Source organism: Odocoileus virginianus, chromosome 23 (genome assembly GCF_023699985.2).
Source record: "Odocoileus virginianus isolate 20LAN1187 ecotype Illinois chromosome 23, Ovbor_1.2, whole genome shotgun sequence".
Classification (NCBI taxonomy): domain Eukaryota; kingdom Metazoa; phylum Chordata; class Mammalia; order Artiodactyla; family Cervidae; genus Odocoileus; species Odocoileus virginianus.
Window position 1 is genome coordinate 16,362,202 of NC_069696.1, and position 116,207 is coordinate 16,478,408.

General features: G+C 49.8%; 7 protein-coding genes across 15 annotated transcripts; 2 read left to right on the forward strand and 5 right to left on the reverse strand.

Moving 5' to 3' along the window:
* The first annotated feature begins 11,494 nt into the window (after positions 1 to 11,494).
* KLHDC7B (kelch domain containing 7B) lies at positions 11,495 to 16,249 on the forward strand. The gene has a single exon (XM_020882011.2). It carries the CDS (start codon positions 11,897 to 11,899, stop codon positions 15,395 to 15,397), a length of 3,501 nt encoding a protein of 1,166 aa, XP_020737670.2. The 5' UTR covers positions 11,495 to 11,896; the 3' UTR covers positions 15,398 to 16,249.
* A 163-nt stretch (positions 16,250 to 16,412) lies between these two features.
* Positions 16,413 to 46,844, reverse strand: SYCE3 (synaptonemal complex central element protein 3). 3 transcript variants are annotated; one of them, XM_070453605.1, is made up of 3 exons: positions 46,737 to 46,844; positions 36,415 to 36,523; positions 16,413 to 16,649 (listed from the first exon to the last, which is right to left on the reverse strand). In XM_070453605.1, the coding sequence occupies exons 2-3, from the start codon at positions 36,521 to 36,523 to the stop codon at positions 16,492 to 16,494; spliced, it is 267 nt and encodes an 88-aa protein (XP_070309706.1). In that variant the 5' UTR covers positions 46,737 to 46,844; the 3' UTR covers positions 16,413 to 16,491. The 3 variants fall into 3 exon arrangements, with proteins under 3 accessions (XP_070309706.1, XP_070309705.1, XP_070309707.1); XM_070453604.1 differs by having other exon boundaries at positions 46,777 to 46,836; XM_070453606.1 differs by lacking the exon at positions 46,737 to 46,844 and adding an exon at positions 46,632 to 46,729.
* Positions 46,845 to 50,030: 3,186 nt separating this feature from the next.
* On the reverse strand, positions 50,031 to 60,332 carry CPT1B (carnitine palmitoyltransferase 1B). Of its 3 annotated transcripts, none has more exons than XM_020873882.2 (19): positions 59,793 to 60,332; positions 59,159 to 59,318; positions 58,682 to 58,821; positions 58,200 to 58,374; positions 57,874 to 57,975; positions 57,548 to 57,685; positions 57,373 to 57,450; positions 56,389 to 56,496; positions 56,230 to 56,314; positions 55,425 to 55,620; positions 54,953 to 55,138; positions 54,766 to 54,871; positions 54,560 to 54,676; positions 53,972 to 54,136; positions 53,760 to 53,894; positions 53,513 to 53,665; positions 52,887 to 53,000; positions 52,262 to 52,354; positions 50,031 to 52,132 (listed from the first exon to the last, which is right to left on the reverse strand). In XM_020873882.2, exons 2-19 carry the CDS (start codon positions 59,297 to 59,299, stop codon positions 52,049 to 52,051), a joined length of 2,316 nt encoding a protein of 771 aa, XP_020729541.1. In that variant the 5' UTR covers positions 59,300 to 59,318; positions 59,793 to 60,332; the 3' UTR covers positions 50,031 to 52,048. The 3 variants fall into 3 exon arrangements, with proteins under 3 accessions (XP_020729541.1, XP_020729542.1, XP_070309708.1); XM_020873883.2 differs by lacking the exon at positions 59,793 to 60,332 and adding an exon at positions 59,493 to 59,678; XM_070453607.1 differs by lacking the exon at positions 59,793 to 60,332 and having other exon boundaries at positions 59,159 to 59,393.
* Positions 60,333 to 60,425: 93 nt separating this feature from the next.
* On the reverse strand, positions 60,426 to 63,861 carry CHKB (choline kinase beta). 2 transcript variants are annotated; one of them, XM_020873884.2, is made up of 11 exons: positions 63,498 to 63,861; positions 63,231 to 63,339; positions 62,845 to 62,958; positions 62,517 to 62,650; positions 62,149 to 62,244; positions 61,890 to 61,948; positions 61,721 to 61,802; positions 61,485 to 61,593; positions 61,237 to 61,340; positions 60,882 to 60,963; positions 60,426 to 60,722 (listed from the first exon to the last, which is right to left on the reverse strand). In XM_020873884.2, the coding sequence occupies exons 1-11, from the start codon at positions 63,719 to 63,721 to the stop codon at positions 60,648 to 60,650; spliced, it is 1,188 nt and encodes a 395-aa protein (XP_020729543.2). In that variant the 5' UTR covers positions 63,722 to 63,861; the 3' UTR covers positions 60,426 to 60,647. The 2 variants fall into 2 exon arrangements, with proteins under 2 accessions (XP_020729543.2, XP_020729544.2); XM_020873885.2 differs by lacking the exon at positions 60,882 to 60,963.
* Positions 63,862 to 79,829: 15,968 nt separating this feature from the next.
* MAPK8IP2 (mitogen-activated protein kinase 8 interacting protein 2) lies at positions 79,830 to 89,456 on the forward strand. The gene is made up of 12 exons (XM_020873890.2): positions 79,830 to 80,210; positions 81,146 to 81,251; positions 82,112 to 82,393; positions 82,526 to 82,619; positions 82,711 to 83,892; positions 84,192 to 84,267; positions 84,395 to 84,567; positions 84,649 to 84,758; positions 85,510 to 85,614; positions 85,731 to 85,801; positions 88,321 to 88,419; positions 88,753 to 89,456. Exons 1-12 carry the CDS (start codon positions 80,146 to 80,148, stop codon positions 88,823 to 88,825), a joined length of 2,436 nt encoding a protein of 811 aa, XP_020729549.1. The 5' UTR covers positions 79,830 to 80,145; the 3' UTR covers positions 88,826 to 89,456.
* Positions 89,457 to 96,241: 6,785 nt separating this feature from the next.
* Positions 96,242 to 99,324, reverse strand: LOC139030591 (SOSS complex subunit C). The gene has a single exon (XM_070453614.1). It carries the CDS (start codon positions 98,783 to 98,785, stop codon positions 98,471 to 98,473), a length of 315 nt encoding a protein of 104 aa, XP_070309715.1. The 5' UTR covers positions 98,786 to 99,324; the 3' UTR covers positions 96,242 to 98,470.
* Positions 99,325 to 102,733: 3,409 nt separating this feature from the next.
* ARSA (arylsulfatase A) lies at positions 102,734 to 105,996 on the reverse strand. 4 transcript variants are annotated; one of them, XM_070453611.1, is made up of 9 exons: positions 105,863 to 105,995; positions 105,262 to 105,385; positions 104,831 to 105,071; positions 104,532 to 104,750; positions 104,288 to 104,457; positions 103,844 to 103,968; positions 103,624 to 103,751; positions 103,258 to 103,360; positions 102,734 to 103,166 (listed from the first exon to the last, which is right to left on the reverse strand). In XM_070453611.1, exons 3-9 carry the CDS (start codon positions 105,035 to 105,037, stop codon positions 102,847 to 102,849), a joined length of 1,272 nt encoding a protein of 423 aa, XP_070309712.1. In that variant the 5' UTR covers positions 105,038 to 105,071; positions 105,262 to 105,385; positions 105,863 to 105,995; the 3' UTR covers positions 102,734 to 102,846. The 4 variants fall into 4 exon arrangements, with proteins under 4 accessions (XP_070309712.1, XP_070309710.1, XP_070309713.1 ...); XM_070453609.1 differs by having other exon boundaries at positions 105,262 to 105,499; XM_070453612.1 differs by lacking the exon at positions 105,262 to 105,385.
* Positions 105,997 to 116,207: the final 10,211 nt, after the last annotated feature.

Here is a 116,207-nt window from a genome sequence, read left to right on the forward strand (position 1 = left end):
GTTATGTTTATCTAAGAAGTTTACCCCACACAGACTCTGCGACTTTGGTGAGGCAGCTTCTGCCTAGCACTCCTGGCTGACAATTAACAACCATCTCATTGTTACCACACTACGGCTAAGTCCTTATTTCTCTAGATCTTTAACTATATTAACAATGGTTTCTATAACACAACCTTAGCACATTAAGCAAAAACACAGCAAGCAAAACACAGCAAGCAAATCTCAACCCAAGAACCACCTATAGAATAATTTTTCTTATGTTTTCTAATAGGACTCCTTTACCCCTTAAAAAGGCTCTATGTCTATTAGGGCTTTTATATATAATTATTATATATATATATAATATATATATATATTAATTATATATAATAATATATATATATAATATATAATAATTATATATAATCAGGTTCTTTATGCTATTTTATGATTAGGATATTATAAGCAATCATGCATATTAGTACCAAGGGCATAAATGCATTTGGCTAACAAACTGCCAGCAAAGGAGTTTAAATTAAAACACTCCTATCACCCTGGATAATCTCATAAAATACCACCACCTGGGAAACTTATTGATTAAAGTTCTAAATTGATTCTTATTTGGGAAGAGATCGGGGAAGGCCTTCCTGCCTGTGTCAGAGAAATTAGGGAGTAGCCCATGGAGGCAGGCATCAGAAAGACAGATATCATCTTTAAGGTGAGCGCCGGGGGCAGCTTTTCGAAACCCCTGAAAACCTGATCCGCCCTGCCCGTCAGGCTTTCTCCCTCACGGCCTTGTTAGGGGTAGGGTCTCGTGTGTCGGCTCCCGGCACTTTTTTACTTATTTTACTTCTTTGTAACTTATTTCTTTATTCACTTCTTTCTTTGGTTGTGCTGGGTCTTTGTGACTGCGCCCAGGCTTCCTCTAGCTGCAGTGGGCAGGCTTCTCACTGCAGTGGTTTCTCTTTTGTGCAGCTTGGGCTCCAGGCACGAGCTTCAGTAGCTGCAGCGCACGGGCTCGGGTGCTGGGGTTCACCGGCCCTAGAGAGTGCAGCCTGCAGCGGCGGTGGCGCAGGGCCTTGCTTGTTCCACGGATGTGGAATCTTTGAGGACCCAAGATTGAACCTGTGTTCCCTGCGTTGGCAGGTGGATTCTTTCTTCGGGGGGCGGTGCAGATTCTTATCCACTGAACCACCAGAGAAGTCCCTTTCTCCTTCTCTTGCCCTGTTGTTACGGTTTGACAAGTTTCCTTAGTGTCATGTTTAGATTCCTATTTCATTATCTTTTGTAGATCAGCTATAGGCTTTTGCCTTCTGGTTACCTTGAAGAAATAATCTTTTTTTTTTTTTTTTTTGCCACACCATGTGGCATTCGGGATCCCTGATTAGGGAGTAAACCGTGCTCCCTGCAGTGGAAGCATGGAAGTCTTAATATCTGGCCCACCAGGGAAGTCCTTCTATCTTTTAAATTTATAGCTATTCTAGTAAATATGAGGGCTTTCCAGGTGCCGATAGTGGTAAAGAACCTGCCTGCCATTGCAGGAGACATAAAAGACTCAGATTCGATCCCTGGGCTGGGAAGATTCCCTGGAGGAGGGCTTGGCAACCCACTCCAGTAATCTTGCCTGGAGAATCCCATGGACAGGGGAGCCTGGTGGATTACAGTCCATAGGTCACAAAGACTTGGACAGTACTGAAGCGATTTAGTGGCAGTGAATGTGAAGTGACACTTCATTGTTGTGTGTGTATGTGTTTTAATTGAAGTCAGTTCAGTTCAGTCGCTCCGTCATGTCTGACTCATTTTGACCCCAGGGACTGCAGCACACCAGGCTTCCCTGTCCATCACCAACCCCCAGAGCCTGCTCAAACTCACGTCCATCAAGTCAGTGATAACATCCAACCATTTCATCCTTTGATGTCCCGTTCTCCTCCTGCCTTCAGTCTTTCCCAGAATCAGGGTCTTTTCTAATGAGTCAGTCTTCACATTAGGTGGCCAAAGTAATGGAGCTTCAACTTCAGCATCAGTCCTTCTAATGAATATTAAGGACTGATTTCCTTTAGGATGGACTGGTTGGATCTCCTTGCAGCCCAAGGAACTCTCAAGAGTCTTCTCCAACACCACAGTTCAAAAGCATCAATTCTTCAATGCTCAACTTTCTTTATGGTCCAGCTCTCACATCCATACTTGACTACTGGAAAAACCATAGCTTTGACTAGATGGACTTTTTTCAGCAAAGTAACATCTCTGACTTTGAATATGCTGTCTAGGTTTGTCATAGGTATTCTTCCAAGGAGCAAGAGTCTTTTAATTTCATGGCTGCAATCACCATCTGCAGTGATATTGGAGCCCCCCAAAATAAAGTCTGTCACTGTTTAAATTATGTCCTCATTTATTTGTCATGAAGTGATGGGACCAAATGCCATGACCTTCGTTTTTTGAATGTTTTGAGTTTTAAGCCAATTTTTTCACTCTCCTCTTTCACTTTCATCAAGAGGCTCTTCAGTTCCTCTTCACTTTCTGCCATACGGGTGGTGTCATCTGCATATCTGAGGTTATTGATATTTCTCCCAGCAATCTTGATTTCAGCTTATGCTTCATCCAGCCCAGCATTTCACATGATGTACTCAGCATAGAACTTAAATAAGCAGGGTGACAATATATAGCCTTGTTGTACTCCTTTTCCAATTTGGAACCAGTCCATTGTTCCATGTCCGGTTCTAACTGTTGCTTCATGACCTGCATACAGATTTCTCAGGAGGCAGGTGAGGTGGTCTGGTATTCCCATCTCTTTCAGAATGTTCCACAGTTTGTTGTGATCCACACAGTCAAAGGCTTTGGCATAGTCAATAAAACAGAAGTAGATGTTTTTCTGGAACTCTCCTGCTTTTTCTAAGAAACAACAAATGTTGGCAATTTGATCTCTGGTTCCTCTGCCTTTTCTAAATCCAGCTCAAACATCTGGAAGTTCTCAGTTCACGTGCTGTTGAAGCCTAGCTTGGAGAATTTTGAGCATTACTTTGCTGGCATGTGAGATGAGTGCAATTGTGTAGCAGTTTGAACATTCTTTGGCATTGCCTTTTCCTTTGGGATTGGAATGAAAACTGACCTTTTCCAGTCCTGTGACCACTGCTGAGTTTTTATTTTCACTGCTGAGTTTTCCAAATTTGCTGGTATAAGTAGAGATAAGAAAGCCTTTCTCAGTGATCAATGCAAAGAAATAGAGGAAAACAATAGAATGGGAAAGACTAGAGATCTCATCAAGAAAATTAGAGATACCAAGGGAACATTTCATGCAAAGATGGGCTCAATAAAGGACAGAAACGGTATGGACCAAACAGAAGCAGAAGACATTAAGAAGAGGTGGCAAGGATACACAGAAGAACTGTACAAAAAAGATCCTCATGACCCAGATAACCATGATGGTGTGCTCATTCACCTGGAGCCAGACATCCTGGAATGAGAAGTCAAATGGGCCTTAGGAAGCATCACTACAAACAAAGCTAGTGGAGGTGATGGAATTCAAGTTGAGCTCTTTCAAATCCTGAAAGATGACGCTGTGAAAGTGCTGCACTCAATATGCCAGCAAATATGGAAAACCCAGCACTGGCCATAGGACTGGAAAAGATCAGTTTTCATTCCAATACCAAAGAAAGTCAATGCCAAAGAATGCTCAAACTACCGCACAATTGTACTCATCTCACACACTAGTAAATTAATGCTCAAAATTCTCCAAGCCAGGCTTCAGCAGTATGTGAACCGTGAACTTCTAGATGTTCAAGTTGGTTTTAGAAAAGGCAGAGGAACCAGAGATCAAGTTGCCAACATCCGCTGGATCATCAAAAAAGCAAGAGAGTTCCAGAAAAACATCTATTTCTGCTTTATGGACCATGCGAAACCTCTGACTGTGTGGATCACAATAAACTGTGGAAAATTCAGAAAGAGATGGGAATACCAGACCACCTGACCTGCCTCTTGAGAAACCTGTATGCAGGTCAGGAAGCAACAGTTAGAACTGGACATGCAACAACAGACTGGTTCCAAATAGGTAAAGGAGTACGTCAAGGCTGTATATTGTCACCCTGCTTATTTAACTTCTATGCAGAGCACATCATGAGAAATCCTGGGCTGGAGGAAACACAAACTGGAATCAAGATTGTTGGGAGAAATATCAATAACCTCAGATACGCAGATGACACCACCCTTATGGCATAAAGCAAAGAAGAACTAAAGGGCCTCTTGATGAAGGTGAAAGAGAAGAGTGAAAAAGTTGGCTGAAAGCTCAACATTCAGAAAACTAAGATCATGGCATCCGGTCCCATCACTTCATGGCAGATAGATGGGGAAAAGAGTGGAAACTAGTGGCTGACTTTATTCTTCTGGGCTCCAGAATCATTGCAGATGGTGATTGCACCAATGAAATTAAAAGAGGCTTGCTCCTTGGAAGGACGGTTATGACCAACCTAAACAGCATATTAAAAAGCAGAGACATTATTTTGCCAACAAAGGTCCGTCTAGTCAAGGCTATGGTTTTTCCAGTGGTCATGTATGGATGTGAGAGTTGGACTATAAAGAAAGCTGAGCGCCGAAGAATTGAGGCTTTTGAACTGTGGTGTTGGAGAAGACTCTTGAGAGTCCCATGGGCTGCAAGGAGATCCAACCAGTCCATCCTAAAGGAGATCAGTCCTGGGTGTTCATTAGAGGGACTGATGCTGAAGATGAAACTCCAATACTTTGGCCACCTAATGCAGAGAGTTGACTCACTGGAAAAGACCCTGATGCTGGGAGGGATTGGGGGCAGGAGGAGAAGGCAATGACAGAGGATGAGATGGCTGGATGGCATCACCAACTCGATGGTCATGAGTTTGAGTAAACTCCAGGAGTTGGTGATGGACAGGGAGGCCTGGCGTGCTGCGGTTCATGGGATTGCAAAGAGTCGGACATGACGGAGTGACCTAACTGAACTGAACTGAGTGCAGCACTTTCACAGCATCATCTTTCAGGATTTGAAATAGCTCAGTTGGAATCACCTCCACTAGCTTTGTTTGCAGTGATGCTTCCTAAGGCCCACTTAACTTCGCACTCAAGATGTCTAGGCTCTAGGTGAGTGATCATACCATCATTGTTATCTGGGCCATGAAGATATTTTTTGTATAGCTCTTCTGTGTATTCTTGCCACCTTTTAATATTTTCTGATCCTGTTAGGTCCATACCATTTCTGTCCTTTGTTTTTGCCCATCTTTGCATGAAATGTTCCCTTGGTATCTCTAATTTTCTTGAAGAGATCTCTAGTCTTTCCCATTCAATTGTTTTCCTCTATTTCTTTGCATTGATCACTTAGGAAGGCTTTCTTATCTCTCCTTGCTATTCTTTGTAACTCTGCATTCAAATGGATATATCTTTCCTTTTCTCCTTTTGCCTTTAGCTTGCCTTTGCCTTTAGCTTCTCTTCTTTTCTCAGCTATTTGTAAGGTCTTGTCAGACAACCATTTTGCCTTCTTGCATTTCTTCTTCTTGGAGATGGTCTTGATCCCTGCCTCCTGTACAATGTTACGAACCTCTGTCCGTGGTTCTTCAGGCACTCTGTCTACAGATTTAGTCCCTTGAACCTATTTGTCACTGCTACTGTATACTTGTAAGGGATTTGATTTAGATCATACCTGAATGTTCTAGTGGTTCACCCTACTAGAACGGTTCTATGAAGACCTAAAAGACCTAGAACTAACACCAAAAAAAGATGTCCTTTTCATTATAGGGGACTGGAATGCAAAAGTAGGAAGTCAAGAGACACCCGGAGTAACAGGCAATTTTGGCCTTGGTGTACAAAATGAAGCAGGGCAAAGGCTAACAGAGTTTTGCCAAGAGAACGCACTGGTCATAGCAAACACCCTCTTCCAACAACACAAGAGAAGACTACACATGGACATCACCAAATGGTCAACACCGAAATCAGATTGATTATAGTCTTTGCAGCAGAAGATGGAGAAACTCTATACAGTCAGCAAAATCAAGACCAGCAGCTGACCGTGGCTCAGATCATGAGCTCCTTATTGCCAAAGTCAGACTGAAATTGAAGAAAGTAGGGAAAAACCACTAGACCATTCAGGTATGACCTGGATCAAATCCCTTACAATCACACAGTGGAAGTTACAAATGGATTCAAGAGATTAGATCTGATAGACAGAGTGCCTGAAGAATTATGGATGGAGGTTCTTGACATTGTACAGAAGGTGTGTTCAAAACCATCCCTAAGAAAAAGAACTGAAGTGTACTGATTTACAGTAATGTGTTAGTTTCAGGTGTCCAGCAGGTTATTTAGTTATAACGCTATATGTGTATATGTCTTTCAGATTCTTTCCCCTTATTGGTTATTACAAAATACTGAGCATAGTTTTACATGCTATACAGTTGTTCAGTTGTTCAGTCTTGTCTGATTCTTTGCAGCCCTGTAGACTGCAGCATGCCAGGCTTCCCTGTCCACCACCAGCTCCTGGAGCTTGCTTAAACTCATGTCCGTTGAGTTGGTGATGCCTTCCAACCATCTTGTCCTCTGTCGTCCCCTTCTCCTGACTTCAATCTTTCCCAACATCAGGGTCTTTTCTACTGAGTCGTCTCTTCAGATCAGGTGGCCAAAGTATTGGAGCTTCAGCTTTAGCATCAGTCTTTCCAATGAATATTCCCGGTTGATCTCCTTTAGGATCGACTGGTTTGACTTCCTTGCAGTGCTGTACAGTAGGTCCTTTTTATCTAGTTAAGTTTGAATTGGAATATAATTGCTCTACTGTGCTGTGTTAGTTTTTTGTTGTGTAACACTGTGAATCAGCCATATGTATACATATACCCCTCCCTTTGAGCCACCCTTCCGTACCATGGGATATTACTTGGTCATAAAAAGGGATGAAATTGGGTTAGTTGATAGATACAGCTGCTTATCTATTTTATGTATAGTAGTGTGTATATATTACCCCTAACTCCTAATCCCCCCCTTCCCCTTTGGTAACTGGAAGTTTCTCTATCGATGAATCTATTTCTGTTTCATATGTAAATTCATTTGCATCATTTTTAAATAAAGATTCCATATATGAGCAAAGTCATATGACATTTGCCTTTCTCTATGTGGTTTACTTCACTTAGTATTGTCATCTCTAGGTCCATCCTTTTTTTTTTTTTTTTTTGGCTATGCTGCACAGCTCTCAGGATTCCAGTTCCTTGACAAGTGCCACAGCAAGAAAGCGCCAATTCCTAAGCACCAGACCACAAGGGAGCGCCTTAGGTTCATCCACGTTACTGCAAATCACATTATTTTATTCATTTTATAACTCAGCAGTATTCCATTGTATATATGCACCACATCTTTTTGATCCATCCCTCTGTCAATGGACATTTAGGCTGCTTCCATGTCTTGGCTGTTGTATATAGTGCTGCCATGAACATTTGTGCTGTTTAGTCACTAAGTCATGTCTGACTCTTTTGTGACCTGAAGAACTGTAGCCCACCAGGCTCCTCTGTCCCAGGGACTTCCCAGGCAAGCGTACTGGAGTGGGTTGCCACTTCCTTCTCCAGGAGATCTTCCTGACCCACGGAAAGCATCTGCATCTCTTACATCGGCAGGTGGATTCTTTACCACTGAGCCACCTGGGAAGCCTGCCATGAACATCAGAAGTGAAGTGAAGTGAAGTGATAGTTGCTTAGTCACGTCTGACTCTTTGTGACCCCATGAACTGTAGCCCACTAGGCTCCTCTTTCCATGGGATTCTCCAGGCAAGAATACTGGAGTGGGTTGCCATTCCTTTCTGCAGGGGATCTTCCCGACCCAGGGATCAAACCCAAGTCTCCCATGTTGCAGGCAGATTCTTTATCATCTGAACCACCAGGGGAGCCCTATGAACATCAGGCTGCATGTATATTTTTGATTTAGAGTTTTCTTCAGATATATGTCCGGGGGTGGGATTGCAGGGTCATATGATAGCTCTATTTTTAGTTTTTTAAGGAAGCTCCATACTTTTCTCCATAGAGGCTGCATGAATTTACATTCCCATCAACAGCGTAGGAGGGTTCTCTCTTCTCCTCACCCTCCCCAGCGTTTATCGCTTGGGGACTTCTTCTAAGACTTGCTTATTCATATCTGGCTGCTCCGGGCCTGCAGCGGCTTTCTCTCGTGGGGCTGCTCTTTGTCCCGGTGCTCGGCTCCTCTCTGTCGTGGCTTCTGTTGCTGCGGAGCAGGGCTCAATAGTTGTGGCGAATGGGCTTAGCTGCTCTGCATCACATGGGATCTTCCTGGGTCAGGGACTGAACCCATGTACCTTGCCTTGGTAGGCAGGTTCTTAACCACTGGACTGTCAGGGAAGCCTTGCTTATGGACTTTTTGACGGCGGCCATTCTGACCAGTGTTGCACTTCTATACACTAACAACAAACTCTCAGAAAGAGAAATTAGGGAAACAATCCCATTTATCACTGAATCAAAGAGAATAAAATACCTAGGAGTAGCCCCCTGGTGGTTCAGATGGTAAAGAGCCTGTCTGCAGTGCAGGAGACCCAGGTTTGATCCCTGGGTTGGGGAGATCCCCTGGAGAAGGAAATGGCAACCCAGGCAATATTCTTGCCTGGGAAATCCCACGGATGGAGGAGCCTGGCAGGTACAGTCCATGGGGTCGCAGAGTCAGACACAACTGAGCGACTTCACTTTCATTTTCAAGGAGGCAAAAGACCTATACTGTGAAAACTAGAAGATATTGATGAAAGAAATTAAAGTTGACAGAAACAGATGGAAAGATATGTGTTCTTGATTAGAAGAATTAATATTGGTAAAATGACCACACTACCCAAGGCAATCTACAGATTCAGTGCAATCCCTATCAAATACTAATGGCATTTTTTTTTTCAGACTTGGAAAAAACAATCTGTGTGGAAACATGTTCTCTTCATCACTCTCATACTGTTGAATGCTTATGTGTTTAATTTTTTCCATTACAAATAACATTGTGTTATTTATTTTTTCTTTGCATAAACATTTCTCCCACTCAGATGGATTCCTTAAGAGGTATACCCTCTTGGGTATGACTGTTTAATCTGAAGTTTATGTTTTTGAAGCCTTAAGTGCTATTCTAGATTTATTTATAGGTATATACTCTTAACATAAACATATATGATATTATGGGCTTCCAGGTGACACTAGTGTTAAAGAACCTGCCTGCCAATTAGGGCAGATGAGAGATACAGGTTCCATCCCTGGGTCGGGAAGATCCTCTGGAGAAGGGAATGGCAGCCCACTCCAGTATTCTTTTATTTATTTATTTTTTTTTAGTGTGTATGAAGCATTTTTATTTGATCAGTATCTGAGGCCACTTCAGTATTCTTGCCTGGAGAATCCCATGGACAGAGGAGCCTGGCAGGCAATGGTCTATCGGGTCACAAAGCGTCAGAAACGACTGAGCATGCATGCATGCATATAATATTCTTTGTTTTATATAATTTCTGATTAAACAATCTTTCTTGACTTTAAAATATTCCAATAATAGAAAAATCCTACATTCAGTGGAGTTTCCTGCTCTCGACTATCTTATTTATATTAGCCGTCCATTTGTAGTTGGCTCTCCAGTGGAGTTATGCCTTTATCTCACTAGGCTTTCCTCTAGCACACGTTTCAGAAAGGCACCGTGTGATTCTGTGCAGGGCGCCATCCAGCGCAGTCAGGGCTCAGTGACCCAGCAGTGGGGGATCTTCCTGGGCACTGCCATGGATCAGCTCACATGTGGATGGATTTCCCCACTTCCCAGGCCTTCAGTGTCCATTGGTCATGGGTGCTGGCAGGCAGATGACTGCCTCCATCCCTGTTTTGTGTCATTTCTGAGGAAGCAGGATCTCTGGGTCCATAGGTCCAAGTCCCTCTATTCCTTGGAGGGACTAGGTCAGGGGTCCTGCCCCAGAGGCGATGAGGAACAGAGCTCTAAGGAGGCCACTACAGGCCAGACTTGCCCAGGGCCCATTTCCTCGATCTTTATTTTTACCTCGATGGGAATCTGTGCTATTTAAGCCATGATGGCACAACCAGAACAGTTACTCACGCGTCACAATTCCTGTGGGTGACCCCGTGTGCTTCTGAAGTTCTGTCACCTTTCCAGCAGTGCCACGTTTTTACTCTCTCTGGAAAGATAAGAAGGCAATACTTCCACCGTTTGGAAGGTGGCATGCCTCCAGTCACTTTCCCACAGGGAGTTTCTCCTTGCAGCGCAGGGCTTGCCTCGATCTGGGTTTTGAAAACTCAGGTGTTTCCTTTCCCCACGGGAGGGGACTGGACCCTTCCTCGGGCTGTGCCTCTGGGACCTGTCCCAGGGCTCAGCACCTCATGAAGCTGGTGTCCTAAGGCATCCCTGGTGGACAGGTCTGCTCTGAACGCAGCCTGGCGCTCAGAGCATGGCATGGTCTTCCGGTGCTAGGTGGAGAGGTGTGGGGGATACTGCATGGCCTGCACTGAGGTGCAGACGGTGGCATTGTCTCCATCCTTGCAAGATCGTTGGACCCCAAACTTAACCCAGACACAGAGCCTGGGGCCAGGACAGAGAATAAGGGTGGCACCCAGAAGACCGTCCCCCCCGCCTGAGGTCCATCTTAAGGTAGGGCCCCTTCCTCCCTCTGACTTTCATTTAATACGCCCAGGGCGGGGGAGACACCTGAGGCTCAGCAGGGTCCGGGCAGTGTGCCAGGGACAGGCCTTGGCCCTCTTGCCGCCTAAGTCAGGGACAGTCCTCTACCCCCAGCAAAGGAACAAGTCCTTGTCATGGGGCACCTGCCTTTGTCCCAGGAGCTCCAGGCTCTTTCCATGTCTAGCCCCACCTGGCAGCTGTCCTGAGATTTACTCCTTGGCCGAAGAGAGGAACAGATAGAGGAGACAAGACTTGTCCCCTGAGCAGCCATGTGCTGCAGGGGGCCTGAGTCCTGGAGAAGAGGGAGGGGCGGGGTGAGAGGAGGCTGGAGAGACCAGGCTGATGGGGCGCTGGTGCTGGACGGGGGGTCCTGGAGGCTCCATGGCTGGCAGAGAGGGGCCTCTGGCAGTCAAGACAGCCCAGAGAGCCCAGGAGGCTCCGGGAGGTTGCAATGAGCCAGGCCAACAAAGAGGAAAACACAACTTTTGGATTTTCCTCACTTTGTCCACTCATCACTCTTGATGGCTTAAAAATGCATTTTGACAATGGTCTCATCTCTGAACTCAGGGTGGAGAGGGTCCAGAGGCAGCTGGATGGAGGGAACCGAGAGCCACTCTCCCAAGCATACCTGGACCCAGGAGCCGGGCGTGGCTTCACGCCTGCATCCCACCCCGCTTCCCATCTGTCTGCGGACAAACCTCGGAAGTCAGGACCCCCACCCCATCCCTCTCCTCAGGGAGACGCGCCCCCGCCCCCCTCCAGAGTGGAACAGTCTTCTCGGGTTTCTGGTAACTTCATCAGGGCCTCATCGTGTTGCTGCAGCTACAGATAACATCTCCCTGTGGGTAACTCTTCCCCGGCAGAGCCCCCGAGACTGGCCTGAGCTCAGCGGAGGGAGCCGGGGTGAGGGTCTGTTGGGCAGAACGCGTGGCTGGGCTGCCAGGGCAGTGCTGACGGGCACTGCCATCCGCCCCTGGAGCCCCAGAAAGAGGGAGGGGCGGGGGCGGGGCAGGATCCGGGAGGCACGAGCTCCTGGAGCTGCTGGGGGTTGTGCTGACCCCCACTCGGCACATGCTCTTAAACGGAGGCCCACCCTCCCGGGTCCGCAGCGCGCCCGCGGGCACAGTCTCCTTAGCCAGGCAGCCCTCTGGGCGGGGCACGTCGCAGGCCCATCTGCGCGGCACCCGGGCCACACGGGCCTGAAGCCCGCGTGTTGCGCAGCACGTAGCTCCCAGCCTGCTGCCCGGCGCCTCTCGCTGGGTCGGCGGCCCAAACCATGACCCAGAGCGCCTCAGAGGCTGGCGGCCTCGCCTGGGGTTGGGACGGGGACGCGGACGAAGACTGGGAGGGCGCCGCGCTGACCCTGCTGGCCCTGGCCGTGGTGGCCGCCACGGCGCTGGCTCTGCACTGGTTTGGCTCCGCGCAGGACCAGGAGGCGGCGGGACCGGCATCCACAGCCCCCCGGCCTTCGCAGGTGGGAGCAGCTGGGCCAGCCCTGCCCCCGAAGCACAAGGTCAGTGGCGCTGTTGAAGGTCACGGCTCAGGGCGGGGGAAGCCAGGCCCTCCAGAACGTGGCCAGGGGAGTCCAGCTGCAGCGGGCGCCCAGGATCAGGAGCCCCTGGGCGGCGGAGGTCTGGTTGCCGCAGCCTCCACTTCCCTTAAGACACAGGCGGGGGAGGGGGCCGGTGGAGGGGCCTTGGGACCGCAGCGTGGTAACGCCGCTCTGGAAACCCTCCGACGTAAAGGGCAGGAGGCTCGCAGGTCCGGCTCTGCTCTCCTGGGTGGGGGCAAAGGTGAAGGGTCATCTGCACCCCTCCTGATACACTTCACCCCCCGGGGTCCGGGCAGAGAAGTGAAGGTGCAGGGAGAGGCAGGGGGTGTCCGAGGCAAGGCCCCCGTCCACAGGGTGGTACGGGACAGCCGCCCCTGGCAACAAGGGCCGGGGTCACCTGCCTCGAGGGGGCAGAGCCCGGGCAGCCGGTGGGGGCAGGTGGACTCAGGACAGAGTGGCTGCCGCCGGCCAAAGCTGGACGCCCTGTCTCTGGGCTCTGTGGTGAGCGTGTGGGATGCTGTGGGTGCAGCCAGCAGCATGCCCGCAGGCTCCGAGGGGCTCCTGTTCCCCCAGGAGCTGATCCCATTGTGCAGCCTGCAGACTAGGCCCTTGATGGGTGTCTCAGAGAGGGGGCTTGTGAAAAGCAGCCCCCAAGCTGCCCAAGGCCTAGCTCTGGACTCTGGAGCCACAGCCGGTGAGAACAAGGAGGCTGCGACCCTGGCCCCCAGGGAGTCTCAGGGGTCCCCAGCCTCCATGGAAGGCTGGCCCTGGGTGAGGAGGGAGGTCCTGGTCACCGGGAGCTTCAGCCAGGCCCCGGGCTCTGTGAGCCTATCACCAGAGGGGCCACAGGGGGGACGCCCCCCCTTGTCCCTAGTGAAGGGGACCACAGAGGCCTGCACTGTGGGACAGGCTGGGGCTAATGGCTCTGGAGATCACGCTATCTCCAGTTCAGGGCCTGGAGGGACAAAGGAGCAAGGGGGCCATGGCATTAGAGAAGGGAGAGGGTCCCTGCAAGGCCAGGCGCTCTGTGGTTCTGCAGACATTTGTAGCTGCATCTCCTCCCTGAGCCCCTCGGCCATGACCCTGCCGTGCACCCCTAAACCCCTCCCACCCCCGGGGTCCCCACCCGCAGCACACGCCCGCCCCAGTCTCGTACCTGGAGCCCCGGTTCCTCCGATCTCCTCTGCTTTAGACTCCTTGCCCCTGGGAGTGAGCCAGAGTCCTGCTGCGGGGTCCTCCTCCCCAGCGCCGAGCCCTGCCCCCCTGACAGGTGCCCCTCCTGCAGCACCATCTGCTGCCCCCGCCGCAGCCTCAACCCCCGCGCCTGCTAGTGGATCAGGGCTTGCATCTCAGGAGCCCAGTGTGGTTCTCTGCAAGGACCATCAGCAGGGGCAGCTCTCAGCCAGCTGGGGAAGCCTCATGTCGATGGTCCTCAGGAGTCACCCCTTCCCCAGGCCGGAGAGGCCCCCAGGGAGAGCCCCGAGGGCCACCCTGGAGGGCCCCAGCCATCCGGGCGCGCCCTCACCCTCTGAGAACAGAAGGTCGGCTGCTCCCCCAGAGGAGGACAGGCGTGGCGCAGAGGGGCTGGCCCCAAGGGTGGGTCCAGGGGGCCTGGAGGAAGCTGGAGCCCGGCCCCAGCAGAGTCGTGCTGAGACCGAGGGGGCTGCCACGGCAGGCCCTCCCTTAGGCCCGAGAGGGGAGAGAACCGAGGAGAAACATCCGGACTCGCTGCTGCGGGGAGCCGCAGAGCCCACGGCCCCCTCCCCACCCCCTGAGCAGACCCAGCCTGGCTCTTCACCCTCCCCGGCTACAGGGCAGGAACCCCAGCCAGTCCCGCGGCCCAGGAAACGCAGCTTGTGTGAAATGTCCCAGAGCCCCAAGCAGGAGGCCGGCGGAGTGGCCCCAGGGCAGCATCAAGGACAGGCGCCGGGGACGGGGACGGCATCCCGCCCTTCAGGCCGCCGGCAGGGCCTCGCGGAGAAGCAGGAGGAGGCCCAGAAACTCACGGTGTTTCTGCAGAGGCCGGGAGGCTGGCGGGTGGCTGAGGGGCCCCGAAAGTCCAGGGCCTCCGTGGGGGCTCTGCCGCGATGGCTGGACCTGGGCAGTTGCCTGGAGGCACTGGCCTTTGCCCAGCAGCACGAGGACCCTGGCTTGGCCCAGGAGACCTATGCCTGGATGAGCGACAATCTGCTTCACGTGCTGAGAGACCCGAGCCTCTACCGGCAGCTGAGTGGGGCTGACCGGGAGCGCATTGTGAGCCTGCGCACCGGCCGCGGCCCCGCGGTGCTGGGGGCCCTGGTGCTGCCCGGCCTCTACGGGACAAGCCGCTCTGGGCTCACACGGGACTCCCCTGCGGCGGAGGCTCTCGCCGTGGGGCCCGTGGCCCCGCCTCCCCCCGCATACCTGCACGTATTCCACCCCGGAGAGAACGCCTGGAGGCCCCTGACTGAGGTGCCCCAGGAGGCCCCGCTGCGAGGCTGCGGCCTCTGCACTCTGCACAACTACCTGTTCCTGGCGGGGGGCATTCGTGGGTCTGGCGCCGAGGCTGTCTGCTCCAACGAGGTGTTCTGCTACAACCCTCTGACCAACATCTGGAGCCAGGTGCGGCCCATGCAGCAGGCGCGCGCCCAGCTCAAACTAGTGGCGCTGGACGGGCTGCTCTACGCCATCGGGGGCGAGTGTCTGTACAGCATGGAGTGCTACGACCCGCGCGCTGACGCCTGGACCTCCCGCGCACCCCTCCCTGCGGGCACCTTCCCCGTGGCTCACGAAGCTGTGGCCTGCCAGGGGGACATCTATGTCACTGGGGGCCATCTCTTCTACCGCCTGCTCAGGTACAGTCCCATGAAGGACGCGTGGGACGAGTGCCCCTACAGTGCCAGCCATCGGCGGTCCAGTGACATGGTGGCTCTGGGGGGCTTCCTGTACCGCTTTGACCTCCTGCGGGGCGTGGGGGCTGCGGTGATGCGCTACAACACTGTGACGAGCTCCTGGAGCCGGGCTGCCTCCTTGCCCCTGCCCGACCCCGCCCCGCTGCGCTGTGCTGTGCTGGGCAACACGATCTACTGCCTCAACCACCAGGTCACAGCCACCTTCACCGTCTCCGAGGGGACCGCCCAGTTCCAGGCCAAGGAGCTCCAACCTTTCCCCCTGGGGACCAAAGGGGTCCTCTGCCCATTCACCCTGACTCTGCCTGCGGTGGGCCCACTGCAGACTGCCCTCTGACTGGCTGCTCTCCAGGGAGGCCCTGGGGCAGCTCTGACAGGCGGGAGGTGCCCGGGGAGGAGGCTGCGATGCAGAACGTCTGCTGCTGTTCCTGGGATGACTTTCCCTCTCTGTTCTAGTAAGCCTCCTGGCTCCCCCTTCCTCTGTGCCTTCTCCACCTCAGAGGCCTGGCCCCCAGCACCTGGGCCCTGGTTGCTGGCGTCTTACCTCCCCTGGGACCCAAGCTGCTTCCTGTTTAACCCTTCCCTGGCTGCCCAGGGCCTCAGCCCGCTAACCCATCCGTCCTCCAGGCAAAGCCCCTCTCACAGTAACACCCACTGCCTGACCTGACCTTGGGGGCTCCAGGCCAGGCAAGGAGCACTCAAGGGGGTGAGAAGGGAGACCAGAGGAGTCCCCAGGAAAGCACCCTTGTCTCTGGGACTTTCTGCCTGGCCCAAGGCCTCCGGAGTCTGGCTGGTTCTATCTTGGAACAGCTCTGAAGCCCTCTTTTGTCTAATTGACCTCAAGGGCTGAGAACCCCTGTCTGTGAGTGTCCTGCTGGCTATAACCCCTGCCCAGACCCTCGCCCAGGCCAGCCAGGACCACTCAGCTCTACCCCTCTGCAGCTTGGTGCTGTCTCTCCCTCTGGTTCGGCCCCTGCAGGAGCCTGCCCCACTTTCCACCAGTCCCTCATTAGCTGTGTGGATTGGATGAGACATCTACCATGGCTTTTCTTGTTTGAAATGGGGTTGTGAGAACGTTAAGGGCACACCCGAGTGCCCAGCATAGTGCCCCAGACACACAACCGAATAACTGACGTTCTCCCCGTCCGCTTTGGAACTCACTGTGGAAGGTAAATAAACCCGCCCGAATACTGGCCGCATCCCACCTGTCTGGCTCCTTTTCTGGCTCACCCTCACTTCAGCACCCTTGGCACCGAGCACTTCTGCTTTATCAGAGCATCTGCGTCTCGCCTGGCTCGGGTGCTGTTCACAGGGCTTGAATGCAGCTGGGTGAGACAGAAAGGTTCCTGAGGTGCTTGAAAATAAGTTTATTGAGAAACAAGTTCTGTGCCCAGGCCATGAGTTGGGGTCACTGCCGCTCTGCCCCGGGGCCTACTGCGTGTGTTTGGTCTCATTGAGCAGCTCCTGCCAGTTCTTCTCCATCTCCTCCTTGCAGTTGAGGAAGGCGTCCTCCAGCCGCCGCATGGACTCCGCCAGCGTGGGGTTGGTGCGCATCACCACCATGTCGTAGGCCATCCACGTGGCCTGCACTGCAACAACCAGATAGGCCCTGGTCAGGCCACAGGGGCGGCTGCAGCGCTGGGCCCCCGGCGAGGGCGGGTGCCTCTGCTCACGCCCGGCACCCTGGGACAGGACGCGCTGCGCCACCCAATTACTCTAAGGAGAGAAAGCGGGTCGGCCATGTGTTAGAGGGCTCATAACAACCCCTATTAAATCTCCTGTCTACACAGGGCAGGAATGAACCTTCCCTAATCTCACCAAGTCTTAACTTCAGAATACACCAGCCCACAACACTAAAAGGTTGGATGCCAGTATGACATGAAATGTTAGGAAAGATTAAATACAGGTCCTTACCCATCTGCAGTTCACAGCTAGTGGTTGCAGGGTGACTCCCAAGAAGTGCTCCTCCACCCAAGCTCACATGCTCAGGAAGGGCTGACCACTCCCATTCCTGCGAGGCCTGAACCTCAGGTTTTCTCATGCTCACAGGCCTGGGATGCCTGCCCACCGCCACCAGAGCACCCCTCTGCTTTCATTAAGGCCGGCCCAGGGGCTCCTCCTTCCGGGAAGGTTTGCTTGTTCATGGTAGGTATCCTCTGGTGCTCACCACTGGACTGACCAACTTTCTTTCCCTCTGAGAGCAATTTGAGGGCAGCAATTTGAGGGCAGTTCACCTGGCCTACAGGTGAACCTGCGCTGTCTGTACGAATCCAGTGCTGTGTGCAGAAACCCCACCTCACCCCTTCCCTCTGAGCACAGCCCTCCACTCGTGTGGTTCTCCCCTTTAGATCTATGAATAAGAGGGTCATCTCTGTGTGCAGCAAACACGTTCCCTTAGAACTTCTACTGGCTGGGCTAAAAATTTCTGGATATTTTGGGAAACTATATCCTTCAGGAAGTTAACCAAAGGAGAGACAGGCAGGGAATTCCCTGGCAGTTCAGTGGTTAGGATTCTGTACTTTCACTACTGCGGGTATAAGTTCAACCCCTGGTCAGGGAACTATGATCCTGTAAGCTGTGTGGTGCTGCCAAAAGAAAAAAAAAAAAGGATAGGCAGATGATTAATGACAAATGCACATGTATGTCGACACACGACAGAGGTCAGCAGTGTGACAGACTTGAAGTTTTACAGAAAGTGGCATCTGGGTGGTTAGGGAAACAGTGTTAGAGAAGATGCATGCAATGCACCTCAACAGACAGAGGGCATGTGACTATCTGGCAGCACAGACACCCTCCAACTTCTGGCAGCAAGAGTCACTTGGGACACCTGTTAAATGTGGACAGTTGGGCCCTCTCAAAGCTCAAAGAGGTTCTTATGTAGTGGGCTGGGAATGGTGCCCAGGAACCTGCATCTTAACAAGCATCCTGGGTAATTCTGTGCAGGAAGCTCGCAGATCATCATGTCAGCCACCTGGACAGCAGGTGGAGTATGGACCTGAGGCCAAGGCTCTCTACTCACTGGCCGTGTGACCTGGAGTCAGAGATTTAAACTACTAACCTCGTCTCCTCACATGTCAAGGCCGGACAACGTCCGGTTCTCACGGCTTGCTGTGAAGATTAAATGGATGATGTATGTAAACCGCTGCACACATATTAAGTGCTCAAGAAAGGAGAAACTCTTACTATAAAACAAATAACTAAGGTATTCAGGACAGAGAACTAGGGTGGGTAAAACAAACCGAAATAAAAAAAAAATAGCTCACATAAAAGAATCTCATATAGACCTACACAGCAGCTGAAATTATAGCCCTGAGATTCCCGAGGCCAAAGCAGGGAAGGAAACATGCTCAGTTACAAGATTTAGTGATGGGACGTCTTTGGTGGTGCAGTGGGTAAGAGTCCGCCTGCCAATGCAGGGTTCGAGCTCTGCTCTGGGAAGATTCCACATGTCTTGGGACAACTAAGTTTGTGCGCCACAACCACTGACCTGCACTCTGCAGCTACTGAGCCCATGTGCTGCAATGCTGAAGCCTGCGCACCTGGCCTGTACTCTGCAACAAGAGAAGCCACCACAGTGAAAAGTTTGCGCACTGCAACAAGAATAGCCCCTGCTTGCCACAACCGGAGAAAGCCAAAGCAAAGCAATGAAGATCCAGTGCAGCCAAAAATAAATAAAAATTTTAAAAAATAGAATGCTGAAAATTATTTTTTAAAAAGATTCAGTGAGCATAAAATAAAAACAAACCCATTGTTTACGACACTTTTATCCTAAGAAAGAATTTTCCTATAGGTGTATTTCATGAGAGGTATGTAATATAGTTGAAAATGTCCTTGACAACATCCCTACTTTAAATACAAAGAGGGACTTTCCCAGTGGTCCAGAGGCTAAGACTCCACGCTCCCAATGTAGGCAGCCCAGGTTTGATCCTTGATCAAGGGACTAGATCCCACATGTCATGCCAAAACTAAAGAAAGATCCTGCATGCTGAAACTAAGACCCAGCATAGCCAAATAAATAAATACATAAAATATTAAAAAAAATACAAAGATATTCTCCTGTGTTTACAATTGTAATCACTGGTAAAAGAAAGCTGGTGGCACAGTACCAAAGCACACTTCAGAAAAGGCAATTCAGTGAGACACTAAAACACTGTATCAAGTGCATAGCTCTCTGTAATTTGATCCAAGGGAAAAATAGTATAGAATAGGAAAGACTCACAATTATCCAAAAATCCTTCAGAAATATGTGTCTCCTGAGTTTTTCATTCATTCAGTATTTATTGAGCGCCTGCTCTGTGCTGGCATTTTACTAAGGCAGCCCTGATGATGCAGCAGTCTATACAGGATGGACACATCCCTGCCCTCATGAGCATCCATACTAGTTGCAGTGGGAGGAGACAGATAATAAAAATACAAGACAATTACACATTGTGAAAGGAATTATGAAGGAAACAAACAGCATGTATTGTGACAGAGAAATGAGATAGGAAAAGCCTTATTTTAGACCAGGTAGTGAAGGCAGGCCCTTTCAGAGGGCTTTTGGTAAGGCCAGCAGAATAGCAAAGCCAAGGTCCTATCTCTGGTTCCGTTCAGTTCAGTCGCTCAGTCCTGTATGACTCTTTGCAACTGCATGGACTGCCGCACACCAGGCTTCCCTGTCCATCACCAGATCCCAGAGCCTGCTCAAACTCATGTCCATCGAGTCAGTGATGCCATCCAACCATCTCATCCTCTGTTGTCCCCTTCTCCTCCTGCCTTCAATCTTCTCCCAGAATCAGGGTCTTTTTCAATGAGTCTGTTCTTCGCATCAGGTGGTCAAAGTATTGAAGCTTCAGCCTCAGCATCAGTCCTTCCAATGAATATTTGGGACTGATTTTTTATTTTTTATTTTTTATTTTTAAGATTGACTGGTTTGATCTCCTTGCAGTCCAAGGGACTCTCAAGAGTCTTCTCCAACACCACAGTTCAAAAGCATCAATTCTTTGATGCTCAGCTTTCTTTGTGGTCCAACTCTCACATCCATACATGACTACTGGACAAACCATAGCTTTGACTAGATGGACCTTTGTTGGCAAAGTAATGTCTCTGCTTTTTAACATGCTGTCTAGGTTGGTCATAGATTTTCTTCCAGGGAGCAAGCATCTTTTAATTTCATGGCTGCAGTCACCATCTGCACTGATTTTGGAGCCCAAGAAAAGAAAGTCTGTCACTGTTTCCACTGTTTTCCCATCTATTTGCCATGAAGTGGCAAATGCGACTGGGTGCTATGATTTTAGTTATTTGAATGCTGAGTTTTAAGCCAGCTTTTTCACTCTCCTCCTCTTTCACTTTCATCAAGAGGCTCTTCAGTTCCTCTTTGTTTTCTGCCATAAGGGTGGTGTTATCTGCATATCTGAGGTTATTGATATTTCTCCCAGCAATCTTGATTCCAGCTTGTGCTTCATCCACCCCAGCATGATGTACTCTGCATAGAAGTTAAATAAGAAGGATGACAATATGCAGCCTTGTTGTACTCCTTTCCCAATTTGGAACCAGTCTGTTGTTCCATGTCCAGTTCTAACTGTTGCTTCTTGACCTGCATACAGGTTTCTCAGGAGGCAGGTAAGATGATCTGGTATTCCCATCTCTGGAAGAATGTTCCACAGTTTGTTGTGATCCATACAGTCAAAGGCTTTGGCGTAGTTAATAAAGCAGAAGTAGACATTTTTTTGGAATTCTCTTGCTTTTTGTATGATCCAACATTGTTGTCAATTTGATCTCTGGTTCCTCTGCCTTTTTCTAAATCCAGCTTGAACAGCTGGAGGTTCTCAGTTCACGTACTGTTGAAGCCCAGCATGGAGAATTTTGAACATTACTTCGCTGGCGTGTGACATGAGTGCAGTTGTGTGGTAGTTTGAATATTCTTTAGCATTGCCTTTCTTTGGGATTGGAATGAAAATTGACCTTTTCCAGTTCTGTGGTCACTGCTGAGTTTTCCAAATTTGCTGGCATATTGAGTGCAGCACTTTAATAGCATCATTTTTTAGAATTTGAAATAGCTCAGCTGGAATTCCATCCCCTCCACTAGCTTTGTTTTTAGTGATGCTTCCTAAGGCTCGCTTGACTTCTCATTCCAGGATGTCTGGCTCTAGGTGAGTGAGCACACCATTGTGGTTATCTGGGTCATGAGGATCTTTTTTATATAGTTCTTCTGTGTATTCTTGCCACCTCTTCTTAATATTTTCTGCTTCTGTTAGGTCCATACCATGTCTGTCCTTTATTGTGCCCATATTTGCATGAAGTGTTCCCTTGGTATCTCTAATTTTCTTGAAGAGATATGTAGTCTAGTCCTATCTCTGGAGGGACAGACATTTTGAGAGGCTAGTCAGGGTTCACCCATGTACTCTGACGACGACCTGGTATGAAGGCTCAGGTCCTCACACAGAAATTTTTTTTAATGGTCAAGATGTGCACCTAGAAACAGGGTTCAGTAAAGGATGAAGATAAAGTATTCCAAAATCTGTGTAGGAGAGGGGAGGACTAATGAGGGAGGCAATAAGCAGATTTATTCTGACAGCCCAAGAGGTAAGAGCAGAAAACAGGAACGCTGAGGCCCGTCAAGCTAGGCAGTAAAGGGAGGAAGACAGCCCACAGGCTAACTCACGTCACAGGCAAATAAAAGGGTGAGCGATTCAAAATGTGAATAGTGAAGGCCTACCTTCTCAAACCTCAGGTCCCAGACGGCTTTTCAGATGAATTCTACTGAACTTTGAAGAACAGTTAATTCTTATCAGATATAAGTAATTTCAGAAATTAGAAAAAGAGGGAAGACTGGTAGGCTGACTGTATGACTTTTTAAGAAAAGCATTTGATAAATGCATTTCAGTTACACTGTGGAAAACCTGATAATAGAGATAAGCAAAAATAAAAACATAATTTTTCCTAAGCTGGATTATATTAAAAAAATTATAGGTCTGTCTCACATGAAACTAAACACAAAATCCTAAATATAATTTAACCAAATTTAACAATATGTTAAAATAACATGCTATGATCAAGTAGAATTTTTAAAAGAAATTCAAGGATAGTTGATTATCAGAAAATCAATCAGTTTAATTAAACACAGTAATAAAAAGTAATAAACACAGTAATAAAAAGTAATAAAAGATTGCAGCCATGAAATTAAAAGACCCTTACTCCTTGGAAGGAAAGTTATGACGAACCTAGACAGCATATTAAAAAGCAGAGACATTACTTTGTCAGCAAAGGTCCATCTAGTCAAGGCTATGGTTTTTCCAGTCATCATGTATGGATGTGAGCGTTGGACTATAAAGAAAGCTGAGCGCAGAAGAACTGATGCTTTTGTACTGTGGTGTTGGAGAAGACTCTTGAGAGTCCCTTGGACTGCAAGGAGATCCAACCAGTCCATCCTAAAGGAGATCAGTCCTGGGTGTTCATTGGAAGGACTGATGTTGAAGCTGAAACTCCAATACTTTGGCCACCTGGTGTGAAGAGCTGATTCATTTGAAAAGATCTTGATGCTGGGAAAGATTGAGGGCAGGCGGAGATGGGGATGACAGAGGATGAGGTGGTTGGATGGCATCACCGACTCAAGTGGACATGAGTTTGGGTAAACTCTGGGAGTTGGTGATGGACAGGGAGGCCTGGCGTGCTGTGGTTTATGGGGTCACAAAGAGTCAGACACGACTTAGCAACTAAACTGAACTGAATAAACGGAGGAAATCATAGTAATAGCTCAGTTAATACAAAAAAGCAGTTAGCAAAATTTAATACCTATTACCTATCTCTGATTTTAGAAAATAAAAACTCTAACAAATTAGGAACAGAAGGAGACATTTTGACTTAGTAAAGGTAATATATCAAAAACTTACAGCAAATGTTATACTTAATGGGGAAACTGTGGATAAATTCCTTTGGTAATCAAACAAGGCTGCCTCTAATAATATTGCTGGTATTGAAGATGCTGGTAAATGGAGTTTAAGAATTTAAAAGAAATAAGAGGTGTAAGATAAGAAGTAAAACTATCAGTATTTGTAAGTTATAAAAGCGTATATGAAAGAATAAGGTCCAATAGTCAAGTCACTTTTAAAAAGACAGCAGTTAAAAGGGGAAATACACCCTATTAGATATCAAGACATCCTATAAAGCCCTATTCAACTTAATCAATCAATTAATTTAGCTGTGCTGTGCAGCTTGTGGGATCTTAGTTCCCTGACAAGGGATTGAACCCACACGCTCTGCAGTGAACATGCAGAGTCTTAACCAATGGACCTCCAGGGAATTCCCTAAAGCATAATTTTAAAAAAAAATAGTGTGGTACAGACAATAGACCAATGGAAGAAAATAAATTCAGAGATAGACCTCAGTGTATATGGAATTTAGTATATGATGAAAGTAATACCAAAAATCAGTGAAAAAGAGAAGTATATGCCCTATGAATTAAAGACAAATATGAAAGAAAAAATAACATTTACAGATAAAAATTTAGCAGATTATCTGTGACCTAGGGACTTCTTAAAAACCACAGATCATCAGGTAAAATATTGGTGAATTAGTATTTTAATAGTTTAAATACATTTCTTTATTTGGCTGCACTGCATTGTAGCTGTGGCACTCGGGATCTTTGTTGGGTCACAGGTGCTTTCACTGTGGCACACGGGCTCCAGAGCCTGCAGGCCTCAGCAGTTGGGGCACGTGGGTGCTCTGTCTGTGACTCATGGGCTTAGTTGCTCTGACTAGGGATCAAACCTGCATCCCTGCACTGGAAGGTGGATTCCTAACCACTGGATCACCTGGAAAGTCCTGGTGAACTTGTTTTTATCAAAATATTTTTTTCAACTAAGGACAACACGGACAAATTTTTCATACAAATGATAGAAGAATTGTACAATCCTAAAAAGACCCTGATGCTGGGAGTGATTGGGGGTAGGAGGAGAAGGGGACGACAGAGGATGAGATGACTGGATGGCATCACCGACTCGATGGACATGAGTTTGAGTAAACTCCGGGAGTTGGTGATGGACAGGGAGGCCTGGCGTGCTGTGATTCATGGGGTCCAAAGATTCGAACATGACTGAGCGACTGAACTGAGCTGAACTGAAAATTGATAATGAGTTAATGTCTAGACTATACAAGAAACTACTTTAAATCAATAAAAGAAATCCAGTAACAACAACAAAAAGGCCTGGAAAGTAACAAGTGTTGCTGAGGATGTGGAGAAATTAGAGACTTGCACATTGCTGGTGGGAGTGTAAAATGAGGCACCATTGTGTAAAACAGTTTGAGATTCTTCAGAAAGCGAAACATAGAATTACCATACCTAGCATTTCCACTCCTAGATAGTATCCCAAACAATAGAGAATGGGCACTCAAACAAATACTGTATAGGAACGTTCATAGTGGCACTATTCACAGTAGTTAAACGCGTGTTGTGCTAAGTCGCTTCAGTTGTGTCCGACTCTCTGTGACCCCATGGACTGTAAGCCCACCAGGCTCCTCTGTCCATGGGATTCTTCAGGCAAGAACACTGGAGTGGGTTGCCACACCCTCCTCCAGGGAATCTCCCCGAACCAGGGATTGAACCCATGTCTCTCATTTCTCCTGCATTGGCACTAGCACCACCTAGGAAGCCCAACAGTTAAATAGTTAGGACACAACTTGAATATACATCAGTGGATGATTACATGAAATATTATTTAGCCATATAAAGGAATACAGTACTCATATATGCTACCATATGGGTAAACCTTGAAAATAACTATGTTAGGTAAAAGAAGCCAGAAACAAAATGCTACATATTATATGACTCTTTTAAATGAAATATCCAGAATAGGCAAATCCACAAAGACTGGAAACAGAGAGGAATGGGAGTGATTGCTTAACAGGTAAAAAGTATCTTTTTTGGGTGATGAAAATGTTGTGGAACTGTTACTGAAACTGCAGTCTGGCTGCTAGCTGTCCAAAAGCCAGTAAAGAGGCCAAGTTGGTGGGAAGGGAAGTTTGTATTATTCTGGATGCAAGCATCCAGGGAAGGGGGAGGGCAGACATCTGTCCAAAGGCCAACGCCTCCTGACTGACAGTCAGTGGGCAAGATCTTCTATTGACACAGAGAGCTACCTGCACAAAAAAAATTACAGTCAACTCCAACAGTCATCTTGAAATTGGGCATCGGTAATCTGACCAGCATCATCTTGGTTATTTTAGGCATAGTTAATCTTCAGTTTCAGGGTCCGTTTGTCTCCATTTTTTGAGGTCAATTATTGGAATTGAGGCAGCTTATGTTGCGGCTACAGTCTGGTCATAGTGTAGTTAACTTCTTCCACCTGGCGGGGGTTTCAGTAACTGTAAGGCAGCTCACAGGATATGGCTCAGAATATTATCTATAGCTCATAAAAGTGAAAGTCGCTCAGTCATGTCCAACTCTTTCCGACCCCATGGACTGTAGCCTGGCAGGTTCCTCTGTCCGTGGAATTCTCCAGGCCAGAATACTGGAGTGGGTAACTGTTCCCTTCTCCAGGGGATCTTCCCCTGGAAGGGGAAGGGATCAAACCCAGGTCTCTGCATTGCAGGCAGACTCTTTACTGTCTGAGCCACCAAGGAAGTCTATGAGGAGGAACTCGGAGTCCTTGGCTGTGCTCAGTGAGTATATTGTCATTATTTGGTCTCCTTTGACTGTTTTCCTTTGTTTCTGCATGTTCTCACCTCTCTGATTATACTTATTCTTTGGCTAAAGTTTTTCCATAGACAAAAAGCAGGCTGAGGACATGCCGGGGGCTATAGGGTTCTGTTCTGTTTCAGAACTAGATGGAGCTGGTGGTGGCACAAAATTGTGAATGCGCTATACACCACTGAATGTGCGTGTGGGCACGCACAGTCCTGTCTGACTCTCTTCAGCCCTGTGGACTGCAGCCCGCGAGGCTCCTCCAACCATGGGACTCTCCAGGCGAGAATGCTCGGGTGGGTCGCCATTTCCTCCTCCAGGGGGTCTTCCTGTACACTTTTATTTATTCCACTTAGTAAGATGTCCTCCAGATTCATCATCCATGTTGTCACAAATGACAGGATTTCCTTCTTTTTAAGATTGAAGAACATTCCACTGGTGTGTATGTAAATGTGTCACATTTTCTTTATATCTCTACCTGTCAACAGACACCTAGGTAGTTTCCATACTTCAGCTATTTGTGAATAAAGCTGCAATGAACATGGAAATGAAGATATCTCTTTGAGATACTGATGTCATTTCCTTCACTTCCTGGATATATATCCAGAAGAGGAACTGTTGATCATATGGTAGTTCTATTTTTAATATTTTGAGAAACCTCCAAGCTGTTTTTCATAATGGCCATACCAATTTATATTGGTGGCGGTGTTCAGTTGCTAAGTCAAGTCTGACTCTTTGCAGCCCTGTGAACTGTAGCACGCCAGGCTTCCCTGTCCTTCACTATCTCCCAGAGTTTGCTCAAACTGCTGTTCTTGTTCATGTTCTCAAACTGTTGCTCAAACTCATGTCAGTGATACCATCCAACCATCTCACATTATACCATTTACACTGACTCTGTGATTATATTTTGACAGTGCATAGAATATCTCCACCTCTGTATAAATCTGGCACTCCCAACTCAGCATTATCCATAACTGAACTCACTCTTCCCCATCTCCTTTTAAACCTGCTCTTATTTCTGTATTCAGAAGCTCTTCAGTTTTCTCCTTTGCTCTTCCATTCAGCTAACTCATGCTCACATTTTAGTCTTAGTTGAGAAGAATTTACTCTAGGAGGCCTTTCTTGGCTCTTTATATCAAATTAGGTTCCACCTTTGGCTACCTAGAGCACCATGTACATTATTCAGCCTTCAGTTCAGTTCAGTTGCTCAGTGGTGTCTGACTCTTTGCGACCCCATGGACTGCAGCACGCCAGGCTTCCCTGTCCATCACCAACTCCCGAAGCTTGGTCAAACTCATGTCCATTGAGTTGGTGATGCCATCCAACCATCTCATCCTCCGTCATACCCTTCTCCTCCTGCGTTCACTCTTTCCCAGCATCAGGGTCTTTTCCAATGGGTCAGTTCTTCGCATCAGGTGGCCAAAGTGTTGGAGTTTCAGTTTCTGTATTAGTCCTTCTAATGAATAGTCAGGACTGATTTCCTTTAGGATGGACTGGTTGGATCTCCTTGCTGTCCAAGGGACTCTCAAGAGTCTTCTCCAACACCACATTTCAAAAACATCAATTCTTTGACGCTCAGCTTTCTTTGTGGTCCAACTCTCACATCCATACATGACTACTGGACAAACCATAGCTTTGACTAGACAGGCCTTTGTTGGCAAAGTAATGTCTCTGCTTTTTAATATGCTGTCTATGTTGGTCATAACTTTTCTTCCAAGGAGCAAGCATCTTTTAATTTCATGGCTGCAGTCACCATCTGTAGTGATTTTGGAGCCCAAGGAAATAGTCTGTCCACGTGTACTCCAGTGTTCATGGCAGCACTGTTTACAATAGCCAGGACATGGAAGCAACTTAGATGTCCATCGGCAGATGAATGTATAAGAAAGCTGTGGTACATATACACAATGGAATATTACTCAGCCATTAAAAAGAATGCATTTGAATCAGTTCTAATGAGGTGGGTGAAACTGGAGCCTATTATACAGAGTGAAGTAAGTCAGAAAGAAAAACACCAATACAGTATACTAACACATATATATGGAATTTAGAAAGACGGTAATGATGACCCTATATGTGAGACAGCAAAAGAGACACAGATGTAAAGAACAGTCTTTAAACTCTGTGGGAGAAGGTGAGGGTGGGATGATTTGAGAAGGTAGCATTGAAATGTGTATATTATCATATATGAAACAGATTGCTGGTCCAGGTTCAAAGCATCAGACAGGGTGCTCAGGGCTGGTGCACTGGGATGACCCTGGGGGATGGGATGGGGAGGGAGGTGGGAGGGGGGGTTCTGGATGGGGAACACATGTGGGCCTGTGGCTGATTCATGTCAATGTTTGGCAAAAACCACTACAATATTGTAAAGTAATTAGCCTCCAATTAAAATAAATAATTAAAATAAAATAAAATGTTTGGGAAAAGAAAAAAGAATGAAAATAAAGTCTCTCAATGTTTCCATTGTTTCCCCGCCTATTTACCATGAAGTGATGGGGCCAGATGCCATGATCTTCTTTTTTTGAATGCTGAGCCTTAAGCCAGCTTTTTCACTCTCTTCTTTCACTTTCATCAAGAGGCTCTTTAGTTCCTCTTTGCTTTCTGCCATAAGGGTTGTGTCATCTGCTTATCTGAGCTTATTGATATTTCTCCCTACAGTCCTGACTCCAGCTTGCATTTCATCCAGCCTGGCATTTCGAATGATGTACTCTGCGAAGCAGGGTGACAAGATACAGACTTGACGTACTCCTTTCCCAATTTGGAACCAGTCTTTGGTTCCACGTCTGGTTCTAACTGTTGCTTCTTGGCCTGCATACAGATTTCTCAGGAGGTAGGTAAGGTGGTCTGGTCATCTCTTGAAGAATTTTCCACAGTTTGTTGTGATCTACACAGTCAAAGGCTTTGGTGTAATTAACAAAGAAGTAGATGTTTCTCTGGAATTCTCTTGCTTTTTCTATGATCCAGCAGATGTTGGAAATTTGATCTCTGGTTTCTCTGCCTTTTCTAAATCCTGCTCGAACATCTGGAAGTTCACAGTTCATGTACTGTTGAAGCCTGGCTTGGAGAATTTTGAGCATTACTTTGCTAGCATGTGAGATGAGTGTAATTGTGCAATAGTTTGAACATTCATTGTCCTTCTTTGGGATTGGAATAAGTACTGACCTTTTCCAGTCCTGTGGTCACTGCTGAGTTTTCCAAATTTGCTGGCATATTGAGTGCAGCACTTTCACAGCGTCATCATTTAGGATTTGAAATAGCTCAACTGGAATTCCATCACCTCCACTAGCTTTGTTTGTAGTGATGCTTCCTAAGGCACACTTGACTTCTCATTCTAGGATGTCCGGCTCCAGGAGTGAGCACACCATCATGGTTATCTGGGTCATGAGGATCTTTTCTGTACAGTTCTTCTGTGTATCCTTGCCACCTCTTCTTAATATCTTCTGCTTCTGTTTGGTCCATACCGTTTCTGTCCTTTATTGAGCCCATCTTTGCATGAAACGTTCCTTTGGTATCTAATTTTCTTGAAGAGGTCTCTAGTCTTTCCCATTCTATTGTTTTCCTCTATTTCTTTGCATGGATCACTGAGGAAGGCTTTCTTTTTTTTTTTTCCCATTTATTTTTATTAGTTGGAGGCTAATTACTTTACATCATTGCAGTGGTTTTTTTCATACATTGAAATGAATTAGCCATGGATTTACATGTATTCCCCATCCCGGTCCCCCCTCCCACCTCCCTCTCCACCCAATCCCTCTGGGTCTTCCCAGTGCAGCAGGCCCGAGCACTTGTCTCATGCACCCAACCTGGGCTGGTGATCTGTTTCACCCTAGATAATACACATGTTTCGATGCTGTTCTCTTGAGACATCCCACCCTCGCCTTCTCCCAGAGTCCACAAGTCTGTTCTATACATCTGAGTCTCTTTTTCTGTTTTGCATATAGGGTTATCGTTACCATCTTTCTAAATTCCATATATATGTGTTAGTATACTGTAATGGTCTTTATCTTTCTGGCTTACTTCACTCTGTATAATGGGCTCCAGTTTCATCCATCTCATTAGAACTGATTCAAATGAATTCTTTTTAATGGCTGAGTAATATTCCATGGTGTATATGTACCACAGCTTCCTCATCCATTCGTCTGCTGATGGGCATCTAGGTTGCTTCCATGTCCTGGCTATTATAAACAGTGCTGCGATGAACACTGGGGTGCACATGTCTCTTTCAGATCTGGTTTGAGGAAGGCTTTCTTATCTCTCCTTGCTATTCTTTGGAACTCTGCATTCAAATGGATATTTCTTTCCTTTTCTCCTTTGCCTTTCATTTTAACACTTATCAAAATCTGTTGTAACTACTTGCTCAGCTATTTTTCTTCTTTACGTGATCATCAGCTTCTGGAACAGGGACGCCACAATAGTATGGCTGAAGAGTGCACTTTGGGGAAGGGGAAATAATCAGATTTTCTGGGGATTACTAGATACTGGCTCTGAACTGACACAAATTCCTGGGGACCCAAAACATTGCTACCAGCATAGTGATTCACCAGTAAGCAGAGGGGCTTATGGAGGTTCGGTTATCAATGGAGTTCTAGCTCACAGTGGGTTTAGTGGGTTTCTGAACCCATATTGTGGTAATTTCCCCAGTTCCAGGATGCATAATTGAAATATACATACTCAACAACTGGGAGAATCCCCACATTTATTCCCTAATCCACAGAGTGAGGGTTATTTGGCAGCAAAGACCAAGTGGAGATGACTAGAACTGCCTCTACGTGTGAAAGTAGTAAACTAAAAGCCACACTGCACTCCTGAAGGGACTGCAGAGATAATTACTGCAATTAACAACTTGAAAGACACAGGAGGTAGTTCCCACCACAGTTTCATTCCACTTGCCTATCTGGCCTGGACACAAAACAAATCTTAGAGAGAATGACAGTGGATTTGTGTAAACTCCATCAGGAGGTGACACCAATCGCAAGTGCTGCTACAGATGTGTTTTTGTTGTTTGAACAAATAAACATATCCCCTGGTACCTCGTATGTTATACAACCTAAATGTATACAATATTACACATCAATTATATCTCAATAAAACTAGAAAAATAAAACTTGAAGGCAAGAAATCTGGAGAAAAATATTGCAAAATCCTTTGAGACATGTTAAAGAATATTTGAATAATTAGGGAGAAATACCACATTTCTACCTGAGAATGAACTGAAGTGAAGTGAAGTGAAAGCTCGCTCAGTCATGTCTGACTCTTTGCGACCCCATGGACTATACAGTCCACGGAATTCTCCAGGCCAGAATACTGGAGTGGGTAGCCTTTCCCTTCTCCAGGGGATCTTCCCAGCCCAGGGATTGAATCCAGGTGTCCCACATTGCGGGCAGATTCTTTACCAGTTGAGCCATAAGGGAAGCCTACCTGAGAATACTTAATGTTAAAACGTCTTATTCAGGACTTTCCTGGTCATCCGGTGGTTAGGAATCCTTCTTCCAATGCAGGAGATACAGGTTCAATCTCTGGTCAGGGAATTAAGATTCCACATGCTGCAAGGCAACTAAACCCTTGAGCCGCAACTACTGGAGCCTGTGTGCTCTGGAGCCCATGGGCCACCCAACTAGAGAGCCCTCAGGCCACAGGGAAGAGCCCATGTGTCACAGTGAAAGACCCTGCATGCCGCAGCTACAGCCTGACTCAGCCAAGTAAGTATTTTTGAAAAAGATATCATTCTTTCCATATTAGTGTATAGTAAACCTATACACTAAACACAATTCCAAATAAAATATTAAATGAATCAATTATTCATCTGGAGAATAAACAAGTGAGAAAAGGGAAAAAAAGAAAGAATAATGAAGGGGGAACTTACTGATTAATAATAATGAAACTAGTGTGATAAACCAAAAACCTAACATATTGTAAAACAGCTTAGCTATCTCTGCCCTACTATATGTAAAAAACTTCATGAGTAATAAAGAAATCACTTCTCAACTAATAGGACAGGATGGGATAGATTTGGGGCAGAGGTGAGAAACCAAGTTAGAATCTCTTCTCCTACCTGAGAAATTTTATGCATTCTCAGGGCTCACTCTCATAAGGCGTACAGCTAAACTTGTACTGGGAAATTTATCCTAGGTCATGATTTGACTTAAAGAGAACAAAAAGAGAAACTTTAAGCCTTGAAGTCAAGAGGATTTGGCTTTTTAATATTGTTTAAAATATGCATATAGCATATATATTTATATAAACATGCATATTTACATTTATTTGCTCGTTGGTGCTTTTGATAATTGATGATTGCTTCTTTGGTGATTTTACTTGGCCTGTGTGGTCACTGGAAAAATTGGGCAAGAGCCTTCCCAGGGGCAACAGAGGCTAAAGACTTATGTGTTGGGCTTCATTTTAAATTTAACCTAAAGGGTAAGGTTGTGAGATACATCCTTGTCTAAAATCATGTTACTTCTTTCAACAATATTTGTCTTAACCTGTCCTAGGGACACTATGACAAAATAGTTCTGTTGCTTACGCTTCAGGTAGAAAAATATTTTAGTGTTCTCAACTATTAGATTTGAATCCATGGGCCCAAGGATAAATTATTGACTTTAAGAAACTATAAAAGGATGAAACTGGAGCCCATTATACAGAGTGAAGTAAGCCAGAAAGATAAAGATCAATAAAGTAAACTAACGCATATATATGGAATTTAGAAAGATGGTAACGATAACCCTATATGCAAAACAGAAAAAGAGACACAGATGTACAGAACAGACTTTTGGACTCTGTGGGAGAAGGCGAGGGTGGGATGTTTAGAGAGAACAGCATCGAAACATGTGTATTATCAAGGGTGAAACAGATCACCAGCCCAGGTTGGATGCATGAGACAAGTGCTCAGGGCTGGTGCACTGGGAAGACCCAGAGGGATCGGGTGGAGAGGGAGGTGGGAGGGGGGGTCGGGATGGGGAATACATGTAAATCCATGGCTGATTCATGTCAATGTATGGCAAAACCACTACAATACTGTAAAGTAATTAGCCTCCAACTAATAAAAATGGAAAAAAAAAAGAAACTACAAAAGGTAAACTTTATAAAACATTTTAATACTATTTAATCTGTGGTTGCTTATATGTGGATAAAAACATACTTTTATCAGCTGATAAATTGTTACAGAAAGTTTTTATAAGATTTGATTGCCCCCCAAATTAGACAGATGTGCAGAATATTTATATAAAAATAGGGTTATAAAAAGAGGAAAATATGTGCAACTAAAGTGAAGGAAAGAATAACCTAAAGGGAAAATAATGGACCTTATACCAGTTCAAGGAATGTGATGTGGAAAAGCACCAAAGGGAGGGGATGTGGAATCATGCACAATAGAAACCTCATTCATGCCAAGTAGATGCAGGCTACATTTGTTTCATTTCTGTGAGAAAGAAAGTACAAAAGCCTTCCAAGATGTGCAGCTGCTTGAATTCAATAGCTGAATGTATCAAACAATTTCAGTTTTTACTTAGAAAATTTCAAAGACAAATTTTAAAAAATCATCAAAGCTAAGTTTTTTCTGTGACTTGTTCCCAATATAAATACCTGTCAACCTCATCTCTAAGGTGAGAGAGCATTTGTTTTTTAATACAACATGATTACCTTAGTAATATCAACTTAATTATTATCACTTAATAACTTAAGTCAAAGCCTTTGACTGTGTGGATAAGAACAAACTGTATAAAATTCTTAAAGAGCTGGGAATACCAGACCACCTTACCTGCCTCCTGAGAAATCTGTATCCAGGTCAAGAAGCAAAGTTAGAACTAAATATGGAACAACAGACTGGCTCCAAATTGGGAAAGGAGTACGTCAAGGCTGTACATGGTCACTCTGCTTATTTAACTTCTATGCAGAGTACATCATGCGAAATGCTGGGCTGGCTGAAGCACAAGCTGGAGTCAAGACTGCAGGGAGAAATATCAGTAACCTCAGATATGCAGATGACACCACCCTTATGGCAGAAAGAGGAACTAAGGAGCCTCTTGATGAAGGTAAAGAGGAGAGTGAAAAAGCTGGCTTAAAACTCAACACTCAAAAAACGAAGATCATGACATCCGGTTCTATCACTTCATGGCAAATAGATGGGGAAACAATGGAAACAGTGGGCTTCAGAATTGCTGCAGACGGTGACTGCAGCCATGAAATTAAAAGATGCTTGCTCCTTGGAAAAAAAGCTATGACCAACCTAGACAGCATATTAAAAAGCAGAGACATTATTTTATTTTGCCAACAAAGGCCCATCTAGTCAAAGCTATGGTTTTTCCAGTAGTCACATATAGATGTGAGAGTTGGACCACAAAGAAAGCTGAGCATTGAAAAATTGATGCTTTTGAACTGTGGTGTTGGAGAAGACTCTTGAGAGTCCCTTGGACTGCAAGTAGATCCAACCAGTCCATCCTAAAGGAAATCAGTCCTGACTATTCATTGGAAGGACTGATACAGAAACTAAAACTCCAATACTTTGGCCACCTGATGCGAAGAAGTGACTCACTGGAAAAGACCCTGATGTTGAGAAATATTGAAGGCAGGAGGAGAAGGGGATGACAGAGGATGAGATGGTTGGACGGCATCACCAACTCTATGGACATGAGTTTGACCAAGCTTCAGGAGTTGGTGATGGACAGGGAAGCCTGGCGTGCTGCAGTCCATGGGGTCACAAAGAGTCGGACATGACTGAGCGACTGAACTGAATAACTTACTTACCTATCACCTTAATTACTGTTGGAATATTTGCCTAAAAGAGAGATTCCAGTGAATCTAAATAAAACTGCAGTACAAGCTTGGTTCCTTTCGCATACCAGATAGTTTAGAATTAAATGTTTAAAAAAAAAAAGACACTAAAACCACGAAGTAGAGGAAAATATGTGACTGTTTCATTGATCTTGAACTAGGGAAGGATTTTCTAAGCATTGAAGCAATGGGAATAAATCAGAAAGGAAAATATCAATACATTTTTACTACGTAAGACTTCTGCTCACTGAAGCGTCATATACAAAATTAAAGGAAAATGACAAACTGGAAAAAATATTTCCTACAATTTTGAACAAGTACCTAAGAGTCTTAATACAGAAAGAGCTCTTACAAATCAATAAGACATTCTATCACAGAAATCAGCTATTTTCTTCTTGTTTTCAGTGTCAAGCTTGTGTTAAGGCCAGCTCCTTTTCAGCCTTTAGTTCTGGAAAACCTGCCTAATTGGCCTTCCTGCTCCAATCTTTCCTTTCTGAACCACCTCTCACACTGTTACCAGAGCTATCTTTCTAAAAGGCAACTGACTTCCTCGAAATTCCAAATGGCTCCCTATCACTTCATAAGAAAGGTAAGCCTCTTTAACTTGACACTGCATTAGAGACGTTTCTGCCCACCTTTCAGCCTCTTCTTTTTGGCCTGCTATGTTGTGAATCTCATGCGCTACTCTGACTTCTTGACTATGCCAGTGTTTTCCTCACAGGCACACAGCCTTAGCTATTTCTTTTCCTGGACAGCCCCTCTTCTCTGCTCACAGGACCGACCTCCCCTGTCCAATGCCTACTCCTTCTCTAATGCTCTGCTTTGTTCAAAGCCTCATGTGCCTTCCCAAGAAGTCTGCCTCTCCTCTGCTCCTTCCCCAGTACCTGGTGTACATCACAATTAGCATTTGCCAGACTATAGCTTTATTTTAGCATAAAGTTAAAATGTGCTTTAAATTTATATGTTTAAATATAATTAGTTATCTTGATGTCTGTTTCTGGTCCTTCCTCACTTCTCAAGAAGGAGCATCTTCATTCAACTTTGTATTTTTAGAAAAGCACATATACGTGCTCAGTAAATGGTGTTAAATAAGAGAATATTTAATTAGATTGAAGGAATCAAACAACTTATAGTGGAAATGAATTCTAGAACTTTTTAAAAAGGTATATATAAAACTTTCAAGTATGTGGGCACAAAATTGAGAACATTTTTAAGTAGAAATTTTCTGAAGACTTGGGATAAATGGAGATTACTTAAAAACTAATAATGTCTTTAAAAATAGTTTGTTTTCATTTAAGTAGAGTATTTGGGCATTCTAAAATTTGTTTCACATTGTGATTTTCTCTAAGTAAAACAGGATCACACAATTTTAAGAATTACATATATTCCGAACTGGTAAAGAACAAATTAAAGAAATTATAATTGTATCACTACCACTGCTAGTTACTGCTTAGTGGAAACATGTTAAATAAAATAACAGACTAACATTCTTTTCCAAAAATGGAGAAATTAGTTCAATTCTATTGCTGCTTCTGGAGAAGAACTCAAGTATTCTTGCCCAAGAAACCCCATGGACAGAGGAGCCTGGTGGGCTACAGTCCATGGTGTCACAGAGAGTCGGACATGACTGAGCGACTAACACTTTATTAGTTCTTCATGGTACTGTGTGCCCAGTTACAAAAGTTACTATTTCTGCCCTCAAGAAGATAATAGTCCATTTGCTGAAATAAGATGCAAACACACAAAAATAATCAGAAAACAATTCAAGGCAATATTCAGTGGTTAGCATAAAATCAAGTAGTCACATGGTGAATAAGTTGAAAAGTAGTCAGGGAAGACCTGATTGAGGAGGTACTTGATTTGAGCTTGGAAGTATACGGAGAATTTGAGCTCTTGGAAAGGAGGAAGGTACCCTGACTGGAAAAATATCCTACCTGAGATTTTTTCCATCTCTTCCAACAGCTTTTCCAAGTCTTTATTCAGGTCTGACAGCATTTTCAGCATGTTGTCATAGTTTCTTTCCCCAGGGTCAGAATCAGCCATCTAGGAAGTGCACAGAAAGAAGATGCAGTGAGACAGATTCATGTTTCAATTCTAGCTCCACTACTCACAGCTGGGTACCCAAGCCAGAAAACTTACGTTGTCTTTAACTCCTCTTATCTTCCTGACCTAAAGAGTTAGTTGTATCTGACTCTTTGCAACCCCGTGGACTGTAGCCTACCAGGCTCCTCTGTCCATAGAATTCTCCAGGCAAGAATTCTGGAGTGGGTATCTATTCCCTTCTCCAGGGGATCTTCCGGACCCAGGGATTGAACCCCGGTCTCCTCCTTTGCAGGTGGATTCTTTACTGTCTGAGACACAAGTGAAGCCCCTTCCTGACCTAAGGGGTCACTAAGACTCACCAATTTCATTTTCTCATGGAATAAACATTACATCATCTATTGGTCAGGAAGGATTGTGCTTGAAAGCCACCATGGAACTGAACCCTGCTCTTGTGGAGATCATAGCCTGATCCAGCTCTTTGAAGTCTCTTCTATCAGTGCCTTCCTTCTGGTCTCCAAGGCTGCTGCTTTAATAGAGGTCCACTTCATTATACACCATTGATTACAGCTTTACTGGGGATCTGCTAAGTGCCAGACATCTGCTATGGTTATGGGGACACTGTAGTGTATCTGAGGATTCAAACAGACTGGATGCAGTCATGGAGTTTCCATTCTAGGGGGAGAGACTGAAAATAGCCAAGTTAACAGATTCATAAAGATACCTTGAGTTTGTGGTCACTGCTACAAAGAAAATAAAAAGGATGGTGTAATAAAGAAGACTTTTTCAGAGGAGTGATGCTTTGGCCTGTAAAGTCAGAGAAGTCCTTTCTGATGTAGTGACATTTGAGCTGCCACTTGAAAGATAAAAAGGAGTTGTCTTCTGAAGATCGAGGGGAAGAGTTCTAGACAGAGGGAATGGCTCAAGAAAAGGTGAGAGCCGCCCTGGTGTGTTTTAAGGAATAAAGAATGGGGCTGTGGAGAAGAGTGATAGGACATGAAATCAACTAAGTAGTCAAGAATTTTGCTTTTATTTTGAGAGTGAGGAAAAGCCACTGGAGATGGAGGAAGCAGGGGATCATGTGATTATGTTTTAAGGTAACAGCAGACTTCAGCTGCTGTCTGGCAAATGGACTGCTGCAGGAAATTGAGAGGAGGAAAGAGTGGGAAGATCTATTAGTCAAGAGAGCACTAAAGTGGTCTAGAGATGACAGCACTTGGACTTCAGTGATACTATCAATATTGAGAAGTGAAGTGTTCTGGTTATGTTGTGGAAGATGAGCCAACAGAATTGGGTAGAGGACTTATGTCAAGGTTTGCAGGGGCAACTGATGGGAAGAGAGAAATTAAAATGACCCCTAATTTTGAAGAGAACAACTTGATAGATGGTGGTGTTGTTAATGGAAATGGGGAAGGCCAGGAGAGGAGCAGATTAGAAGGTAAACCAGGTGCTCTATTTTTTTGAGGGGGAGCTGCTGCACAGTGCTGCGTGCGGGATCTTAGTGCCTCAATCAGGAAATGAACCCATGCCCCTTGTAGAGGGGGTACGGAGTCTTAACTGTTGGCCCATCAGGGAATTTCCAGGTGCTCCATTTTGAACGTGTTACTACTATGGGATGCCTATTGGTGGTTTAGCCGCTAAGTCGTGTCTGACTCTTGTGAGCCCATGGACTGTAGCCCGCCAGGCTCCTCTGTCCATGGGATTTTCCAGGCAAGAATACTGGAGTAGATTGGCATTTCCTTCTCCAGGGGATCTTCCCAATCCAGGAATCGAACCTGGGTCTCTTGCATTGCAGGCAGATTCTTTACTGACTGAGCTATGAGGGAAGCCAGGCCTCCAATTGGAGATACAAATAGGCAGTTGAATACAACAGCCTGGAGTTCAGGAGATAGGTTGGAGCTGAAAATATAAAGCTTGGACCTAATGGTACAGGCTCTCTTCATCTTTCATTTGGACTATTTTCCTAGAATTGTAACTGGTCTCCCTGCTTGCAGCTTCCTCATGTCCAATCTATTTTCCAATTCACCCCCAGAGTGACCTTTCTTAACATGCAAAACTAGCCATGTCACATTGCTTGAAATCCTTCAATAGCTCCTATTTCTCTCTTTACTATAGATATAAGATCCTTCATAATCTAACTCCTCACTGCCACTATTCTCATCTGGTTCCAAGATGTGACCAAATAACTGAAAGCCTTAAGAGATCCAATATTTAATGAGATATTATTTAAAATTTATAAGAGTTGTGTATTTACAAGAGATGTAATGAAAAACTATCCATGAAGCTAACACAAAACTCTGGAAAGTTAAAGAATTTCCACAGTTTTCTTACAAAACAGCTAAGTAAGTACAAAATGGAATGAAATAATTCTGTCATGTGGGTGGTTACAAAAACCTACATGAAAGCAAAGAAACAGGTAATGACATAATTCATATCTAAGTTGTGTGGACTGCTTGCTCAAATCATTAAGTTATAAAGTTTCACTAATATTATTTTATCCATACATTCAACAGTTATTTATTGAACATTATTTTAGATTCTGAAGATAAAGTGCTGAGCAAAACTTTAAAATCCTTGGTCTCATGGAATTTATATTCTAGTGAGGAGAAGAAACAATAAACAAGATTAATAAGTGAAATAAATTAAAGGAGGGATAAGTACTAAAGAAAAAAAGTCAACCAGAAATGGAAGGTGGGAGAGAATATGTATAGAGCAATGACTGTTCTTTAGATAAGTGTGGGGGGAAAGGCTTTCCTGAAGTGATTTTGACTACAGACCTGGAGGAAGTGAGAGGACGATGAGTCATACAGATATGTTGGGAAAGGGCATCCCAGGCAGAGCAAATAGTAAAAACAGAGGCCCTGAGCTAGGAGCCTGCTGGATGAGTTGGAGGAAGAGCAACTAGGGTGGTATAGTTGGAACAGACAGAGTGAAGTGAATAGTAGTAGAAAAGTTAAAAAAAATGGTGAGGCAAAATTGAGGTGGGCCTTATAGGCCAAGACTTTGGCTTTTTCTTTGAGTAAGATGGGGGCCTGGAGGTTGATAATCTGATTTTCATGTTAATAAATCTCTAGACTGAGAACAGTTTATATGCACATGGGTGGAGGCAGGGAGACCAGTTATGAGGAGGTCATTGGAATAATGGAGGTGAGAGATGGTTGTCTGAGAAGGCCTTACAAATAGCTGAGAAACTGAGAAGAGAGAAGTTAAAGGCAAAGGAGAAACAGAGAGATACTCCCATTTGAATGCAGAGTTCCAAAGAATAGCAAGGAGAGATAAGAAAGCCTTCCTCAGTGATGCATGCAAAGATATGGAGGAAAACAATAGAATGGGAAAGACTAGAGACCTCTTCAAGAAAATTAGAGATACCAAAGGAACGTTTCATGCAAAGACGGGCTCAATAAAGGACAGAAACGGTATGGACCAAACAGAAGCAGAAGACATTAAGAAGAGGTGGCAAGGATACACAGAAGAACTGTACAAAAAAGATCCTCATGACCCAGATAACCATGATGGTGTGCTCATTCACCTGGAGCCAGACATCCTGGAATGAGAAGTCAAATGGGCCTTAGGAAGCATCACTACAAACAAAGCTAGTGGAGGTGATGGAATTCAAGTTGAGCTCTTTCAAATCCTGAAAGATGACGCTGTGAAAGTGTTGCACTCAATATGCCAGCAAATATGGAAAACCCAGCACTGGCCATAGGACTGGAAAAGATCAGTTTTCATTCCAATACCAAAGAAAGTCAATGCCAAAGAATGCTCAAACTACCGCACAATTGTACTCATCTCACACACTAGTAAAGTAATGCTCATAAATCTCCAAGCCAGGCTTCAGCAGTATGTGAACCATGAACTTCTAGATGTTCAAGCTGGTTTTAGAAAAGGCAGAGGAACCAAAGATCAAGTTGCCAACATCCGCTGGATCATCAAAAAAGCAAGAGAGTTCCAGAAAAATATCTATTTCTGATTTATTGACTATGTGAAAGCCTCTGACTGTGCGGATCACAATAAACTGTGGAAAATTCAGAAAGAGATGGGAATATCAGACCACCTGACCTGCCTCCTGAGAAACCTGTATGCAGGTCAGGAAGCAACAGTTAGAACTGGACATGCAACAACAGACTGGTTCCAAATAGGAAAAGGAGTACGTCAAGGCTGTATATTGTCACCCTGCTTATTTAACTTATATGCAGAGTACATCATGCGAAATGCGGGCTGGAGGAAGCACAAGCTGGAATCAAGATTGTTGGGAGAAATGTCAATAACCTCAGATACTCAGATGACACCACCCATATGGCATAAAGCAAAGAACTAAAGAGCCTTTTGATGAAAGTGAAAGAGGAGAGTGAAAAAGTTGGCTTAAAACTCAACATTCAGAAAACTAAGATCATGGCATCTGGTCCCATCACTTTATGGGGGAACAATGGAAACAGTGAGAAGCTTTATTTTCTTGGGTTCCAAAATCACTGCAGATGGTGACTGCAGCCATGAAATTAAAAGATGCTTGCTCCTTGGAAGAAAAGCTATGACCAACAAGACAGCATATTAAAAAGCAGAGACATCACTTGGCCAACAAAGGTCTGTCTAGTCAAAGCTATGGTTTTTCTAGTAGTCATGTATGGATATGAGAGTTGAACCATAAAGAAGGCTAAGTGCCGAAGAACTGATGCTTTCAAACTATGGTGCTGGTGCTGGAGAAAACTCCTGAGAGTCCCTTGAACTGCAAGGAGATCAAACCAATCAATCCTAAAGGAAATCAGTCCTAAATATTCATTGCAAGGGCTGATGCTGAAACTGAAACTCCAATACTTTGGCCACCTGATGTGAAGAACTGACTCATTGGAAAAGACCCTGATTCTGGGAAATACTGAAGGCAGGAGGAGAAGGGGATGACACAGGATGAGATGGTTGGATGGCATCATCGACTCGGTGGACATGAGTTTGAGCAGGCTCTGGGAGTTGGTGATGGACAAGGAAGCCTGGCATGCTGTAGTCCATGGGGTCACAAAGAGTTGGACATGACTTAGCTACTGAACTGAATTGAACTGAGATAATAACAGCTCAGATCAGCATAGGACTGTAGGAAGTAGCATGAAGGAGGACCGGGGGAGGGCAGAAAAGATTTGCTAATGAGTCAAAGTGGAGTTAGGGACAATCCTAAGGCATTTGATTGGGCAACCAGAAATGGTGGTACCATTAACTGAGATGGGGAAGACCGGAAGAAGCTAGTTTGCATCAGAAAGAAATTATCCAGGTTTGAACATATTAAGATGCTCATGAGGCATCCAAGTGGGAATACGAGTAGGCAGCTGAATAAATGAATTCAAGGGAGAGATAGAAATGTGGGAGTCATAAGCATACAGATGATATTTAAAGACATAAGAATGGGTGAGATCAAGGGAGAAAACACAGATGGAGTAGTGGCTCAATCAAGACTGGGAAGATGCAAAGGAACCAGCCTAAAAGGCTGAGGAAGAAGGGCCACAGAGGTAGGAGAAACAGGAGAGTAATGATCTGGAAGCCAAGTGCAGACTGTTAGAGGGTTACTGAACCCCAGCGGTGTCCTCTGATCGTAATGACATCTCAACAAGCTGAAAAGACAGTTCTAAAAGGCACAAGACAATGGGAACTATACTCAATATTTTGTAATGACCTATAAGGAAAGCAATCTAAAAATAGATATAAATATATGTACATAAAATTGAATCACTATGCTGTATACCTGAAAATAACATGATATTGTAAATCAATTATACTTCAATTTAAAAATAAATAAAAGTATAAGATAATGAAACCCTAAAAATCATATGGGTGAATAATTATAATTCTGGGAAGGAAGGAAGGAAATTAAAATAAGAAATATTAAAAGCATAAAACTACAGGTTTCCTCCTTGTCCAAAAGTAGAGTGTGTGTAGAATCTTTCATAAACCAAAATGGCATAAGGCAAAGAAGCAGTTACCTCAAGACACATATTGCTAACAAATACACAAAATAAATCAAGATAAAGCATAGATGCTCACAGAGCTCAAAGCTGTGACACCTTGGTGCTGAGAAGCAGAGTGTAGCTCCTGGATAATGAGCTTGGCGTTGCCACTCTCACTGTTTGGGGTGCATACTGCCTCTATAGGACTTGTTGCAAAACAAAATCCTGGATGCTACTTCTATTTTTCACCTTTTTTTTCCCCCATAAAAGAGAAAATCCTCTTCAGATTTCTCTTTGTTAGTAAAACTGGTACTGCAGCAGGTTTTTCATAAAAGCAAAGTGGTATAAAGTGAATTTTGCAAAGCAAGGGATATCTGTACTATGACTCTGATATTACATGCATTTGAATGCTTATGAGAATTTGGTCAGCTTTGTCATTGGAGTTTAAAATGTGAAACTGACTATGCCTGTAATTTTAAGTCAAAATCTTAGTAAGTTTATAGGAGTTCTAGGACATTTAAGAGAACTTGAGATTTATCATATTTAAGAGTTTTATTTATGATTTTTATAAGAATATATAAGAAGACAGGAAAGTTTATTATTAAGACAATTGAGGTATTTAAAGAAATAGAGTACATTAAGTTTGTAATTTAAGTCTGCAACTGGAACAAAAACATTAAATTATTATAAAAAATATACTAGAGGTAGAATAAGATTAAAAATTTAGAATAAGATAGTCTTATTTAGAATAAACAATCTAATTTAATTTTAATCTAATTTTAATTTATTAGATTGTTTATTTATAAGACTAGAATTTTAGATGAGTAACTTTAAAAAATAAATATTAATTTTTAAAATCAAAGTAAACATTCACTTTACTGACAAAAGTCCATACAGTCAAAAGTATGGTTTTCCCAGCAGTCATGTATAGACATGAGAGTTGGATCATAAAGAAGGCTGAGTGCTGAAAAATTGATGCTTTTGAACTGTGGTGTTGGAGAAGACTCTTGAGAGTCCCTTGGACTTCAAGGAGATCAAACTAGTCAACTCTAAAGGAAATCAACCCTGACTATTCATTGGAAGGACTGTTGAAGCTGAAGCTCCAATACTTTGGCCACCTGATACAAAGAGCCGGCTCATTAGAAAGACCCTGATGTTGGGAAAGATTGAAGCCAGAAGGAGGAGGGGGCAACAGACAATGAGATGGTTAGACAGCATCACTGACTCAATGGACATGAATTTGAGCAAATTCCAGGAGACAGTGGAGGATAGCAGAACATGGTGTGCTATAGTCCATAAGGTTGCAGAGAGTTGGACACGACTTAGCAACTGAACGACAACAACAAACATTCAAATAGTCTTTTCTGTTTAAATAAAGCCTTTGAAGTCACCAAAGCTCACACTTATCAGTATTGAGCCATGTCCTCATATATATCCTAGGCTTCAGTCATATTAAATACATAATTTTGCAAATCTGGGTACCTACCATATGTCAAGCAGTACCACGAAAAATAAGGATTAAAAAAATAAATACACCATCTTGTCATCTAGGAAGTCAGTTTGGTAAAAAGAAACTTGTGAAGCAAGATTCTATGAATTGCAATAGTCATTCAGCCAAATGTTCTTGCTCAGTTTCTAACCAAAGCCTTATCCTATAAAAAGGCCATCATAGCCACGTCATTGAGAAAGCTGAACACATCATGCTCTCTCTTGCCTTCATGGTTTTATCATTCTACTATTTGAAATGTTAGATTGAAACTTAGCCTTGTCTGGGAGATAAGAGCTCCATAGCACTACATTTACTCCCAGTTGCCTCAGACAATACAGTGGGGGGTTTTGAGAATGACTATCAGGATGACTGGTGCAAAGGAGGAGAAAGAATGGAGGTGAAGGGATGGGTTGGGGAAGCTATTGAGTTCAATTTGGGGCAGCTTGAGTGTGTGGTGCTTATCAGGGATCCAAGCAAAGCTATTCAACAAACACCTGAAAAATAAGATTAGAATCCTAGGAAGAGGTTAAGCTGAAAATAAAAGAATTGATGGTGGTTAAATCATAGGAAGAGATGAAATCATTCACAGTGAATATATAAAGGGAAAAGAGAAAATGGACTAGGAAGAAGCCCTTAAAAACATTAGCACTGGGACTTCCCTGGTGGTCCAGTGGCTAAGATTCCACACTCCCAACGCAGGGGGCCTGGGTTCAATCCCTGGTCAGAAAACTAGATCCCACATGCTGCAACTATGACCCAGTGCAGCCAAATAAAACACACCAACAAAAAATCAGCACTTAAGAAGGAAACAAGACCATAAAAGGCTCTGATAAGCAGTCAGAAATGTAGGGAACTGGGAAGTGTGTACTTAAAGCCAACAGAAGAGAGGAAGAAAGGGCCAATTAATTCATGTAGTCAAAAAATAGTCATATTTATTGAATATCAGACGTTGTTTTAGGTGCTTAGGAATACTTCACCAAACAAAACAGATAATAACTTGCCCTTGTGGAGTTTTCATTCTAGTCAAGAGAGACAGACAACTGGACTTCCCTAGTGGTCCAGTGGTTAAGAGCTTGCCTGCCAATGTAAGGGACATGGGCTCGATTCATGGTCATGGATGATTCCACATGCCAAGGGGCAAGTAAGCCTATGTGCCGCAGCTACTGAGCCTGCACTCTAGAGTCAGAGCCTCAACTACTGGAGCCCACATGCTCTAGATCCCAAGTGCCACAACTACTGAAGCCTGAGAGCCCTAGCGCCTATGCTCTACAACAAGAGAAGCCAATGCAATGAGAAGCCCACACACCAAAACCAGAGAGTAGCCTCCACTAGGCTGAAGACTAAGGAGAAAGGGTCACTGATTGTGCAGGGACTGGTCTCAGACAGGAAAAGGGTCACCTAACCCTATGAAGGTAAGGGAAAGTAAAGAGATAACGGTGCAGTATGGTAGGTAAGTGTCCAGGTAGTCCATGTTCAAAGTTGAAGTCTCTAGCTTGCCTATGGATAGCAATAAAAAAGGTTCCCCCTCCAGAAGAAAAAAAAAAAAAAAAAAGGTTCCCCCTCACCCCAAAAATAGACTATCTTGGTTTGAGGAGAAGGATAAAGGTTTGGCAGAACTCTGTGCCTCACTAGAGGCACACAGACACGCAGCAGAGAAGCAGTGGTAGTATGACTGAGGTCACATGGCTGCATAGTATCCTCAGGATGAAGTGTAACTGGCCTGGGAGTTCAACGTGTGGGTGGTGGAGGCACAAGGAAGCAGTGTGTAAGATGGAGGTGGATACAAAGCAGAGGCTTCAAGGGACATGGAGTTGAAGGGCAGGTAGACTGGGGGATAGAGCATGAGGCAGCTAGAAGGATGGAGCCTGTGGGAAGAGTAACCTTGGATCTCAGAGGAGGGAAAGGTCTGGAAACTAGATCCAGGAAAAGAGCTGAAGTGGAAGAAGAAGACCATGGGATTAAGGTCCATGCATTCCTTTCTGGGAGGTTGTCTAGGATGACAGCAGGTTGAGGATGGAGAGGAGACCTGGGACAGTGCCAAAGCCCAGGAAAATAAGGGTAAGAGCCGACTGTGGGGGTTAGGTGGGCAGAGGGAAAGTGGGGCTGGGAAGGGACTGAGGGATCACCTTAGGGTTTGAAGGCATAGGGAATGTAGGTCCTGGGGACTGAGGAATTCAGAGGCAAAAGAATTGCAAGGGCCTGGGGGTCTTGCCCAGTAAGAACTTTAATGGAGTCTGAGAGCCTTGCTGGAGTGAGAAATGTGAGAGGATGAGAGGGGTACTTGGATCAGAGATTCTCTGCGGGGTGTGTGTGTGTGTGTGGTGGTGGTGGTGGTGGTGGTGGTGGTGGCGTGAACAGCATGGGAATAGAATGTGTGAGTGATGTTCTGGGCGGTGGTACTGGGGTATCTGGAGACCACGCCTGGTGTGCAGATGTGAGGGAATTCGAGGTGTGTGATGTGAGTCCAGGTGTGAGGTAACGGGTGAGCGGCTCACATGTATGGAGTTAAGGACTTGCAGTGTGAGGATCTGCGGTAGGTGCGGGTGAGGGGCGGGGCTAGGTGAGGAGACTCCGGAGAGGGGCCAGTTGTGAGGGGCGAGGAGACGGGGTGAAGGGACCCAGGTGAGGAGTGAGGAGACTGGTGAGGAGACTCAGGATGAGGTGACCCAGGGTGAGGAACTGGTAGTTGCCACACCTTTGGTCTGGCGTCAGACGGTGAGCACCTCGTGGGATGCCGTGGCTTGGGGGTTGGGGCACCAGGGGAGAGTACGGGACCCCCAGGCGGGCCGGGCCTTCTCACCTCCCGCTTGCCTGCGCTCGGGTCCTGCTCAGCTACCCACCTCTGCCGCCTGCGGCATGAGGCCTCTCCTCAGAGTGATGCCCCTCCCCTTTCCGTTACCAGACCTGCCCCCGGAGCTGACCTCTGGCTCTCATTGGCTGTCTCCTGGAGCGGAAGGGGCGGGGCTACGAGCACTTGCCTACGCGCGCCTGAGGCTGGTCCCAAGTCCCGGCCTTGAGGTCCCTTTGCCTGGTCGCTGAGGGCGGAAGGGGCGGGGCTGCCCTGGCTGGTTGCAAAAGTGGGTTCATCTCAAAGGAGCGGCGTGCATGGATTGAGGGGTGGCTGGAGTTGAGTCAGGGCAAAGCTCAGTTGAGAGGGGGACACCCCCGTTCTGATGGGAGTGTTTTCCCCCTTGCTCCTGATCGTAGTAAACCCAAGGACGCTGGGCAGGCTGCTTGACTCTGTCCTTAGTGTACAGGAGGGCACTTGGCACAGCAAGTGCTAGTGACCACTGTTGAGTGAGTAGTAAATGCTCAGATATTTTTTCTCACAGCTCCCATGTGCTGCCAACATTGTCATAGCTGCCTCACAGAAGAGGGTGCTGAGGCTCAAGGAGATGAGGCAAGGGCCCAGCGAAGGCCCCATCTGGGAGGTGTGGGTACTGGTTCCAGCCACGGTCTGCCAGGTACCCTGGCCTCCAGGCAGTAAAGCACAGACCACCAAGCAAGGCCAAGTGAGAGTGCCACTCAACTCCAGAGGGGCTGTACATAAAGCTCTGAAGAGGAGGCTAAAGAGGTCACTCTGGCCCCTATAAGTCAGTTCAAGGAGATAGAGTTTGATGGGCACCTTAGGAGGGTGGTAAGCATAAGAGGGACAAGATGAAGAGGCTCTCTGGCTGCTGGAGGGAGAGTAGAAATGGAGCAGTGTTGCTGTTTGGGTGAATGATGATGGAGGTAGGCACAGGGGAGGGCGTGGTCATGGTGGAGGGAAGTACAGAGTCAGAAGCCATTTAGAAGATTGACTTGACAAGGCTTGGTAATGTGGGAAATGAGGGAGAAAGAAGGAATGGATGAGGGGCTGCAGCGTGATACCACTAGCTCAGATGGGGAAGAGTGGCAGAGAAGGCAGTTTAAGAGGTTGTTAACTTCGGTTTTGAATACCTTGAACTCTGTTTGAGATCCCTGACAAACCTGTGACCCTCAGGTCGCTCTCGGAGGATTCTGGGATTCTGATCCTTAGCAGAGTGGGAAACACATCTAGAGTTGAGCCAGACAGCTCTGGGCACAGAGTAACGACACGTCTCTTTCTTGAGTCTTCTGTCTGGGCCACATCCCCTTTCCAAGCTGCCAGGTTCCTGCCCCTTCTTAACCTGGTTCTCTGACTGTTCCTTCCAACCTGTGAGCCACTTGCACACTTCCAATCACTCCACCATTTCCTCAAGACTTTCCAGAGCTGATTTCTGTTACAGCATCCCAGAAAAACATGAATCAGGAATAACTGAGGGGTAATGAAGACAGCTTCAGGAAAGGAGTTCACCAGGCTGAGAAAGGGGACAGGATTCGACAGGAGGTTCAGTAAAGACAAAGGTGTGGCTGTGTCTGCCTCCTTTAGAAATGAAGAGTGAAGTTGCGGTTTAGCATTCTTGTGGGGGAGCATTCAGTTCAGTCGCTCAGTCATGTCCCACTCTTTGCTACCCCATGAACCGCAGCACGCCAGGCCTCCCTGTCCATCACCAACTCCCGGAGTCCACCTAAACCCATGTCCATTGAGTTGGTGATGCCATCCAACCATCTCATCCTCTGTCGTCCCCTTCTCCTCCTGCCCTCAATCCTTCCCAGCATGAGGGTCTTTTCAAATGACTCAACTCTTTGCATCAGGTGGCCAAAGTATTGGAGTTTCAGCTTCAACATCAGTCCTTCCAATGAACACCCAGGACTGATCTCCTTTATGATGGACTGGTTGGGTCTCCTTGCAGTCCAAGGGACTCTCAAAAGTCTTCTCCAACACCACAGTTCAAAAGCCTCAATTCTTCGGTGCTCAGCTTTCTTTACAGTCCAACTCTCACATCCATACATGACCACTGGAAAAACCATAGCCTTGACTAGACAGACCTTTCATGGCTGCAATCACCATCTGCAGTGATTTTGGGGGAGCGTAAGAGACTAGAAATCAGTTGATCTCCAATGTGAGGGCCTGGAAGGTGGAGGTGGGCATCTGAAACACCCTGTAAAGACCATGCCAAGAAGGATGGACTCCCAGGGAGTCCAGAGACATCTATCTGCCCATGCACTTGTGCATCTGAAACTGGTTAACTGTTCACCAAATGCTTCCTTTATAGCCTGTGCACACAGCTAGACTACATTTCCCAGCCTCCCTTGCAGCATGAGTCCTGGCCAGTGGGATGTGGGTAGAAATGCTCTGTATCACTACCAGGCCAAGTCCATAAAAGCCTCCTTTGAGTGAACCCTCTTTCTCTCTCCTCTGTGGACCTGAGGGATATTGATTTCCAAGGCCAATAGGGAGCTACCTGAGGAAAGCAGGCCCTCTAACAGCCCGTTTTTAAATCATGGTATGGAGCAGAGTCTTTTTATCAGCCAACTGAATACAGATTAGACTTCTATTGGGTTAAGCCATTGGGATTTCAGGCTTTGTCTGTTATGGCTGCTAGCCTTAACTAGTGCAGATTTGCACATCTGTGGGTTACTAATACAGATGTGCATTTGGTGGGTAGTCATTGGAAGTTTATACCCTGGTTTAGCACTGTGGTTTCTTCACTTATTTCAACCAGGAACAAATCAGATGAAAGAACTTTGACTGAATTTAACCTTAATTAAAAGCCAGCTTGTCGGCTCATTGTTCTCCCATGGCTGGGCAAGCTGATGTGTCCCAGAGGCCAACCAAATCCCAGAGGGCTTCCCAGGGTAGATCATGCAGGCACCTGAAAGGCAAAGGTCTGTGAAGGTACTTTTGGAAGCCCAAGAAAGCTCTGATATAGAGTGTACCATTTTGTGAGCATAACTGTATTTTTATAAGCTTCTCACAAGACTCAAAGAGGTTATGTGTATATGCATGGCTGAGTCCCTTTGCTGTTCACCTGAAACTATCACAACATTGTTTGTTAACTGGTTACACCCCAATACAAAATAAAAAGTGAAAAAAAAAAAAACAGCTTAGGACCCTCTGTCCTGGGAATCATCTCATGCTCTCAGGGTTCTAATGAGCTTCAAAGCTATTATCAGGAGCCTAAATCTCCTTTCTTTCAATTTATATTTTCAAGATTTTGAGGCATTTTCACAAATGTTTCTTACAGGCATGTCAAGTTCAAACATTTAAAAATTTTAATCACCCAGTCACCCAAATAAAATGTGAACTATCCTTGACAGCCCCCTAGTTTCTTGATTCTCCATCCCTTAGTTTAAGTCCCATAGTTTCTTCCAACTTCCCCATCACCAGGAGCAGTACTCTCTGCTAGATCTTGCTTCTATCCTTGTTGTGCCCTCAGTTCAGGTCGGTCGCTCAGATGTTTCCAACTCTTTGTGACCCCATGGACTGCAGCACGCCAGGCTTCCCTGTCCATCACTAACTCCAGAAGCTTGCTCAAACTCATGCCCATTGAGTGCTGATGCCATCCAACCATCTCACACTCTGTCGTCCCCTTCTTCTCCTGCCTTCAGTCTTTCCCAGCATCAGGGTCTTTTCCCATGAGTCAGTTCTTCTCGTCGCGTGGCCAAAGTATTGTGCCCTACTTTGTTCTAATATTATTCTGGTTAGCCAGAATGATCCCATTAAAATTTACAACAGATTATATCATCCTCTGCTCAAACCCCAGTAGCTTCCCACATCAAGAAGAGAAGCCAGAGCCTGGCCTACGAGGCCCCTGCTGCCCCTCTCCACTTGTCCCCTGCTGCCCCTCCCCTGACCTAATGCCAGCCACGACCTTGGGGACAGTTCGTCTACCCCAGCAGGCTCCTCCCACCATGAGGCACTGACTCTTGCCGCCCTCTTGGCCTGGAATACCCTGCCCTCGGGTATATGCATGGATTGCACCCTCCTCTCCTGCTGGTTTGAGTCAAATGCCCCACTTGGGAAGGCCTGCCTCTGCCACTCTGTCTGAAATTGCCACCCACCCCTTCCTTGTTCCTTCCCCTCACTTGTTTTTCTCCTTAGCACTGATTACCATCTGACTTACTATGTAATTTGCTCATTCTTCTTGGTTATTGCCTTTCTCCCTCACTAGACTCTGAAGCCTCACAGGGAGGGATTGTTTTTTCCAGTTTTGCTCACTGCTGTATCCCAGTGCTCAGCACCCTGAGCACTCAGTGAGCACTTGCTAAATGGATTACTCAGAAGCCTCCTGGTGTCCCTGCCAGCTGCTCCGTCCCCGGATCCACACCTGCCTCACCGAGTGGTGACATCCTCGTGGGCAGGCGGTGCCTTGTTCACCACGGACTCTCCAGCACAGAGCCAAGTAGGTGGTGGGCACTCAGTAAACAATGGCTAATAAGAGAAGGCCGAGGACTGCATCTAATTCACATTTGGTTCTCAGCACCTAGCAGAGCAATGAGATCTAGATTCATTCAGGCTTGTGGCAATGGTAACTGAGAACCTGCTTATACTTTCATATTAATTTTTTTGTTTACTCTTAATATTATTTTAATAAAAAGGTGACCTGAAGGAAGGAATGCCTGTTGCTCTGGGTTATCCTATGTGTCCTCTCACAGACATGACTACCTGGCACCCAGACTCAGGCCTAGGACTGCAGCTCCTCCCTATGCCGAGGCCTCCACAGAGCTGTGCTCCCACCCAGGGAGGTGCAGAGGGCATGTCGGTGCAGAGGAGGCAGGTGGGCCCGAGCTCCAGCAGACAGTGGCACCAGGGAACGGGTGGAGGTTCTGAAGCAAGAATTTATTCCAGGTGCATATGTGGGTGTGGACAGCAGAGACCCATATTTAAAGCAGATCAGAAGTCTCTCACAGTCTCCAGCCCCAGCCATTCCCTGGCCACCTCCCTGGCCTGAGCTGGAGCAAGGGAAGGGCCTCCTAGTCCTCCACCCCCCCCCAAAACCCCACAGGTACTTAAGGGCTAAAACAGAACCATACAGCCTTATTTTTATTAGCATCTAACAAGAAAAAAAAAAAAATCAAGATTCCCTCCAGCCCTACCTCTGCCACCTGAGCTCTCAGGGAGCAAAGTAAACTGGGGGCGCACTTGTTTCCAGGGATCTTCTTGGAGCCTGGGCACCTATGCGCTGCCACCCCTGTGCCTGCAGGCCGACCACAGGCCCCCTCCTCCACTCTGTGGGGACAGAAGGGCAGCTGGCATCTCTCCAGCCCTTAGCCATCAGCCTTGGGAACTTGGAAAAGATTGGCGATGTCTAGCAGAGCTTGGCGGATCTGGTTCCCAAAGCGCTGGGCATTCTGTGGAAGTCAAGAGTTCAGACCAACCTCCAGGAGAGCCCCCCGCCCCCTGGCCCCAGGAGCAAGGGTCCTTCCCGACGCGCCCTGGGCTGACCCTCCTCAGGCGGAGTAGCAGCAGGGCAGACTCACCGTCTCTGAGCTGGAAAACTTGCTGGAGACGTGGAAGAAGATGGTGTCCTCACCCGCGATCATGTAGGAAACGCCGTAGCCGTCATCTGCCACCTGAGGCAGCATGGAGGGTAAAGAAGGAGAGGTGAGCTGACCTTGAAGATCTGAAAGCCAAGCTGATGTTATCCTTGCTCTGCCCACAAGATTCACAGGAAGGTGCCCACCCCCAGGAAACCATGGGAAAACAGAGGAGTTCTGTGCCCCAGGGTTGCAGACCCCACCAGACCCCCATCCACGACCTTGCGTTCCCTCCGGAGGCTCAAGAGCACCACCTCTCTCCAGGGCGTCTCCAGCTCCCTGACCAACTAGCCTGTGTGAGTCTCAGTGGGAGAGCTGGACTCTCTGTAAGCCCCCTTCAGAGGGCACATCAGCTCCAGGCAGGGTGACTTCAGCAGGGGGTGTTGACAGGGGTGAGGTCCCATCCACTCTCCTCCCAACAGGTCGACAGGTACCCATTCTGTTCCCATGCCAGGCAGGTCCAGGCCTGTGCTCTTGCCTCTGGTCTGACCTCCTTGAGTCCCTGCACTCTCCAATGACACCCCTGTCCCCTGGTCCCACCCACCTGCCCACCTTCAAGAGCACTTACAGGGCCAAAGCCACCGCCAGCACCCAGGTGTTTGGGGTACTTGTTTGGGTCGAACATGCGGATCTGGAATTGAGCGATCTGGCTAGTGGAGAGGCGCCAGGGTTCTGAGAGCACCTGTGACAGGGAGGACCTGCAGTCAGACGCTCTGCACACCTGCAGACAGGTGGTGCCTGAGCGCCTGTTCAAGCCTGGCACTGTCCCGGCTGAGGACGCAGACAGGACGGATGCAGGAGCTTCCTGACTGTGGCCCTGGTCCCCTAGTCTGTTCTCACCATCACAGCATCTGCACAAAACCTTCCATCACGGGACCTGCCTGTTCCACCCCCGCCTCTACCCGCACCCTGAGCTGTTGTTCCATATCCCACCCCGTGGCCTCAGTGGCTGTCTGGGCACTGAAGGCTCCCTCCACCCAGACACCCCAGTCCCCCTGAGCCTCTGCACTTCCGCCATGGCTGCTGCCACCCCTGACATGTCATGTTTGTCCGTCCATCCCCCCTCATGCCAACACCCACTCTACAAGGGGAAGGCTGCTGCTCGGGGCCAGTCCACAGGCCTGGGTGGGGCATGGAGCAGGAAGAGCCACTGAGAACGGGCCCAAGGACACAGACACACCCGTCCACACTGACCTCAGCCAGGAAAGGGGATTCAACTCCCAAGTACTTGGAGACCACATAAAGGCAGAAGAGGTGCCTGTCAATCCCAGCCCCTGTCATGGCCAGGCGGTACATATTCTGGTGCTTCTCAGCAGCCTTCCGGAATAGATGTTGGAGGTCTTTGTTCTGGGGGCAGAAGTAGGGTCATGAAGAGTAGGTCTGACCTTGAACCAGCAGGAGGCCACGCGGTCAGCTCAGCACGAGGCCACAGGGGGCTTACCAGGTGGTGCCCCTGCACCATGGCCTGAACAAAGGCTGTGGACTCCCGGGTGCAGGAACGCACAGTCTCCGTCCGGCCCTCCCGGAACATTCTCGTCATTGAGGCTTCATAGGTCAGGCAGAACTTGCCCCTGTCCTGGGGAACACAGAAGGCTGAACCTTGGAGTGGACCTGGGTGTCACCCCCCCATGCTCAGTGGCCCGGGGCTCCTACCCGGAAGTGCGCCAGCTGCAGGGCGATCTGCACGAAGGCGTCAGGGCTGGTCCGGCACTTCTTGATGAGGCCTTTGCCAAAGGGCAGGAACTGGAAGCAGTACAGCTCCACGTCGTCCGCCAGCGCCTTGGCCACCTGGTAGGAACTCTCGATGACCGCCTGGCACTGCCAAGACACGGAGGGGTCAGCTGGGGGCAGAGCTCTCCAGCAGGACTCCAGTGTCATGTCCAGAAGGCCCAAGGGTTAGTAACGGAGGAAGGCAAGGCTGGGCAGGCCTCAGTGTGCCCGACATCCTCAGGAGGAGACGCCACAGACAGGCCGGGGGCATCAGCGCAGAGGCCCAGCTGGGCTCTGTTGGGGAGGGAGTCACTGACAGGTGCTTTCCAGACATGAGCTCACACCTCACGTCTTTCTCCAACCCCCAAGACAGTCCTGGGATCTCTGTTCTCCCTGGAGTCGGTCTAGACCATGAGAGACACTTGGACCTTTCCCCTGAGAGTGGGGCTGGGACAAAGGGGAGGCCTGCAGGGCATCTCAGGCCCTTGTCACTCTCACACACCCACCCCTGCCCCTTCTCGGCCCGCACACCTGCTCTGGAATGTCCCACTTGAGTCGCTGAGGTGGGGGCAGCACAGGGTTGGGCTTGCCCAGACAGTGCCCCGTCTCTGTGTAGCCCAGATGGAAGGAGTCGGTGCCCAGGACAAACTGCAGGGGAAGGTCAGGCTGAGAGGCCATCCTTGCCCTGCCGCCCCGCCCCGAGCCTGCCCTGCAGGGCCCCTCCCAGGGCCTGTTACCTCCCAGAGGTGCCCTATGATAGGGGCATCTGCCCACGCATGCTCTGTGTTGAGTCCAAGCTGGCCGTTCTTGAAAGAGATGAGCGTGAAGGACTTGTCGAACCACCTGCAGCGGGAGGAGAAGGGCAGCGGGGGCAGGCGGGGGGGAACCCGGGGGCACGTGAGCGGGGGAGCTGGGGCATGGTACCTGTTGTAGCAGTTGCCGTGCAGCAGGGCCTTGCCGTAAAGGCTGAGGCTGGCCTCGTCCTCTGGGTCATAGTGGTGAGACTCCTCATCGAGAGCCACGAAGAACGCAGCGCGCTCAATGGCGTCCAGGGCAGCCTTGTTCTTGCCAGAGCCGAAGAAGGCCTGGCGTGCCTGAGCCCACTCCACTCTGAGGGCACAAGGGCAGAGTGAGTGGGGCCCCCTGCACGATGAGAGCCCTTCCCAGGACCTGTGTCCCCACCTTCTGCACACCCCCATCCAGCCACCAGCAGTTAGAGGTCACAGCAGCAACTCTCCGTTGCTACCATCAGCGTTCCTGATGACCGCAGGTCTTAGTTAACACAGAGGACGCCGGGCCCATGTCCCTCCCCCGGTCAGGCCTTCGGCCCGAGTGCCAGGGTGGCACGCGGGACCGAACTCGTCTCCTCTTGGCGCCCCAACTTGGGCCCCTATACCTTCCCCCTGCAGTGAGGGCTGCCAGCCTCTCCTCCCCAGGCTGGGGTGGGGAGGGGTCATCCAGGATCCTCTGGAACTGCATCTCCAGGTCCCGAGGCTTGAGCAGGCGGGAGCCCTCGTAGAGCCACACCTTGAAAAAGCGGCCCTTGTGGTAGACAGCCACGTGCCTGCTGTCCGGGAGGTGCTGGAGCACGTCTGTGGCAGAGGCCAGGGTGTACTCAGACAGAAGCAGGGCCCCCCGCCCCACACACCTCCCCAAAGGCCCCCAGCCTCACACCAGGTGCCACGAGGACCTCCTCCTGGCCTGCCTTCCCCCAACCTTTGGGCATCGAGCCAGAGCTTCCGTGTCTCTCACTTAATGCCAGCCACAGTCCCATGAGGCATTTCACAGAAGAGGAAGTCTGAAGCTCTAGGAAATCACAGACTGCCCCAGAGCCAGAAATGCAGGTGCTGCTCCGGTGCCCCTGGGCAAGCCCGTCCCTCCTCCTCTACAGGCTCCTCAAGGCAGGAGCTCCATTAGGCTTCCTGTTGCTCTTTGTGCAGGAGACCTCCCCTGCACCGGGAGCCCCTGCAGGGAGGGGCTCCATCCTGGTCTCTCAGGGTCCCAGTAGTAGCATCGTGCCTATAAACAGTAGGTGTCTACTATTGGCCACAAACTGACTATCTTTCGCAGTTTCACGACCCTAAGACGCTCAGAGGCTTAGGGAGCAGCAGGCAGCAGGGCACTGGCATGGTGGGCCCATGGCTGGCAGGGAGGGGCCCCCACCCACGCCCCAGCATGGGTGCCTGGCTGCGACTCCATACCTGTGTCCTTCCCCGGGATGCGAGTGGTGTTGAACATCCGCTCCATCTGCCAGGAGCACATGGGCACGAGGCCCAGCGCCATAACCTGGGGGGGAGGCCAAGCACAGCTCAGATGCAGGCCACTCTCCTGGTCACGCCCTCACCCCCAGCACAACTCACAGGCTTGATCTCTTCACGGTCCAGTTTACGGCGGTACGTGATCATGGCGTGGACAGCATTTCCCAGGCGGGCAGCCTGCACGTCTGTGTTCTTGACAAGCACTAGGTCCTAAGGGAGATAGCAGACCTGCAGGGAGGCTGTGACGGGTGTGCACAGTGGCCCCTCTGTCTGGGGTGTCTCGTCCCTCCCCCAGTCCATCCTACGTACTCTGTGAGGCCAAGCACCAGAGGGGACACGCCTGGCTGGTCATATCACCCCCTGCCCTCGCTTTGACCTGAGCTGCTTTTCCAAACCCCTTGTATCTGTTGACATTTTGTTTATTTTTCTTTGAGGAAGAGGTTCCACCACCACAGAACAGCCTAAAACCTCTGGCCTAGACAAGCTGCACATAGGTTTCTAGAAAGATAGCTTTGTGGAGGAGGGGAATGGCAGCACCCTACTTGCAATGTGCTTTGGAAGTAGGAGAGGAGAGAGGCAAGCAGGCCTGTGGCTGGGCGGCATCCCCGGCTGGCTGTGCACACTTGTCCTGGGAGCAGGAAAAGGGCTGGTCCCGTGGGGTAGGGACCTGAGCCCTAACAGAAGCAACTCTGGATCTACTTAAGACGCACTTAGGGAAGTTCCCTGGTAAGGTGTCAGGACAGCTGAGAAGTCAAGGCTGGAAAGCCAGTGAGAGAACAAGGAAGGGAGTGACAGCCTGAGCTGGGCAGGGCAGTGAGCCTGAGGAGCCCTGGGGGCGACAGCATCAGGCCGCGGGGGCGACTCGGTTCTCCGGATCCCTAGTATTTCCATCACCTGAAGCAGCCTCCTGATGACTGTTCTAGGACACGCACCCCCATCTTCCCTCTGCTTCAGGCCTCACTCCAGAACCTCCACTTGCTCACAGAAACTACCACCAGGGCTCTGAGCCGTCCTCCAGGTCCTGCCCGGAGATCAGAGTGGGGACAGAGCTGAGCACAGCCCAGCCCGTGTGGCCCCAACTCTCACCATGACGTAGTAGTTGCTGTTGACCATGAGGGGGTTCCTGCCCCGAAGGTAGACGTACTCTTCCCACCAGTCGCTCACCTGGGGGCGGACGGGAGGTCAGAGTCAGGGCAGGGGGTGCGGTGTGGACAGCCAGGACGCAAGGAGGGTGAGGGTAAGCCCAGGAGGTGGAACTCACATAGTTGGTCGCCCACCAGGACTTGAGTACCAGGTACTTCTGCAGCCTGGGCGCAGTCTTCTCCTCGAACTCCTTGGCCAGCGTCTCCATTCGATAATATTGCTCATCATCCAACAAGTGCTCCACGGATTCTAGGTACTGTCCAGGCAAGTCACCATCAGCGTGAGGGCCAGGCAGCAGGAGCCGCCTGTGTCCTGACCTTCCTCCAAGCCCAGCCTGACTGCTCCCTCTCAGGCTGACTCTTTGTCAGGGGCAGTCTCACGTTTGAATGAGTTCTTTGAGTACAGCCTGCCCTGCACACTGGGATGCCTGATCCAGGCCCTCACCCGATGAACTGTGGCTGGCACACTGGGCACTGGCAGCTTGGGCAGAGATGTCTGGAAGCTGTAGAGCATGGGCCGTCGGCTGGACAGAAGGCGGACACAGACCTGAGGATACAGAGTGGAGAATGTTGAGGGGGAGGCTGGAGGAAAGAATGGAAACTAGCAAACCTTGGAGGGGCTGCCCCAGACCCTCAGAACCGGGACAAACCCCGCCAGGCACCAGTGCCTGTCTGGTTGTCCCCCCCCCCCACCCCTCCAGCTCAGAGCCCAGAGTGAGGCCCCGCGGTCTCAATCCCGATGCCTGGATCCCTCCACCAGCTTCCACTCACAGCCCAAACTCTGGTCAAGTGGCTGGTCTGGCCGTGCATCTCAAACATCCAACCATGGTAGGAAAGAAGCAGTTTCAGGGTTTGGCGGAAGAAGAAGATGCCCATCATCCAGACCCCCGTGGAGAAGATGGCCATGCTGAAAAGTCTCCGGGTGTATGGGGTCCGGGAGGGACGTCTGTCAGAGAAGGGGAGAGGCCTGCAGGTGGTCCACTTGAGGCCAGCCTCAGGGAAATTCTGATTCTGCAGACCTGATGTATATAAAGCCATCTAGGGGTATGCACCAAAGGAGAAAAACTCCCTGGATATGCTCAACATCTGAGCACCTGAGAGCATCACACACGAACTCACAGAAGCAGGGACTGAGATGGCGGCTGTCTCCAGGGAAGGCTGCCCTGTGACCTCCAGTGGCTACTGACCTGTACCTGCCCAGGAGTCTTGGCCTCAGAGCCCACCCAGCCCTCTCTCATGGCCTTACTTCTTACCCCTCAGGAAGCCATCTCTGGATATAATAGACCAGTCCCATGGAGATGTCCAGGTTGTAGTAGGAGGAACCCACTGTTGCCATAACCACGACTAGCCAGCTGGTGGGGCTGCCAGGGTACACACCCCTGATGATGCCATTCTGTGGGCAGAAACAGGCGTGCTCACAGAGCAAGAAGGACTGGGGTGAGCGGAAGCCTATGAGGTCGTTGCCCGCTTTTACTCCTCCTCCAAGTTCCCACACCTGCAGCACCTGATTACTGTGTCCCATGACCACCTCCTGCTCCCCTCTCCCCTCCCCACCTTGAGCACCCCTCTGGGTTCTGCAGGGCTGGAGCCTGTCACTCAGCAGAGCTGCCAGCCCAGGTAGGGGAGGACGACCTTGACAATGGGCAGGAGCTGACACCCGGCCTCTGCTTCCCTGGAGGGCTGGATTCTGCACCTGCTGGGAGGTAGACACCAGGACCACCTGTGCCCACCTTGATGCGGATCAGGCGTTTCTTCCAGGACCTGATCCCGGACAGATAGATGTGTTTCAGCACCTCTCGACTGAGCCGGAAGTCGACTCCCTCTGGGGTCACAGTGAACTGGAAGGCCACAGCCTGGTGTGCTTCCGCCATCCTGAGGGTTGCTTGACACCTGGGAGGCGGCAGGAGGGTGCGTGGGCAGGCTCAGCCGCTGGGCCGAGGCTCCGCCCCCGCTATTGTCCGCGCTCCTTGCCCGCCCCCACCACCCTCCCTGGGCCAGCCTCCCCGCAGTGTCATGGTTCCCCCCAACCCCTGGCCCCAGATCAGGCCCTTCAGCCTCGCCAACCGCCTCAGAACTTTCGCACAATGGTGCAGCGGTCAGCAAGGGGGTCAGGGCCTTGAAAAGTTGAGAAACCCCCGAGGACAGCGAAGGGCGGCCTCGGGGGTGTTGGCGGGTGGCCTCGGAAGCGGAGTAGGTCTGATTTGGAGTGAGGCGGGGTGTGCGTACCCCTAGCCTTGCCACGTGGGACCTTGGCACCAGCCTCCACCGACCCCTTCCCCCCACCCCCCGCCGCCACCCCCACGCCAGCTCAGGGCCCTGGGCCCGGTGGGCCGGCGGCTGGAGCTAGCCCCCAACTCCACTCACAGCTGGGGTTTGCTCCTGTTCGATTGTGGGGCCAGTTGCTCTGGCCCGTGTCCGCACGTCCTTCAGGGCAAGCCACCTAAGTCCCGCCCTCGCCGGGAACCTGACACCCACTCCCAAATTTGGGTTGAGAACAGATTCGGGGCGGCAAAGAGAATCTACCCCGCTTCACCGCGAGAATCAGGAGTGGGTTTCTGCAAGCTGAAGATGGCTCAAAGGTCTGGGAGCCTGGGGGTGCCCAACGGGGCTCACATGAGGAGGGCGGCACTTGAACTAAAAATAGCTGAATGTAGGGAAAAGGTCACCCGGGTGTCAGCTGTGCCTCCTGTTCCCAGATGGCCAGCGCTCAGGGTGGGGCAACCCCGCCCCAGGGCCCTCTTTGCACTCGCGACTCCCTAGTACCCGACCCAAGTCCCCCAGGTATTTCTCACTTCTAAGCTGCAGCCAGGGATGGGGGGTGCAGAGGGCTCCCACTGGCAGAACAGGCCCTGACCACCATCAAGCCCAGATCACCCAACAGCTGTACTTCTCAGGAGGGGAAAGGGAGGCCCCCTGCAGCGGTCCTTTGTCAATCAATCTGTGTGCAGTTCCTGGTGGGTACTTTCCGCAGCACCCAAGTATGACTAGGACAGTATGTGAGGGATGCAGTGAGTTTATTGTCTTATGGTACATGTGCCAGGGCTTCTGCCCACTTGCCTGCGGTGGGAACCTGCTCGACCCTGGGGTCTGGGGGAGGTCAGCCTCCTTAGCCCCAGTCTCAGCGGGGCTCAGCCCAGCCCCCAGGGCCTCCCCTGTGCCCCTCCCTCCAAGGTCCCGCCCTGGAGGCTCCAGGGGAGCAGCAAGGAGTCGGAAGTGGAGTCAGGATGAGGGGTGGAAGCTGGTCAGCCGGCCCTTCTGCTGGAAGTAGAACTGGAACCGAGACTGCGCATACTCCTAGGGAAAGAACCCCGGACTGTGAGAACATGTGGGCCCAGCACCCCCCAGCCCCTCGGTCTGCCCGTGGCCACCTGACTACGCACTGATGTCTGAGAGGGCCCGAGGCCCTGATGTGCTCCCTCCCCGCCATCTATCGCACACACCTGGGTTACTTACCAAGTAACCAAATTCTATAGTGGACATGGATGCCTGAAGGATGGACCAGAGACCCCAAAAGAAATGAGATGCCAGGGCATACCTAAGGGGCAGGAGAAGCGTTCAGAGCACACCCGGCACTGCCTGAACCCCGCCACCAGGATGGCCGAGCCCCAAGGCTCTGACTTCTCCTGTCACCCTAACCCACCCTGTCCTGACTCTTCCCCATCTCAAACTGTTCTCCATCAGCCTCAGACCTCATCCTCACTTCCTGCCCCCAATCTACACTGACACCTCACCTGCAACCTGGTGTCTACCCGCCACTGTCTCCCTTTCCTCTGCATCCTGCTCTACCCTGCCACTTGTCTCCCCTCACCGATTAGCTTCCACCAGCAAATCTGCTTCCAGTTTCCTCTGCTCCTCTTGGGAGACGGTCTCACCTTTCTTTACCTCTGCCAGGTAGTGGCGAATAAAATGGAGCTGAGATCAAAAGACAAGAGTCAGGAAATGCGGAGCCTGGCGATAATTTCCCAGTTAACACCCTTCCTTGCCATTCCTTCCAGACTTAACCCTCCTCCTCCTGTACAGGCCAGGTCCTGCTCCCCCAGCTTCTGGCCCACATACCTGCTGTCCCTGAGTGGGGTAGTCTGCAGGCTGTGCTTTGTAGAAAGGCCACTCCTCATGAGTATAATCGTAAACCCACTCACAAAAATGGTTCCCAATGTCAAAGCCCCTGAGGGAATAAGGTGGACACTCAGCCCCAAATACCCTGGGCAGCTAGGATCAGAGCTACAGGCCCGGTCTGCCTCTCTAGGACACTGTGGGAACAGGCCCACGGGAGGCCACCTGCCCACCCTCACCTGTAGTTGTAACTGCTGTACTCAAAGTCCACCAGCATGAGGCTGTCAGTGCTTTCAGGCGCTGAGAGCAGCAAGATGTTCCCTGGTGGAAAGTGGTGAGGTTCTGGTCACTCCAGGGCCCTCTGGCCCCCCTCACCTGAGGCTGGGAGACTCAGATGCATTCTCTTACCTTCTTGAATATCATTGTGGCAAAAGACCACTGGTGATGGGGTAGTGTCTAGCAGCTTCCTGTAGGGGAACAGGGGCATGGGTCCGGAGCCAGAGTGACAAAGGAGGGTCAGAAGCACTCTCGTGGGCTAGGCCTGGACTCCAGCCCTCAGCAAATCCTGGGGAGGACCCCACTAGGTGCTCACACCCCACACCTCCTGTGCTCTTCTGTCCAGCCTCCTCCCCGACCCCTGCCCCTACCCTGTCCCGTCTGCCCCCACCTGAGGTTGCCCATCTCATCCTTCAAGCTGTACATCTCCAGCAGGTTCATTTGGGGCAGGCCGGTGGCGGGCAGGTCCTGGATCTGCTTTAAGTACCTGAAGCCCAAATAACAGGATACACTCAGTGTGCTATCCCTCCCCCTTCTCCCCTCAGCCAGGCTGTCCTGCCCGTTCTGTCACTGAGTGGCTTGTCCGGCAATTTTTGGAAGCCTGTTCTGCAAGAGGCCACGCTAGAGAGTGGGACACTGGCGTCACTCTACTGGAGGGGAGGACAGAGCATCACATACATTCAGTCGCAGCCCAGAGGAATGACTGGTAGCTTGGGGGTTCAGTCATGCGCAGGAGCCCTGAGGAGGCTCCTGACTCACCGCTCCATGGTCCCAAATAGCCAGTGGGGCTCCTTAGTGAAAGGCATCTCCATGCCGTGGAACTTGGCCATCTTCGTGGCAATGGCTGCAGACAACACTGGATCTCGAAGCTCCTGTGTCTTCAGTGGCCGGCTCTGCACCCAGGAACCTATCAGGGTGGTGAAGGGGCTGGGGCAGGTGGGGGAAGGGTGGGGGAACGGAGGTGGGGGGAGTCAGGGCTTGGGGAAAATTCCCTACCTGGGGTGAGGGATGTGAAGGCAGACACTGGGAAGGGGGTGGGGTGGGGGGGGAAGGAGGTGCTTCGGGTAGGTCAGGGCCGGGCTCGTACTGGGATGTACTGTTCCAGCCGGCCCTCTGGAAAGACTCCGTAGAGCTGGGGCCCCAGCGACCGCTCTGCAAGTATGGCGAACATCACACTCTCAAGGACCAAGGAGTCCACGCCCTGAAGGAAGATGGACAGTGAAGGGACCACAGTCACAAGGGGCCAGAGACAAAAGGGTGCTAACACACACAGGGTCGCCTTGCTCCTCCCACCACAGCTGGGACTCACCGCGCGGGGCGGCGCGGGGCGCTCCAGAGCGCAGGCATTGGTTTCATAACGGACAAAATACTTAGCCCCTGAACTTTAGTGTCCACTGCGCAGTGGGGACCACACCACCTGCCAGACTTGAGCGTAGAGTCTCAAGGCCACGGCGGCCCTCACTCGCCCCTCACCTGCAGGATGGCCCCATATAGCCGCAGTAGCACCTCCCGGGGCTCCTCGCCAACGCTGGGCAGGTGGTCCGGCAGCGAGCAGCGGAAGAGCAGGTTGCTGAGGCCTCCGCTGCAGACCCACAACAGGGCGCGCTCATCCCGCCGTCCGCTCCACCGGCCCGGCGTCCAGCCCCCTCGGCCCGCCCCCGGCCCAGGAACGCCGAGAGTCCCCAGGGCCCGAGCCCGACCCGGCCCGCGCACAGGAGGGGCTGACCCCTGACCTCCCACCTCACGGGGTCAACCCTCAGCTCCTCCGGCTGCGCCTGGCGCCAGGCCCCGCCCAAGTACTCTCGGCACCACTGGTGTGCGCGGCGCTCGGCGTCTCGTGAGCGCGCCGAGCCGCGCCGCCGGCTTGGGGCCGCGTCGGGGCACTTAGCCTGCAGCAAGCTGTCCTTGGTCAGGCAGCCTCCGAGAGGCCCGCCTCCGACCACATCGGTCCCCTCGGCCGCCATGGCTCCGGCGCGGCCGGGCCAACGCCCCGTCGCGGCTCAGGCCCTTCGGGCGCGCTCGGCTCCTTCCGGCCGCGCTCGGCTCCGCTTCCGGCCAGCCTGCGCGGCTCGGGTCGCACTCGGGTTCCCCTGGTTCTACTCGGCTCTCGGCGGCGCCGCTCGACTCTCCAGGAGACCTTGCTCCGGGCGCGAGTTCCGACGGCTATGGCCCGCCCCTGCTCAGCGAGAGATAGGCCGTTGTTTGGACCGCAACCCGGAAGCAGGAAATGGCGCGGGCCAATCAGAAGCGTTGTGAACGGTCGGGTCACGTGGGCGAATCACGTGGGCCGGTGGCGCGTCCTAGGAGCGGGTCGGACTGTTTGGGGCGGCTACCTGGCAACGTTCCCCTGAGGCAAGGTGCGCCTTCGCCAGGGTCCGGGAGCGCACAGGGCAGCGTGGGCGGCGGCGGCCCTTCGGTGGACACACTTGGCCCCCGGGGCAGTCGGGCAAGGAAGTTCAGTTCAGTCCCTCTGTCGTGTCCGACTTTTTGCGACCCCAGGAACTGTAGCAATCTATATGATTGCTGATATATATATGATACCTATGTATGATTGATACGTATATGTATGTGTGTGTGTGTGTGTGTGTGTGTGTGTATATATATATATGATTGAATCTGTATGATACAGCAAACTATACAGGATGGATACATGCCTGCCCTCCGGAGCATCTATAGTTGCAGTGGGAGGAGACAGATAATAAACATATGAGACAATTACACATCGTGAAAGGAACTATGAAGGAAACAAGCTGCATGTATTGTGACAAAGAAATGAGGTAGGAAAAGCCTTATTTTAGACCAGGTAGTGCGGACTTTTGGTAAGGCCAGCGCAGTAGCAAAGCCAAGGTCCTATCTCTGGTTGAGTTCAGTCGCCCAGTCGTGTCCCGTTCTTTGCAACCCCATGGACTGCAGCATGCCAGGCTTCCCTGTCTATCACCAGCTCTCAGAGCCTGCTCAAACTCATGTCCATCGAGTCAGTGATGCCATCTAACCATCTCATCCTCTGTCGTCCCCTTCATGAGTCTGAGCAAGCCCCAGGAGATGGTGAAGGACAGAAAAGCCTGGCATGCTGCAGTCCATGGGATCACAAAGAGTTGGACAGGATTAAGGGACTGAACAACAAGAACAACATGTATGGATGTGAGAGTTGGACCATAAAGAAGGCTGAGTGCCTTTTGAGTGCTGAAGAATTGATGCATTTGAACTATGGTGTTGGAGAAGACTCTTGAGAGTCCCTTGGATAGCAAGGAGATCAAACCAGTTGGTTCTAAACAAATCAACTCTGAATATTCTTTGGAAGGACTGATGCTGAAGTTCCAATACTTTGGTCACCTGATGCAAAGAGCTGACTCACTGGAAAAGACTGATGCTGGGAAAGGTTGAGGGCCAGAGGAGAAGGGGGTGGCAGAGAATGAGATGGTTGGATGGCATCATTGACTGGATGAACATGAGTTTGAGCAAACTCCAGGAGATAGTGAAGGATGGGGAAGCCTGGCCTGCTGCAGTCCATGGGATCACAGTCAGACAGGACTAAGTGACTGAAGAACGACCACGAAAGTTCCACTTGAAAAAAGTTTTCCCTTAAAAAGAAATAGAAGCTCATTTTACGGTGAAACATGTACAACAGTGTGTGAGTTGCCATTTGTTGTTGTTCAGTCACTCAGTCGTGTCTGACTCTGCAGCAACACAGTTCAAAAGCATGAACTGCCCTGGGGTCCACCGCTTCTGAAACATTCTGTATTACCTGTAAGCCGCCAGTCTAATGGAAAGAAGGAATGACTTCTTAAAGACTTAGGTAAAGTCCCAGCTCTCGGGCAGTATCTTGAGGATTTGGGGTACATACACTGAATGCTGCAGTAGATAAAACATGTGCATCCAGAAGCAACGACGCAGGTCCAAGAGCCCAGGGGTTTGAACTGTCTATCTCTCACCGTCATTCTCAGTGACTCACTTGCAGTTAGCAACTTCTGTCTCTGTAACATTAAGCTCTGCTGGGTTAGACCCCTTGGTTCCCAGGTAGGGAACACTTCCAAAGGGAACTTCCTCTGCTTCCAGGGAAGGACACCTCCCTGAACCAGGATCTGCAAATTCCACCAGGTCACTTTGATCTCCTCATTGCTGGCGAACCAGCAGGCAAAGAAGGAGGGGATAATAGATCCCGATTATTAAGAGTAGATAGGGTTGCTGCTACTTAATGGGGCAATCAGGAGTTGGTATGCATGGAGACCAAAGCATGTTTAATACCTATTCATCTGAAACTATTCTAGAAAACTGAAGAGGTGGGAATGCTTCATAACTCATTTTTAAGGCCAGCATCACCCAGATTACAAAACCAGATAACAACACACACAGCACCATGTCTGATGAACACAGATTGAAAAATCCTCAACAAAACACTAGCAAACCAAATACAATACATTAAAAGGACCATACACTGTGATCAAGTGGGACTTTTCCCAGGGATTCAAAGATGGTTCAGTATCCACAAATCAATTAATATAATATACCACATTAACAAGACAAAGGATGAAAACCTTCAGATTTTCTCAACAGATGAAGATAAAGGATTTGATTCGACACCCATCTATGGTTTAAAAAAAATAAAGTGAGCATAGAAGGAATGTACCTCAACATAATAAGGGCCATACATGGTGATGGGTTTGATCTCTGGGTTGGGAAGATCCCTGGAGAAGAAAATGGCAACCCACTCCAGTTTTCTTGCCTGAAAAATTCCATGGACAGAGGAGCCTGGAGGGCTTACAGTCCATGGGGTCATGGAAGAGTTGGATACGACTTAGCAGCTAAACAACAGCAACAGGATGAGCCCATGGCTAACATCATAGTCAGTGGAGAAAAATTGAAACAGTTACCTCTAAAATCAGAAGCAAGACAAAATTGCACACTCTCACCACTCAATGCAGTATTGGAAAACCTAGCAAGAGCAGTTAGGCAAGATAAAGAAATAAAAGGCATCCAGTTTGGAAAGGAAGAAGTAAAACTACCACTATTTGCAGTTGACATGATTTTGCATATAGAAAACTGTAAAGACCCCACCAAAAATATTAGGAATAATAGATCTGAAGGAACAAGATATGGGTAGGGGATTAAGAAGTACAATCTACCTCTTTGTACCTATGTATAAAGTAAATAATCTACAAGGATATATTGTACAGCACAGGGAATAAAGCCAATATTTTATATAATAACTATAAATGGAGTATAGACTTTAAAATGATGAATCACTATGTTGTACACCTGGGATTTATATATATAAATCAATGTACCTCCATAAAAAAATCTTTTCCATGAAAAGATTTCTGTGACGTTATAAGGAGTTTCAACTTTAGTTTCCTGATAATAAATGGGATATTTTAAAATTTTCTGGGAAAAAATAAATAATAAATATGGTAAAATTGTGGGGCACAAAATCAACATAAAAAAGTCTGTTGCATTTAGGGAATACCCTGGTTGACCAGTGATTAGGACTCCATGCTTTCACTGCCAAGGGCCCAGGTGTGATCCCTGGTGCAGGAACTAAGATTCCATGCCATGTGGCATGACAAAAAAAAAAAAATACTATTACATTTCTATTTGCTAACAATGAGCTAACATAAAGAGAAATTAAGCAAAAAAAAAAAAAATTCCAAAAAGATTTCTGTTCTTTCTAATTTGTTTCTTCTCTCTTCCAGCCTTTTACATTTAGCTTATTTTTGCTTTTATATTAGAGTTCATTTCTTGAGACAGCCAGTAGTTGGGTCTCATTTTTTATACAGTCAAACAAGTCTCTGCATTGTAACTTAAGAGTTTATAAGATTTCTATTTAGTGAAATTGACATCTTGGTCTTAAAATTACCATGTTGCTATTTGTTTTATATTTGTCCCATCTTTGGCTTATTTATCTTTCTTTTTTTTTAAACCTTTGCTTTATTTATTACCTTTTAAAAAAAATTTCCTTGATCTTTTTTAAAAAACATAATTTTATTTATTTATTTTTGACTGTTCACCAAGGAAGCCCTGTTTATCTTAGTTTTGCTTTCTTATTAAACAAATCTGTTTCAAAATTCCATTTTATCTTTACTAAGCTAACTGGCTATATCTCTGTTAATTATTATGATTATTTTTTGCCATGCCTCACAGCATGCAGGATCTTAAGTTTCCTGACTAAGGACCGAACCCATGCCCCCTGCATTGGAAGCATGGAGTCTTAATCACTGGCAAGTCCCTCTGTGATTTTTAATGTGTATCCTTTAGATTTTATAGTATACATTTTTAGATTATCATTGTCTACTCTCAAGTAATAATAATCTCACATATGAGAATCTCAGTCATTAAGTCATGTCCAACTCTTTGCAACCCCATGAACTATATGTAGCACGTCAGACTTCCCTTTTTCTTCACTATCTCCCAGAGTTTGCTCAAACTCATGTCCACTGAGTCGGTGATGCCATCCAACCATCTCATCCTCTGTCGTCCCCGTCTCCTCCTGCCCTCAGTCTTTCCCAACAAGAGGGTCTTTTAGACTTTTCCCATCAGGTGGCCAAAGTATTAGAGCTTCAGTTTCAGCATCAGTCCTTCCAATGAATATTCAGGATCGATTTCCTTTAGGATAGACCGGTTTGTTCTTGCAGTCCAAGGGACTCTCAAGACTCTTCTCCAGCACCACAGTTCGAAAGCATCAATTCTTTGGCACTCAGCCTTCTTTGTGGTCCAACTCTTACATCCATGCGTGACTCCTGAAAAAACCATAGCTTTAGCTCTACAGACCTCTGTTGGTAAAGTGATGTCTCTACTTTGTTAATATGCTGTCTAGGTTTGTCATAGCTTTTCTTCCAAGGAGGAAGCGTCTTTTAATTTCATGGCTGCAGTCACGATCTGAACTAATTTTGGAGCACGAGAAAATAAAGTCTGTCACTGTTTCCATTGTTTGCCCATTTATTTGCCATGAGGTGATGGGACTGGATGCCATGATCTTAGTTCCTTGAATGTTGAGGTTTAAGCCAGCTTTTTCACTCTCCTCTTTCACCCTCATCAGGAGGCTCTTTAGTTCCTCTTTGCTTTCTGCCATTAGAGTGGTATCATCTGCATGTGTGTGCTCAGTCACTTCAGTTGTTTCTGACTCTTTGCTGCCCAGTGGCCCCCAGGCTCCTCTGTCCATGGGATTCTCTAGGCATGGACACTGGAGTGGGCTGCTGTGCCCTCCTCAGGGATCATTTGCATACCTGAGGTTTCTGATATTTCTCCTGGCAATCTTGATTCTGGCTTGTGATTCATCCAGCCTGGCATTTCACATGATGTACTGTGCATAGCAGTTGAGTGAACAGTTGAAACATGCAGGCTTGACATATTCATTTCCCAGTTTTGAACCAGTGAGTTGTTCCATGTCAGGGTATAACTGTTCCTTCTTGCCCTGAATACAGGTTTCTCAGGATACAGGTAAGGTTGTCCAGTATGCCTGTCTGTAACAATTTTCCAGTTTGTTGTGATCCACACAGTCAAAGGCCTTAGCATAGTTAATGAAGCAGAAGTAGACTTTTTTGGGAATTCCTTTGCTTTTTCTATGACCTAGTGGATGTTGGCAATTTGATCTGTGGTTCCTGTGCCTTTTCTTTTTTAAAATTTTATTGATTTATTTTTGGCTGTGCTGGGTCTTTGTTGCTGTGTGCACATTGGCTTTCTCTAGTTGCGATGAGCGGGGCTACTCTCTGGTTGCAGTGTTCAGGCTTCTCATTGTGGTGGCTTCTCTTGTTGCAAAGCACAGGCTCTGGGGCCCGTGAGCTTCAGTGGCTGTGGCGCGTGGGCTCAGTTGTAGTGCTGAATGGGCTTAGTTGTTCTGTAGCCTGTAAAATCTTCTCAGACCAGGGATTGAACCTGTGTCCCCTGCATTGGCCGGTGGATTCTTTACCACTGAGCCACCAAGGAAGTCCTCCTTTATCTTTTGTAAATCCAGTTTGTACATCTGGAAGTTCTCAGTTCACATACTGTTGAAACCTAGCTTTAAAGATTTTGAGCATTATGTTGCTAGCATGTGAAATGAGTGCAATTGTATGGTAGTTTGAACATTCTTTGGCATTGCCTTTCTTTGGGTTTAGAATGAAAATTGACCTGTTCCAATCTTGTGGCTTCCCGGGTGGCTCAGAGGGTAAAGCGGCTGCCCACAGTGTGGGAGACCTGGGTTCGATCCCTGGGTCGGGAAGATCTGCTGGAGAAAGAAATGGCAACCCACTCCAGTATTCTTGCCTGGAAAGTCCCATGAACGGAGAAGCCTGATAGGCTACAGTCCATGGGTCGCAAAGAGTTGGACATGCCTGAGCGACTTCACGTCAACCTTGTGACTACTGTTGAGTTTTGCAAATTCTCTGGCATAGTGCGTGCAGCACGTGCACAGCGTCATCTTTCAGGGTTTGGAAAGCTCAGCTAGAATCCCATCACCTCCACTAGCTCTATTTCTAGTAACGCTTCCTAAGGCCCATTTGACCTCACAGTCCAGGCTGTAGGTGAATGACCATGCCATCATAGTTGTCCGCGTAATTAAGACCTTTTTTGTGTAGTTCTTCTGTGTATTCTTGCCACCTCTTCTTAACCTCTTCTGCTTCTGTTAGGTTCTTGCCGTTTCTCTCCTTTATTGTGCCCATCTTTGCATCAGAGCTTCCCTTGGTGTCTCCAGTTTTGTTGCTAAACAGTTTTGTTTCTTTGATTTTGGCCGGACTGTGTTTGTTGCTGCACAGCCTCTTCTCTGGTTGTGGCAGGGGCTGCTACTCTAGTTGCAGTGTGCAGGATCCTCACTGGTGTGACTTCTCTTGCGGAGCTCGCCCTTTAGGCTGCATGTTCCCCAGTAGTTGCGGTTTCACTGCTGCAGCAGCTCCCAGGCTCTAGGGCACAGGCTCAGTAGTTGTGGTACACGGGCTTAGTCGCTCTGCAGCATGTGGATCTTCCCGGACCAGGGAGTGAACCCATGTCTCAAGGACTGGTGAAAGTGAAAGTGAAGTCACCGTGTCTGATTCTTTGCTACCCTATGGTCTGTAGCCCGCCAGGTTCCTCCATCCATGGGATTTTCCAGGCGAGAATACTGGAGTGGGTTGCCATTTCTTTCTCCAGGGGCTTTTCCCGACCCAGGGATCGAACTCAGGTCTCCTTTGCATTGCAGGCAGACTCTTTACCCTCTGAACCACCAGGAAATTCCTGCATTAGTAGGTAGATTCTTTACGGCTGAGCTCCTAGGGAAGCCCTCTCCAATTTTCTTGAAGAGATCTCTAGTCTTGCCCATTTTGTTGTTTTCCTTTATTTCTTTTCATTGTTCACTTGCAAAGGCTTTCTTATCTCTCCTTGCTATTCTTTGGAACTCTGCATTCAGTTGGGTAGATTTTTCCCTTTCTCCTTTGCCTTTGGGGCATAGACTTGGATTACTCTGTTGTTGAATGGTTTGCCTTGGAAACAGAGATCATTTTGTCATTTTTGAGATTGCACCCAAGTACTGCATTTCAGACTCTTGTTGACTATTAGGACTACTCCATCTCTTCTACGATAAGACTCTTAACAACAGTGTGTTTCCGATTCTTCCTCCCTTCCCTTGTGCTGTTGTATGTTTTACTTACACACATGTTTAAACTCTACATTGCCAGTTAAAAAATGTGTACAGTCAATTATACTGGAAAGAAATTCAAGCACACAGAAAAGGGTCACCCTCAGTCCTTTTACTCCTCTGTGTAGACCCAGGTTCTCCTCTGTTGTGTTTTATTCATTCTACAGAACTTATTTTAATATTCTTTGTATTGTGGATATGCTAGTGAAAAAGTATCTCAGATTTTGTTTGTCTGTAGTTGTTTTTAATTTCACTGTTACTTTCTGGAGGATATTTTCACTGCATGTAGAATACTAAGTTGACAAGTGTTTTCCTTTTAGCAATTTAAGGATGTCATTCCATTTATTATGGTTTACATTGTTTCTTATGAGAAACTAGCAGAAAATCTTATATTTATTTCCTGATATGCATGCATCTTTTTTTTCTGTTTTTTAATACTTTCTTGATATTATTAATTTTTAGCAACTAGATTATTATATGTTTTCAAGTAGTTTATTTTGTGTTTATCCTCCTTGAGATTTGTTGAGTATTTTGGACCTATGGGTTTATAGTTTGCAAAACCTTTGGAAAATTTTCAGCCGTTATTTCTTTGAATACATTTGTGTGTGTACCTACTTTGTGTCTCCAGTTATACTGTTCTTAGACTGCCTGACATTTTCCCAGTGGTCAATGAGGCTTGGTTAATTAAAAAAAATGTTTTCCTTTCTGCTTCAAATTGGATAGTTTAATTTTATATACTGAATTTTCATTTCCCAAAGTTCCATTTGATTCTTTTTTTTGTCTTCCCTTTATTTGCTCATTGTGTTTATGTTTCCTATAAATTCTTGAGTATATTATATAACAGTTGTTCTAAACTCCATGGCTGTTAATTCCATCATTTCTGTCCTTTCCAAGTCTGTTTTGACTGATATTTTTCTCTCCAGATTTTTCCTGCTTCATGGTAACTTTGGGAATTTTTTTTTTTAATTGGATGCAGGACAAAAGTGCTTGGATTTCATTATCTTCCTCTAAACAGTATTGAAGTTGGTTTTGGAAGTCAGTTAAGTGTCTTGTGAATCAGCTTGATTCTTCTTAGGTTTGTTTTAGAACTGTTAGCCTCAGTCTACAGTGGTCTCTGCTCAGGGGCTAGTGTCACACAAGCTTTTGGAATTTCTGCCTTATAGTTTCCCAATAGGTTTTCTTTAAACAGCCTTATAGAATTTTATTCTACGTAAGCACGATAGAGCATTTACTAAAACTTACGGGGATCCTATTTTAGATTTCTGGAATTTTTTCTCTGAATTGATCCCTTTTCTTTATTATTTTTATCTGAAAATTCCAAATACCTCAGCCTCCCCAGAGTCTGACTCCTGTCTCTAAACTCATCAAGACCCCCCCTAGATTGGGCCTCCTCTGAGCACTGCGACCTGTAAGTGCCTCCAGGGCAATCGCAGGCTTTGTGTAGTGTGTTTCCTTTGTGTCGGTGATCACAGTCCTGTTCTGTCCTTTATCCAATATCTGAAAATTGTTGCTCTTAACATTTTGTTCATTTTTCTGGATTTCACCCCTTTGGCAAGTGGGCAAGCCCAATAATGTTATTCTGTGATGACTAGAAGCCATTTTTAAAATCACAATTAATTGCTGAATGTTATAAAAATCACATCTGTTGACATAATCACACAATGTTCCTTTCTTTATCCATGAATGTGTTGGCAAACCATTAAAAATGAAAGTAAGATGTTGAACCATCCTTGAATTTCTGGGTTAAATCCATGGGATCAAAATGCATTTACAAAAATAAACTGTTGCATTTTGCTAGCTGATACTTTGTTGGGACTTTTGCACATGCTTATTAATGAAATAGACATATAATCCATTAAGTTTCTTGAGCTATATTCTTACCACATTGTAGCTTCATAAAATGAGTGGAGATGTAGTGTGGTGAGCTAGGTTCCTAAATGGAACTTCCTGCTGAAAATGGTTAAAAATCTAGTATAAACTATTTTTCTTAAGAACTGTTTTCTAAGAACACTGATGAAGTAAGAAAGTAGTGACTAAAGAAGACCAGAAACCCAGAGGGACGAGTGGAGTGCTGCATGTCACTTCTGATCAGAGGCGTTTGGTGAACCAAGAACATTTGGATTGGGGGTTTATAGCCTATGCCTTGTTGAATAGTGTCCACCCCTTTCCCCCTCCCCAAATTCATTACTACTCAGAACCTCAAAATGTGACTTTGTTTAGAAATAGGGTCTTTGCAGATGAAATTGGTTAAGATAGCATCTCACAAGCTGGAATCAAGATTGCTGGGAGAAATATCAACAACCTCAGATATGCAGATGGTATCATTTCAATGGCAGAAAGTGAAGAAGAACTAAAATAAAAAGCCTCTTGATGAAGGTGAAAGAGGGGAGTGAAAAATCTGGCTTAAAACTCAACATTCAAAAAATGACTAGCATGGCATCTGATCCCATCACTTCATGGGAAATAGATGAGGAAAAAGTGGAAACAGTGTCAGATTTAATTTTATTGGGTTCTAGAATCACTGCTGATAGTGAGTACAGCCATGAAATTAAAAGACACTTGCTCCCAGAAAGAAAAGCTAAGACAAACGTAAACAGCATATTAAAAAGCAGAGACATCACTTTGCCAACAAAGGTCTGTCTAGTCAAAGCTACTATAGTTTTTCCAGTAGTCATATATGGATGTGAGAGTTGGACCATAAAGGAGGCAGAGTGCTGAAGAATTGATGCTTTCGAACCGTGGTGTTGGAGAAGACTCCTGAGAGTCCCTTGGACAGCAAGGAGAACAAACCAGTCAATCCTAAAAGAAATCAACCCCAAATATTCATTGGAAGGACTAATGCTGAGGCTGAAGCTCCAGTATTTGGCCACCTGATGTGAAGAGCTGACTCGCTGGAAAAGACCCTGATGCTGGAAAAGATTGAGGGCAAGAGGAGAAGGGGGCGACAGAGGATGAGGTAGTTGGATGGCATCACTGACTCAATAGACATGAGTTTTAGCAAACTCGGGGAGATAGTGAAGGACAGGAAAGCCTGGTGTGCTGCAGACTTGACTTAGTGACTCAACAACAAGGTCATACTCGATTGGGCTTCCCAGGTGGCTCAGTGGTAACAAATTTGCCTGACAGTGCAGGAGATGCCAGAGACTTGGGTTTCATCCCTGGGTTGGGAAGATCCCTTGGAGGAGGAAATGGCTATCCACTCCAGTATTTCTGCCTAGATAATTGCATGGACCGAGGAGCCTGGTGGGCTACAGCTCTTGGGGTTGCAAAGAGTCAGACACCACTAAGTGACTAACACTTTCACTTCTTAATCCAATGACTGGTGTCCTTAAAAGAAGAGGGAAATTTGGATACAAACACAGAAACATAGGAGAGAAGGTCATGTGACAATGCAAGCAGACACTAAAGTGATGCCTTCACAAGCCAAGGAGTCCCAGCAACCACCGGATGGCAGGAAGAGGCAAGAGAAAACCCTCTCCTAGCATCTTTTGAAAGAGCATGGCTTGCTGGCTGTTAAGGGACCAGTCTGCCTGGTTTTGAGCTTCTAGACCTCCAGAATTGTGAGAGAATAAATTTCTGTTGTTTTAAGCCACCAAGTTTGTGGTATTTTTTATGGCAGCCCTGATGGGTCAGCAGTAGAGAATCTGCCTGCCAATAGAGATGTGGGTTGGATTCCTGGGTCAGGAATATCCCCTGAAGAAGGAACTGGAAAGCCATTCCAGTATTCTTGCCTGGGAAATCCCAGGGATAGAGGAGCCTGGCAAGCTACAGTTCTTGGGGTTGCAAAGAGTCAGACATAACTTAGTGACTAAACAACAATAATAGGAAATTAATATGTAACCTTTGGGATATAGAGAGCAGAGATAAAGCACAGAGCCTACTCAAGAAGAGACTCCTAATATAAGGCCAACCCTCTAAAAAGCTTAGACATCAAAAGGTTAAACCCCCTGAGTAGGGTGAATCCTGTCCTTGGAGGACTGAGAAGAAAGTTGACAGTTTCAGGGACTCCCCTGGTGGCCCAGTGGCTAAGGTTCCGTGCTGTCAAAGCAGGGGCCCTGGTTCGATCCCTGATTAGGGAACTAGATCTCCACATGCTGCAACCAAGAGTTCACATGCTGCAACGAAGATAAAAAAATACCATGAGCCTCAACTAATAATGCTTATTATTATTCAAATAAGTAGATATTTAAAAAAAAGAAAATTGACAGTTTCAAATTTGGGGGCAAAGTCTGTGTGTGTTTGAGAAAGAGAGACAGACAGAGAAAAAAGAGGTGCTGAAAATTTAGAACAAGAAGCTGGCCCTCACATGGGTTGCAGCTCAAATTCTTATGGTCGAGGTAGTCTAGGAAACCTCAGTGGTTGTTAAATTCAAACCTGAAATCAGGTTGGTAATTCTATAGGTGCCTGGTAGAAGCAAACACAAGTTCTTTCTGCACATACTCTCTTTCTAGGCCTTAGAGTTTTCCATAAATACAATGCCAAGGCTAGCAAATACCTCTAAATTTTAAAAAAGGTAATTAAACAGAAAGATAATGAGAAATCATGGCAGCTAGCCAGCAGTAAGCACAGACAGCATGTTTCAGATAATGAAGTTATCAAACAGATTTATAAAATGCACGTGTTCATTATAATTAAAGTAATAAAAGGCACATTTGGAAATATGTGCAGAAACTAAAAAACTATAATGAATAATCAAGCAATTTGAAAATAACTTCCAAATGGAAGTTCTAAAACAAAAGTTTTTAATTTAGTAAAAATTTTACTTGAATTTTAATTTTACTAAATTTTAAATTCAGCATCCTTCACATACTAGCAGAAACACTGGCAGCACACATTGCGGCTGTATTTCTGGATCAGACTGTGCCAGTCTGAGCAGATATGGCGAGAGTGAGAATCCTAGCTGAATTTTCTTAGATGGCCCCAGTGGAGCTGCGTGTGACCCATCTTGCTTTGTTGGCTGAAACTAGACGTTTAGATTTCAGAGACTTCAGTTCAGTCACTCAGTTGTGTACGATTTCACTCTGATTCACTGTCATAATTTCCTCATTGGTAGAAATCTATTTGCTGAAAGGCATAACTATTTGTGATGATGCTCTCTTAAACCAAAAGGATGCTTTTACTGTCCTTTCCTTTAAGGTGTAACAGTATTGAAAACCCCATTGCACTGGATCCTTTATATGTATAGAGATGAGAATATATCATTTATTTTTAACACTAGATTATGCTTGTTTGCTGATGGAATGATCCTGAAGAGAAGTTGACAATTCCCTTAAGGGGGCTAATTTCAAGCAAAGAACTTGAGTTGGCAGTGAAAAAAGTAGGAGCATCAAGGGACTGGAGATCTGTGATGGTTTTCTAACATGCCCCCCCCCACTCCAGTTTTTTGACATCCCTACCATTGAGAAGCCAGGTCTGTGACTGCTCTCTTGAATTTGGATGGGACTGTGACTGCTTTGACCAATGGGGAGCCATATGACTTCCAAAGCTAAATCAGAAGAGGTCATGCAAGCTGTCTCCAGCCCTCCAAGGACAGTCACTCTGGGAGAAGCTCACCACTATATCAGAAGTTCGACTATCCTGAGACTTCCATGCAGAGGGGCCAGGTGCGGGTGCTGGTTGATAGCCTCAGCTGAGCTCCCAGTCAACAGCATCAACTGTAATCTTGAGAGTGAACCATCTTTGAAACCCAGCTCAGTTTACCCCCAGCTATAACCAAACTGCTTGAGAAACCCTTGGCAAGAGCTTCCCACCGGAGTCCTGCCTGCGTTTACAACACCCAGACTGTAAGCAGAATAAAGTGTTTGTTTCAGTCCTCTAAATTTGATGGTAGTTTGCCACACAGCAATAGTACCTGGAATAAGTTTCTCCACAGACCCCCCCCCACCCCCCCGCTCTTTGGCCATGTTGCATGGCTTGTGAGATCTTAGTTCCCTGATCAGGGATGGAACCCTGGCCCTTGATAGTAAAAGCATGGAGCCCCACCCCTGGACTGCCAGGGAATTCCCTGGAGTAAGTTTTTATGGGGTCAAAGAATTGTGTCATGGTAATACCATAAGAAAGTGAGAAAAATAGGCAACGGTCAGAGAATTAGGGGCTTGAAGTCAAGATTCAAGAGGTGAGGTGACAGGTTATGAGAGTATTCCCAACAAGGTACAGCTCTTAAGCTTTTCATTTTTCAGTTTTACTACTGGTGTTTTTATTTTGTGTTTGTGATGCCCATGCTATGTGAGTAGAGCAAAAGACAGAAGCTTTGACTTTATTAATTTTCTAGTCTATGAGAAAATTGTCAGAAAGTATTCTCTGACTTTTTAGGATTCATCTGTGATTAGGATTGCTGAGACTGTGTTGCTATTCCATTTTCCCATAAAACTCCAGTCAATTTTGTGTTTTGTACTAGGTTTACCATTAGTAGATCATACACCATTAGACTTGATCAGAAGTCAAGGGTGTTAGATGGGTCATTTATATGGATGTCAAAGTTAGTTAGTTCAATGACAAGACTCAAGATCAAAAGGGAATCTGGGAAGTTTAGGTCAAAGTTCTTTGAGAATTCTGAGAAGAGATCTGGAGTTTCCTGGGGAAAGCAGAGTAGTTATTGCATCCAGAGTCCTTGAACTTCAGAAATGGGGAATGTTCTTAGTGCTCCTAAAGTTGAAAAGACAGCATGATGACAAGGATTTAGTACCCCAGATGTGGTAGAGTCCACGAGCCCTCATTCATTCATTCACATATTTGCTGAGCACTTACTGTGTGCCAGGCACTGTGCTTGAAGCTGAGAGGTTCAAAGAGAGATAAAATAGTGTCTCTGCTCTCCTGTAGCTCTCAGCCATTGGGGAGGGAAAAACTTATAAATGCCTTTCTTAGAAAAACAATAGCCAAAGAAGTTCATGGAAACAAAAAGTGAGAAAAATACAAGGCAGAGAATATGGGGCTGAGTACAAGATACAAAGGTGAGGAATTATGAGAGTACCCAAAATAAGAAGTTTCATTTTCAGTTTCTAATGGATTTGGTATGTGATGCCCATCTATAGAGAGCAAAGCAAAGCTTTGACTTAATAATTAGTCTATGAGAAATTCAAAATACTCACTTTATAGGATCTTTGATTAAGATTGCTAACTGTCTACCCTTTTCCCAAAACTCAGTCAATTTTGTGTTGACTCAGTTTCCATTGAGAAACACCTAGACTTGATCACTGAAGCAAGGGTGTAGATGGGCATTTTAGGAGTCAAACTTAGTTAGTCAATGACAAGACTAAATCTAAAGGGAATCTGGGAAGTTTAGTCAAAGTCTTGGAATTCTGAGAAGAGATCTGGATTTCCTGGAAAACACTGTAATAGACGTAAAATATAAATTGGGGTTGGGCCACTAATGAGGGCACCATCTGTCTCTTCGCTCTGGGCTGGAATGATTGCCACCCAAAGGACAATGTCACATTTCCCACCTTGCATGAACTCCTTTGCCCTGTGGTTTGCAGGCATCTGTCACTCAAGTGGCTAGTCCTTTCCTCAGAAATAATTTTCCACAGAAAAAATTTAGACAAAGAATGTCAGAACACATAATTTCCATCAAGAAAAGAAGAATGAATTCGTTGCAACCTTGTTGAAACTCCAGCCTCTTTCTATAGCCAAATCTTCTCCATAAAGTCTCCCTAACCTGGTCCTCCAAGCTGTCTTTAATAACCATATTCACAACTCTGACCTGTCCTTCCCCCATTGCAACACCATCTGATCCTCAACCCTTGAGCTGAGTGTCAACCATTTCTCTCCACGCACAGCTCCACAAAAGCCAGAACCTGCTGGTACCCTAAAGAGTGCTAGTTACCTAGTTGGTGCTCAAAAAAGTTTTCCTAATTGAATGAAGAGAGCCTCAGGGTTATAACTTCACCTAATGCTCATCAATACCTGTATCCAGCCTGCGCAATCTGTACTGTGTACTGAAATTCCGTGTGGGCCCCAGTCAACATCCTCTGTGTGATAAACTCTGTCCAGAGTGGATCAGCGCCCCTTGGGCAGATGCCCTTGTCCAGCACTGATCAGCACCCTCTGGGGGAACAGCTCCTCCAGCTCGGATCAGCACTCGGCGGGGAAACAGCTCCTGCAGCCCCAGTCCGCACGTTTTAGGGAGCCATCTCCGTGGGCCAATCAGCACCCCTTGTGGGACAGCTCCGACCAGCCCCGGTCAGCACCCAGACGCGGATAGCTCCGCCAGCCCCGTTCGCGCACAGCCCACACTCTCAGTCTGCACCACTCGGATCCGGGCTTGGGAACCCCGGGATTCTGCTCTGATTCCCTGGGAGTCAGCGCAGCTCTCGGGGCCGCACCCACCCCTCCACGAGGCCCCGTTCCTCCCGCCCCCACACCAGCTAACCAGGGGTCTGCAAATCGACGTTCCCATCGCCAGTTCCTCGCTGAAGCTCTCACCACGCGAACTGATGCCCCATCCCCACCAATCTGCTTCCCACCTGCCCCCACCCCAAAGAACCAAGCCACACACGCGCCTCTCCAACCCGAGCCTCAGTCAAACCATCTCGCCTCCTCCAACCAGCTTCCCCGCCGTCCCCTCCGCCCTCCCCCGGCCCGCCCTCCTCCCCTCCCCCGGCCCGCCCTGCTCCTGGTCCCCCGCCCCCGGCTCGCGCTGCCGCGGTGTCCTGGCGTCGAGGTGTGCTGGCGGCGGGGTGTCGCAGGGCGTGTCGCGAGGTGACCGGGGGCGGGCTGAGGACGGGCGGGCGGGAGCGACGGAGGGCGCGCGGGGCTGGCGCTCCGGGCACCCCTCCCCCGCCGCGGTCGGCAGGCCTTTCCCCGGAGAAGATGGCGGATCGGGCGGAGATGTTTTCTCTTTCCACCTTTCACTCGCTGTCGCCGCCAGGCTGCAGGTACGCACTCGGGCGCCCGGGCCCTTCCCTGCCCACCGCTCCCCTTCCGACCCCGTCCCCAGACTCCGCCGGCCCGACCCTGCCACCCCACCCCCGCCGCCTTTGGGGGCCACAGCCCCAGATCCTCTCTGGTCCCGAGCCCCACTTGCTCCCCATCCCCCACCCCTGGTTCCAGGTCTCTCCACTTTGTCCTCCCCTTACGACCCTCCTCCAGCCCCGATGACCGCCCCCCCACCCCCATCCCAGGCTCCTCCCGGGATCCGGTGCTGCAGCCAACCTGAGCACCTCCTCCGAAGGCGGAGGTCGTGGGCCGAGCCTGAGGGGCGGCCTGCCTGGCGGGGTGCTGAGCACACTCTGTGCCTGGCAGTGTCCTTTTGGCCTTGCTGGGCCTCTGTGGTGGAGGCCTGGCCTGGTCTGCAGGGGGAGCCTGGGGGAAGGGACTTGGGTGGGGAGAGGGCTAGACCTCCGGATGTAGGCCGGTCTCGGGCAGGAATAGCTGACCGAGGGGCTGAATTCCGCCCCGGAGCAGGCTTGACACCTCCCCCTCCTCCGGCTGCTGCAGCTTCAGCCCCCCTCCCCCTTCGCGGCTCAGCCTGACTCCCCCGAGGCTGAGGCTGTGACCCACAGGGGCCTGGAGCTGAGCGCAGTGGGAGGAGAGGCTGCCGGCTCTGAGGAGACGACTGGGAGGAGAGCTGGGGGCGAGTGCTTCCTCTGGGCCGGTGGTGGCTCCGACTGTGGGGGACATACCCTGGAGAGCAGGGCTTAAGCTTCAGGATAATGGCAGGATGCGGGTGTGGGAGTTGGGGGCTCTGTGATCGTGGGGCCGAGGAGCTGGGGTGGGGGTCTCCCTTGGCCCCTCCTTAGGACCAGTTCTCAGGCAGGGAGTCCAGGACTGACCGCTCTCTCAGGAGCCCTGTCCTTGCTCTCCTCTCCAGGCCTCCACAGGACATAAGCCTGGAGGAATTTGACGATGAGGATCTGTCTGAGATCACTGATGACTGCGGTCTGGGCCTCAGCTATGACTCGGACCCCTGCGAGAAGGTGGGGAGAGGGCTGGAGGCAGAGAACCCTCTCACAGGAGAGCCTCGCTCAGCTTCTGCTCAGCAGTCTCTTGGGCGGGTCTTAGCTCAGCCTTGAAAGACAGCATCCTCTGGGGGGGGGGGGGGGGCTCTCTCTCAGCCTCTTGACTTGTGGGCCCTTTGATACCTGACACCTCTTTGCCTAAGAGCGGCCCACTGAGGACCTTCCCCAGCAGTCCCTGCCTGGCCTCCTTCATGGGCTGGACTGGGGGAGGGAAGATGTGCCTCTGCTCTGGGGCCTCTGGCCTCAGATCTACCCCCTTCCAGCTGCCATCTCATCTCCTTCTCAGCCCTGTCCCCACTTCTCTAGCCTCTCTTAGCCTCCTGTCTCCTCCCCTGAAGTTCCCCTCCCCCATCTCCTCCTCCTACCTGTCTCTTCACGTTTATGTTTTCATTCAAGAACATTTCTGAACAACTCCCATGTGGCAAGTGCTAGAGGCTTCCAGGTGCCTGGGAAGACAGCAGGACAGGTGTGGCTCTTGCCCTTGGGAGCTTATAAACTAGGAGGGGAAGAAGACAGGTGAGAGACAATGGCTGCCTGAGTCTCAGCATCTGGATTCCAGTGAGGGGACACATGGTGCGATGAGACTGAGGCCATTAGGGAGATTTTCCAGTGGAAACGCACGGCCATGCCCTTAGGGAAGACTAGCAGGAGCTGGCAGACGAGGGTGCTGTACCTGCTCTGTTGGTGGAAAGCGGAGTGGTCTGCAGGGAGGTTTCCTCCCTTGACTTGTGGCTTCCTGCTTTCACCTTTCCTGGCACCTGGCACCCCAGGTCGCTGTCCCGCTGTGGCCCAGCTCTGCCCTGTCCTTCTTCCTGCAGGACAGCCTTGCCCTGGGGCGTTCGGAGCAGCCGCACCCCATCTGCTCCTTCCAGGATGACTTCCAGGAGTTCGAGATGATTGATGACAATGAAGAGGAGGAAGAAGAGGAGGACGAGGATGAGGACGAGGAGGAAGAGGAGGAAGGAGAGGGGGAGGGCAAGGAAGGAGGAGGCCCTGGCTCAGAGACCCCCGCCCCGGAGCCCCTAATCCCCTCCCCTTCCCTAGAGGAACCTCATAAGCATCGACCCACCACCCTCCACCTGACGACGCTGGGAGCCCAGGTGAGCTCCCAGGCCCAGAGCTACGCCTGTTTCCCAGCGTGGGGAGCTCTGGTGCCCACAGCCACCTGCCCCCTCCTGCCCCCGAGGACGGGGCGCTCAGCGCCGCTCTCCCCCGCCCCTCCCCCACCCCAGGACTCGCTGAACAACAATGGAGGGTTTGCTCCCGGGCCTCCGGCCTCCAGGCAGGAAACAGCGCTGGGCCCAGCAGCACAGGAGCCTGTCCGAGGTGAGCAGGGCCGCGGTGGGGGTGGGGGAGCGGGAGCGGCACAGGAGGCGGGGGAGGGCAGGGGGGGCTGACCCGAGCCTCTGCCCTGCAGAGCCGCCCGCCCCCCTCCCGCCCACCGACACGGGCCCCTGCGGGGCGCAGCCACCCGTGCGCCCAGGCTGCGACTCCGAAGGAAACCAACCCGCAGGGCCCCTGGTGCCTGGTGGGGCCTCCCCCTCCTCGGATCCGGGTATCGAGGCCGACCTGGGCAGCGGCTCCAGCGGAGGCCGCGGGGGCCGGCGCGGCAGCCAGGACCTGTCGTCCCCGGGCTCCGACTACGAGGACGTGGGGGGCGCGCGCCTGGGGCGCATGATCTCGTCCATCTCGGAGACCGAGCTGGAGCGGAGCAGCGACGACGGCAGCAGCAGCAGCGGCCGCTCCTCGCACCTCACCAACTCCATCGAGGAGGCCTCGTCCCCGGCCTCGGAGCGCGAGCCCCCGCGCCGCCCCGCCTCCCTGCCGCTGGGCCCTGAGGACAGCAACAGCGAGTACGAGTCCGGCTCTGAGTCGGAGCCGGACCTCAGCGAGGACGCCGACTCGCCCTGGCTGCTCAGCAACCTTGTGAGCCGCATGATCTCCGAGGGCTCCTCGCCCGTCCGCTGCCCCGGCCAGTGCCTGTCCCCCTCGCCGCGCCCTGCCGGGGAGCCTGCCTCGCCCACCGGCGAGGCCCTGGGGGCGCCGGGCGGCGTGGAGCTGGTGGACATGGAGACGCTGTGCGGGCCGCCGCCGCCCGTGCCCCCCGCCCCTCGGCCCGGCCCCGCGCAGCCCGGGCCCTGCCTCTTCCTCAGCAACCCCACACGCGACACCATCACCCCGCTGTGGGCCGCCCCGGGTCGCCCCGCCCGCCCGGGCCGCGCCTGCTCCGCTGCCTGCTCGGATGAGGAGGAGGACGAGGAGGAAGAAGAAGAGGATGAAGCTGAGGCTAAGGCGGCGCCCCCCGGGGGCCGGGGAGCGGGCCCCGCGGCGCTGGACGCCTCACTGGTGTACGACGCTGTCAAGTACACGCTGGTGGTGGACGAGCACACGCAGCTGGAGCTGGTGAGCCTGCGGCGCTGCGCCGGCCTGCGCGAGGACAGCGAGGAGGACAGCGGCGGCGAGGCCAGCGAGGAGGAGGCGGGAGCCGTGCTGCTGGGCGGTGATCAGGGCCCCGGGGATGCCTCCCCAGACAGCCCGGACCTCACCTTCTCCAAGAAGTTTCTCAACGTGTTTGTCAACAGCACCTCTCGATCTTCCAGTGAGTGAGAAGGGGGGAAAGGGGTGGTTCCAGGGGAGCAGGCTGGCTACTCCGCCGGGCGCATGTAGATCGATCCCCAAGGGCCAAGACAGCCTGAGGGTCTGCGGGTGGTCAGCGCCGGGCACTGTCCTCTTACCCAGCACCTGGGTGGGGGCTTTCCCTGGCTCCCCCGGGGGCGGGGAGTGGCGAGGGGAGGCTGCTCTGTCTCCAGCCCCAGACACACCAGGGGGCCGCGGGGAGGGGGCCACGGCCGGGCTTCCAGCAACTCCCGAGTCTTCCTCTCTGTTTCTGTCTCTCAGGCACCGAGTCTTTCGGCCTCTTTTCGTGCCTGGTGAATGGGGAGGAGAGAGAGCAAACGCACAGGGCTGTTTTCAGGTACAGCCGCCCCCCCTTGCTGGCGCTGACCCTCCACCCGAGTCTCAGACCCTCCGGGACCCTGGTGGACACAGCCCTGCCCTCCTGCCCCTGCCCTAGTGACCTCCCACCTCTGACCGCACCTCAGGTTCATTCCCCGCCATCCCGATGAGCTGGAGCTGGACGTGGATGACCCGGTGCTGGTGGAAGCTGAGGAGGATGACTTCTGGTTCCGTGGCTTCAACATGCGCACGGGCGAGCGCGGAGTCTTCCCCGCCTTCTATGCCCATGCGGTGCCCGGGCCTGCCAAGGACCTGCTGGGTGAGGCCCCTTCCCTAAGGGGCATTTTGTCACCCTGACCCTCTCTTGCTCACCTAACCCAGGCCCCTTGTGACCCTTTAGGGAGCAAGCGGGGTCCCTGCTGGGTGGAGCGCTTTGACGTCCAGTTCCTGGGCTCCGTGGAGGTGCCTTGTCACCAGGGCAATGGCATCCTGTGTGCAGCCATGCAGAAGGTCAGTCGGGTTGGGGGTGGGGCGAGCCCTGCAGGCTGGCTCAGCCCTCAGAGGCCTCGAGCCTGGGACCCCCAGCGCTGACGGAGGGGCCTGGCAGACAGGCTGAGGGCAGCGCAGTGTCTGTTCCCCGGCACCATCCCACTGACCTCCCCCTGCAGCCCATCCTAGTCATGTCCGGAAATCAAGACCAGCTCTCTCAGAGCCCTCTCTGGGGTCTCATTTGATAGTTGCTCAGTCATGTCCGACTCTTTGTGACCCCATGGACTGTAGCCCGTCTCACTCCTCTGCCCATGGAATTCTCCAGGCAAGAATACTAGAGTGGGTTACCATTTCCTTCTCCAGGGTTTCTACCTGGTCCAGGGATAGAACCCAGGTCTTCTGCACTGCAGGTGGATTCTTTACCGTCTGAGCCACTGAGAATACAGTTTGCTTGCTCATTATTCCCTCGGTGGGCACTCAGAAGGGCCTGCCTGTCTGCTGGTCCTGAGATGGAGCTGGAGAGCAGCAGGGGGCAGGGCAGCCCTGCCCCCATCCTCTCACGGGACGGGTGGTGAGGAGCCTGGGGCTGTAGTCCTGGGAGGGGCCGGGAAGAAGATGGGGCAGGCCATCCTGAGGCCAAGGAGCGGCCGAGACCATGCTCACATCTTCCCGAATCAGGGCCAGGGCTCTTCAGACCTAATCGAGAATATTCCCCCAGGAGGGAAGTTGATGCTTGTAGGCCCCTGAGACCTTCTTCTCCTTGACTCTGCAGATTGCCACGGCCCGAAAATTGACCGTCCACCTGCGTCCTCCTGCCTCTTGTGACCTTGAGATCTCTCTCCGGGGCGTCAAGCTGAGCCTCAGCGGAGGACCTGAGGTGGGGGTGTGGGCCCCGAGGAGGCTGGGAAGGGCGGAGCAGGTGGATCGGACGAGGTGTGTCTGGCAGGCTGGGCCGCCTCTGTCAGCTTGGCGCTCTTCTGCCGTCTCTCCTAGTTCCAGCACTGCAGCCACTTCTTCCAGATGAAGAACATCTCATTCTGCGGCTGCCACCCCCGCAACAGCTGGTAAGAGACTGCCCCTCCCTGTGGGCCCCGCAAACCCGAGGGCCGCCCACACGCAGCCCCACTGTCCAGCAGCCCCACCCACGTGGCTCCATGAGGTGAGCCCCCACATGGTACCCACTCTGTTCTGGGCTCGGGAGACATGGCTCAGACAGGCTCCCGTCTGGTCTGGGTGGGGAGACACACACACAGACAAGTAAGTGCTTGAAGCATCTGTGGGGATCTGGTGGACATCTCTCTGGGGCTCCAGTGAGCAGAGATGTGGCTGAATTCTCCTGGGACCTGGGGGGCAATCGAAGACCACTCTATAAACCTTGAAAGACAAGTGGGTGACAGGGTGGGTCTTCTTGGCATGGAGCCAGCTGAGCCAGGGCCGTGGGTGAGAGGCACTTGGGGGTCTTTAGGGGAGCCAGATGAGGCTGGAGGGACACAGAGTGACTGTGCCAAGGAGCTTGTAGTTAATCCCATTGGCAGTGGGGTCATGGGTGATGCTGTCAGGCTGACCAGCTGGCTCTGCCTACTGTGCAAGTGGAAGGACCCAAGTGCTGCTGGCCAGAGCCAGGAGGTGCGGGGGCCTCTGGGTGCCATGTCCGGGCAGTGTCCGAGAGGTGGGGCAGCCAGGACTGAGTTGATTGGTTGTAGAGGCCAATCTGGAGGGAGAATCAGGGGTGACCTGGGCTTTGAGCAGTTGGTAACCCACACACCAAGAGAAGAAGGGGCATGGCGCGAACGGGCCTGACAGGCTGGCCGTGCAGCCTTCAGTTGCAGATGTGGTGAGGTTGTGGTGTCTGTTGTTACTGGGGTCTGGAGTGTGGAAGACAGACTTCGGGGCAGGGATGTTTTGGAGCAGGCAGATAACTTTGGCCATGAGGCAGACGAGATGGCCAGGCAGAGAGAGAGGAGGTGGGAATGAGCGAGCAGCATGTACTGGCGGGTGGAGGCCGGCCGTCCTGCCCAGCTGGACTCTGCGCGTGGTGCCAGTGAGGCACACCGCATGGCACAGTGCTGTGTGCCCCAGATGAGGCGATGGGGGGCTGACCCTCAAGGCACATGGAGCCCAGCAGGGGCACGGAGGCGCTGGTGGTATTTGAGGCCACAGGTCCTCAAGGGAGGCCGAGCGTGAGCAGCACACTCTGTTGCCGGGGCAGAGGCCGGGTGTGCGCTGTTTACACGCTTGTGGTGGGACTAGGGGCTCTCTGCCTGAGGGCTGGGCGACAGTTTCCGCCCTCAGCAGGGCAGAGCCTCGTTTGGCCACTTCTCCATCGAGAGGGAGCTGGTTTGATGGGCTGGAGATCTGGGTAGGGGGACAGGGCTCAGACCAGGCTGCGGGGTGGACTGTACCGAGAGGACTGGTGTGCATGGCAGCCACATGGACAGTGGCCTCGAGTGTGGCACTCGTGAGAGAAGGACAGCAGAGGGAGGCAGGGCGCCAGAGGCTCGGGCCTCCAGGCCAGACTCTGACCACATGCAGCTGTGAGGTTCGGCGACTGGGAGGGGACCAAGGAGCTGCTGTCCCGGCCCAGAGCTTCCCGAAATTTGCTGCTCCAGAACCCAACCCAGGCCCCTCAAGGAGGAGGCACAGGGAGACGGTGCCAGGCAGCTCAGGGGAAGCAGGGGTGGGGTCAGCCTCTGCTGGGTGCCCAGGGTCTGGACAAGGTGGGAGTGAGTGGTGATTGAGATCACAGGCAGCAGAGAGCGCACCCAGGGCACTGCAGGCTTGCTGGTTATTAATTTAAAGAGCTTGCTTAGGAGGGTGCCTGGCACTTGCTCTGAATGCAGTCATCTGAACGTGACGCTTGAGACAAGGCCGTGAAATGTTTGTGGTCAACATGCGCGTGCTGTGCTGGTGATGATGCCGTCCTGTGGATTCCCATCTGGTGGAGCCACAAAACCCTGACCCCCCGGGGGTGGACTGGATAGACCGCAGCTGGGTGAGGGTCCCTCCTGCTGCGGGACTCGGACAGGTCTTCTCTCTGGACAGTAATTTTTATTAATGTCTTGCTAAGAAGAAGGGCAGGTTCAGGAAAGCTGCACAGGGAACAGGGCTGGGGCCACGGAGCTGGGGTATCAGCTTCTCCTTCAGGAAGATGCTTTTGCACATCAGGGCCCATGTCAAGCCCACATTGGAGCCTGAAAAATACTGTGGGTGTGCAGGACTGGAGGTGGAGCCAGGCAGGCTCTGAGTGTCAGGGGAAGAACGGGGAGAGGTCACCCAGGACGCCCAGCAGAACCAGAAGGGACCCCTTGCCCTGCGACCTGGGGGCAGGCTCCGGGCACTGGCTCGGGAGGAGGGAGATGCAGCTGGATACCCTTGTGGACAGATTAACAAAGATCAGTAACTCCTCATGGGTGCCCAGCACTGAGCTGCTGGACAGAGACCCAAAAGGGGCCTGATTCTTGAAATCATGTGACCCACACACTCCCCAGCGCTGCCTGCCCCCCCCTCCCCCCGCGCTCTGACCCCCGGGGCTGGGGCTCCATGCCCTGATGTCCCTGTGTGCTCGCTGCCCGCCCCCCCACAGCTATTTTGGCTTCATCACCAAACACCCGCTGCTGAGCCGCTTTGCCTGCCACGTCTTTGTCTCCCAGGAGTCGATGAGGCCCGTGGCCCAGAGTGTGGGGTGAGTGGGTCTGGAGGGTGGGCCAGTGCACACGATGGCCAGACTGGGGTGGGGTGCTGACCTGGTCCCCCGGGGTGCGCAGCTGGGGGAGGGTGGGGATGAGGTTTGGGGGACGTGAGGGCAGGATGGGGGAGGGTCAGATGATAGTGGAGGGTGTCGAGGGGCGTGGGGGTGGGGGGTGGCCCTGACTGTGGGAGCAGCATCCCGTGGGGGTACGGGAAGGCTGCACTGAAGCCAGGTCTGGGCCAGGAGGCTGAGGGGTGAAGCTGGGGCGGTGTGGTGGGCCCAGGTGGGGAGCATGGCCCCGGGCCTGAGGACGCTCTCCCCCTGAAGCCGCGCCTTCCTGGAGTACTACCAGCAGCACCTGGAGTACGCCTGCCCCACAGAGGACATCTACCTGGAGTAGCCACCCCTCTCTCCTGCGCCGGGAGCAGCCAGGGCTGGGGCCGCCTCGGGAGGCCGCTCAGCTTCGGCAAGGACTGCACTGGGGGCCCGTGGGGCCTGATGCCTGCGGGGCTGCGAGCTGTGCGGGGTCACGCGTCCTTGTCCGGGGGCGCCCTGCGCCTCTGACCCCCTCGCATCCCCCTGCCGCCCGGGGCTGCCCGCACCCCCCCCACCCGCCCCCGTCTGTCTCTGCTCCTCTGTGCTTCGAGCTCACCCTCTGCTCTTCACTCTGGGGCCAGAGCTGGGAGGGGCGTGGGGAGGAAGCTCCCAGGTGACCCCTGTTGCTCGTCCGCCGTGATTTATAAAGGAGTTTTAACTTTTATAGTGAATATCAAGGGATCGTCCTGTCCTCATCATGGGGACAAAGAGAGGGCCCCCCATGCTGCCCCACTTGGCGCTCGGGGGACACAGGGAGAGGTTCCCCAGGAGGGCCTTGGTGGGTACTAGGAGTCGTCCCTGATGCTCACCCCGAGTCCCAGACGCTGCTAGGAGGAGGGGGCCCTGGCCCGGGCCCCAGCCACACCAGCATCTGCTTTGCCGCTGCAAACGCTCCCCGCAGTCCAGCACCTCAATAAACTCTCTGCTTGGTGTGACCCTGGCTATTTCTGGGGTGAGGGAAGCAGATATGGGGCTGGGGACCAGCCCACGGTGGCGGGGGCGAGGTGCCAGGGTGCCGGAACTGCTGTCTGAAGCCCCGCTGGGCTCCCGGTGCGGCACGTGGCGGCTGCCCTCCACCTCCACTCGCTCGGTCAGTGAGGAAGCTGAGGCCCGAGAGAAGGTCACGAGATGCGTCTGCTTTCCGCCTGCACTGGAGTGCCAGGCTGGGAGTGTGTGCAGGCTCATGAGTGTGCCCGCATGCTTGTGAATGCGTGTGTGAGACAGCAGGTGTCACTCTGCTTATGTCTTAAGACTGGTGTTTTAAAAATTCTCCACAGAGAGCCAGAAGGCAAGAAGTGACTCTTTGTCACATGCCCTGCCTCCTGGGGAAAGGGCTTCCATTGCTTCTGGCTCTGGGAGCAGCCGCTCTCAGGCGCTGAGGTCAGCGTGGTGGTCAGTGCCTTCCCGAGGGTGGGCCTGCCCCCCCACCCAAACCCAGGACAAGAGCAGCACAAGGAAGACCACAGGCGCAGGGGATGGAAGGCGGAGGGCCAGCGAGATAGAGTCACATGTGAAGGTCAGAGACGCCCGTCTGTAAAAGCCGTGCGCCTCTACTCCAATTAAGGGCAACCAACCGAGAGAGGACAGTCACAGCGTTAGGCGTCAGTGAGTGACCCCTCCGCATCTGGGTAACGGCCGCGCAGGCCAGGGCCCCTGACCCCGCAGAACAAGGAGACCCAGCCGAGCACCTGTGAGCAAGCTTCTTATCAAGTGGAGCTGAAGGAGGCGGAGCCCTGAGCGGCCGTCTGCAGCTGGGCTCAGGCCTGCCCTTCCCTCCCCTCTCAGCCGGGTGGGAACTCAAGCCACCGCCCCTCTCCACACCCGGGTGGCTCCGTTTACCCAGCAACCCCGCCCCCTGCCACTGGGCTCCGTCCTCTGCTCCAGCTCACCGCCGCACCTCTCTGAGGCTCTCTACCTGCCGGCTTTGGGGACAGCAGCCAGACGTGCTCGGGTATCCTTCACGGGGAGCAGCTTCCTGTGGGGGCCCTTCCCACGCCTGCCCGGCTCTCCGCCCCTGGCCTCCTTTCCTGACCTCCCAGTCACCTTCCGTCACCCCCGCCCCCCCGCCCCCCGGCTTCTGGGGGCTTCTCAGCCCTGGCTCCCTCCGCGGGCTCACCGTCTCCAGTGCCGCCGCGCTCCCTCTCACCGGCGCCCTCCCTGAGCTGGGCCGCGCCCAGTGAGGCACCGGCCAGCTGTCCTCCGGGAGCGCCCTCTGCCGGCCCCTGGGCAGCGGCCTCGAGGGGTTCTGTCAACGGGACCCTGAGTAGGGCACGGAGGTGCACAGGAACACGTGCCTGGTGGCTGCCGCAGACACTTGGAACTCACATGAGCTTTCCCCCCACGTGCCCGCATCCTCTTGGGTTGGCCGAAAGGTTCGTTCGGGTGTTTCATAAGCTGGTTTGGAAAACCAGAACAAACTTTTCAGCCGTCCCAATAGATTCTGTGCTTTATTGTTTTTCCCAGTTTCCTGAGCTGGAACCAGCCTAGACTCCCCTGCTGTCAGCTTCGCCCCTGCCCATCACCCCTAACTCTGCCCCCTCACCTCCCACCTCTGCCTGGATCAAACCACCTGGGTCTCTGGGCATCAAGCAGCTCCCTGCAGGCTCCCAGCCCCCACCTGCCACTGCAGGTCCACCAGCTCCTGCAACCAGAGCAGAGTCTTTAAACAGAAACCTGAGCAAGCCGCTTGTCCTCCTAATTCTGTGGCTGTAATGCTGGTGGCTCCCAGCTGAACCTCCACCTGCCCTGTAGCTGCCCCCCTCCAGCCCCTCTTCCCTCCACCCCACTTCCGCCCTTGGAAACAGCTTCCGGTGGGCATCTGCTGTCCTCTGCGTGTGGCTGGGTGATCTCCTACCCTCCTGGATGCGGGAGCTCTGAGCTCTGGGCCCTGCCCTCCCCTGGCAGAGGATGCCAATTGTGAGTCTAAGAGCATGCATGCATGCCAAGTTGCTTCAGTCATGTCCGACTCTTTGCAACCCTGTAGACTGTAGCCCACCAGGCTCCTCTGTCCATGGGACTCTCCAGGCAAGAATACTGGAGTGGGTTGCCATGCCCTTCTCCAGGGGATCTTCCCGACCCAGGGATCAAACCCACGTCTTTTATGTCTCCTACACTGGCAGGCAGGTTCTTTACCACTAGCGCCACCTGGGAAGCCAGAGAGCAGGACATGACTAATGCTCCCTGTCCTCCCAGAGCCTGGTGAAGCACCTGGCTCACATGCTGGGGGACCTTCAGAGCCCTGAGTGGGGAGTGAGTAAGCCTCCCCTGCCAGGACTCTGCCTTCTGGAAATCCAGCCAAGGACAACATCCTACATGGAAAGCTTTATACATGTTCCTGTTTAAAATGTGGGAAGCAGGGACTTCCCTGGTAGTCCAGTGGTTAACAATCCGCCTGCCGATGCAGGGGACACAGGATTGATCCCTGGTCCAGGAAGATCCCACGTGCCATGGAGCAATTAAGCCCGTGCGCCACAGCTCCTGAGGCCACAGGCTCTAGGGTCCGTGCTCACAACAGGAGAGGCCACCGTGAGACGGCTGTGCACCCCAGACTGTGCACAACTGAGAAAGCCTGCACGCAGCAACCAAGACCTAGTGTGGCCAGAAATAAGTAAATTTTAAAAAGTTGAAAGCATAAAAATAATCTAAATATTGACCAACAGGGTTAACTGATTTAGGCTATAAATAAATAATTGGAATATTGGGCTGATTTGAAAAAAGTGTGCTTACAGATAATATGGAAAATATTTGTTATGTTGTTAAGGAAAAATAAATATGCAGAATCTATGCTAGAAACTACATTGAAAAAGACAAAGGAGACATGAAGATTGCAGTCATCACCGGAGGTGAGGTGGATGGCTTCTGTTCTTTTCTCCCTGCAGTGAACATGTCCTAGTTGTTTCAAGCATTATATGTTGCTATTAGGGACTCCCAAATGCAAATACAAACACTCACGCAAAAAATAAAAATAAAAAAGATAAACTCTAATATAAAAAGCTATTTTGGCCACAATGAAAGTACCCATTATGGAGGATTCAGTGAGCTCGGCCAGGAGCCTGACAGCAGCAGTCAGCAAGTCAGAGCTAGTCCCGTTTATCAACACCGTATGGAGTAGGATTTTTCTATTTTATTTTTTAAGCAGTATTTTTCCATTATAAAGAGTAGTACATGATTATTATAGAAAATGTGGATACCGTAGAAAATAAAAGGGATATTAAAAAATCCTTATGTCTTTCCAACTTAAAAATGATTGCTAAAATTTTGGTTTTTTTCTTTCCCCAGTTTCCTTCCTATATGTGAGTTTTATTTTCTTTTGTTTGAGGCTAGAGGGAGATTGGGACAATCAAGGTATAATTTAAAGCAAAAAAATTAAGGCAGAGTAGCCAAGATCATTATAAAGTGAAGAATGGTGGTCTCAGCTCAGAGTCTAGTTATGAAATATTGACCAAGAAGTTCATGATTCAAAATGTTAAGAAAAGGAGAAAAACATAATCAGATCTAAAAATACTATCTATAGGGTAAAGAAAAAAATACATGCACAACTGGGACTTTATATTCTTCATGTCACTAGCAACATTCTTTTTGGATGTTAATGGGAATATTTCAACAGGGGGTTAGGTGTGATGCAAAGTATTGAGCTCTAAGAGAGAACCCCAGGAAGACAGTCTAATAAGTCAGGGCATTTCTTGTGCCACAGGAGGTCTGGAAGCTGACGTCGAGGGCATCGGGCACCTCTTGGTCCTGCGTCCCTAGTGTGTGATCTCTGTCCTCATGGCTCCCTGAGGCTGCTGTATCTGTGCTCACTGTGCTCAGTTCCAGGCAGGAGGACATGCAAAGGCAGAAGAGCAGGCAGCTGGTTTGGTAAAAGCCCCACTGTGTGCTGTAGTGAAGAGTGGGCAAGAGTGAGGCAGAGAGGGAGCAAAAGCAGCGTAAGGTCCATCCTTAAGGCTGGGTGCCCTTCCCTGGTGCATCTCCCGAAGGTGGGAAGCTAGAACATTGACCTGCTGGCTCCCGGCCCTAGCTGGTTGAGGGCCACCCCAGGAAGGCTCACCCCTTGCCCTTCAGAGCGTCTCACACGAGGGCTGAGAGCAGAATGAAGAAGCAAGTCCCCTCAGGACCACCTAGCCGGCCACAGCCAAGCTCAGGACCCCTGCCTGGGCTTCTGATCCTTTACAGCTGTGTAGCCATCCTGACATTGTCAAAAGAAGCACAGAGAGCAAAACCTGCTGAGGGGCCTCCAGGTACCACCTTCCCCCCAGGCTGAGGGTGACTGAGAGGTAAGTGGCACCCCTAAAGACAGGCCGTTAAGGAGCAGGGCCTTGGTGCTGAGCAGAGCAGTGGTACCAGGCCCCCCATTCCTGAGACAGTGCCCTGAGCTGGCCTCACCTGGTGTGCAGGTGTGAACACAGGTGCGTTTGAGACGGGAGTTGGTGCCCAGCATAGGTCTCTCCTCCGATGTGTCCCCGCTCCGCCTGGGTCTTGTGCTCCGGAATTAGCACAGGACCCGGCACACAGGCCCGTCTCCCGCCTTGGTTCCTGCCCTGTGGCAGCATCCGGAGTCCACAGTCAGCGGCGCCGAGTCCCACGCCCTCTCCCCGTGAGTGAAGTGAGGCTTTGCAGGGAGGAGGACAGAGCAATTTAGCCCTAAAAGCTGCCTCAGCCATCACTGGGGTTGATGACAAGACAACTTTGATTTTGTTTATTTCCTTTGTGCAAATTTAGAGCAGACAAGAGCAGCCAGCTCCCGGCATCTGCCTGGCAGGAAGGGGCCTGGCTCCCACCCTGTGTAGACTCCCACCCGTGGCAGAAGCAGCTCACCACACTCGCACTCCGCTGCTCACAGAGAACCCGAATCCCAAGAGCAGGAGCCCCTGTGCTCCCCTGGGCCCCCAGCCCCGGACTGGCTCTGCTGGTGGTGAGCTAACCCCTTCCCTTGCTCTCTGCTCCCCAATCACCTGGAGATCCACTTCTGGGCAAGACAGGGGGCTGGACTGATGGTCCCTCCAGGCTGGAGGGGGTTATGGTCCCCAGAGACCCTGGTGCCCCCTGGGGAGGGCAGGCTCTGGACATCCAGCTGGTGAGGCCGCTCACACCACAGTCTTGTAGGGTCTGCAAGACAGGGGGAGCTTGCACCCTTGCTGAGGAACCTGGGCCCAGCCAACCCCCCCCCCCCCCACCCAGGGCCCTGTCATCTTGGCCCCTCCCCAACCCCGTGTCCCTTCTGCCCTCTGCTCCCCCTCCCTGGGTCTGTTCCTCTGAGCAGAGGGACTCCACTCGTCCTCCTGGCGGGGTGGGTGGGGGGCGGCGGGGCAGACTTGTGCCTTGGCCCCCGTGGCTGTGACCACCTGAGGGGGGTCTCCACGCACAGAAGCCCAGGAGGCTGGGGGCACAAATGCACACCTCCTCCCTCTGCTACTGCTGTCCCTTCGGCAGGCAGTGGTTGGGGGGGTTGGCAGGACTCTCCAGACATCCCGGGCGGTGTGCAGGTGTGATGAAGGTCAGGGTCGGATGCAGGAGGCACAGTGAGTACAGACCCCGGCGGGGGGCAGGCACACCCACCTGGTCGTCAGTCCCCCCTCAGAGTGAGCTGCAGGCCCTGCCTAGGTAGCCTAACCAGGATGCATGACTTCTGGGACAAAACATTCAGAGAAGAGGTGGAATTCATTCTATTCCATGGAGATGCCCCCTTTTGCTTCCCCTTCTGGCCACTTGGGGGACAAGCAAGCACCTGAGCAAAGAGGGGCAATGGGAAGGCCAGGGGAGGGTGGTCTCCCTGCAGTCATGGTCAAGGTCAAGGTCATGGGGTGGGGGGAGGCGTGGTGATGTCGGGACCCTTCCTTTCCTTCCCACTGTGGCACCCACAGCCTGTTCTGTTCATCCCAACACAAGTAGCTCCTTGCAGAGGGGCCTGAGCTCCCTGAGGAAGCCACTTAAGGGGCGTGGATGGTCTTAGGCTCACAGGGAAAGGGCTGTTGCTTTTTTTAAAAAAAAAATTATTTTTAGTTTTTGACAGTGTCGAGTCTTTGTTGCTCCGAAGGTTTTTTTCTCTAGTTGTGGCAAGTGGGGGCTCCTTTATCGCTGTGGTGCGCAGTTTCTCGTTGCTGCGGCTTCTCCTGTTGCGGAGCGCAGGCAGTAGGGCACAGGCTCAGTAGTCGTGGCTCAGCTGCCCCGTGGCATGTGGGATCTTCCCAGACCAGGGATCGAACCCATGTCTCCTGCATTGCCTGGTGAATTCTTTACCATTTAGCTACCAAGGAAGCCCAGAGCTGCTTTTCAAATCAACAGCAGCAGAGCGGGGACATTTTGGACAGCATCTGGGTCTGTTAAATGCATGTATAATGTGTGAGTGTGTGTCTATGTCAGGCATGCATGCCTGTTTGTGGGTGCATGTCCGCATACCGGTGCCTGTATGAAGAGGGTGCATTGCACTAACACAGCTACAATGATGAGAAACAAGCTTTTCTGCTCTCAAAGCATCATAGCAAACCCAGCGTGGAGGGGAGGGGAGGGGAGAAGAGAGCCTCGCTTACACGCGTGAGTGCCCTGCCTCAGGTCTCAGCAGACAGGGAGGCAGCCCTGATTGCTTCAGTTACTACCTCAGCCCAAAGTTATGCTTCCGTGGGACCAAGGACTCTTCCTTTGTGGCATTTATAATGGGTAATTTTTTTTATTGATATAACTGACAGTCATGATTAAATTTTCATTTCTATTAAACTATAAAATCTTTTCTTTTGTTCAGTCGCTCAGTCGTGTCCGACTCTATAGCCCCATGGACTGCAGCACACCAGGCCTCCCTGTCTGTCACCAACTCCTGAAGTTTGCTCAAACTCATGTCCATTGAGTTGGTGATGCCATCCAACCATTTCGTCCTCTGTCATCCCCTTCTCCTGTCTTCAATCTTTCCCAGCATCAGGGTCTTTTCTGATGGGTCAGCTCTTCGCATCAGGTGGCCAAAGACCTGGAGTTTCAGCTTCAGCATTAGTCCTTCCAATGAATATTCGGGACTGATTTCCTTTATGATGGACTGGTTGGATCTCCTTGCTGTCCAAGGGACTCTCAAGAATCTTCTCCAACACCACACTTCAAAAGCATCAATTCTTTGATGCTCAACCTTCTTTATGGTCCGACACTCACATCCATACATGACTACTGGAGAAATCATAGCTTTGATTATACGAACCTTTGCCAGCAAAGTAATGTCTCTGCTTTTTAATATGCTGACTATGTTTGTCATAGCTTTTCTTCCAAGGAACAAGTGTCTTAATTTCATGGCTGCAGTCACCATCTGAAGTGATTTTGGAGCCCAACAAAATAAAGTCTGTGACTGTTTCCATTGTTTCCCCAGCTATTTGCCATGAAGTGATGGGACCAGAGGCCATGATCTTCTTGTCTTAAGCCAACTTCTTCACTCTCCTCTTTCACTTTCATCAAGAGGCTCTTTAGTTCCTCTTTCTGACATAGGGTGGTGTCATCTGCATATCTGAGGTTACTGATATTTCTCCCCAGTTCTTGACTCCAGTTTATGCTTCATCCAGCCCGGCATTTCACAGGATGTACTCTGCATAGAAGTTAAATAAGCAGGGTGATAATATACAGCCTTGATGCACTCCTTTCTCAATTTGGAACCAGTCTGTTGTTCCATGTTCAGTTCTAACTGTTGCTTCTTGACCTGCATACAGATTTCTCAGGAGGCAGGTAAGGTGGTCTGGTATTTCCAACTCTTTAAGAATTTTACAGTTTGTTGTGATCCACACAGCTTTAGTGTACTCAATGAAACAGAAGTAGATGTTTTTCTGGAATTCTCTTGCTTTTTCTATGCTTTTTTTAAATGATCCAATGGATGTTGGCAATTTGATCTCTGGTTCCTCTGCTTTTTCTAAATCTTGCTTGAACATCTGGAAGTTCTCAGTTCAGGTACTGTTGAAGCCTAGCTTGGCAAATTTTGAGCATTACGTTGCTAGCATGTGAGACGAATGCAATTGTGCAGTAGTTTGAACATTCTTTTGCATTGTCCTTCATTGGAATTAGAATGAAAACGCATCTTTTCTAGTCCTGTGGCCACTGCTGAGTTTTCCAAATTTAATGGCATATTGAATGCGGCACTTTCACAGCATCATCTTTTAGGATTTGAAATATCTCAATGGGAATTCCATCACCTCCACTATTTTGTAGTGATGCTTCGTAAGGCCCACTTGACTGCACTCCAAGATGTCTGGCTCTAGGTGATTGATCACACCATTGTGGTTATCTGGGTCATTAATATCTCTTTTGTATAGTTCTTTTGGGTATTCTTGCTACTTTTTTTTTTTTTTTTGTATTTCTTATTGTTTTTAATAGCATTTAGTCACATAATTTACAGCGGCATAGATTTATAAAAGGTATTTACGACTGGCAGGTAATTTACTCGCATCTCGGGTTTTCTTTTAAAATTGAGAATAGGCAAACTAGTTACCAGTTAAAGGATATTTTAGGATATGATGACTATAAACACAAAAGGTACACTGGTATCAATTCTATAAACAGCAAATGTGAATGTAACTTAAGCCTACTGGTTCACATTTTTAAAAAGCACCCTCATTTGTTCATAAAGTACTTTAAATGGTTCTTGAAAGTCTACTGTAGACATGATATATTCAGTCCAACTAGTTTGGGAGGTGGGTTGTGTGACCACATCCACTTTGGGGTCTGATTCAGAATTAAAAATCAAACGGCCTTACACACAGATTATAGTCCTGAGCAGCAGCATCAGTTCCCAGATAATACAGCTTCCAGAGCTTTCATCATCCTGGTCACTCTCCTTTTTTTGCTTTCACTTATACTTATCTTTCTTTTAAAGAAACAAAATATATAAAAAAGTCCACCAAACTTCTGAGAGTCACGGTTTGTACAGCACTGAATGTTAGTGGCTTTGGCATCTGATGTTACCAAGTCACTTCCGTTACAAATATTTTCTTCATTCTGGGTCAAGGCGAGGTAAAACAGGAAGAATGAGATTCCCAAATGCAGAATCTTGAGTTATGAAGTATCCTGATGAATGTGCATGTGCATGCTGCAAAGCTGCCTTCTGCTGGGCTGCAATATGCTGCTGCTCAGCATGGTCCCGGAAGTCCTTGTTGAGAGCGGGTCTCGAGAGCGCAATGCTAGCTCCAGGATGATTTGTTGAAGATTGGTTCTGCATTAGTAATTTTCTTTTTTCTTTGTCCAGTTCTGCCAAGATTGCAACTCTATTTTTGTTTTGAAAACCTTGTCCTGAAGGGTTTGCTGCCATCTTCCTATTTTCTGTTTCAACTATGTTCAAGGGTAATTGGGCAGCACTTTACAAACACCCACGATGGAGCGGAAGTCCCGCCTCCCGCCTGGACCCAACCTCTTGCTACTTCTTAATATCATCTTCTTCTGTTAGGTCCATACTGTTTCTGTTTATTATTGTGCCCATCTTTGCATGAAATGTTCCCCTGGTAGCTCTAATTTTCTTGAAGAGGTCTCTAGTCTTTTTTCCATTGTTCACTTAGGAAGGCTTTCTTATCTCTCCTTGCTGTTCTTTGGAACTCTGCATTCAAATAGGTGTATCTTTCCTTTTCTCCTTTGCCTTTCACTTCTCTTCTTTTCTCACCTATTTGTAAGGCCTCCTCAGACAACCATTTTGCCTTTTTGCATTTTTTCCCCTCTAGGGGATGGTTTTGATCAACACCTCCTGTACAATATTATGAACCTCTATCCATAGTTCTTCAGGTACTGTATCAGATCTAATCTCTTGGATGTATTTGTCACTTCTACTGTATAATCATAAGGGATTTGATTTACACAACTAGTAAAGAATTATCCGCCTGCAATGCAGGAGACCCCGGTTCAACTCCTGGGTTGGGAAGATCTGCTGGAGAAGGGACAGGCTGCCCACTCCAATATTCTTGGGCTTCCCTGGTGGCTCAGCTGGTAAAGAATCTGCCTGCAGTGCAGGACACCTGGGTTTGATCCCTGGGCTGGGAAGATTCCCTGGAGAAGGGAACAGTTACCCACTCCAGTAGTCTGTCCTGGAGAATTCCATGGACTATACAGTCCATGGGATTGCAAAGAATCAAAGAAGACTGAGCAATTTTCACTTTCCTACCTGAATGGTCTAGTGGTTTTCCCTACTTTCTTCAATTTAAGTCTGAATTTTGCAATAAGAAGTTCATGATCTGAGCCACAGTTAGCTCCTGGTCTTGTTTTTGCTGACTGTATAGAGTTTCTCCATCTTCAGCTGCAAAGTTATCAGTTCAGTTCAGTCGCTCAGTTGTGTCCGACTCTTTGCAACCCCACAGACTGCTGCACGACAGGCTTCCCTGTCCATCACCAACTCCAGGAGCCTGCTCAAACTCACATCCATTGAGTCCGTGATGCCATCCAACCATCTCATCCTCTGTCGTCCCCTTCTCCTCCTGCCTTCAATCTTTCCCAGCATCAGGGTCTTTTCAAATGAGTCAGCTCTTCGCATCAGGTGGATTGGAGCTTCAGCTTCAGCATCAGTCCTTCCAATGAATAGTCAGGACTGATTTCCTTTAGGATTGACTGGTTTGATCTCCTTGCAGTCCAAGGGACTCTCAAGAGTCTTCTCCAACACCACAGTTCAAAAGCATCAATTCTTTGACGTTCAGCTTTCTTTGTGGTCCAATTCTCACATCCATACATGACTACTGGAAAAACTATAGCTTTGACTAGATGGACCTTTGTCAGTAATGTCTCTGCTTCTTAATATGCTGTCTAGGTTGGTCATAGCTGCTCTTCCAAGGAGCAAGCGTCTTTTAATTTCATGGCTGCAGTCACCATCTGAAGTGATTTTGGAGCCCAAGAAAATAAAAGGTCTGTCACTGTTTCCACAGTTTCCCCATCTCTTTGCCATGAAGTGATGGAACTGGATGCTATGATCTTTGGTTTTTTTTTAATGTTTTTAAGCCAGCTTTTTCATCCTCCTCTTTCACTTTCATCAAGAGGCTCTTTAGTTCCTTTTCGCTTTCTGCCATAAGGGTGGTGTCATAAGGACACAAATCTCAAGTGTGTAGCCTCAGTGCTTTATGCATGTGTACACACCACGTTTCTAGCCCTTAGTCAATGAGGGGAACTTCAGCAGCATCTGATGGTTCCCTCCTGTTGTACCCAGTCAATTTCCACACACCAAAACCTGGGGAGTCTAGGTTTCTTTGCACTGAACTCCACTCTGTCTGGGTGCTCATCTCCTTTGCGAGACATTAAGCACCACAGGAGTGGGACTTCCCTGGTGATCCAGTGGCTAAGACTTCACACTCCCAATGCAGGGGTCCTGGGTTCAATCCCTGGTGCAGGAACTACATCTGCATGGTACAACTAAAAATTCAAATGACATAAAGATTCCACATACCAAAATGAAAATCCTGTGTGCTGCAACTACGATCCAGTGCAGCCAAATAAATATATGTTTAATTAAAAAAAAAAAAAAACCCACAGGAGCAGGGGTGAGCCCCTTCTATTGATCCATACCCCAGCCCTATGCCAGTAAAGGTTTGTGGAACTAACGAAGTGATGCTCAAAACCCAGCTGGGCAACAAGGTGCCTGCAGGCTGTGCCTGAGTATTGGCATTCGTTCAGTCTTGCTGGAGTTTGGATGTGATACAGAGATCGTGCACCTGCTTCCATTCCTCTGTCCTCATCCTGAAGCCAAGGCACCCTGAGGTGACTGCAGGCCACCTGGAGGAGAGGTTGCAGGCTGCAGGGGTTGGGCACATCCAGAGCACTTGTGCATGTGGGTCCTCCCTATGCCAGCCTTAGAGGGGCAGTTCCAGGATGCAGTGGGATTTGGGCATGGTTAGTGCAGTACCCAAGTGAGATGAGAAGTGATGGGTCACATGGAGAACACAGAAGGGGCCCCTGCACCTAGATACATGTTCACACGTCCCATTCACATGTCCAACCAGAAAGACTGCTTCTGGCTGCAAGTAACAGACAAGCCAGTAACTGTGGTTTAGGAGGCTGGTTTGTCTTCTCATACCATGAGCTCCAGAGGTACACGGCTGGGGACGCTGATTAGCGGCTGCGCAGTGTCTGGTCAGGGCCAGCGATGACACAGCATTGTCCTCACCATCTCCGAGGATGATGCTGAGCAAGACCCTGGGCTCCAGCAGATACCCTGAGCTTTCTCTGACAAGGATCCTTGGTTACACACCCTTCTCGGGCCAATCACTGGATTGTGAGTGGCTAAGACTGGCTACTACTCTCCTGGGACTAGGAGAGGCTGAACCCGAGAGGTCAAGGGGTCTCAGCCCACCAACAAGAGGGTGGAATCCATCAGTAGAAAGGGGATGGCTATTTGGTCTACCATGAAGACAGGACACCCACTTCAGGGTCCTGAGCACGGTCCTCGTCTCACTCAACCATGAGGGAGCGGGGGGGCCTGACATCAGTACACACACAGGTGACCCATGCGGACTACACGCCACGGTGCAAATGCGTGCAGTGGGCAGTCAGGGGGCGCTTTCTTCAGAGAAGGTGCCAGGCAGTGTCAAGGATGGGCATCTTGGCCAGCTGCCAGGGCTAAGGGATGAGAGCATGGATGAGGCATGGCAGGCCACCTGAGGAGTCTGGGTTCTGAGCACAATGGGAAGCCTGCAGTTGTGAGCAGATGGAGCCAAACCGGCACGTCTGTTAAGAGATTACTTTGGTGGAGAATGGCTCCTGTGAGGGCAGAGGTGAAGCCAGGAGATTGGAAATGTGTGTGCAGGTGGGAAACACGGAGCTTTGGAGGAGACACTGGGGGCCAAGGGCAAGTCTCTGGAGCTGCTGCTGTGCCTTCCGAGTGTGGACCCCCAGCCCACGCCGGTTGACCACTCCACCATGTAGGATGTGCAGCTCCTCACCCAACTTCAGACAGCCTTCTAAGAGCCAGGCAGGTCTGGTTCCTGTGCTTCTCTGCCAGGGAAAACCTGGCTCTCATGGGTGCTGTGTTCTCAGGGTCTGCTCTCCGCCACTCTCTCGCCCCCTCCCCGCCCTCTCCTGGCACACAGAAGCCCCTAGTGCTGCTCCTGTGAACGCTGTGCCCACACTCGCCACCACGCTTGTCTACACTGACACAAGCAATCACCAGGGGGAGGAAGGTGGTTTTCTCTCAGGCTGGGTGACCTCAGGCAAGTCTCCCCATGCCTCAGGTTCCTCATTTGTAACAGGGAGAGAAACACCCAGCTCAGGGCTCTCACAAGGATCACATGAATTATCATACAAGTGTCAGCTGGTGTTATTAGCGTTTTCAGGTACAAACCACCTCCACACTCCCACAGCACAGCCAGGAACCACCAGTGCCCCAGCTGGCCTCCGTCTGCACCCTCAGGGCTGGAACTCGGGGCAGTGGCAGCAGGACGGCCGGGGAGTGCAGCTGGGCTGACAGCAGACCTGCAGGGCGGGGTCCTCGCCCCGGGCCATCTGGCTGGGCCCGAAGGTCATGGCAGCATCAAATTGGGCCTTGAGCAGCTGAAGTTGCTTCAGTGCCTGCAGCGCCTCTGGAGCGACCTCATCCACACCCCCCAGAAGGTTGTAGTTCTCACCAGGGTCCTCAGACAGGTCAAAGAGCAGCGGGGGCTCATGGGCAGTCAGAGGACTAGAGGCGTGGCAGGCAGGGTCCGCAGTGGTGTCGCTGTGGACAGAGCCTGGGAGGGGGGGGCACACACCTGTGCACCGGGCAGGGGGCTGGGCTCGGGGGCTGGGAGGGGTGGGGGGGGCTGGGGGAGAGGAGGTTACCCTGGGTAAAGAAGTGTGCCTTGTACTTCCCGCTCCGCACAGCATAGACCCCTCGGACCTCATCCGGGTAGGCCGAGTAGAAGAAGAGGGTGTGCCGGGGGCTCTGGGGGCAGAGTCAGGGGGTCTGCACATGCCCAGCACTGTCTGCTCCATGCTGGGCCCTGGGCATGCAGTGGCTCCCTGCCCACCCAGAAGCCCCCGGCCGGCATCACTAGGATGCAGTTTGACAGAGGGTTCACCTGGCCCTAGGGACTTCAGGGGCTGCCCACACTCACTCCTGGGGAGGGTGAGTGGCTGGTGGGGGTGGGGGGAAGGGAGGTCAGGATGGGGGTCAGGGAGCTGTGGCTATGTGCTCACGGGCCCTACCTTGCCGGTGCCCAACAGCAGGGGGCTGAGGTCAACGCCATCCAAGGTGATGTTGGGCAGCGGGGCCCCCGCCAAGGCGGCCAGGGTGGGAAGCAGGTCCAGGGAGCTGGCCAGCTCATGGGTCACACCTGGGAGTAGAGGGCTGTACAGTCACTCCATTTGTGATTAGGGCTGGGAAGATGAGACCAAGAGTCCAGGAGCAGAAGGCCTGAAAACTGACCGGGAGCGATGTGACCTGGCCAGAAGGCCAAGGCAGGCTCTCGGACGCCCCCTTCGAAAGTGGTTCCCTTTCCGCATCGCAGGAGGCCAGAGCAGCCACCGTGGGACATCCGCATCGTCTCAGGTCTGGGACACACAGGGAGGACGTCAGCAATGAGAAGCCCAGGGTTTCCAGCCTGCCTCAGGGACCCCAGCCCCAGACTGATTAAGTCACACATTTTGCCCAGAAATGGCCAGCATATGCCTGTCCACTCCCTGTCCTCCCAAGACCAGCACCTATATGTACTCACAGCCGCCAGCCTCGCACATGCACCTGGGTGTCACCATATGTGGCCAACAACTCCCGAGACCCCCTTAGCCCACTAAGTTCTTGGCCAGCGTCAACATGGGAAGACCCAGGGCCCTGTGGGGGGTCAACCAGCACCCCTCTGCCTCTGCCGAGTACCCGTTGTCCGCAGTGAAGAAGACGAGCGTCTCTCCGAGCAGCCCCAGGTCCCCCACAGCTGTCATCAGGGCTCCCACAGCTGCATCCAGCTCCATCAGGGAGTCCCCAAATGGCCCTCGGCCTGAGTGCCCTGGAAAGCTCTGCCCACTGAACTGGGGGTAGTGGGTGTGCTGGGGATGGAGACCGGAGTTAGCACCAGGTAGGGGTCATGGGGAGCCCGGGCGGAGGGGCCACGGTCACTCACATGGGAGGCGTAGTACAGAAAGAATGGGCGGCCTTGGCGTTGGGCATCAGTCATGAGGTCACGGGCAAAAGCCACGTAGCGGGCCTCGAGTCCAGGCAGCCAAGGGGGCTGTGCCTCCACCGACAGGTTGGCCAACAGTGGGACAGGGACGAGGCCCTGGTCACAGGTGCCATCGCAGGGGGTGGCCGGCGGGAAACAGGTCAGGTTCTGGCAAGGGCCCTGAGAGAGCAGCTCCTTTAGCGGTCTAGACTGTGGGGTGGGGCTCTGGGGTCAAGGGGAAGGATCCTGGTGGTTCCTACCTGGTCATGGGAGTACGGGATGCCCAGGAATCGATGGAAGCCGTGGTGGGGGGGCAGAAAGGCTCCCTCAGGCCCCACCCCAAGGTGCCACTTGCCAGCTATCCCTGTGAGGTAGCCTTGGGCAGCCAGGACCTCAGCCAAGGTCACCTCCTCCAGGGGCAGGCCCCCTCGGGAGCTGGGCTCCAGAACTCCAGGGTACAAGCCCATTCGAACTGGGAGTCGGCCGGTCAGGAGGGCAGCCCTACAAGGCAAGTCAGAGTCCGTGCGACACAGCAAAACCGAGATGCATACAAGAAGGGGAGAGAGGAGAAAAACAGAGAGATATGAATTTCTCCATAGAGACAGAGACCCTGCTCCTCCCTCTGCACTCCAGAGTGAATCTGGGAGGAACTAAATGGTCAGGGGTGAGGGCTGCCGGTTTCCTTCCTCACCGCGAGGGTGTGCACAGAGACACAGGCACATAGAAGTCGGTGAACCGAAGACCCCCTGCGGCCAACTGGTCCAGATTGGGGGTGGTGGAACTGGGGTGCCCATAGGAGCCCAGGTCCCCGTAGCCTAGGTCATCAGCAAAGATCAGCAGGATGTTAGGTGGGCTGGCAGCAGCCAGGCCTGCGGCCAAGGCCAGAGTGAGGGTCCATAGAGCCTCCATGGCTCAGCGCACAGACAGGCCTGTAACAGAGACCCTTGGGAGAGAAGGCAAACTGGCCCCCACAAGCTCTAACCCCGAGACCCCAGATTCGAGCACTACCCACCCCCAGACCCGGACATTAACCTCCCCCAAGAGCCCAGGCTCAGGCACTACCCTCCCAGACTCAAATACTCCCTCGACGGAGACAACTCCTTTCCAGCTGACTCGGCACCCGGAGACCCTCGACCGCAACAAAACCCAGGAGCCTGTAGCCTGGGATCTAACTCCCTGGAGACCCTCAAGGGCCAGGACACCTTCAGACTCTCAGGCGGAGATCTGACCCTCTTCTGCGAAAGGTCCCGCCTAGGCTCGTGGTCAGGGGGCAGAAATCCCAGAACACTGACCCGCGGGGGCCCACGAAGCGGAACAAAGGCAGTTTAGGACCGAGGAGGGGGCAAGTGCGGGACACCGGGCAGCCGGGCCCTCCTCAGGCGCTTCCGCCTCGGCCCGGCCCGGCCCCGCCCAGCCCCTTGACCCGTGACTCCCGCGCGGCCCGCCCCGGGGCGGGGCACGGCGCTGGGAGGGGCGGGCCGAGCGGAAGGGGCGGAGCACGGGGTTGAGGGGGGGCGCGGAAGGGGCGGGGCACGGGGCTGAGAGGGCGGGCCGCGCGGAAGGGGCGGGGCAAGGCGCTGGGAGGGGCGGGGCCTGTTCCGACCAGGAGCGTAGCGGGGTCTCGGCTGGGCGGCAGGCGGCGGCTGCGCCCAGGTTTGCGCCCCGAGGCCTTTGGCGCTGGAGGCGGGCGCGCGCGTGAGGTGCGCGCAGGACGGATCCTAGTATTGGGGCTCGGCGCGCTAGTGTTCCTTAAAGGCCCTGAGCCTGGAGAGTGTCGAATGAACAAATCGAAACGGAAACCGTGGAGTCCGCGGGCTGCTGGCTTTTCCTTCAACGCTATGTTTGGTGTTTTCTTAAGACAGATCAAAAATTCTTTCCAACCTTTCCCCCTCCATTCGTGTATATGTGTGTGTGTGTGTGTGTGTGTGTGTGTGTGTGTGGTGTGTTTGTGGTGTGTGTGTGGGGGGGTGTGGTGTGTGGGTGTGGTGTGTGTGTGTGTGCGGGGTGTGTGTGTTTGTGGTGTGTGTGTGCGGGGTGTGTGTGTGGGGGGTGTGGTGTGTGTGGAGTGTGTGTGTGGTGTGTGTGTGTGTTTGTGGTGTGTGTGTGTTGTGTGTGTGTATGCGGTGTGTGTGTGTGTATGTGGGGTGTGTGTGTGTGTTTGTGTGTGTGTGTGGTGTGTGTGTGTGTGTGTGTGTGTGGGTGTGTTTGTGGTGTGTGTGGTGGTGTGTGTGTGTGTGTGCGGGGTGTGTGTGGGGTGTGTGTGTTTGTGGTGTGTGTGTGTGTGCGGGGTGTGTGTGTGGGGGGTGTGGTGTGTGTGTGTGGGGTGTGTGTGGGGTGTGTGTGTTTGTGGTGTGTGTGTGTGTGCGGGGTGTGTGTGTGGGGGGTGTGGTGTGTGTGTGTGGGGGGTGTGTGTGTGTGGTGGAGGGGTGTGGTGGGGCATCTGGGGGGTGGTGTCTTCTCTGTATCCGGGTCACACCAATGGGAAGGACTCATCCAAAGCGATGACGGAGGTGGCTCCATCACTGGACAGCCTTGTACGAATGACTTCACAGTTTTGGTCCCCAGATTGTTTACCTGTTTCAAAGTAAGAGAGCGCACCGGGAGGCGGTTAGCTGGGTATCTTACTCAGTGCAACCAAACACCCCAAGATCAGTGCCTCCCTGAGAGTGCCTCCCCGCAGCAGCTCCCCTAGGACATCTCTTCCCTGGAACCCTCCCCAGGGCAACTCTCTGGCCTCAGGCTCCCCAACAGGGTCAGACCTCAGGACCAGCAGGATGTGGGCTGCTGTTGCGGAGGGTTTCTCATATTTCCTGCCTCTGGAGCCAGTGGGAGCGTGGACAGAGTCCTTGAAAGGCCTCTGGTCACTGGGGTGCGGCCAAGACACAGCTTCCACTGAAGCCCAGCTGTGGAGCTGGCATTTTGCTGGTGAAAGATGAAAGCTACGACTAGAGGCAGTAGGAAGGAGCAAAATTTGAAGGGCAGGGACTCCCTGAGACGGGGCTGGGCTCCAGGCTGCTGCTGGCCTCGTTGGGAATGGAAGGGGCTCCTGTGAACCATCCCCGTGGTGTCACACTCCAGTACCGTTTCTGTGCCTGTGCGTGGGAGCAGTATGGGGTGGGTGGCCAGGACAGAAAGTTTTTCCATGGCCCAGAAATCTTTGAACCTGTAATTGGAACTATCACAGCTGGTTGGCGCTGTGAATTGGAGTTTAAAAGGAATCAGCCAAAGGCCCTTTCTTCCCTTTCTGCGGCAAGCTGGGAACTACCCTTATTCTCCAGGAGAGCCGGCCTGAGGCTGTAATGTTATGCAAATAGCTGACACTTTCCCCTGCAGACTCTGGAGGTTGCTCAGGTGTGTGCCCACGGCAGGCAGCCCTGACCTCTGGGTAGGGAGAGGGTGAGTGTGCCTCCATCTATGTTTGTTCAAAGCCGAGCTCTGTGGGCATCAGAGTCTTTCCGCGATTGTGAGCCTTTCTTGGCATTGCTGTGGGAGCCAGCAGGAGGGTCAACTTGGGACAGAGCCCTGGTGGGAGGCAGCCTGCCAGGGTGCGGGAAGTGGCTCTGGACACTGTTAATTTGGAACTAACACCCACAGTTAGGAGAGGGGCCTTGTGAGCGGTACCGGTCTGGTCTTTCTACACCTCGAACAAGGGAGGGGCCTCCATTTCCTGGGCCTGCCTGGGGCTGGTGGGTGGGTGAACTGCAGCACGTGGCCCATTTGAAGGTATTCTGTGGTGGTTCCTGGGAACAGCTGATGTCAGGGATCCAGGACACTAAGGGCCCTGTGTGCAGGCCTCCATTTCCCCCCTTCGGTCTGCTCCCTCCTCTTTGTCCTCAACAACCATCATTCCTAACCCCAGGATATCGGAGGCAAAAGAGCCTAAATCAGTCAGATCTAACAGGGAGCACAGGTTCTGGATTCAGATCTAGGGGCTTGGATGGTGCTGACTGTGCTCTGGCTTTTAAAACCAGGGTTCACAACAGCCCATGTGAATGAAGCCAAGCTGCTGGAAACCTCTTTGGTTTAATAGAGAAAAAGGCACCCAAAGACAGAGAAGTGTATTGCGCTTGACCTGGTCAGTTGCCCTCCAACTGTCCTTGGTGAGGGTCTGGAGGATGCCCTCTTTGAGACAGCGAGCTGTACTCTGGAGTAGAGAGGGAAGTAGGGACACACTTAAGACTCTGGGGAGCTGGCTACTGCAGGGCATCAGAGGCCACAGGGCCAGGCGGAATGGCATGGCCTCAGAGGTTTTTGGATCCCTGGCCGTAGAGTCACCCTCCAGGACAACAGAGGGTAGCACTAGTGGCAGCGGGGGTGGTGGTGGAAAGACCCTAGGTTTTGGGATCGTGGCCCAGACCTGACTCACAGTGCAGCTCCTCTTCCAATTCCTGGACATGAGTCACTCACGGACCTGGAGCTGCCAGAGGGAAAGACCTGGCGGAAACACCCAAGGCTGTGCTAAGTTTTCTTCCTGGCCTCCCTTGAGGGAGGTGTGGCCTTCAGCCAGGATGGCCATGCTCTAGGGGAAGGGACAGTCAGGTTCTCAGGGGTTGTTGGCCACTAAGTCTGAGTGAATACCACTTCCCAGACATTCTGATGCCCCCACAGTCCACTGATCAGAGAGGGCTTTGGAGGTCACACAAGACAAGCGTATGGGGCTACAGTTCATCTCACCGTGGATACGGTGATTATGTGAATTTATTTTGTATTGATTTGCCTGGTTCTTAAGCATATCATTCTAATAGATGTACTGAGCAGCAGGCCAATGCAACACTACCTGCTGACCTAGACAAGGACTCAAGGTAGTAAGCCCAAAGCGAGGCTCCTAGGGTTCCCCTCCTAGAACAGTTGAGGAAACACTAGCTACCTTAACAGATAAACCCCCAAATCTCAGTGACTTAACACAACAGATATTTACTCCTTGCTCACACAAAATCCAGTTTGCAACATAAGCAGAAATAGGGGTGGGTGAACCTCTGCTCATGTAGGCATGTAGGGAACCATAGAAGAGGAAGTAGGGGCTTCCCTGGTAGCTAAGGAAGCACTGCCATTTTTGACTTATGGATTTAAGGTCATCCTGGATGCAGAAGGCTGAATAGAGAGCAGGCAGGATAAGAAGGAGGTATTTACTGATTAGGCCTAGGAGTGGCCGCGATTCCAGAACTCTTGACTTGGCCCTCAGTTCAGTTCAGTTCAGTCGCTTAGTCGTGTCTGGCTCTTTGCAACCCCATGAATCACAGCATGTCAGGCCTCCCTCTCCATCACCAACTCCCAGAGTTTACTCAAACTCATGTCCATCGAGTCGGTGACGCCATCCAGCCATCTCATCCCCTGTCGTCCCCTTCTCCTCCTGCCCCCAATCCCTCCCAGCATCAGGGTCTTTTCCAATGAGTCAACTCTTCACATGAGGTGGCCAAAGTACTGGAGTTTCAGCTTCAGCATCAGTCCCTCTAATGAACACCCAGGACTGATCTCCTTTAGGATGGACTGGTTGGATCTCCTTGCAGTCCAAGGGGCTCTCAAGAGTCTTCTCCAACACCACACTTCAAAAGCATCAATTCTTCGGCGCTCAGCTTTCTTCACAGTACAACTCTCACATCCATACATGACCACTGGAAAAACCATAGCCTCGACTAGATGGACCTTTGTTGGCAAAGTAATGTCTCTGCTTTTTAATATGCTGTCTAGGTTGGTCATAACTTTCCTTCCAAGGAGTAAGCGTCTTTTAATTTCATGGCTGCAATCACCATCTGCAGTGATTTTGGAGCCCCAAAAGATAAAGTCTGACACTGCCATGCCCTACCTAGATGCAAAAGGGGCTGGGAAATACAGGCTCAGAAGTGTGGTGTGTTGGAGTCAGCAGGTGGGATATCAGCTTTCGGACATCTCAGTTTGCTGAATGTGGGAACAAGTAAATCCCTGAGGACTAGTTCTGTGGCACTGCTGAGGAAGAGTGTATCTCTAGGAGCTCAAGCTGGATGCTTCTTTCAGTACTTCCGATGAGTCTGCAGGCACTGACTCCATGTATCAAATCCCTTTCAGCTCAAAGCAGTCATACATGGGTCCATAATCTATACCTAAACCCTGCCTTTTATAGTTAGTGAGATGAGAGGTCAAGGAACTGGGAGGCCACAGCGTGAGGGATCCCTTGGAGAGACACGGGTGGTGTCAGAACGCGGGGTGAACAGACAACCTGTCACCGAGGCTCTCAGCGAGTGAGAGGGCGCGGCTGGCCAAGGAGGACCGTTTGGCCACTGCTGTATTCCTAGTGCCTCCCCCTCATGCTTCGGTGTGTGTACTTGTGATTGATAAACGTTTTAAATGCAGGATGTCCTTTGTTCACTTATTCATTCATTAATATCCACCCAACCATCATAAAGCATTTCTATGTGCTGACTGCTGTGACTGAATACAAAAAACAGATTTCCAGCAACACAATCTAAAACGCCTCTGTTGTAAAACACTTGGAAATGCTGCTGCTGTTGTTCAGTCGCTAAGTCGTGTCCGACTCTTTGCGACCCCATGGACTGCAGCACGCCAGGCTTCCCTGTCCTTCGCTGTCTCCCAGACTTTGCGCAAACTCATGTCCATTGAGTCGGTGATGCCATCCAACCATCTCATCCTCTGACTCCTCCTTCTCCTCCTGCCCTCAATCTTTCCCGGCATCAGGGTCTTCTCCACTGAGTCAGCTCTACGCATTAGGTGGCCAAAATATTGGAGCTTCAACTTCAGCATCAGTCCTTCCAATGAGTACTCAGGGTTGATTTCCTTTAGGATTAACTGGTTTGATATCCTTGCTCTCCAAGGGACTCTCTTCTCCAGCACCACAGTTCGAAAACATCTATTCTTTGGTGCTCAGCCTTCTTTATGGTCCAACTCTCACACCTGTATACTGGAAAAACCATAGCTCTGACTCTATGGGCCTTTGTCAGCAAAGTGATGTCTCTACTTTTTGTTTTTTTCTAGGCTTCCCCCAGTGGTTCAGACAGTAAAGAATCTGCCTGCAATGCAGGAGATCCAGGTTTGACCCATGGGTGGGGAAGATCCCCTGGAGAAGGGAATGGTAACCCACTCGAGTATTCTTGCTTGAAGAATTTCATGGACAGAGAAGCCTGGCGGGCTACAGTTCATGGTGTTGCAAAGAGTTGGACACGACTGAGTGACTAATACTTTCACTTTCACTGCAATACTCTGTCTAGGTTTGTCATAGCTTTTGATCCAAGGAGCAAGCATCTTTAACTTCATGGCTGCAGTCACCATCTGACATGATTTTGGAGCCCAACAAAAATAAAACCTGTCATTGTTTCCATTTTTTCCCCATCTATTTATCATGAAGTGATGGAAAGGGATGCCATCATCTTAGTTTTCTGAATGTTGAATATCAAGCCAGCTTTTTCTCTCTTCTCTTTCACCGTCATCAAGAGGCTCTTTAGTTCCTCTTTGCTTTCTGCCATTAGGGTGGTATCATTTGCATATCTGAGGTTGTTGATATTTCGCCCGGCAATCTTGATTCCAGCTTGTGGCTCATCCAGCCGGGTATTTTGAATGATGTACTCTGCATTGAAGTTAAATAAGCAGGGTGACCATATACAGCCTTGATGGTCCCCTTTCCCAGTTTGGAACCAGTACATTGTTCCATGTTCAGTTCTAACTGTTGCTTCTTGACCTGCACACAGGTTTCTCAGGAGGCAGGTGAGGTGGTCTGGTATTCCCAGCTCTTTAAGAATTTTCCAGTGTGTCGCGATCTACACACTCAAAGCCTTCAGCACAGTCAATGAAGCAGAAGTAGATGTTTTTCTGGAATTCTCTTGCTTTTTGTGTGATCCAACGGATGTTGGCAATTTGATTTCTGGTTCCTCTGCCTTGTCTAAATCCAGTGTGTACACTGGAAGTTCTTGATTCACATACTGTTGAAGCCTAGCTTGAAGGATTTTGAGTATTACCTTGCTAGCATGTGAAATTGCAATAAGGAGTTCATGATTTGAGCCACAGTCAGCTCCAGGTTTTGTTTATGCTGACCGTATAGAGCTTCTCCATTTTTGGCTGCAAAGAATATAAACAGCCTGATTTCAGTACTGACCATCTGATGGTGTCCATACGTACAGTCCTCTCTTTTGTTGGCGGGCCAGCGCGCTACGACCAGTGCATTCTCTTGGCAAAACTGTCAGCCTTTGCCCTGCTTTGTTTTGCACTGAAAGGCCAAACTTGCCTGTTATTCCAGGTATCTCTTTTTTTTTTCTTTTCAAAATTATCTTTTATTCAAGTATAGTTAATTCACAATGCTTTAGGTATACAGCGGATTGATTCAGTTATAATACATACACACACACACACACACACACACACACACACACACACATATGTATGTGTATATTGCTGTTATGCAGTCATTCAGTCATGTCCAGCTCATTGTGACCCCGTGGACTGAAGCCTGCCGGGCTCCTCTGTCCATGGGATTTCCCAGGCAAGAATATGGGAGTGCGTTGCCACGCCCTCCTCCATCCAGATCTATCTCTTGACTTCCTACTTGCATTCCCATCCCCTGTGATGAAAAGGACTTCTTTTTTTGGTGTTAGTTCTAGAAGGTCTTGGAGGTCTTCGTAGAACTAGATTTATGGTTATATTAGAATGTGTTCACTAGGTACCAGGTACATGGTGAGCATGTCACACCCACTTGCTCTCCTAACCTGCACCAGGGCCCAGGGGGAGCTGGAGCCACCTCATCAGCCCAAAAGCAGGTGCCTGGCATGTGGCCTGAATGAGGGAGGGAATGAAGCAAATCCTACCATTGTCCCTAACATACCAGAGCTCACAGGGAGGCAGAGTGAAGCCAGGAAGTCTTCTCAGGCCACCAGATATCCTGGTGGCTGAGCTGGGATGCCAGCTCAGGCCCTGCCCTAAGGCCAGCCCTTCCACCTCTCTTACAGTCACATTCCCTTTTAGAGAGGCCTTTCCCCTCTCCTTTGTGTGGACTTTCAGGTACCCTTGGCTCTGAAGCCAAAAGAAAGAAAAGCAGATTTCAGGCACTAAGTTTGGAGATTCAAAGCCTCTTCAGAACCTTCCTTTTCTCCCGTGCCTATATTCCTCCCAGGGCTGCTTTCTTCTCAAGGCTGTGATCTTGGTCACTGGTATCTATCAAGCTTCATTTCTCCTGTGTGTCCCAAGCCTGGAGAAAGGGTTTCTTCCCTCAGTTACGAGCCTTACACTCCAGAATAGGATTCTCATCGGCTCTGTTTGGGTCACATGCCCACTATGGTGTTCCAAGTGCTGGTTTCTCCACTGACTCACCACAGGCGACTTTGGACAAGGTGAGTTGCTTGTTTGCTCTAATTTGCTCTGTTTCCTTGTCTGTTACACGAGGACAGTAATGGGCTGGCTCAGTGATTCAGTGATGACTGAATGAGTTAATACACATCATACACTTGGGACGACATGTAGTGCTCAAAAATCTGGGGAGTAATCTATTTTCATAATTATTACTATATATTTATCTTTTATTTAAGCAATTTTCATAAAGCTCTGTGGTGGTCTCTCTGTGAAGAAGTCTCCATATGAAGTTGTAACCACTATTGGTCCCCCAAAGTTTGGAGTCTTAATTATATTACTCTTCGTAGTCCTCAGGACCATCAAGCCAAGAAATTAACATAAAGCAATTCCTGGGCTAGTTATACTCCTCTGAGGGACATATCTAGTTTTCCCAGGCCCAGTTAAGTTCATAACCCCAAGTCACAAAGCTGTCACAGAAAGAACCTACAGTCCCCCTACAGTGAGTGAGTTGGTAGATACTACAAATGGGATTAGACCACCAAAAGTTCACATATGTGAACTATTGACTAGAACTTTAAAGTAAATGTTTTAAAAATAATCAAAGACAAAAGAAATCTAAACATTGCATTAAATAAAAATAAAGAGTCAATATAAAGAAAGAACAAGCAGATTTGTTAATGTACCAAATACAGCTTGCAGAAATAAAATTTATGGTCACTGAAATTTAAAACTCTATGCGATTGCATTGAATCTATAGATTGCTTTGGGTAGTGTAGCCATTTGGACAATATTGATTCTTCCAATCCATGAACACGGTATATTTCTCCATCTGTTTGTGTCTTCTTTGATTTCTTTCATCAGTGTTTTATAGTTATCTATGTATAGGTCTTTTGTTTCTTTAGGTAGATATACTCCTAAGTATTTTATTCTTTTTGTTGCAATGGTGAATGGTATTGTTTCCTTAATTTCTCTTTCTGTTTTCTCATTGTTAGTGTATAGGAATGCAAGGGATTTCTGTGTGTTAATCCCTATCAAGCTACCAGTGGTATTTTTCACAGAACTAGAACAAATAATTTCACAATTTGTGTGGAAATACAAAAAACCTCGAATAGCCAAAGTAATCTTGAGAAAGAAGAATGGAACTGGAGGAATCAACCTGCCTGACTTCAGACTATACTACAAAGCCACAGTCATCAAGACAGTATGGTACTGGCACAAAGACAGAAATATAGATCAATGAAATAGAATAGAAAGCCCAGAGATAAATCCATGAGCCTATGGACACCTTCTCTTCGACAAAGGAGGCAAGAATATACAATGGAAAAAAGACAACCTCTTTAACAAGTGGTGCTGGGAAAACTGGTCAACCACTTGTAAAAGAATGAAACTAGAACACTTTCTAATACCAAACACAAAAATAAACTCAAAATGGTTAAAGATCTAAATGTAAGACCAGAAACTATAAAACGCCTAGAGGAGAACATAGGCAAAACACTCTCCGACATAAATCACAGCAGGATCCTCTATGACCCACCTCCCAGAATATTGGAAATAAAAGCAAAAATAAACAAATGGGACCTAATGAAACTTAAAAGCTCTTGCACAACAAAGGAAACTATAAGCAAGTTGAAAAGACAGCCCTCAGATTGGGAGAAAATAATAGCAAATGAAGCAACAGACAAAGGATTAATCTCAAAAATATGCAAGCAACTCCTGAAGCTCAATCCAGAAAAATAAATGACCCAATCAAAAAATGGGCCAAAGAACTAAACAGACATTTCTCCAAAGAAGACACACATATGGCTAACAAACACATGAAAAGATGCTCAACATCACTCATTATCAGAGAAATGCAAATCAAAACCACAATGAGGTACCATTACACGCCAGTCAGGATGGCTGCTATCCAAAAGTCTACAAGCAATAAATGCTGGAGAGGGTGTGGAGAAAAGGGAACCCTCTTACACTGTTGGTGGGAATGCAAATTAGTACAGCCACTATGGAAAACAGTGTGGAGATTTCTTAAAAAGCTGGAAATAGAACTGCCATATGACCCAGCAATCTGGGCATACACACCGAGGAAACCAGATCTGAAAGAGACACGTGCACCCCAATGTTCATCGCAGCTCTGTTTATAATAGCCAGGACATGGAAGCAACCTAGATGCCCATCAGCAGACGAATGGATGAGGAAGCTGTGGTACATATACACCATGGAATATTACTCAGCCATTAAAAAGAATTCATTTGAGTCAGTTCTAGTGAGGTGGATGAAACTAGAGCCCATTATACAGAGTGAAGTAAGCCAGAAAGATAAAGACCAATACAGTATACTAACGCATATATATGGAATTTAGAAAGATGGTAATGA

What these genes read in the sequence shown, in the direction of transcription:
- KLHDC7B (XM_020882011.2), top strand. Translation starts at nt 11,897, where the DNA reads ATGACCCAGAGCGCCTCAGAGGCTGGCGGCCTCGCCTGGGGTTGGGAC.
- LOC139030591 (XM_070453614.1), bottom strand. Translation starts at nt 98,785, where the DNA reads ATGGCAGCAAACCCTTCAGGACAAGGTTTTCAAAACAAAAATAGAGTT.
- MAPK8IP2 (XM_020873890.2), top strand. Translation starts at nt 80,146, where the DNA reads ATGGCGGATCGGGCGGAGATGTTTTCTCTTTCCACCTTTCACTCGCTG. An exon ending in ACGCACAGGGCTGTTTTCAG is followed by an intron (nt 84,268 to 84,394) that starts GTACAGCCGCCC and finishes ACCGCACCTCAG; the next exon opens with GTTCATTCCCCGCCATCCCG. An exon ending in GCCTCAGCGGAGGACCTGAG is followed by an intron (nt 85,615 to 85,730) that starts GTGGGGGTGTGG and finishes CGTCTCTCCTAG; the next exon opens with TTCCAGCACTGCAGCCACTT.
- SYCE3 (XM_070453604.1), bottom strand. An exon ending in AGAGATGGAAAAAATCTCAG is followed by an intron (nt 16,650 to 36,414) that starts GTAGGATATTTT and finishes TGGTTGTTGCAG; the next exon opens with TGCAGGCCACGTGGATGGCC.
- CHKB (XM_020873884.2), bottom strand. Translation starts at nt 63,721, where the DNA reads ATGGCGGCCGAGGGGACCGATGTGGTCGGAGGCGGGCCTCTCGGAGGC. An exon ending in GATGAGATGGGCAACCTCAG is followed by an intron (nt 61,949 to 62,148) that starts GTGGGGGCAGAC and finishes GTTCCCCTACAG; the next exon opens with GAAGCTGCTAGACACTACCC. An exon ending in ACCCCACTCAGGGACAGCAG is followed by an intron (nt 61,341 to 61,484) that starts GTATGTGGGCCA and finishes TTTTGATCTCAG; the next exon opens with CTCCATTTTATTCGCCACTA.
- ARSA (XM_070453609.1), bottom strand. Translation starts at nt 105,479, where the DNA reads ATGGAGGCTCTATGGACCCTCACTCTGGCCTTGGCCGCAGGCCTGGCT. An exon ending in TCTCTGTGCACACCCTCGCG is followed by an intron (nt 105,072 to 105,261) that starts GTGAGGAAGGAA and finishes CTTGCCTTGTAG; the next exon opens with GGCTGCCCTCCTGACCGGCC. An exon ending in GGCACACTTCTTTACCCAGG is followed by an intron (nt 103,167 to 103,257) that starts GTAACCTCCTCT and finishes CCCCCCTCCCAG; the next exon opens with GCTCTGTCCACAGCGACACC.
- CPT1B (XM_020873882.2), bottom strand. Translation starts at nt 59,299, where the DNA reads ATGGCGGAAGCACACCAGGCTGTGGCCTTCCAGTTCACTGTGACCCCA. An exon ending in GCCCTCACTGCAGGGGGAAG is followed by an intron (nt 55,139 to 55,424) that starts GTATAGGGGCCC and finishes TTGTGCCCTCAG; the next exon opens with AGTGGAGTGGGCTCAGGCAC. An exon ending in AATCCCCTTTCCTGGCTGAG is followed by an intron (nt 53,001 to 53,512) that starts GTCAGTGTGGAC and finishes TCCCTGTCACAG; the next exon opens with GTGCTCTCAGAACCCTGGCG.